At 39.9% G+C, this 144,179-nt stretch overlaps 1 protein-coding gene across 4 annotated transcripts; it reads left to right on the forward strand.

Annotated features, from left to right (window-relative positions):
• The first annotated feature begins 20,794 nt into the window (after positions 1-20,794).
• ABCC12 (ATP binding cassette subfamily C member 12) lies at positions 20,795-96,299 on the forward strand. 4 transcript variants are annotated; one of them, XM_069082819.1, is made up of 29 exons: positions 20,795-20,913; positions 25,881-26,036; positions 28,531-28,678; positions 29,796-30,029; positions 33,132-33,305; positions 35,300-35,447; positions 36,468-36,616; positions 39,328-39,435; positions 41,207-41,482; positions 43,962-44,033; positions 47,673-47,797; positions 48,614-48,686; positions 49,471-49,674; positions 55,870-56,004; positions 56,113-56,201; positions 56,276-56,355; positions 58,492-58,581; positions 59,306-59,409; positions 62,026-62,223; positions 63,041-63,267; positions 66,782-66,919; positions 70,350-70,506; positions 87,087-87,176; positions 87,303-87,492; positions 87,961-88,120; positions 94,074-94,152; positions 94,881-94,994; positions 95,947-96,111; positions 96,213-96,299. In XM_069082819.1, exons 1-29 carry the CDS (start codon positions 20,795-20,797, stop codon positions 96,297-96,299), a joined length of 4,089 nt encoding a protein of 1,362 aa, XP_068938920.1. The 4 variants fall into 4 exon arrangements, with proteins under 4 accessions (XP_068938920.1, XP_068938919.1, XP_068938922.1 ...); XM_069082818.1 differs by having other exon boundaries at positions 56,113-56,200; positions 56,284-56,355; positions 70,320-70,506; XM_069082821.1 differs by lacking the exon at positions 29,796-30,029 and having other exon boundaries at positions 56,113-56,200; positions 56,284-56,355; positions 70,320-70,506.
• The last annotated feature ends 47,880 nt before the right edge of the window (positions 96,300-144,179 follow it).

Consider the following 144,179-nt stretch of genomic DNA (forward strand, 5'->3'; position numbering starts at 1 on the left):
TGTAGTCCTGCACATGTAATTATTTTTAGGGGACTTGAGGCAATTGCTTCAGTCTTGCTCAGTCACCTCCTCTTTGTATTTTCTTAATCTTCTTTTCACAATTGTCCTTTGCCTACTTGTCCATATGTCTATGTCCCCCTTCTCTAAGACCTGTCCTCAGGGCATACCCAGTAGTCTCACCTATTATTCCATGGACAAAATTTAGGCAGACAACATTCTCACTCGAGGACCATTCCCATAATCCACCGTTAAAGAAGCCCTAGAAGGGAGGATAACTGAATCATAGATCTAGAGCCGGAAGGGATAAGGGACCATAGAGGTCATCTAATCTAACCCCCTCCATTTCACAGATAAGGACACGGAGGAGCAAGGAGGTTAAGAGATTCTTCCACAGTACACTTCTCTAGACACCCCAATGTCTTCCTTAACTTTGCCTAACCTCCTTGGCTACACAATTTGCATTTTTAGCAAACTCTAGAGATTACATTATGAATTTACATTCCCTTATTTCTACAGTTACAAGGCATCAATCACACCCAAACCCATTTCTGTACTTTTTGATAGGTGCTGTGACCATTTATTTTGTCATGAACTAGGGCTGTTAAATCATTCAGTAAGTATTTATGGAGTGCCTACCATATGCCCCAAGTACTGGTCTGGGCTCCAATGTTAAATTATTAATAGATGACACCACCAAGTTAAATGAAGATTAATATTTTTGGTTGCTGCTTACAAAGAATCCTATGGGAGAAATGGCAAACTGTTTTTCCCACTAATCACATAGCTTATTAATCATTCCAGTATCAATACTGTCATTCTCTTAGAATTTTAACTCAATTCAATTCAACAAACATTAAAAAGCCTACTAAGTACAAGATACTGTGCTAAGCACTGGTAATACAAAGATGAAAGGCTATATATTCCCCACCCTCAGAAAGTTTACATGTTAAGGAGGGAAATACAACCAGAACTGTGAGGCTCTGCATAGTAAGTCTAACTGTGGGTTTCTTTTGGGAAGAATGTAGGGGTGGCAGGGAAATCAATCTATTTGTTCCTACTATGTGCAAAAGCACTAGGAACACAAAGATGAAAATGGCACACTTCCTGCTCTCAAAGAACATGAAATATACTTGAGGTTGGGGTAAGTTTGGGGAGACAAATAAGTCTAACAAGAGATAGAATACAATAGAGGCAAAGGAAGGTGAAAAGCAAAGAGTTCCAGGAAACTTTGAGGAGGAAGAGAACAGGATCATAGATTTAGAAGTGAAGATCACTTATTTCAATCCCCTCATTTCACAAATGATGAAACTGAGGCCTAAAGAAGGCAAATAATGGGCCATGGTCACCCAGGTCATAAGTGACAAATAACTAGTGGGGAAGAAGGTGCCGCGTGAGCTGAGACTTGAAAGGAAAGGCCTTCATCAGGTGAGAGATTCACAAATGTTGCAACTTGAGAGGAAGGAAGATGAGATCAACAGGTGAATTTGGCTGGAATATAACAACCGTTAGAATTTAGGTAGCACCTCAAGGTTTGCAAAGCACTTTGCAAATATCATTTCACTTTATTCATACAACAACCCTGAGAAGTAGGTCTTATTATTATCTTTATTTCACAGATAAAGCAACCGAAGCACCCAGAATAAAATGACTTGCCTAGGGTCACATAGCTAATAAATGTCTAAGGACAGATTTGAACTCAGTTCATCCAGACTCTGAGTGTAGCACTCTATGTACCACACCAGCAAGCTGCCTTATTAAGTGAATTAAGGTGATAGAGGCTAGAGGAGATTGCACAGTGAGAAAAAACAATTCTAAAGTGTTTAGGTTCCAAAGGATGGAACTGGGTTTAATGAAATTGGCAGGAAAAAAGGAAGAATAAAATCTTGTACTATAAAATTCACAGTATCAGGGGCAGGAAGGAGACTTATGAGTTTTGACATTTCTGGGAGTCACAGGTAAAACTGATAAGAAGTAGGCAGTTTAATATTTCACTGAAACTCTGAACAGCATGGACCTAACAAAACAAAGTTCAGCATGGTAGAAACTTTTTTAACCCCAAGGAGAGATATGAGTGAGGCTATCACACCTGTAGTTCTGATTCCTGACAGGGGCCAAGACCCAGTGTCGAGGGGGGGTGGGGGATGAGGTTTTAACCAGTTTACACAATCTCACAGGCTGAATTCTGCTGCAGTTTCCTCTGTCGTAATTTGGCCACCAGATGTCAGAATCAGTTCAAAAATGCAGGGAAGCTAAATGCCCGTTTTCCAGCTGGTCTGTTCTGGGAACTCTCCAAGAAGAGACCAGGGAAGTCCAGTGGGGGCTTGGGGTGGGGGTAAATCTGCTGCCACAGTTTAGTGGGACAAGAAACAAGTCTGCTGTGTGCATATAAGACCTCCTGATGAACTTGTCTTTAGACAAAAAGTTGGTAAAGTAGGCTTATGGTGTCACCAGCCTCCTTTTTCTTTCTTCCTTCTTCCCTTCCCTCTCCCACAGCCTTGGGCAGGTATTTAGTTCCCTTATAATCTCTCCTCCCTGACCTCTCATCCCTTTAGATCCTCCATGTACAATGGCATGCCAATCGTCTCTAAGACCTAAAAGAAAAACTAATTCAATAATTGAATTTGAAAAAATTCAAACTAATTTGGCCACAGAACACTTTTGGTCTTGAAATAATAGGATTAGGATTGTGTAAAGTCATTAGAGATTATTTAAAGCTCATCCTTTTTATTTTACAGAAAAAGGAACTGAGTCCTAGAGAGAAGGGACTTATCCTGTGACACAGCAATAGTGAAGTGGCAGAGCTGGTATTGAAACATAGGCCTTGTGATTCCAAATCCAATGCTCTATCCATTAGATCACACTGCTTTGATGGAATTTTTAAGTGCTATCCCATGCCTTCTCAGGGGTATGGAATATCTGTAGAACAATGGGAAAATTGTGGAAAAAATATAGGAATAGAATCTTGGATTTGGAGTAACAGGATCTAAATTTAAATACTGACTCTGGCATTACTTTTGTTACTTTGGGCAAATAATTTAACCCCCCTAGAAGTTTTTCTATTTGTAGAATGAAGGAGTTGGATTACATGGCTTCTAAGGTCTTTTCCAGCTTTAAATATTGAATCCTGCATTAAAACATTTCCTAATTCAATATGAGTGAAAAAAGTGAAAACTTCTCAGACTATACTCTAAAATCTAGTAGGGCTTTTTGTGGGAAACAGGCCCAAGTTCCCCTTCCCCAGAAATCACATGATTTACAAGGACTCAAAACTCAGAGCCATAGGGAGCCACCCCTTTCCTCAGTGACACCTCAGCATAAGATATGCCAAATAAGGACAGAAATGCTTTCTCAAATGTACATTGGGTGGTCTACTGTTTCCTTGTTCTGGTACTTGAGGTAGATTGCCGCACTTAGATTGTATACCTACAAACAGAATATATATGTATGTATATATAATATATATGTATACCAGCCAATGGAAGAAAAAGGTCAGGAGGGGAGTGGGGGAGAATTCCATGTTAGGGCTTTATAACTTTGCCATTTCCTTTTGTAAACTGCTTCTCCTCCCTGACCATTTGTCAGGAGGGTGGCCCTTTCTTGAGATCGTAATAAACCATTCTTTTCTGCTTCCTACCTTGAGAAACCTCTGAGTACTATTTGGGTAAGGATTTCTGTTGCACACAGTTTTTGGGGTGCACACAAATATTTGATATCTTTGAGGAAAATATTCCTTGAAATATTCCTTGAAATTTTCTCACCCAACCCCTCTTCACATCATGTGGTATACCAGGATTCTTTAGAACACAGAATTTGGAGAATATTGTTTTTGAATATTATTCCTGGTAGAGTGAGGGAGTAGTGGGGGTGTGAAGATAGATTGAGAGAGGGAGAAAGGATCCGCATTTTAACCTGAATCTGAGACTAATATAATGAAAATCTACTGGAATTTCAGGTATCTGCCTGCAGACGGAGGTGAATTGTTTTTCCCAAGGACATTAGAATCTTCCTAGCTCTCCCCTGAGATCGCCTCACAGAAAAGGTTAAGAAGCCCTATCATAAGTGATCATACCAAGGCTAGTCATATTCCCTAACTCATAGTTATAGATCACAAGTTGTCTAACTTGAACTCCCTTGCTCTGTTGGAACAGCAGTTTGAAAATTAGGGATGAGAACGTTCACATATGTCAATGAATCACAGCAAGATACCCTCAGGGCTAAACACTCTTAGATTGAGTACACAAAAGGATGCCCTCTTTCTGAAGCAAGGTAAGGATAGCACTGCTTGGATAGTCCCAGTGGACTGGGCAAAATCTGTAATCCAGCACATGTTAAACTGTGAACTAGGTATTTCCCCAACACAGCCCAACTCAGTAGTGCTAGCCTTCTGTCTTACTCAGACACACAATTAAGAACAGATTAAGGTGAGAGAATTTCTAAAGAATTCACATAAACAATTTTAAAAAGTTGGGGGCAGAGCCAAGATGGCAAGGTAAGAGGAAGGACTTGCTTGAGTTCTCCCCCAAACCCCTCCAGATACCTGTAAAAAATGACTCTAAACAAATTCTAGAACTACAAAACCCACAAAATGACAGAGTGAAACAAATCTCCAGCCTAAGACAACTTGGAAGGCTGACAGGAAGGGTCTATTATGCCAGACTGGGGCACCAGGCTGGGAGCATAGCACAGTCCAGTATAGGCTACACTGGCACAGATGGAGCCAGAGCAGGTCTCAGGAGACTGAATCGCTGGAAGCTCTAGCAGTTTCTAGACTGCCAAAGACAGCATAGAAGGTCAGTGGGAAAACTCTGTGGGATCTGCATGAAAGAGGAGCATAGTCGGGCCCAGACCTGGGGTGGTGGAGGTGATGGCCATGGCAGTAGCAGCAGCAGAAGTAGCTGCTTCCAGAGCTCTAGGCCAACAGATGGTGAGGGATCAAGCAGCTGATCATAGGGGGATTGCAGGGATCTCTTTGCTGCCCTGAGGCAGGATTCTCTTGCTTTGCCTTTCTTGGATCCCGGTTGCAGTCCTGGGGTGAGGAGGAGCACTGGCATGGTGGAGCTTCAGGCAGTGATGGAGAGGGAATCCTCCTCATAGTTTCAAGGTAGAAAAGAGTGCTTGGGGTCACTCACAGACCAGAGTGCAGGCCAGGAGAGGACTAAACACTTCTCCTTTGAATATACCACCTAGGAAGAGCTGAAAATTTACACGTCCCTAGAAATATCTCTGAAAAAATCTGTACAAAATCCATGCAGCCTGGGACAGTACACCCACCCCCACCCCCACTGGAAGCAGAGTGTTATCTTGACAAAGAGTTAGCAAGTCAAGTATTTGGCTGGAAAGATGAGCAAACAGCATAAAAATCCTCAGAATCTTACTTTGGTGACAAAAAGATCAAAGCATCCAACCAGAAGAAGACACAAAGTCAGAGCTCCTGCATTCGAAGCCTCCAAGAAAAATATGAAGTAGCTGCAGGTCATGGAGGGGCTCAAAAAGGAATTTAAAAATCAAGTAAGAGAAGTAGAGGAAAAACTGGGAAGAGAAATGAGAGTGATGCAAGAAAATCATGAAAAATGAGCCAACAGCTTGCTGAAGGAGACCCAAAAAATACTGAAGAAAATAAAACCTTAAAAAATAGACTAACTTAAATAGCAAAAGAAGTCCAAAAAGTCAATGGGGAGAAGAGTGCCTTAAAAAGCAGAATTGGCCAAATGGAAAAGGAGATCCAAAAGCGCAATGAAGAAAATAATTCCTTCAAAATTAGGATGGAGCAAATGGAAGCTAATGACTTTATGAGAAATCAAAATATTATTAAATAGAACCAAAAAGTGAAAAACTAGAAGATAATGTAAAATATCTCACTGGAAAAATCACTGCTCTGGAAAATAGATTCAGGAGGGATAATTTAAAAATTACTGGACTACCTTAAAACCATGATCCAAAAAAGACCCTAGAGATTATCTTTCAAGAAATTATCAAGGAAAACTGCTCTGATATTCTAGAACCAGAGAGGAAAGTAGAAATTGAAAGAATCCACAGATTGCCTCTTGAAAGAAATCCCCAAAAGAAAACTTCTAGGAATATTATGGCCAAATTCCAGAGTTCCCAGGTCAAGGAGAAAATATTGCAAGCAGTCAGAAAGAAACAATTCGAGTATTGTGGAAACACAATCAGGATAACACAAGACCTAGCAGTTCCTACATTAAAGGATTGGAGGGCTTAGAATATGATATTCCAGAGGTCAGAGCAGCTAGGATTAAAACCAAGAATCATCTACCCAGAAAAACTGAGTATAATACTTCAGGGGAAAAAATGATTCTTTGATGAAATAGAGGACTTTCAAGCATTCTTGATGAAAAGACCAGAGCTGAATAGAAAATTTGACTTTCAAATACAAGAATCAAGAGAAGCATGAAAAGGTAAACAGGAAAGAGAAATCATAAGGGCCGTATTAAAGTTTAACTGTTTACATTCCTACATGGAAAGATTATATTTGAAACTTATGAGACCTTTCTCAGTATTAGGGTAGTTGGAGGAAATAAGGACAGATGAAGACAGATAGGTAGCTAGCTAGCTACATAGATAGATGACACAAGGTGAGTTGAATATGAAGGGATAATATCTAAAAATAAAATTAAGAGTTAGAGAAGAATATATTGGGAGAAGGAGAAAAGAAGAGATAGAATGGGGTAAATTAGTTCACACAAAAGAGGCAAGAAAAATGGAGGGGAAGAGGGAAGAGGTGAGAGGGAATGAATGAACTTACCCTCATCAGATTTGGCTTAAAGAAAAATAATATACACAGTCAATTGGGTATCTTACCCTATAGGAAAGTAAGGGGCAAGGGATAAGAGGGGGGATTACAGAAAGGAGGGCAAATTGGAGGAGGAGGTAGTAAGAAATACTTTTGAAAAGGACAGGGTCAAAGGAGAAAATGGAATAAGTGGGGGGTGGGAGAGAATGTAGGGAAATGAAGTTAGTCTTTCACAACATGACTATTGTGGAAGTGTTTTGCATAACTACACATGTATAACCTATATTGAATTACTTGCCTTCTCAATGAGGGTAGGTGTGGAGGGAAGAAAGGAAAGAATTTCTAACTCAATGTTTTAAAAACAAATGTTAAAATTGTTTTTACATGCAACTGGGAAATAAGATACATAGCAATGGGGTACAGAAATCTACTTTGTCCTACAAGAAAAGTAAGAGGGAAGGGGATAAGAGGGGAGGTGATAGAAGGGAGGACAGCCTGGGGGAAGTGGTAATCAGAATGCATGCCATCTTGGGGTGGGGGAAGGGGAGAGATGGGAGAAAATTTGGAACTCAAAAATCTTGTAGAAATGAATGTGGAAAACTAAAATTAATTTTAAAAAAACCTCAAAAAAAGTGTTTTCATTGGGTAGGTGGGGCTAAAATGTGTATTTCAAAGAGTAAAACAAAAGAAAAATGATCCTTAGCATGGGGAAAGGCTATGTTGCAGCATGTTCTTAAGGTTTCCTGTGTTGCTAGAGAAAAGAAAAAACATTATGCAATCATTTAATGACCATGAAAGTGCTTCTGAATGGCAAGGCTAACATTCAGGACCCACCATAATTTGGTTTTACTTTCTTACTGTTTTTAGCAACAGTTCACACAGGGTGATAAAAGAAAGAGTGCTGGGGAGAGAGGTCACTAAAATGTTTATAACAATTCGACCAGGAGTTAAACTGTCTTGTGCATAACCTAAGGTAGGATGGTCACCTCTTTCTCTACTTGCTACTAGCTCATTTTCTTATTCATTCTCATCCCAGATTCTAAGAGAATTAAAGTATATGTTTTGATTTTTCCTAATTGATTACAAAAATTCCAATATCTTTATTAATCAGTTAAATCAGAGCCCCACTATTGTTTATTAAATAATGTTTAATAAACAGAAGAAGCTTCTTTTCCCTCTATAAGCTTTTGACTACATCATCTATATGTCAAATCCTCTAATAGCTTTTATTTTTTTTTTTTTTGCTTTTTGGAGGGCAATTGGGGTTAAGTGACTTGCCCAAGGTCACACGGCTAGTTTTTGTGTTAAGTGTCTGAGGCCGCATTTGAACTCAGGTCCTCCTGACTCCAGGGCTGGTGCTCTATTCACTGTGCCACCTAGCTGCCCCCAAATCCTCTAGTATCTTAAAGAAACAAATTTACTGGCTACACTATTAATTATCGTGGTAACCAACAATACAACTAAGATATAAATACCATCATTTATTAACATATTGTTAATTATTATATTTATATGTATTTGCTGTAAGAAAGAACACAAAGTCACCTTTAAATACAACTACTTCTCAATTCTGCAACCATAGTCCCACCATTCCATTATCTCAGGATCCTGATAAAAAGTCTCTTCTCAAGAACTCCCTTCAATTTTTTTTTCATAAAATAGATAAGCCTCTGAGTTCTCTCAGGAAATGAGTCCTCCTAGATCTTTTTCTCTGTATTCTCTTCAGCCACCAAAGATGACAGTCACCCCAGAATGGCAACTAAACTCTCAGTCTTCATAGATGCCTCACTGCATGATAGTTAAACTGTTACTCTCAGTCAATAAACATTTATTAAGCAGTTACAATATAGTAGGCACTGCGCTAAGTGCTAGATATACAAAGAAATGCAAAAGATAGTTCCTGTTCTCAAGGAACTCAGTCTAATGTGAGATGACTATGCAAACAACATGTACAAACAAACTATTATCAAGATAAATAGGAAATAATAGAGGGAAGGCACTAGAAGTAAAGGTGATCAGGAAAGGTTTCATATAGAAGATGAGATTTTAGCTGGAACTTGAAGGCAGGAGGCAAAAATGAGGAGGGGAAAGCATCCTGTGCATGGGGGACAGCAGTGAAAATGTCAGGAGATATATGTCTTATTTTAGAAAAGAAGGCCAGTGTCACTGGATCCCAGAGTACATGGCAGGGTAAAGTGTAAGAAGACTGAAAAGGAGGGGGGTACATGTTATGAAGGCTTTGAAAACCAAAAAGAGGATTTTATATTTGACCCTGGAGGCCACAAGAAGTCATAGCAGTTTAGGTAGATAGGCAGTAGTGGGAGGGACATGGTCAGAAATGGCTTTGGAAGCTGAGTGAAGGATGGACTGGAGTAGGGTGGCAGGCAGACCAACCGGCAGGCTATTTCAGTCGTCCGGGTGTGAGGTAATGAGGCCCTGCACCAAGATGGTGGTAGTATCATAGGAGAGAAGAGGGCATATGCAACAGATGCTATTAAGGTAAAATCAATACAACTTGGGAAATTTATCGTCTACGTGAGGTAAGTGAGTAAAAAATAACATCTAGGTTGTGAGCCTAGTCCACTGAGAGGATGGTGTATTAATTGGGAAAAAGTAACTGGGAAATTAGAAGGCAGAGAGGGTACTGGGGGAGAAACAAGTTATTTCAGTTCTGGACAGGTTGAGTTTAACATATCTATGGAATGTCCAGTTCAGAGATTTCATGGACTTAAAGATATTATAACTGTATCTCTGTTGTGTACGAAGAGGCTACTGAAGCTGGTATTATATAATGATCTCACTTCTCACTACTGGTCATATACCCCAAGGGGCAGAAAAGTCTTATATGCACCAAGATACTCATAGCCATCCTGCCTCTGACATATACTAGCTGTGTGACCCTGGGAAAAACCACTTAAATTCTTGGTGCCACAGCAGTTTTCTAAGACTAAAAATTTAAGACTTGCAACAAAATTTAAGAATAGCAACAGCTGCTATTCTGCATTGCTAGATTCAATTTTTTTTTTACTGGGATCTATCTCCCTATATTAATGAAATTATAGGTCTACAAAAAATGAAATTTGAAGAGCTTTATTTGTGGCAGCAAAAAAAAAACTTGAAGCTATATAGGTACATTTCAATTGGAGAATGGATGAACAAATTGTGTTCTATCATTGTAAAAGTATATTACTGGACTATAAGAAACAATGAATATGACAAATTCATAAAAATATGGGATGCATATGAATTTATACAAAACATTAAAAGAAGCAGAATTAGCAGAATATATACAACTACAATAATGCAAATAAAAATAACTATTAAACAATATCAAAAGGTAGATTAACTCAGAATTATTTGCAATGACCAATTGTTCTTGAGAACACATGGTCATATCCTTGCTACCCAAAGTCTTTTTCTCATCCTAAAGTCGGCCTCAAACCACACACAGCTGCCTCCTAAAGAGTTCAGTCACCACTTCCACCCCTCAAGTAGACAGGTATCTTCTCCACTACTTAGAAGTCACCTCTCCTTTCATGTACAGCATGAAGTACAGGGCTGCTATGCTTGAGTGGGAGCGGGGGTTACACTTGCCATGATTAGCACTGTGTCTCTACCTGTGTTTACATCGTCTTCTTTCATACACACATGCCTCCAGTTTTACCTACATCTTACCCATCCTTCAAAGTATCTTTCGAAGAATCCATATCTTAAATGAAGTTGCTGGGGACCACCTCAGTCAACTTAAAATAAAAAATTTAGAACTAGAAGAGACTTAAACATCATCTAGTTCAAAGTTCTCATTTTAAAGATGAGAAATCTGTAACCCAGAAAGGTTAAATAACTTACTTAGGGTATCTGTGCTATAGAGTAAGTTTGAGAGCTTTGACTATACCTTCTGAAGTAAACATTTCTTTGTAAAAGCTTATCCAATGGTATTGACTAAATGAAACTGGAGTGTAGGGAACCCCATACACTTGAGGGGAACACAATTGTGGCTGTAGTCATTTGGAGAGAGTCTAGGTAACACCACCCCTCCCCACAACCCCTTATAAAGGTACTGGAAAACCCTGGTTCAGTTTAATTGCTTTTAAGTGGTGTCCAACTCTACATAATCCCAACTGGGGTTTTCTTGGCAAAGATACCGAAGTGGTTTGCAATTTTCTTCTACAATTCATTTTACAGATGAGGAAACTGAGGCATACAGGGTTAAGTGACTTGCCCTCACAGAGATAGGCCTCAGATCTGAGGCCAGAGCTGAACTCAGGAAGATGAGCTTTCCTGACTCCAAGTTTGGAATTTTATCCGATGAGCCACCTGGATGCTCTAGGCAACCCTGAAGGGAGGGGTGAAATATAATCCATCTGCCCTTCTGGCAATAGGGTTTTGAATAGAAGGAGTTACACTTGTTTTAATACTTAGTCCTATGTAAACCAATCATATACATAGACAATATGTATATGTATATATTTCCAGGCTTGAAGAAAACTCTTTAGCAGGGATAATGACAACATGGAGAATGCCAGTTCATTGATCAGAATGGTGAGGGTCTGGAAAGTATATCAAATGAAGAATGGTAGCAGTAACTGGGGATGTTTAGTCTGGAGGAAATAAATGTGAGATAAGAGAACGGAGAGAAGAGACTCTGAGAAAGGTGAGAAGGGTACACTTGAAAAACTTTTGAAGAGCGATCAAGCATGTTCTTAACCTGGAGACTATGAATTTAATCTTAGAAGATATCTTGATAAATGTATTTCAATATAATTGGTTTCCTTTGCAATTCTATATATTTTATGCATTTAAAAACATTATCCTGAAAAAGGATCTCTAGGTTTCACTAAACTGACAAAGAAACCCTTGGGCCCCTGAAGAAAAAACCAAGGAGCAACAGGGTGGAAGTTAGACAGTGACAGATTTTTGACTCAATTTAGGGAACAAATTCCTAACTAGAACTGTTTCGTGAGATAATGAGCTCTTTTCACACAAAGTATTACAATAGAAGCTACTTGATGATTTGCAATTAATTCTAGGTAGTAGTAGAAGCTAATTATGCAAATATTGATCCCATTACTCTTTCTTTGGATCATGGATAATCTTTCTCAGGATCAGAGAAATGGCTTTCCTCAGGCTTGGTTGGTCTCTGTCCCTGAAGATTAAATTCTTGGGAAGAGATGCCGGGCCACTTCAGGAATAATGTAGTTTTTCCTCTTGGGAGTTGAAAATTACATTTCATGTTAGGGTCAGTAGTTGATTTTCACTCTAATAAACTTCTTTTTCTAAACAAAATTAATTTTATTGCTATCTTTTGATTTTTACATTACCTAAATTTCCCTCTGTATCACTCCCAGAGAGCCATCCCATATATATATATATATATATTTTTTTTTTTTTTTTTTGCTTTTTGGAGGGCAATTGGGGTTAAGCAACTTGCCCAAGGTCACTTGGCTAGTTTTTGTGTTGTGTCTGAGGCCGGATTTGAGCTCAGGTACTCTTGACTCCAGGGCTGGTGTTCTATTTACTGAACCACCTAGCCACCCCAACCATATAATATTTTTCAAGAAAAAAAAAAAGAGAGAAACATTAGCAAAACTAATCAATATATTGAAAAAAAATCTAACTATATGTAATGTTCCATGCCTATGGACTCTCTCCCACTCCCACTTCTGCAAAGGAGGAGAAAAGTTTCTAAGAAGTTTCTTTTTTCTTCTTTTTTTGCCTTTTGGAGGGCAATTGGGGTTAAGTAACTTGCCCAAGGTTACACAGCTAGTTTTTTTTGTGTGGGTGTTAAGTGTCTGAGGCCGCCAAACTCCGGTCCTCCTGACTTCAGGCAGGCACTTTACTCACTGCACCACCTAGCCGCCCCCTAAGAAGTTTCTTAACAGGAATCAGCAAAAGGATGAATAGTAAGAGGGAAAAAGACCTTTGCCCTGAGAGCCAAGGTGACTTGAAGTCTAGTTTTGTCTCAGTCAATAACTCTTTATAGCCTTGGGCAAATCACTTTCCTCTTTAAGCCTCAGTTTCCTGATCTATGAAATGATGATAGTTAGACTAGAGAAGTCCTTATATCCTATAGGGCTGGAAATCCTGTAAACTATGATTTGGAGGGAGAGCTTGACTCCACACTGACTTGCTATGTGACCTTAAGCAAGTCACTTCCTCCTTCAGATACCCCAGTTCTTCATCAATAAAAAAAAAAGTGTTCTCTAAGATCCCTTCTGGCCCCACTATTCCATGGTTCTCTGAGTCTATGAATAAATTTCTTTCCTGACTCAACATTTTGCCCTTAAATGGTCATCACCACCTAATAAATTACCACAGCTGCCTTCAAGGTAAAACAATATCAAGCTATTTATTTCTCATGTCAAAAAAGAAATAGATGATATTCTCCCTTAATGAAAAAGTCTCCCATCAAATCTTTGGCTCTTCAATGCTGCTTTCTCCATGTTGTACTTTATGCAGCTGTGCCCTTCTCATCAGCTTCTGTTTAAAACCAGAGGGCTCCAATTCTCTCTCACCAGGCTTGAGGAAAACATTGCCCTCATTCCCTGAACAAGTATGTTTCTCCATTCTGGGAAATGTGTGCCTGGATCCCATGAAGCATTCTGTTCCTTGTTCAAATGGAAGACTGGCCTCGATCCAAAAATGAACATATCACAGGCATTAAACCTCCTGGCCTTTACTCATTTTCTTCACATCTGGAACGGCCTCCTCATTCCTCCCTGTCAACCTGATTCCTGGCTCATGTGGCCCTGCTCACATCCCACCTGCTCGATGAACCATTCCTTGACCATTCCAGTTCATAAAGATTTGTCCTGTCTCTGAACTCTAAGAGCACTTTTAGTTTGTACTATACAAGCTATCCTTTTATTATAGATTTGCTGAGCCAGGATTAGGGGTAGTTTAGTTAGAGAGCTGCCTAAGGCACTACACACAGGGGAGGGAAAGGAGGCCTATTTTAACACGACTTTTTACAAGTGCCTATTTTTTAAATATCAGAAAATCTTGATGTTTGTGACCTTTAGGCTACATCTCTTTTATGATGTCAAGCCATAAATGTGATAGAGAAAGCTCAAAGTCTCTGGGACAGTCACATACAGGGATGTCTATTTTTTTCAAATGCAAGAAGGAACCTTGCCTTGGGCAAACAAATGCCTTATGGCTAAGTCCAACAGACTTGTGTTGTTCTCTAATAGTTTTGTGTCAGTATTTTTGTCTGCCCCAACAATATTGTAAATTCTTTGAAAGTAGAAATCATGTTTTATATTTGTCTTAAATTCCCTGAAAGGAAGACCATTGTGCTGGATCGCACAGACTGGGGTTTCATCTGTCCATGAAGATTCCCATGAACAATGACTCCAAGTCACACCCTGCCGCTCACTCTGGTGTTTCTTCTTCTCACAGTGAAAGAATTCATAAGGCTAATGGGATTTAGAGAGTGGGCAGCTAGGTGGCACAGTGGATAGAATGGTGTGGAGTCAGGAAGACTCATCCTCCTGAGTTCAAATCCTGCTTCAGACACTCTCTGCTTTGCTGCTGCACCAAGTCATTTAACCCTGTTTGTCTCAATTTCATGAGCTGGAGAAGGAAATGGCAAACCACTACAATATCTTTGCCAAGAAAACCCCAAATGGGGTCACAAAGAGTCAGAAAGGACTGAAATGACTGAACAAACAGCAAATGGGATTTAGAATTAAAAGAGAGTCACATTTATCTAGTTCCATCTCTTCTTTTAAAGATCAAGAAACTTGAGGACCCAGAAGGAAAGGTAATTACCCAAAGTCACATCTTTGGAAGGAAATTAATGAAAAAGCTTTTATAAAAGTGCTGACTATGTGAAAAACACTGTTCTAAGCCCCGGAGACACAAAGTAAAGATGGTCCCTCCTTTCAAGGAGTTCACATCCCAGTGAAGGAGACATCCCTAAGATGCTCCAGTCATAAGTCAGATGAGAAGGTTCCATATTCCTTAAGGTGCAGCAGCAAAGCAGAGAGTAATACATTTTTTAAAATGTTATTTTCACTGCTAAAAACCATATCCATCTCTGATGTTGAACTATTGACAATCCCAAGGACTCCAAAAGTGAAAGCTTTTTTTCTAGGCCTTCAGTAATTATATGGTTGCTGAGAAGGCAAGGGCTGCTGTTGCATTTCCACAAAGATTGATTCCCTAGAAACTGGTCTGAAAGCAGAACCTTTGGCAGTGGTGGTGATGGCAGTGGTGATATTATTCCTGGTGTTCTTGGGCTTAGGGTCCTGGGCTAGCTTTACTAGGGTTTAAGAGGAAAGGTGGCAGCAGTGGTTTAACTGACCTAGTATATACCACTTCCTATCTTTCCCTTGCTGCTTACCTACTACCAAAATCTCTCCAGCTTTAACTTGGACCCATTTTATCTCATTGAGTCTTCCATGGACACAGAAGAAAAATGTTTTAGCATCCTCTTCCAATGGAATATACGGATAATTCTTACTTTATGTAAATTGGCATTACATACATTTGACTTTACATAAAGAATGGTGAAAGAAATCCACATTCTAAAAGAATACCTATGTTAACTTCATTGTACAGTACTGTTCTCTCTCTCTCTGCTCTTGTCTCTTGGCTAGGCATTCCATGGCCTCCCACTCCACCCCCCAACCCCCTGCCACTCCCCTAAAAACCCTCCAAGTGAAAGGCAAACAGACTTACAGAGAAATCACCACCACCAGTACTGGATCACTGAGATAAGGGCTTGGCTTGAAACTTCCGGAGCCAAGAGAAAAAACTTTTGCCCCATTCTCCCCATTCACCGTCATGTCCAGCCCCTGCATGTCTGTCTTCCCTCCATTCGCCCTTATGTGTCATCCCTCCTCTCCTGTTTGATCCCCATGATTGGTCCCCATGTGTCTGCCCACCACCCATATTCTTCCTCCCTGTTCAGGTTGGGCCCCTAAGTGGTTGGCCAAAACCTCTGAGGCCCCCTTCTTATTTTCATTCTTCCCTTCCCCATGTCAGTAGGCAAATTCACATTATGTAAAAACTGCTTTACATAGAGGTCTGCCCAATGGTCCACTTATATAAAATGAGAACTGACTGCACTATACTTTAAAATCACCTAGTCCAAAAGAGTTATTGTGTACTAGGTTCCCAGAGACAAAATATATATGACTATATTGACTCGAAAAAAGATGGAGAGATTAAATAATGAAACTCTGGCTAAAATTGGGTGGGTGGGGGAATATGCATACAACCATAAAGATTTGTGTAGGTTATTTGTGCAGCTTGAGTCCTCTGTGCCTCAGTTACCTCAGCTGTAAAATGGGGATAATAATGGCACTTACCCATAGGGCTGAAAGTATAGTGTCCTGTAAACCTTAAAGGTCTGTATAAATACCAGCTATTATTTAATGGAGTCTCCCTTTTGTAGTTTGTGTCCCATCAACTATGACCATGGATTACTTTGTACATGCATTTGAAGTGTTTTAGTAGGCAATGTGGTGAAATAGAAAGAACACTGTACTAGAGGCCAAGAGACTTAAGTTTCAGCTTTTCCTTTACCTTAAAATAGTTGTATGAAGATGTCACTTAACCCTTTCTGATCCATAGTATCTTCTTAATGAAAAGAACCATTCCTCCCCACCTTCATTACTAGGTTGTTATGAGATTTAAGTGAACTTGTACTTTCACATATGCCCATGTAAAATGTTGTTAATAATAGTCCCGATTGGGGTGGCTAGGTGGCACAGTGAGTAAAGCACCTGCCTGGAGTCAGGAGGACCCAAATTCAGACCCAATAGGCAAGTTACTTAACCCCAATTAAGCAAAAAAAAAAGGAAAAAAAAAGTTCCTATTTCCATTCATGGAGGGATGAAGACAAAAGGGATATTAAACATTACAGAGAGCTGAAGAAAGTGATGCATTCCATCTTTTCCACTCCAGCTTAAAAAACCCCACCAAGTTCTGTAACTGATTTCCCAACACTGTAATTTAACTGTTTTTTTTTTCATCTCTTGTTGCCAGCATTTTCATGTCCTTTTTTGGTGTGGAGATGGGAGATTACGGACCTGTCTGGCTACAGTCTCTTAGTGAGACTCTTTACAGGCATAGATACTAGAAGCAGACAGTAGGGGGAGAAAGTGACCTGGGAAAGAGTAGGAAGAAAAAAAAATCTGGGCAGATTTCTTGAAGTCTAATTATTGTAAAAGTTCACAAATGTCTGTGTGCTGGGCTGAGGAGGGGAGGAAGGAACAGGTCCTATAGAGTATTTACAGGTCTTTAGCTTTGAAACCTTTGCGATAAGCTTACATTATATGTAGTCACTCAATGGATATTTATTGAACATTTACTATATAGTATATAAGGGCCTTTGATGAATGCTTTGAAAATACAAAGATTTTTCAGACTTTGTTCCTGCCTGCACAGAATTTATAATGTTTTTTGGCTCCAGCCTGAGACTTCATTGATGTAGGAAACTCCCAGTGAAAAAACTCCTTCTACCAATGCGGATGATATATCAAAAAAGAAAAAGTTCTTTATATGCAAAAAATTAACTGCTGGCCCAAGTACCAGACAAACCATTTAATTAACTAAAATTACATTCACTGCATCTAAATTATCATAAATCCTCAAATGGGAAATCTTAAAGAATGAAGTTTTACTTTTTTGCTGACTGGATTCCAATTTAAGAGGATGAAAATACTCTGGGAAATGGGAGAGAGCTGAGGTAGAAAGCACATTGTAATAGCACACAGGAGTCCTGGATTATAACCTCAGTTTTGCCATTAAATTAGCTATGTGGTTTTGGGCAAATAATTCAAATGTTCTGTGCCTCAGTTTCCTCAGCTATAACACGGGGAGAATAACAACTGCTCTAACCTAACCACGGATGAGGGACAAGTGAAACTGTACACATGAAAGCACTAAGCACAATGTCAGGTGATATACCAATATGAAAGTTGATTATCTTGGTAGCAGGACAGTATCTGGGAGACTGAATAGCTGCAGCTGATCACAGCCCTTGGTGCATGGAGAGGGTGATGCTCCTTTAATGAAGAGAGAAAGGGAATGTTGACTCCTGAGAGTTCCTTGGTAGGAGGGAAGGGAACGGCAGTTGAATGGGGCAGTTGGAGAGAAAGGGGCCAGGTAGAGGTGGAAGTGGGAGGGGCGAAGCTGTGGATGGTGACAATAGAGAATCAAGGAGAAAAAGAGAGACAAAGGCAACTGAGGCAGATGGAGACTGGAATTCTCATTACACACCATATCCTCCTCCTCCCATCACAGTCTCAAGATTGTGGTATTTAGATTTTCTACCCAGGTAAAAGCTCTCTTTGCCTTGATTCCTAGCCGGGGATTATTGGTAGAGTTGCCTGTTACTAATCCTCCCATTAGCTTTAATCACGGTGATTGTCACAAGGCCTTTCTACTCTTACTTGTCTTCCAAGAGCCTTGAGACTCTATAGACCTAGCAATGGAACTTAAATGCTCTCCTCAGTCTCGGTCACTCTCACTCTTCACATGCTAACTCATCAAAGTTACACCCTCTCCCTTTTCTGCCTCTTCCACTAAGTCCCTTCATGGTAAAAAGACTTAACACAACTGAGTCCTTTTGTGAAGCCTCCAAGGACCATCAATCCAACTGGTCATATGGTTCTTTGTGAATTGTGGACATTACTGGAGGACGTTAAGATTAAAAGGAGGGCGTCTTTGAGGTAGAAAATAAGTATAATGACAATAGTGAACATTTACATAGCATTTTAAATATACTTTTTACATACCCACACATATTTATATGCATTTATATATACATTTATATACAATTTTATATACAGATACAGAAGAATTTGGCATTGAATTTGGAATCAGAGGACCTGAGTTTGAACCCTAGAGCTGACACCTGTACAACTTTGGACTAGTCACTTGACCTTTATGAATTTCAGTTTTCTCATTTGCATAATAAGGGAGTCGGATTAGATATGTTTTCTAATGTACTTTCTAATTCTAAGACCTACATTCTTAAGAAAGCTGTTCTTAGACTCTATCTCATGAGCTCTAAGACTAGTCAGTCTTTTAGGTGGAGGAGATAAAAAAAACAAGGGGTGGGACATGAAACCAGACTGAAGCTCCCTTACTCATTGTGAAGAATGATAACCAGCCTAGAGAAGGGAATCCTGAAGGGTGATTGCATGCCAGTACCAAATGTGGTATTCTTAGTGTGCAAATATTATATGCTCAAGAGGTAGCATCTGTATTGAATGAAGCAAGAGGGCTTTAGGTGGGTTCCAAGGAAGAATTTACTGAATGCTTCACCAAGACAGAATGAAAATAAACTTCTTTACAGAAATAGTCCCTTTTTGCCCTATCTGAACTGTTCAGATTGGGTTCTGAATAATCCTGTCTGGAAGAAGAGGGATGCGTTCAATGACCTTTTAAAGAACTTGTTGCAGCTTTAGAGTTCTTTGCCTCTCAGAGTGAAATAAGTCACTTGTGTCTACAGTACTTCTGGCTCTGCAGCAAAAGTGGCCACAACAGGTCCGATGAGCTGGCTGACTTTCATTTGCCATCCCCTCCTTCACCCAGCTGGCTGTCAATAAGCATATTTCCAACTCCAGGCAGTTTCTCACTGCTGGCACAGGATAGCATGACAGACGGGATGGAAATGTTAGCCAAAGCAGACTTCCTGATTTTAAAGTCCCATTTTCCCCCCTTGGGGCTGCCAAATTTAGCAAAATGTAGCTCCAGCTGCAATGCTTCCAAGCTATCTTAGGTAATCATAACTATGCATTCCCCACAGAGAGCTCAAGGAAATTTCCTCCCAGTGCCAATTTCCCTATTGAAATAGGATTATTTGGATGCTGGTCAGGGAGGCATGGACCTCCACGTGTGGCATTCTAGAGTCCAAAGCCTTTAGGATGCCTTAAGAGCAACTAGATTGATTTGCAGACTGTTGGAACTAGAAAGGACCATCTAGTTCAAACCTTGATTTTACTGAGGAAAAAAAAAAATAGAAGCCCAGGGAAGGAAGTAACCTCTTGCCCAAGGTCACTTAGCAAATAAGTGGAAAAAAAGACTAGAACCCAGGCTTTATACTTTGTATTCTCATTGCTTTGCCTTTCTAAAAAGTCAAATGAAAAATGTCACAGTATGAAATGAATACACTTAATACTCAATTGCCCTTGATAATGGAGGATAGCAATCATAAGCACTGGAGTGTTACGTCCAGTTTAGGGGAGGAGGGTGGATGGGTTCCTTTTCAACAAAATCAATCCTGAATAAAGTTTTCTCTGATCACTCAGAACCATAACAACTTTGACCTTGTATACCACATTGTTTTTTAAATCTCTAATGGCCCATTTCATTAGCATTGGAAAGTGTTTGCCCCCTCTCCCATCCCCTTATTCCTGTAGATAGTGGGGGAAGGGATATATCTTAGCTGAGCTTTTTATCTCTTTTAGCACTTTGTCCTGTGATTTGCACACAGTACATACTTAACTAATTGTTAAATGGAGACCATACATAGAGACTTGATGTTGACAAATTTAAAAGGGGAATAGAATGTTTTTTCTTCCAAAATAGATGTTTTGGGCATGGAGAGATAGTTTCTTCACTTTGCTTCTATTTAACTTTGGAAGGATACATGGAAAAGGTGGCTTCTGTGGATGGTCAAGGGGGTCTGGCACACAGAATGGGTTCTCAGATTATTTGGGGACATTGGGACATGTTTTGGGAATACTGCAAGAAAAGAATTTTCCTGATAGTTCTAATTATGTAGTGCTAAAAGAACTCCCCCATGGGGTGGCTACGTGGCACAGTGAATAGAGCACTGGCCCTGGAGGCAGGAGGACCTGAGTTCAAATAGGGCCTCAGACACTTAATACTTACTAGCCGTGTGACCTTGGGCAAGTCACTTAACCCCAATTGTGCTCCCTTCCCCCTGCCCCCCCCCCAAAAAAAAAAAAAAAGCAAAAATAAATAAATAAATAAAGAACTCCTCCTGAACTTGTGTCTGTTTTCATTCCAGAGTCAAGTTTCACTGAGGTTAAGAACCCAGAGTGCCCAGCAACACTCACCATGGTAGGTGAAGGTCCTTACCTAATCTCTGACTTGGACAGAAGGGGTCGGCGACGATCCTTTGTGGAGAGATATGACCCCAGTTTAAGAACGATGATCCCTTTACGGCCCTATGCAAGGTAAACTCATTGCCCACAGCTCAGCAGAACAGCAAGTTGCTTTTGTTAATATGCCTAATATTTGCAGGAGCCAATGACATTAATCTGATTTTCCTAAAATTGCTTCTGGAACCAGAGTATTGGACAGGGATGGTCCTGTGTCTGCTGCTTTGAGAAGCAGCATCCCCAATCATGGCAGTTGGAGATTCCTGACTTGAGCAATGAGTGGGTGGGTACATGTGCAGCCCAGCATTTCTCTTTCTCCTCCCTTCCCTCTTTTTTAGAGGTTCATGGGAAGGAAAAAGGGAGAGAACAAGCATCGATTAAGTACTTTGTGCCAGGCCCTGTGCCAAGCACTTTACAAATATCTTGTTTGAGGCCTCACAAACACCCAGTAAAGTAGGGCTATTGTTATCCCTATTGAACAGTTGAGGAAGCTGTGGCAGACAGAGTTTAAGTGACTTGCCCAGGGTCACATAGCTAGACAGTGTCTGAAGCTATATTTGAAATCAGGTCTTCCTGACTAGCTTGAGCTCTATCCATGACACACCACTTAGCTGCTGCTGGAAAAAAAGCAAGTGACTAGAAGATGAAGCTATGAATCAGCTCTAGGGGTCTTTCTTCTTGGGGTCTCCTTTCACCTCTAGCATAATGGTAACATTTCCACAGTGTTTTAATGTTTACAAAGGATTCAAGGGACTTCCACTTTCCTCATAATAACTGTGAGGTCGGTAGATTGAGTATTATTGTCCCCACTTTTGTAGATAAAAAAATAAAGGCCCATTTTAAGGAGGATCATTGACAGGTTAAGGTGGTTAAGTGGCTCACCCTGCTAATTAGTGTCAATGCTAGGTGTGTTGAACCTCATCTCTGTCCACAATCTGAGCGGGATTCTGATAGCATGAATAGTATTGCCTTTCCTGGGTGATTACAGTATTCTGAATTCACTAGCAGAACAGTATGGGCTTTGAACAGAAACTCTGCTCCAGGACAGCCAGGCTTGCTGAGTCATCCACATACTTTTCAGCCAGGCAATAAATATTAAATTCCTGTGTGCCAGGGGCTGTGCTCAGCTCTGAGGACACAAAGAAAGACAAGGGTAAGGCGTTGCTCTCAAGGAGTTCACAGTCTAATGGGGAAGACAACACGAAAAAACTATGTGCAAACAAGCTATATTCAGGACAAAAAGGAAATAATCAACAGGGAAGGCCCTACAACTAGAGAAAATGGGGAAAAGTTTCCTGTAGAAGGCGGGATTTTAGTTGGGACTTAAAGGAAGCCAGAAAAGTCAGTGGGTAGAGATGAGGAGGAAAAGCATCCCAGGCATGGAAGACAGCCTGAGAAAAAGCCCAGAACCAAGAGATGGAGTGTCCTCTTGTTTGTGAGACAGAAAGGAGGCACATGATTGAAGAGCACCTGGGGGTGGGGGTGGGGAGAGGAAGACTGGAAAGTGGGAGGGGGTGTGGTTATGAAGGGTTCTGAGTAGCAAATAGAGAATTTTGTAGCTGATTCTGAAGGTGATAGGAAGCCACTGGAATTTACAGAGTGTATGTGGGAGAGGGGTGCAGAACATGGTCAGAGCTGCCTTTTAGGAAAATCCCTTTGATGACTGAAATGAAGAATGGATTGTACTGGGGAGAGCCTTGAAGAAGGCAGACCCACCAGCAAGCTACTGCTGTAGCCCAGGCATGAAGAGATAAGGGTCTTCACCAGAGCAGTATCAGTGTCAAGAGAACAGAAGTGAATATGAATATATTCAAGAGATGTTGCAAAGATGAAATCAATGGGCCTTGGAAACAGTTTGGAGGGGGGTGATGGTGAGAGATCCTGAGAGACTAAGAGGAAAGTGGTGCCATTGACTGTAACAGAGAAAAGATAATGATTTATTTGATATACATATTATTTGACAAGATATTTGATATACACATTAGTATTCCATTTTGGAATGTCTGCTTCAAATATATTGAGTTTAAGATGTCTACTGGACCATCCAGTTTAACATACCTGAAAAGCAGTTGGAGATGTAAGTCTGGAGGTCAGCAGAGAGCGTAGGGCTAGATGAACGGATTTAAGAATTGTCAGAACAGAGATGATAACTAAATTCATGAGAGCTAAGAAGATCACCAAGTGAAACAGTATATAGGGAGAAGAGAAGAGAGCCCAGGAGAGAGCCCTATGGGACCCCCAAGGTTAGTGTGTATTATCTGGATAAAGATCCATTAAAGAAAACTGAGGAGTAGTTAGATAGGTAGGTGTAGAGCCAGGAGAGAGTGGTGTCCTGAAAAACTGGAGAAAAAGAGTGTCAAGGATAGGTGTATGATCAACACTCAGAGACTACAGAGAGATTAAGAATGATAAGGATTGAGAAAAGGCCTTTGGATTTCAGATACCAATGATCTGGTAACTCTTGAGATCATTGAAAGTAATACTGTAGAGGGTTAAGAGGAAAATAAGTAGAGGCAGCTATTGTAGATAGTCTTTTCAAGGAGTTTTGCCACAAAGGACAGAGGGAATACAGGGTAATAGGAAGGATGGAAGGATGAACTGAGGGTCATTTTTTGAGGATGGGGGAGACATGGGCATGTTTGTAGGCAGTAGAGAAGGAGACAGAAATCAAAGATACATAAGAGAGTAGGGATGACAGAGCAGGCAATCAGCTGGAGCAGACAGGATGGAATGGGACTGTTTATGCAGGAAGAGAGGTTTGCTTTGGTGAGGAGTCAGGCCTCTTCTTGATGGGAGATTGGGGTGAAGTAGGTGATAATGGCAGAAGGCAACTGGGTGATGTGAGATGAGCAGGAGGTACACTGGCAAATGGCCTCCATTTTTTTTTCAGTAAAATTTGAGGCAAAAGTCTCAGCCAAGCAGTGAAGATAAGGTCTGGAAGAATTGCTATAGATAGAGTGACAGTGAATTGATAAAGGGAAGTGTAGAAGGAATGCCTAGCAGTAATGTAGGAAGGCCCAGCTGAGTTATGTAGTGGACCCAATCAGAATGGTTGCATGATTTTCTCCTTCCATCAGTAGCTTATGTATTAGAACAAAGGCAGTAGATACTAGGAGTGATCCAGGGCTGAGGCATGACAGGGCACAATTAGTAATATGATAAAAAGACAAGGGACTTGAGAGAAGAGGGCAATGCAGCGTTGCATTGGTTCACCAAGGGGTCATGATGGGGAAAGTGGCTAATGTGGGGTGATGGTCTAAGAGAGAACTGAATGGTTAAGGGATTGGAGGTCATGGGGAGGATGAAAAGTAGAGTATGTTTAGGGAAGGGAGAGGGAGAGATGGAAAGCTAATAGACGGTTATCAGATAACGGAAGTGCAGAGCTCTTGAACATGGAGATTGATTTGTACACTATGGCAAGATCCAGGAAATGACCATCTTGTACATGTGACTGAAGTGGGGTAGAGGAGTGGCCACTGGAAGTGAGTAGGCTATGGAATAGGCAGAGAGGTTAGGGTGTTTCAGGGAGAAATACATATGCTGAAGTTCCCTAGCATGAGGACAGGATTTAGGGAGGAGAAAGAGATTGTGAGCCAGGTACTGAGGAAAGAAAGTGAATATCCTAAAGGTCTATAGGCAACAGTTAGCAGGATTTTGATTAGGTTGTAGATGTGGACTGTATAGATCTCAAAGGAGGAGAGGTCACTGAGTAGTAAGAGTACCAAGAAATGTTAATGGGGAGCACAGAGTAACCCAACTCCCTCACCTTGGTGAGCTGAGAGGAATGCGTGAAAGTGCAGCCAGTGCTAGAAAGGGTGGCCACAGAAGCTGGTTGGTTATTTCCCCTCATGGTAACCACTGTTCATTTGTGATGCCCAGGGCTGGGATGTAGCCTTTGATTATACTACCATATATATTATATCCTGGTTTGATTTGGCTTCTGATTGTTTATTGTTTTGTTTTGTTTTGTTTTTTGAGGGGGGAAGGCAAGGCAATTGGACTTACATGACTTGCCCAAGGTCACACAGCTAGTTAAGTGTCAAGTGTCTGAGGCCAGATTTGAACTTAGGTCCTTCTGACTTCAGGGCCAGTGCTCTATTCACTGGACCACCTAGCTGGCCCTCTAATTGTTTGATGTATATCTTTTCTGAGATGGCAAACTCCTTGAGGTTAGAGACAGACTATCTTGTGCTTCCTCTTTATCTTTCATAGATGGGTAGTAAGAAGGTGTTCAATAGAGGCTTGCTCAATGATGGAACCGAACAAAGCTAACTGGCCCCATAGGGACACATCTATGACTTTGTCCACACAGCCACTGATCTTTAACCACTGGGATTACCAGGCACAGATGAGTAAAGGCCTCTCCAAAACCTCAGTCGTTGAGTTGCTTTCCCTATTTCAGTTTTTCACAACAATAAAGGCTGCCATTTATTGTGGCTTTTTTCAAGGTTCTTGGGTTTACATTTAGGTTTCATAAAGCACTTTTTGCAGATTGTCTCCATCTACCTTTGCAATAATGCTGTGTGGTATGGAGTATGGGGATTTTTATTCTCATTGTATTGATGAGGAAGATGAAGCTCAGAGAGGTTGAAGGGACTTGCTTAGGGGCACAACAGCAACTGAGAGCAGCAGCCCAAATCTCAGCCCTTCTTACTGCCTCCTGTGTAACCTTGGAAAAGTCACTTAGTCTCTCTGAGCCTTATCGTCCTCACATGTAAAATGAGTTGTACTAGATGACTTCTTAGATCCATCCTCACCGATATCTATGAGTTCATGATCCATGTCCTATGTGGCTTGGAGAGCTGTGGTGAGGCTCAAGTGAGATCAATGTGAAGGAAACTTAGACATCTATACAGCACCATGCAGAAAGACATTGTTATTATCTTAACAGGGGTGATGGGGCCAGACCTCTGGGGACACATTCCCCCTGGTTCCTTTACCCATTTATATTATTATGAATGTAGATAAGAGAATGAAAACCCAGTGAGACACCTGGTAATTTCTGAAATTCAAGGAATACCAAATATCTTCTTTCCTCCCAGGTTGGCTCGTAATCCCGTTGATGATGCAGGGCTATTTTCATTCGCCACATTTTCCTGGCTTACACCTATCATGGTCAAAGGCTACAAACACATTCTGACTATGAGCACCTTGCCCCCGTTATCATCTTATGACACATCAGACACCAATGCAAAGAGGTATCATTGCTTTCTTAAAATATTTCTGGGGCCTTCCATGGAAGTGTGCCTAAAGGACCTGATTTGCTTTGGGTCTTTTATTCAACTGTGATTGACTATTCCCTCAAAAGGCATGGATTTAGGACAACTGAACTAACTACAAAAAACGGACATAGAACTGGAGGTATAGGGGCTCTGCTTATTTCTAGATTGTGTTCTTTGTCCCTAGCAGAACTCTATTCTTCTCCCAATACCTCAGTGTTCTGCCCTGGGGTTGTGAGGCAGCAGGTAGGAGAAAAGCTCCTGAAAGAAAGGTCATTTTGAATCTAGGATGACCCTATTATAAGCACTGTCTCTCCACACAAGGTGGGGGTTGGACTTCAAAAATGGAATCTTCCTGAATTACAGTGCCAAGGAGGTTAGGGGTATTGGGCGTCACATAATGGAGGACAATGATGGCAACAGTAATAAGGATGGTGGTGGCAATTAAAAAACATTAGGCCACTGGCTTAGAAATATGTAAGCCAAAGAGGAGAAGTCATTCTTTCCCTTTACTTCCTAGGAAGAAGCTATCCTGTGCCTGTAGGGACTTTCACCCTACTAATGCTACTTCTCTGAGATGTTACTGAGTAGGGGACTTTCACCCTACTAATGCTACTTCTCTGAGATGTTACTGAGTAGGCGACTTCACAACTTTCGACTGTCTTTGAAAAAACTAGAAGAGAATAATAGCAAACAGATTGAGCAGCTGCAACCACCTCCTTCTTTTGTCACCTGTAATCAAGAGATTCACAAAAAGTCCCTTTGTAGAGCAATTTAGGGAAATGGCAAAGCTGTTCTCCAGCAATCATAGTTGAAGCATAAAAGATTCAGAAGTCCATTTTACTACCTCTTATATAAATTGTGTTATAAGACATAGCTTTTAAAGAGACTGGCAACTTAATATAACCTCAGATACAGTGTGGCCTTAGACCTATCTATTCTGAAGACAAAGAACTTTCCTGAGTCCTGCTGGGCTTGAGTACTATGTGACTGAGTTACTTCCTGGTGAATGCCTGTACTAAGTGGGCATCTCTCTTAAGTGTGGGGCTGTTTTCCAGGAAGCAGGTCTTGATCTTTGGCCTGTCATCGTCTGGTAGGATCTTTTCGGGATGATCTTTTGGGGATACCACTTTCTTTCCTGTTTTATCTTTTTTTTTTTTTTTGCTTTTTGGAGGGCAATTGGGGTTAAGTAACTTGCCCAAGGTTACACAGCTAGCTTTTGTGTGTGTGTGTGTGTGTGTGTGTGTGTGTGTTAAGTGTCTGAGGCCAGATCTGAACTCAGGTCCTCCCGACTCCAGGCCGGTGCTTTACTCACTGCCCCACCTAGCTGCCCCTTTATCTATCTTTCTAATCCTATCTTATCTATAGGATACCAACTATAGCTCTAATATTGCCCATTCCTCAGAATCACAGGGTTACAGGGTTGGAAGAATTTCAAGTGTAATCAGGGAATATTCAGTCCAATTTATACATGAAAAAGAATCCCTACAACAAAATGGCTAAGTAGTTATTTAAAACCTTTGTTTAAGACTATCCAACGAAGGGGAATAATATCACTTTCCCCTCCTGTTACCAATCTCTGCCCTGAGACAACCTATTCCACAGCTGGATAGTTCTAATTATTAGGAATGTTTTCCTTACATCGAGTCTAGATTTGCCTTTTAAAAACTGTTCAGAAATAAAACTAAACAAAGCAAAATGAGTACCCACTCAAATCCACCAATCAACTCTAATAAGGTCACTTGGAAATATTATGAAAGTTGCTTTAAATGGCAACCCTTGGGACAACATAGGTCTCTCAAGGCAAAAGGCTTAACCATGGTCAACTTCCCATCATAGTAAGGGGCACTAACTATGGAATAAATTAATATTACAAGTAAACACATTTGCTACAACTTCCTCTCTTAATTCCTCCAACCTCGTTTCACAATTGATATTATGCTAAAGAGGACAACTATGGTAAAAAAAAAAAATGGACAGAGAGAAATAAAGGGCCTGGTAGGTCCATGCAATTGATCTTTGTTCCTGGAGACAAGAGATGATGGTACTCAGGTCAGTCATTCCACTACCACTTAATCCCTAGAGGAAAGGAATAGGAAGAGGCAATGCCTGCTCATCCCCATATCCTATAAGAAGGTTTCCATTATAATATCTTCTGCTTGCAGATGCTACCTATTAGTGCTGATCCTCCCCTTCAGACTTCATTTAGCATTGTTTTCTAGCTCTCTGATGCACTTTTGATGTATTGCTGTGTATAATAGCTCTCTGTTAGTGTCTCATCCCCCTCCCAGATTGTAAACTCCATGAGGGTAGAGGCTATGTCTTATGTAAATTTTGTATCTCCCCTAGCACCTGCCATGGTACTCTGTACATATAAAATGCTTAATAAATGTTTGTTGAATGAACAGGAACAATAAAAAGAACAAGTGTAAATATGACACCATTCCTTCCTCCCCGCTCCCTTCCAACACAGGTTTCGATCCCTTTGGGAAGAAGAAGTAGCAAGGGTGGGTGCAGAAAAAGCTTCGATGGGACGAGTGGTTTGGAGATTTCAGAGAACTCGCGTTCTGATGGATATGATAGCCAACTTCCTTTGTATAACCATGGCAGCCATAGGGCCGGTGAGTGGGGATTGCTCTTCCACAACCTCATAATTTAGGTATTTTAAAGTGGCAAAGAATGTCATTAGCTAATTTCTGAGTTAATTTTTAAAAGTTATATTATCATTATCTTTGTGCTCCTCAGAGACTAATTTTCAAAAAAGCTAATTCTAATTGAGTATAGCAGTGACTGTTGAAATTAATTAGATGGTCTACCCTCTGAGTCAGAGAGCTGACATTTTCCATAAGGCCTTCTGTATTGGCTTAAACCAAGGATCTTTAATATTACACAACCATTAACCTAGACTCCACACTCTAGTCCTGAATGCCTCAAGGCAAGAGAATGAAGAACCTCTCCAGTGAAAGGTGTAAAAGAAACTATGGTTATCTAATATTAAGGATATAAATATATATATGTGTATATATATACACACACACAATATATATATATATATATATATTTTCCCTCAGTATATTAGGAGGAATAGACAGTCATCAGTGGTAGGATTTTATGGGTACTGGGAAACTGGGAAGACCATTTACACTCTAAAAAAAAATCTATTTCCTTCTGCCTGAAGGTGTTAGGGATTCCATTATTATAGTTCCATTCATGTTGCTTGGCTTAGGGTCTTACTTCATGTTCAAATGCAAATTCCCATGGATGAGATCCTACTTTAAGCTCTAATCTGTCACTTATATCTCAGAGTGAGTGAGATAATCAATCAGGTTTTTTTGTTGTTGTTGTTTGTTTTTGAAAAGCCAGTTTGAATAGGCAGGAGAAGGCTAGAGAGTTTGAGAATAACAAGGAAATGGAAGGGAGCAAGAGAGCAGCCCTGGGTTGAGGGAAAATGTATGGAGCAGGTAGGCTGGAAGTATCCTCACTTCTGAGGATGCTCCACCCTGACTGTGAGAGGGCTTGTTAATTTTAGGTCAAATATCAACCATAAACTCTAGATTCCCCTCTGAATGGCTTTACTATTATTCTTTGGCACCTGTCGGTTCATTCTCTCTAATGTGGAAAAGTCTCTATTTCTGTGGAAGGAAAATGCCATATAAGAGTGTACCCTGTAGCTGGTGTCTAGGACTCAGACTGCTGCCCTGGGGAGCTCAAGGCTTTGATCACTGTGCTGTTTTGCAGACTGTTCTCATTCACCAAATCCTCCAGTACACAGAAAGCACCTCCAAGAACGTCTTCGTTGGCATTGCCTTGTGTGTGGCCCTTTTTTTCACCGAGTTTACTAAGGTTTTATTCTGGGCACTAGCCTGGGCTATAAATTATCGAACGGCCATCCGGCTGAAAGTTGCGACCTCAACTGTAGCTTTTGAAAACCTGGTTTCATTCAAGACTCTGACACACATCTCTGTTGGTGAGGTAAGCAACCAGAGTCTTGTATTAGAAGAATAAATCTGACAAGTGGGTTTTGTTTATCCGTTTGTCAGCATCTCCATCTGGTAGTGCTCTATATAGAGAAAGGGGGGAGGGCTTAAAAATCATGGCTAGGTTAAAGGTGGAACTCTGTAGCTCTGTCCAGAGCCCCCTTCCCTGCTCACTCTATTATCTCATTTGGTGATCTAATCAGTTCCCATTGGTCCAATTATCATCTCTACTCAGATGATCCCCAGATCTATATATTCAGTTCTAGTTTCTCTACTGAGGTAAACTCATATCATGCCTCTTGGACTTCTTGAACTGGACAGCCCATCAACATCTCAAATGCAACATGCCCAACATAGATCTCATTATCTTTCTACTCAAACTGTCCCCCTCTTCTGACTTAACCTATTCCTCTCTAGGGCATCATCATCCTATCCTCTCAGACTCTCCAAGGCCTGATATCATCCTCAACTTCTCACCCCACAAATTCAAGCTATTACCAAGTCTTGTCAAGTCTACCTTCACAACATTTCTCTTTATCTCTTTATTTTTGATCCCGGAGGTAAAAGGGAGTCACAGGAATTTACAGGGTAGAAGGGGACAGAGTGTGTGACATAGACCATCACTTTAGCAAAATCACTTTGGCACCTGAGTGGAGGGATGGATTGTGTGGGGGAGATATTTGAGGCCTGGATATCAGTCAGAAGGCTGTAAAATAATCCAGGTGAAAGGTGATAAAAGCCTAAGGGAGATGAGACATATACGAAGGATGCTGTGAAAGTAGAAATGACAAAATTTGGCAATAAGCTGGTTATGTGGGATAAGTAAGTGAGGAGTCAGGGAGGTAGTAAACTTCAGAGACTGGTAGGATGATAGTGTCTTTCATAGCAACAGGGAGTTTAAGAAAAGGGGAGAGTTTTGAGAGAAAGGTGAGTTTGTATTGGATGTATTGCATTTGAGATGCTTATATATGCACAAAGCTTGAGATGTCCAAAAGATAGTTGGTGATTTGTGGCTATAGTTTGGTAGTGAAAAAAAAAAAGAGGTCAGTAAACACAAACCTAGGAAACAACTGCATAGAAATTATAATTAAAACTCAAGCGAGCTGATGAGATCACCAAGGGAGACAGTAGAGTGAAAGAGAAGGCAGTCTAGCACAGAGCCTTGGGGAACACTCACAATTAGTGAGTGTGGCATTAATGAAGAAACACGAAAGTAGAAGCAAAACTAGGTGCAATAAATTTCAAGAAAAGCCAGAGAAGAGAGAGTATTCAGGAGGAGGGGGTAACAATGTCTAATGCTTCAAAGAGGTGAAGGATGAGGATTGAGAAACGGCCATTAGTTTTGGCAATTAAGGGATCATTATTGACCATGGAGAATGCAGCTTCAATTGAATGAGGAGGCTGGGAACCACATCACGAAAGGTGTTGGAAGACAGGGTAAGGAGAAGAAGTTGAGGAAACAAATGAGAGCTATCTCAAAGAATTTAGATACAATGGGAATGAAATAATGTGAAAATAACTAATGGGGATGGTAACATCAAAAGAGGGCTGTTTTTTATATATTTTTTTAAGGATGGAGGAGGCATGGGGTATGTTTGTAAGCAAAGTGAAGAAGCCAGTAGACAGAGGATGATCAAGAAGATCAGAGTGTGGATATTAAGTTAGGGCAATCTGCTGGAAAAAAAAATCAAGAGAGATTGAGATCAAGGGTGTATTGTAGATATTGTAGAGATCAAGGAGAAGGACCACTTCTTCAGTAGAGACCATAGTGAAGGAGGAGATAGTATCTGATATATGAGATGAGGAAAGGATAAAGGGGGAGGTTCCTCACAACAAACAGCTTCCATTAAAAAAATTTTTGGGAGGTGAAATATGAGGCAAAGTCTCCAGCATAGAGAGAGTGTGTGTGGGGGAGACAGTAACTTAGGAGGTTTCAGATGAGACAAGAAGGTTTGGAACAGCCACTATGGAAAGTAGGATAGAGTAGAACAATTGCCTTGATGTAGTATGTATTCAGTTGATAAGAGATAACATACATTTGTAGTGGACCCAGTTGGCATGGTTTTGTGATTTCTTCTAGCTCTGTTCAGCAGCATCTGGGCAAGCACAAAGGGGGTATGGATGGTAGGAGTAATCTAGGTTTAGCAAGGCATGATGGGTGACAGCAGAAGGGGGTAAGGGACATGAGAGAACAGGACAGTGTTTTCACTAAGGAAAAAGAGGACAGTAGAACCAATGAAAGGGAGGTGTCCTGGAAAAGAACAGAGGTGAAGAAAACAGACATCTCAGAGAATTAATAACAAGGTTAGGGGTCAAAAGACATAGAGAAAGATGGTATGATAAAATATTAATATCAAATAAAGTAATTTCAGAGTCTGTGAGCATGAAAGTGGAAGAGTTGTGGGTGATTGGCAGGGTATGACCACCTCTGTGTGTAAGTGAAATGGAGAGGAGGATTAGGCCATGGAAACTCAGTAGATTGAGGAACCGAGAATTTAGAATAGTTGAGAGAGTATTAACACATATGTCAAAGTCCCCAAGTATGAGGGCAGGAATTGAGGTGGAGGCAAACACTGTGAACCAGGCACTGAACTCACTGAGAAAAGAATGAATGTCCTGGGGGTTAAAAGATAATGGTCACCAGGATCTGAATTATGTGATAAATACGAATAATGTGAACCCCAAAGGAGGAAAGGTTGGTCCTGATGATGCTAGAGGGAGAACCTAGAAGTAGCAATGAGAAGCATTGTCTATAAGGTCTCTGAGCACCCCAACCCCCACTCTCTGGGTTTACTTTTCCATTCATGGGCTTGCATGGCCAGTGGTTATATCTGGTCTTCTTCTTGCACGGCTATCTTTATGCTTTTTTATAATTGTCTAATGCTTCTGGCTCAACCCTTGTCTGTGAATTTCTTTATCCTTCTATCTAGGCTTCTGAGTGTTGGTCATTAATTTTATTTCTAGCACTGGGAAACTTTGCAGTTTCCCAAGAACTCATGGCAATTCTGGGGGAAAAAAAAAACTGAGCTGAGGAAATGTTTTGTTTCTGAAAAAAATTAACCCTTTTGTTATTTGAACATGTGTATTTTATTTTCAGGTCATCAACATATTATCAAGTGATGGCCATTCCTTGTTTGAAGCTGCCTTATTTTGTCCATTGCCAGCTACAATTCCTGTCCTGATGGCGGTGTGCTCAGTGTATGCTTATTTCATTCTGGGGCCCACAGCTCTCATTGGGACATCTGTATATATGATATTCATCCCTATTCAGGTAGGATCTCTGATTTACTTGATGATTTGAAGCAAACCATCTAAACACATCTGGACATTTAAATCTCTTGTCCAGGAAATATATGAGTTTCCTTACCACACGTTGCATAAGAAACACATCTAATTTGTTACAGTGATGATGCATATTTCTCTGGGATGCCATGAGGCCATTTCAGAACCAAAAATGATCAAGACTTAAAGAGCCTGCCCCTGAAACTTCCTATACCTATTGTCTTTGATTAGGAAGGAAATTCTAAGAGGCTACTGCCATCTGGACCTTTCCTGGCATCCTCCTCCTAGCATGACATCATGCTATGGAGATTCTTGACTACCGGTTCTTTAAGGCTCTTAACAGCTTAATGTGAATTCTGCTAGGTCCTACCCAAGCTGAGAAAGCTTTGTGTATAGGCTTGGTGACAGACTGCACAGCTACTCTCCCAGGATAAGTTTTATAAGTTTAGAGAAGCTTTCCAACATATTGGCCACAGAGCGATGAACTTGTGGATGGACCCTCACCAACTTACAAAAACTGACTCCTAAGCTGTAGGGGAGTTAAAATCTTCTGATTCGGGAATGACCTACACTGATCCTAGTGACTGAAACATGTATCAATCTACTAAGTCCAATTCAATTAAAATAATAAAACTCTAGACATTAAAACCCATAAAGAACATGAACCAGTGCTAACAGTGGCCCAGTAGGCCAGCTGAGTTTTCTTCCCAGCTCCTTCCTCATCCTCCTGCTAGCCATTCTGATGCCCAGAGACTTCATGTTGCAACCAGATAGACTCTCAATCCTTACCTGCTGTCCCTAGTCAACTATCCTTCCTGTTTGCCCTTCTATAATCACTTAATCTCTCTCCATTTCTACTGGCCTTTCTCTTTGCTAGCTAATCTGATGTATTGAGTTAAGGACTAATAATTAATAATGCCTTTCTCCTCCTCACAGATTCACACAACTATGAGAGCTAGAAAGGCCCTTTGCTTCATTAACATTCTTCATCAGTGCCTCACTCTGAGGTGTGGGTGACCCTGCTTTTTTTAAAACTATGTGAGCAGAGCACAAGCCCTGGCAAGTCACCCTAAGCCGAAAAGGCTTTGAGTACAGGCCTAATTGGAGCCTCTCTGATCACAGCAGGCAGACAGCCCCCTTCCTCTTCTATGGTATGCAGCAACCTGGCCTTATGGATAGAGTGTGAGATTTAGAATCAAGATATGTGGGTTCAAATTCAGCCTCAATGCTATAAAAATGTGAGTTTTTATTCTGATGATATAGAGGATTGGCTCTGACAGTGAGTGTCTCAGTCTTTACCTGAGAACCTTCCCCTGTAAAGGTAAATATGCTCCACTGGCTGGAGTATGATTTAAGTTTGAACAAGAAATCCAAGAGGGTGCAGAGGAAGAATTTCCTACCATTTGTGGTTCTTAAGGGTGTATCTAAGATTTATTCATCTGGCAGACTCAGTCAGTCAACAAGCACTTAGGATGTGCCTACTATGTGCCAGGCACTGGCTTAAGCCCTAGGAACACAAAGAAAAGCCAAAGATAGTCTTGTTCTCAAGGACCTCACAGACTAAGGAGAGAGACCAGAGATGGGGCAGAACTTGATTGAGATACACGCATTAAAACAACAGTAGCAACAAACCAATATAATTTTCTGAGGCCAAAAAACCATCAGCGTTGTGAAGGGCATGTAGTGACAAGAATCCAAAGGAGCAAATGAAAGGGCAAAGTAACAGATAATAAAGTCTGAATCAGAATGGAAGAAGATGCTCCAGCTGCTTTCTAAGTAATGAGTGTTAGCCATTTAACAACGATGATGATGATATATTCCCTCTGCCCCTTTGGAGCCTCAATGCTGCAGAGTCTCAATCTTTAAACTAACGAAGTCATTTACCAGGCTGAAGGCCTTACTCGTTTTTTTGAATCTTTGGTTTTAGCCCAGTTGCAATGCAGTGATTCTCTGTGAAAGTAATAATTTGCTCCTTGATTTCAGATGTTTATGGCTAAACTCAATTCAGCCTTTCGGAGATCTGCCATTACTATGACAGACAATCGTGTCCAGATAATGAATGAATTTTTGACCTGCATCAAGCTTATTAAAATGTATGCCTGGGAAAAATGCTTTACAACCAACATCCAAGGTAGAATAAACATGGACTCCCTTTACAAAATCACTTACTTTGTAAAATGTGCTAATCAAAGAAGGTTCTAAAAACAGATAAAAGAATTCCAGTAGCCTCTAAGTGGTTTCTTCTAAGGATTTGAGAATAAACATGTTTATTAGATAATAGACCCAGGAATCTGTTCTTGTACCTCCAAAGTCTCTGTGCGTTCACAATATATGGTTTAATATTTACTGGGGAACATTACAGTAATGCTGCTGAAAGGTCCAGGTGGGGTGGTGGAGGAAAGTGGGATTGTTTTTAAGTAAAACATTTCACTAGAATACTGAATTTTGGAAGAGAGCTGCCTAAAGCTATTTATTGGAATTAGACAATATATGTGTATGTTTTTCTCTCTTCATCTGTCATAGTCACAGAGTATTTGGATGGTAGAATGATGTATTCTTCCTTACTTGGAAAAACTAGGACTCAAAGATATATTCTTTTTTTTTCCTAAAAAAAAATAGACAATTTAAAAATTATTTAAATAGAATCTAAATGTAAATTTAATTGCAGGGACATTTACATAATTGCTCTCATGGAATCAGGTGGTTGCCCAGTTAATGATCTGAACTACCATTTACAATTGACTCTCTGGTTCTACAATTATACTTTTGTTGCGCCAGCAATTAACTGGTACTGAAAATATTGTATTATCCTACGTGAGGCTAGATTTAGAAAATGAATTCCAAGTGTGCCAAAGGAAGTGCCATGAACTAGAGCATCAACACCCTCATGATGTCCTAGTTCCATGGTCATCACAAATGTCACAGCCATATCCTCAGCTTTGGAAAAGAGGAGACTTTCCTGCTTTCTAGCAAGAAAAGTTTGTAGCTTCCTATAGACTCCCAGAATACAGGATGGCAGAAGCTAGGCAGGACTTTAGAGACAATCTGGGATAGGCCTCCTTAATTTACAGATGGGGAAACTGAGGTCCCAAATGAAGAGGTGTTATGCATGCAATATCAAACTATTTTGAACTATTTTTTTCTTTCATAGGCATAAGGAAGAAGGAAAAGAAATTGCTGGAAAGGGCAGGGTTTATACAAAGTGGAAACTCAGCTCTTGCACCTGTTGTGTCCACGATGGCCATTGTCCTGACTTTCACTTTCCATGTTCTCTTAGAAAGAAAGCTCACAGCACCTGTTGTAAGACAAGCTTCTTTGTCTCCTTTCTCTATCTGTTTAATTTATCCCCTTCATACCACCCAGGGAAGCCTGGGGTATCTTGGAGGGTAGCCATTCCCCAGTGTTTCTGTACCATGGCACAGGGCCCAACTGGTAGAGGCCTTCACATCTTCAGGTCTTCATGTGGTTCAATTTGACATTTGTTTCTCTCTTTCAAAAAGAAGTATCTGTGACAGGGGTCAGAGTCAAAGGTAAAGGAAAATGCCACAATGCAGGAGCCTCAAAAAAACCAGAAAACAGGAAATTATCTATTTAAAGGACAAGTCAGTAAAGATGGAAAAGCATGGAAAAAGAAGTCCAATCAGAAGGGTGGTATAAGAATGGGGGGAAGGAGGGGTTGGAACTGAAAGGCGTCAGGGTTTCTAGCACCTAACACATACTAAGTAAGAGTTTAATACCTGTTGAATTGAACACTTCTTGGAACACAAGGGAAAGTCAACATTTCTTTGGAGGACGGGAAATTTTGGCCCTGGCAACTTAGAATGTCTCCTAAGGCATCAGATCAAGAGGGAACTCAGAAGGTAGGTGGGAGATGAAGGCAGAGAATAAAGCAAGGCAAGACCAGAGGAGAATAGTTTCAGGAAAGTCAGTGAAAAAAAATAACCTACATGGGAAATAGGCAGTAGAATTAGGACTAAGGAAGCTGAATGTGATGGGGAGATTCTTTGAAAAGGCAGAACTCTCTGTCCCAGGGGAATCTGGAGTTGTTGGTAAAGAGGACACCTTGCATTTGTCTGGTATAATGGAATACAGGACCTTTTACTTTTTTGAGAGCGCTTCGGTATGTGTCATCTCACGCATAGTTTACTCTTGAACACTCCAGGGGTTTGAACTGAACCACAAACTGGAACAAATCGTACTAATTTGCTAAAGACCCAACCCTGATTCTATTTTTTTTTACTTAACTGGGACACAAACCTAATTTTTCACCCATTGTTTTATTTTTCCTCCCCCAAAAACAAAGTGCACCAATTCAGAATTCTAGATTTTGAGGATCTGGTTTATATTGTGACCCCATTGCTTACTGGGTGACCTTGTACAAATTTCTTATCCTAATTGAACCTGTTTCCTCATCTGTAAAATTAAAGGGTTGGACTAAACGATCTCTAAAATGTCCTCCAGCTCTAAAAACTATTCAACCAATGAAATCAGAATTGAGTCTATATATTTTTTCTAAAACCATTGACCCAGAAAAAAGCCAGAATCACCAAAAAATTCTCTGTAGTAGTATTTAATTCACTTTTGAGTTCCTGGTATAGTCACCTCTCTCCTTCTCTGCACAGTGTCCTATAAAGGCCTTAGCTTTGTGTCAGTCCTGGAGGGAACTTTTGACTAGATAACCACTGCACACCTACTATTAAATTAGCTGAAGAGAGGGGCACCTTTCAGTGAAATGGGAGCATTCTGGGTGTGTGTGTGGGGGGGGGGCAGAAGAATCACTGGGAGGGAGGAGATGAGAGTGCCCACCATTCTTATGGAAGAATTAGCTGAAACCTGGCAATTCAATGATATGCCAAACAGCAGTCAGGAATCCCTTAGGATTCAAATAAAGCAGATGTGATGTCAGCTTTTTAAGTGGGTGGTTGGGGAGAAGCCATCAATTACAGATTGCTAAGTCTGACTCCAGTCTCAGCAAAAACACAGGTGCTGTTTATTGGGGATGAAATGATGTGTCACTTAAGATGGAAATGGAGAGTGAGGCATTTTTCTGTGCTGAAGCTAGAACCTGGTCAGGGCCAGGTTTTCTTAATGACATGACATGCTGAAGAAAGCAAAGCAGAGAAGGTGATTTGCTACCATGTGTGGGGAATTTAGGATAGGAACCACATTCCTGGTAGGGAATATTTCCAAAGCCAGGTCCTGATGTACAAACTGAGATGTAGCGGGTAAGGCTGGGTCACTCTAGAGTAAGTCATTGACATGCTCCTACTCAGAAATGAAAGCAGACCCAGGGTCAGCAACAGTCCCAGCCCCTGTACTTAACAGACACACTGAATATGGCTTGGAGATGAAAATTCCCAAAGAAATTCCACTTCGAGGAACTGGAAGAAGCTAGTTCATGAAAAATCTAGAAAGGCAGTTGAATTAATGATGATGGGGGGTGGGGGGTGGGTAGGGTGAGGGGTACAATGGAAAAAGAAGACCTGTATTCAAATCCCAACTCTGATCTGCCCATGTGACCTTGGACTATCTACTTCATCTTTTTGGGAGGGCCTCAGTTTCCCCATCTGTAAAATTAGGGGGTTGAACCTTTTGGTCTTCTAGTTCTAGATCTCTGATCCTATAAGATCAGATGGGAGTGCACTCACCTCACAAGTGCAGTCTGTTCTGAGGTCTGTCTAGTCATCCTCCTTTGGTCTGGCCTCTCTCAATAAATGTGCTTCCTTCCAGTCAGCAGAATGTTTTCATCTCCACAAGTTTGTGGGGACCTTAAAACCTCATAGGAATCCGAATTATTAAATGTGCTTGTTACTTAGATGCCAAATTCAAACTTGCTAACACCTTGTCTCTAAGCCAAAGGGAAGTGGGAGAGGGGGAAAGGTTTTCCCAGAGGCTTCAGACTCTGATTCCGTGTTTCTCAGCTCAATAAACTGTAACCTCCATGAACGAATGGCTTCAGACACAAGATAATGGCCCATCCCAAACCCTCATACTTCTCTTTTGTCTTGCAGGCATTTAGTGTGATTTCCATGTTTAACGTAATGAAGTTTTCAATTGCAATCTTGCCTTTCTCAGTCAAAGCGGTGGCAGAAGCTAACGTTTCTCTAATGAGATTGAAGGTATAACTGTCTCTGGGTGAGTAGGGAGGGGAGTTTCCATTTCTGGGAAGGTTTCTAGGCCCAGAGAACATTCTCATTTAGTTGAGAGATGGATTGGGTCTCCTGGTGGGTGGTCATTGTGGAAAGGTCTCACTCTAGAACTGGATGAATATATATGGATAAAGGTACAGCATTAGTTTTACCTGTGCTGTGGTTTCTAGTAAAAGGCAAAAATGTCCTTTGTACATGGAGATGATTCCCCTAAGCCATCATCGGGAGGACTTGTGCTTCAAGCTTTTTTCTTTCTCCTTTCTCTTCCTTCCAGTCTATCGTTTCCACCATTGCCAGAGGCACAAGGTGCCAGAGGTGGTAAGATGGAAAGAGGTGTGCGTTTAGTATCAGAGGGCACAAGTTCAAATTCTGGCTTTGTCATTTAATAACCCAGTCAACAATCATTTCTTAAGCATTTACCAGGTACCAGGAACTGTGCTAAATGCTGAGGAGATATACATTTGAGATATCCAAAAGACAGTTGGCAATGCAGGATTGTAGTTTAGGAGAAACACAAGGTGGAATTAATAGATCTAGGGTCATCTGAATAAATATGATAATTGAACCTATGTCATTTAATACCTCTGCAACCTTGGTAAGTAACATAAGCTGTCTGGACTTCAAGTCCCTCATTTGTAAAGTGAAGGGTTAGACTCAATGACCTCCAATGTCCCTTTAGCTCTAAATCTACGATCCCAAGATCTTTCTTAGGAAGACATCTCCTCTGCTCTAAAATGTCAAATGGCTTTTCTTAGTTTAGCATTCAAGGCTCTATCCAATCTGATGCCACACTACCTTTCTAGTCCTATTCTTATATAATCCACCAACAGCTTAGTCTATGCTGCTAGAACAAGTCCAGCTCTCTTTTTGCCTGTGTTTTTTCTTATGCTGTCACCTAAATGTAGAATCTTCCTTCCCTCTCTTCCCATGTTTCATTTTTATTTTCATTTCAATAAATATTAACTACCTACTATGTGCAAAACACTATCAAATTCCTACTTATCTTTTAAAGCCTAGCTAAAATGCTACCTCTTTCATGAAGAAAACCTGTTACCTTACAAAGTAATAAGATTTTCCCTTTCATCTAACATACCATTTTATTTTGTACTTTTCTAGTGCACTTATTATATATTACTTGTGTTACAGTTTTTTTGTGATTTTATTTTATCTCCTTACTTGACTATAAACTCCATGAGGGCAGGGACCATGTCTTAGTCAAACTTAATACCTGCCCCAGTGTTCAGCAGTGTCCTGCATCCAGTAGGCTCTTAATAAAGTTTCCAGTAAGAGGGATGGATTTCTACCAAACTATCCAAGCTCTCTAACTTTATCCCCCTTTCCTCCTACCCAAGCCCTAGTGAACAGTAGCAGTACACTTTTGGGAAATAGCTGGGTGGTGTTAGAGTGCCCTGATTTGATTGAATAGCAATCTAACCATTGAGAAGTCCCATCACAGACAAGGGTAGTCTTGGCCTCACAAATGTGTGTGGGAATGCAGTTTACAGCCTCTACTGTATGTGACATGTTATATGCTAAAAAAACCAAAGAGGAAAAGATTCATTGAGTAGGTAAGGCTAACAAACTAAGTTGTCATAATGCTGTCACACCTTCTGAATAACCTGAAGTTATCTAGACTGAATAGTCAAAACTGCAATTTATATTTTTCAATCATGTAAAATGCTATGATGTTTCTTTAAGGTAGATAGTGTCTCAAAAATCAAATGTGTCTCTTTAATTTTAGAAAATTCTTGTAAACAAAAGCCCCCCAACTTATATCACCCAACCAGAAGATGCAGACACTGTCTTGGTACTAAAAAATGCTACTTTGTCTTGGGAACAAGAACCTAGCAAGATAATTATCCCAGAGAAAGAAAGTAGTAAGAAGATCTTTAACTCAAAACCAGACCTGGAGACTTCCAGAGATTTGAGTCTGAAATTCCAGGGGATTGTTGTGCCAGATGAGGAAAAAGAGAAGACGAGCCCAGTCCTGCGAAAAATAAGTTTGACTGTGAAAAAGGTAGATTTTCAATCCCAGGGTATCTCTTCCAAGCCTTTCCCTTGAGATCCCAATGTCCATCTTTACATGAACTTCTCAAGAGCTTATATACAGAAATGAGACCTTGAAGTTGTGGAATTTTTGAGAAAGGGGGTTATATTTTTACTTAGCTCAGAACGTGGCCTGACTTACTTTAATTCATACATGTGCAAATTAGAGGGATATGCTTACCTCTACTGGAAGAGAGCAGATGCCTTTGATCAATGCAAAATACACCTGTGAAGGGAGGGGGAGAGAGGGACACACACATGCATGTATGCAGCCAGGATTGAAAAGACACAGATGGTTCAGCTTTCTAAATTCTTTGAAAAATGAAGCATGCTGACATGGTAGAATCAGTGTCCAGTAACTACTCTTCCCTTCAGAATTGCTAAATCAAAATAAGCTACATCTTTTGTTGCAAAGGTGGGGGGTAGGGTGGGTAGAGAGGCAACATTCTTTATAAAGCATATTAATCTTCCCATCATTTCGACTCAACTTTTTCCAGGATAAGTAAGCTCAAAGAGGAAGGATGTTTCTTATTGATTATACAATGTGGAGCTCAACTAGGAGTACAAAAAAGTATATATTCTTAGAGCAAGTCAACAGTAGGTCTGCCCCACACTGCTCAGTATAACTGTGCACCATTCTCAAAGGCTGAATGTTGTTGTGTGAAGCTTTGCTGTTTCTATAATCCCCCTCAGCATACTGTACCTTTGCTCCCATATATTCTTGAGATTTGCCTTAGAGGTCAACACTATCACATTTTAATTTTTTTAAAAACAAAATTGTATTTTTTCCTTCTCCATTTTTTCTCTATTGTTCTTTTTTAAAGTTATCATTTGCTGTGTAAGTTGATCAAGGGCACATTATACAGACAAGGTGCAGATCAAATATTGACAAAAAAAAATCATCTCCCTATATAGGCCTGTATGTGGGTTATGCCAAGAGGAGGCTACAGGATCTAGAGCCCAAAGTTGGATGGTTCTAGTCTCTGAGAACTCCAGTTATTGTGGTTGCCCCTGTTACTAACTTGTTCTACTTCCTACGCATTTCCATTCTGCCATTCCCATGAGGCTCTGGCTTCTCTTTAACCCTCAAACACGAGGGTTCTCTTTGTGCAGCTACCCTGCATGCTCATGTGGTACTTGTGCTTGGTGGAGCCCAGCACCTGTTGGGTGGGTTGTCTATCCCTCTTCTTCTTGTCTCCAGCAGGCCTCACTCCTGCTTGGGTACGACAGGGTTGGGGAAAACAATCAGTTAGCGACATTTTTACCCATCTGACTTCTCTGGCCACTTTGTTTTGTGACTCAAACCATACTCTTAAGGTCCTGTTGCTCTAGTTAGTACAATCAAGGAAGGCACAAAAGTGAAAATTTCAAAAAGAAATTTTTTTTAAAAAGTTAAATATTACTTTAAAAAAGATGCTTCCAATCATCAGTCCTTAAATTCTACCACCCTCTTCATGGCTAAACTGCAGGGCTAAGGGAGCAGGATACAGTGAAAAATATACATTTTTAAGGCAAGAATATAAAACTAAAGAAGGTTATTCTATATTTTAGAGTAAGGGTAAGGATGTGATTAAAAGGAATCAACTGCAATGTTGACATTTTTTGAGTTAAGTTTATATGTTGTATATTAATTTGATCATTTAATTTCTAATTTTTTAAATTTGATGAATAAATATCTTTGTAAGTGAATATTCAGTAAATGTTCACCTTAAAAAATTCTCTGGCTGAATACTCTAATGAAATCTCCCATACCTTCCCCATATCCTTCTGTCTAATCTGAATTGTGTCTTCTTTAGATGACCTAAATGTCTGGAAAGCAAAATCTCTTTCATCTTCAATACTATCCTTTAATGTGCCAATGCTAAACCAGGCCAATTCATCTCCCTTTGTCACTGATTATCTAATTAGCTATAAAGACAAAAGCTCAACTTTTTAGGTCTCTTCCATCTGAAAGAAACCTGTAAATTTAGTTTGTAAGGAACAGAAGTCTGTTTGATAATTTCAGAGTTACTACAGTTGTAATATGGGTGATAACTTATAAAAACAGCCTCTTAAAAACACCTTGCCACATACTAATATGCTTCCTTTTCTCCCTCTTTGTTGCATAGCCTCTTCATTTTCATTATCTTTTCCTTTTTTGCAGCAAGGCGGGGTTGTGTCTCTAGGCCCAGCACAAGCATAGTGCTTCACGCCAACGCTCCTACATTATTACAAGAAGCCCTCTGGGCTGCTCCGCTATGCTGCACAGTGAAAAGGATTTAATTAAGACTTACATTTCTGCATCCCTATACATATTAGGGCTTCAACCTTTGAGGCTGAAGACAGGTTTTCTCAGGGTAACATTTACTATACTCTCCTCTATGCAGCTTAGAGCAAAGTCACTGTGACTGGATTTTAAGGGCAGGGGGTCCTGGCAGCATCACTATGTCTAACCTCTGTTGTTTTGGCAGGGAAAGGTCTTGGGAATTTGTGGCAATGTTGGAAGTGGAAAAAGCTCCCTCATATCAGCCATCCTGGGACAGGTAAGAAAAATGCTTTAAAAAATATCATTTACCTAAAAAAATGCATTCAAATAACCCCTAGATGATCTATTTCTTGCTACAAATAGGGTATATTTTGCTTGGCAAGTCCAGACCAGGCAGAGTCCTACTGTGGAAATATTCCTCTCTTGCTCTATGCAATGAGAGTATTTTAAATGATGTCTCAATGGTAATTTCTCATGCTTTACTTTCCTTTATCTGATGTAGGACATGGTGTCACACAAGGTTGTCACACATTCTAGGAGGCAAAACTAAGATGACAACTGACCCCTTCAAGATGGAACTGCAAATAAGAGACTGTTCATTAAAACCTTTGCAGTTCTTGAGGATGTTCATGGGATCTTAGAATCCCTAACTCCCTCTGCATCTTAGAACTGGTCCCTCTGCTATGTGAAGCCTCTCTTGGTTGGCCCCCTTGTCAGTGCCTTCTCCCTCTTCAAACTGCATTGTATTAGCTTATCTGTGTACACACGTGTACTATGCTTTTTCACAGTAGAACATGAGCTCCTCAAGATTCATAGTGCCTTACATAAAGTTAATTGGTCAGTTAATATTTATTATGTGCTATGTAACAGTAGCTAGCTGGCACAAAGGGTACAGTACCAGCCTAGAATCAGAAAGACTCATTTTCCTGAATTCAAATCCAGCCTCAGAAACTTACTAATTGTATATTAAGTTTGGCTAAGACAACTCATGCCCTCATGGAGTTTACAGTCAAGTAAGAACTGATGATTAGGACTAATTAGGCAAGTCACTTAACCCTGTTTGCCTCAGTTTCTTCATCTGTAAATTGAGCTAGAGAAGGAAATGGCAAAACACTCTAGAATCTTTGCCAAGAAAATCCCCAATAGAGTCACAAAAAATAGGATAAGACTGAAACTGAGTAACAACAATATGTGCCGGGCATATACTAAGAGCTAGAGATATAAAGAAAGGCAAAGGATAACTCCTGCTCTCAAGGAGCTCACAGTCTAATGTATGGGAAAAATAATATGCAAACAGCTGTGTACAAATAAGCTACGTGCAGGATAAATAGAAAATAATCAACAGAGAGAAGACACTAGAATTAAGAGGGATTTAGAAAGGTTTTGGGAGGAAAGATAATAAATTCAGTTTTGGACATGTTGAGTTTAAGATGATTACAGAAAATCTAATTTGAGATGTCTACTATACAGTTGGAGGTGGGAGACTAGAGGTTAACAGAGATTAGGGTTGGATAAACAGATTTGAGAATCATCATCATAGAGCTGATAATTGAATCTATGGGAGTTGATGAGGTCACTGAGTGCAACAGTACAGAGGAAGAAGAAAAAAAAGGCCTAGAACAGAGCCCTGTGGAATTTCCCACAAAAACCTGGCTGAAGATCAAGAAAAGGAATCTGAGAAGTAGCAGTCAGAGAGGTAGGAAGTAAACCAGGAGAAAGCAGAGTCCCCCAAACCTGGAGAGAAGTAAGTAAGAAGAAGTGACTGACAATGCCATTCAATGCAGACAGCAAAATGAGGATTGAGAGAGAAAACAGGTACTTAATGCTTTTATTAGATTAATCTGATTAGGATCATCGGATTTATAGGTGGAATAGGTGTGCATTTTACAGAGGAGGAAACTGGAGAAGTTAAGTGACTTGACTGAAATGGGATGGAGTGGTGTAATGATAATGTAATTTTGAATTTGAAAATCCCTTTGTGTTGGCAAAAGTAGCAGGTACTTAACACTTAGTAACTGATCAAGCCTCTGATTGGGGAAACAGAAGGTATGTACTCCTGCCCCTTGTTACTGACATAACAGGAAGTTGGCTGAAGGAAGTGAAGTAGGTAATACTGTGTATATATGGAAAGCCCCAGAGAGGCACAGTCAGAATTTCCTTGAGACTGAGATCTGGTGGCAGAACAGCTACAGAAGAATGGAGAACTGAGTCCTGAAAACCTGTGGTGGTGGAGCTTCTTCTGAACAGGATCCCAAGAGCCCAGAGCCCAGAGCCAGGAGGCCAGGAGCCAGGAGCCTAGAATCCCGAACGAACGCAGGAGCCCCAGGGACCAGGAGCCCAGGTGACTGAAGCATGACCAGGATGCTGAGACTTTGTTTGTTTGTGGCTTGGTTGAGCCTTGAATTCCTTGGAGCAGAAATGGTGAAGGAGCTGACATGGACCAGACCCTGTGAACGCCAGTGTGGAGCAGGACCTGCCCAGAGAGCTGGTCAAGGAACTGGGAGCTGTTTGCCATTGAATCCAGGTAGAATCTGGGACCAGGGAATCTGAGAACAGGCCCCAAGTCAAGATGAAGAAAAGACCTCTCCTTGGGTACTGAGTAATTATGGAATTATAGTTTACTAATAACCTAAGGGATAGAGGGTTTTGTGTATGATACTTAGTAAGACTGCTGAATAAGTGACTGATTGTACTTTGACTATTGTTACTGATGAGTGACTGATTGAGTTAATCAAGACTTTGCCCCAGAGTGGAAGACTTTGACTGTGTAATTTGATACTACTGATAAGTGACTAATTGAATTAACTTAAGAGTGACTATTTTACTTTGAGAATATGTTGTGAATATTATATTGTGATTTTCTGTAATAAGTTGTAATATGGTGAATGCTGCATTTTAAATTATGCTGTACCTTGATTTTCCATGGATGTTTTGCTTTTGTGATAGAATAGAGTGATCACTATACTGAGTAATCAGAACCTTAAAAAAGCTGTTCACAGTAGCAGTTCTTCTGGAAAGCTTCTGTGCATGGCATTACAAGTGGCAAGAACACTGTAAGTGACTTGAATTCTAGTGTCTCCTCCATCACTTACTATGTGATTTCTGGACCTTGGTTATCTGAGCTCTAAAAGAGGGACTATGCATTGTAGCTACCTGAAGGCAGAGGCCTCTCCTAGATAATGACTTGAATCCATTCTAGCTCTAAGACCCATGTTTAAAATGATCATGATGGAGAATATAAATTACCATTATAGTGAATAAAAACTGTAGTGTAGTGGAAAGAATACAGGATGGGAGTCGGAAGAGCTGGGTTTGAAACCAAGCTCTCTTCCTTACTAGTTGTGGAACCTCAGGGCCAGCCATTTCATGTTCCTGTGACTTAGTTTCCTCATCTACAAGATAGAATAATGGCCACCACAACCACCTCACTGGATTGTGCTGATATAATGACACATGTATGTATAAATATACATATGTTCACATACACATATGTGGCTGCACAGTACCATACACATGTCAATTATTATTATTACAGGTTAGGAATCATAGCTTTACTGTAGCAAAGAAATTAATGTCTACCTGCAACTACCTTAGTAGCATTCATGTAACGACTATGGAAGGCTACTGACACTAAAAAGATACAATAGTATTCAGAATATATATGTACATGCATGTATATACATGTGTTTGTATGCATGCCTGTAAGGTGCCATATGAATGTCAGTTATTATTATATCATCTAGGCACTACAGTAGGCTTTATGGTATGGAAAAGAAATTGTCTACTTTCTACTACCTTAGCAGTGTTCACATAATGACGATGGAATGCTGCTGGCCCAAAGAGGATACAGTGGTATCCAGAATGTGACTTTCCAGTAGTTTGAATATCTCAATGTTATGTGATATTTTTATTTTAGATGCAATTATGGGATGGGTCCGTGGCAGTAAATGGAACAGTGGCTTATGTGTCACAGCAAGCATGGATTTTTCATGGAAACATGAGAGAAAACATATTGTTTGGAGAAAAGTTTGACAGTCAAAGGTAAAAGTACATTACCCAGTAAACGGGTTTAGATATATGATGCCATTTCGAATGATAGCAAAGTGAGTTTTTTTTAAGTGTCCCATTGCAGCATTTATAATAGACAAACAGATACTGCTGTTTCTTCTAACCACCCTAGAAAACTGGAAGAAACTGCTTTAGAGTACCCATGTTCACACAATGAGAAGCTGATTTGAATCAAAACTCTTATCTTTGCTGTCACGTAGCATATGCTAAGGACTTAGCACAACATCACATATGTTTACTGACTGCAGAAAAATGAAGTCACTAATTTTGCTTTAGGCTGAGTAACCTAAACTCCCTTGAAATCAGAGGTGGCAGGTATGTGCTTAATCAGTCCTGACATTATTTGATGCTACTGCCATTAGGATGTGTTGCTATTCCTTTCCTGGAAGTGATTTAATGAAATAGGAACAAAGTTTACAGTTTTAAGGGCACACTATTAAGGCAAAACCTATCTAGGAAAGAAGGCATCAATATTATTAGAAAATTAGAATGAAGGTGGAGGTGCTGGTGGTAGGGAAGAGGGAAATGTAGACTTGTAGGCTAGACTGAGTCCCACAGTCACTGAAAGTTTCAGCTTCCATCCCTGAGAGACACATAGGGATTTATAAGGGTGAGGTGATGATTGGAACAAGGCTTATGTATCTAATTTCTCTCCATAAACCAACCTGAAGAACAGTGTTAACTTAGTAAAACAAAATAAGGGCTTCAAAGGCAGAGCCTAAACTCTTTCACAACACACAGCTGAGGGGCCTTTCTCAAAAGGCCTGCTTTTTCATTTTGTTCCTTTAGGTACCAGCATGCAGTCAAGGTCTGTGGCTTGCAACAGGACTTAAAAAATCTTCCTTATGGAGATCTGACTGAGGTGAGCATTGCCATGTCCTCACACAGAACAGCAACCACAAATGCAGGCCTCTTCCCCAAGATCCTTTAGACTTAGAGGGGACCTACTCTAGTTGAAGAATTCTTGAGGACTGAGCCTCCTGATACAGTCTAATGCTGTGGTTCTCCTCAGAATCCTCATGTATAAGTTTTTGCCTCTTCTTGTCATTGCTCCTCCGCTGGACTTTCCCTCTTATTGATCTGATCAAACCAAACACCAAAGGCCAAGAGCAAGGTAACGAGTGAGACCAAACTTCTTTGAATGTCAATAGGTGTGGTCTTTGGCCATCATGGGAAGGTGAAGTCAGCAGGCTCTTAGGAAAAATGTATTCAAAGGTGCTTCCCCTTGCTGATCAGGCAGAGTCTGGCTTGGTGGGTCAGCTGTCACAATTTAGGTTCTACCGAAAAAAGGTTCAGGTACTATTGCTACTCGGTGAAGGGAAGAACATCCTCTTGCCGTGACCAGCTCTCTGGTCAAATGCTCTTAGCAGACTATTCTTCACCTTGAGTTTCCCACATAGAACATAATCAGGATCTGGTTTCAGTCCCTTCCAGTTTAACCTTCATACTATTCTGATCAAGCTGGAGGAGTGGGCTGGGGGAGGGTGTGTGTCAAAAAAGTTCTGTGATAGATAAGCAACTCTTGTTTCACTATAAATCTGAAGTACTAGACTGAAAAATCAGAATAGCTTCTCTACTGACTGGTTATTCCTTCCAAGCAGAAAATGGAAGGGCCAATAGGGCATGATCTTTCTACTCTTTTGCAGATTGGGGAGCGGGGCCTCAACCTCTCTGGGGGTCAGAAGCAAAGGATCAGCTTGGCACGAGCTGTGTATGCCAATCGTGAGATCTACCTGCTGGATGACCCACTCTCAGCGGTGGATGCCCATGTTGGGAAGCAAATTTTTGAAGAGTGCATTAAGAAGGCACTCAAGGGGAAGACCATGGTTCTGGTGACTCACCAGCTGCAGGTAATGGGAGTCAGTATTCTATGTGGCCACAGCACTAGTGGACACTTTCTGACTCAGCACCACTCTGACCATTTGTAAAGTGAATAAAATAGGTTATTCGGAATAACAACTCCAGTGGGTATAAAACTTTGAGGTTTACAAAGCACCTTCCTTACAACCACCACGTGAGGCAGGAAGCATCAGGAGCATTATACCTGTTTTACTGACAGAGCAACTGAAGCTTGGAGAAATGAAGTGAGGTGCTCCAAGCCCAGTCAGGCCTCCAGCCTCCAAGCCCTGTGCTTCTTCCACTCCATCAACCAGCAACTGAAGTTATACAAACCCTGGGGACACGCAGAGGATAGAACATCACCTGGAGGGGGATTACAAATCCACTAGCCAAAGTGAGTTCTATATTTAAATCTCCTATGCAAATGGTCTTCATGGGCATGACTACCTTATTTACCTTGATGATGGTTCGACCTCTAACTAGCCACATGACATCTGACAACCTCTCCGAACCTGTTTTTTCCTCTATAAAAATAAGGAAATTGAGCTACAAGATCTCTAAGGTACTTTTCCAGCTCTAAAAAACTGGACATCCCCTCCCCACTCTCCCAACACATTTTACTCCGTGCCTTTAAGAAAAAGCAACCAGCCACCAGGTGGCACTGGGAGAATGAGCTCCATTTCCTACTCGCTCAATCCGGAGGAAAAAGGCAAGGAGGTTAGGGCAGGACAGGAAGAATCTTCTGCCTTTATGCTTGTGGGCTGGTTGATGGCTTTTCTAATATAAGTAGAAACAGGTGCAATGACTGTGACAAACCAGCCAAAGAAATCTGATGTGGGGATTGCAAAACAAGTTTGCAAAATAAAATGTAGCACACCTCTATTGGTGACACAAGGTTTCACCAATTCAATGCCATTACTCGAGTCCCTCCCAATGTATATCTCTACAACAGGCCATACCAAATGATGCATAAATTCAAAAGCTAAAGGCATTTAATTAAAATAGAATTGGAGAGTAAACAACAAGGAATTGAATCAGTTAGTAAATGATCCCTGTATCATACCTACATGGTTCTACCCTCCCACCTCTCCAGGGTGGCACTATGCAAGTTGATATCCGATCCTTCTGCATTCTCAACATAACAGGAGGGGAGCAGGGAGCACATAACAAATTCATGTTAGCAATTATGCAGCCTAAAGTCCAACCAAGGCGCAGCTAGATGGCACAGTGGATAGAGCAACAGTCCTGGAGTCAAGAGGACCTGAGTTCAAATTTGACCTCAGACCCTTACTATCTGTGTGGCCCTGGGCAAGTCACTTAACTCCAATTGCCTTAAAAAAAAAAAGTCCAAAGTCACTCTGCTCAGCGAGCCTGTTCCTCAGTTTATAGCAACATGTTACATGTTAGACAGCACTGACTCCTGGGTGACGAACAAATACTGATCTTATCACTCAAAAACATGATCATGATCTAGGTAAGACACTAAAGTTTAGGATACCATGATTAGATTCATTATGCCTGCTTTTTCTCCACATCACTAAATTTAAAAGCCTATAATCCACCAGATATGTTGCCAGGTACTAGGGGCACAAAGACAAAAGCACAACCCCTCAAGGAATTTACCTTCTATTGCTGTGGCTTTGCCTTGAGAGGCAATGTAGTTCAAATGGAAAGAGAGGTGGCTTTGGAATCAGAGGATGGGGAATCATAATCCTGGTCTCGTCACTTACTACCTGGGTGAACACAGGAAAATAATTTAATCTCTTTGGACCTCAGTTTCCTCATCTATAAAGTGAATCTTGGTTGGACCAGATGATCTCTAAGGCCCCAGAGTTCTATGATCTCAAATCCTTTTTCTTTTGCTTCCATGTCTCTGCTAGCTATCCTTCTTCCACCTACACGGAGTTTTTGTGTGATGCTCATTGAGTGTGCTAATGTTCAACCTTCTGGGAAATGTGCAGAAAATTTCTTCCAATGAATGAGGCCTCCTTGGCCCCAAATATCATAGAAAACACGTTCTCTACAAGAACAACTAGGACCCTAGAAAGGCCCTCTGAGATTATTTAGTACAATCTCTTCATTTTACATATGACGAGTCTAAGGCACAGAGAGGAAGAGACTTGTCCAAGATAATACAGATAGTAATAAGTACCAAAGTGGGATCTTGAACCCAAAGCCTCTACCTCTAAATCCGGGGCTCTTTCCACCAAACTGTATTGCTTAAAACCACACCGAGTAAAACTGGACTGACTGAAACTGAGGGTTGCTAGTCAGAAATGCTTCTTTAATTATTGTCCCTTGGAGCCAAGGCATATGTTTTGGTACAGCAGAAAGAGTTTCAGTTTGAGAGTCAGCAGATATATTTTATAGTCAATTCAATTCAACTTTTCAACTTCAATAAACACCTATTAATTACTTAAGAAGAGCCAGGCACAATGCTAGATGCTGGGGATACAAAGATTAAAAAAAAACAAACCAAAGGGCGGCTAGGTGGCACAGTGAGTGAAGCCGCCTTGGAGTTGGGAGATCCCGAGTTCTGTTTTGGCCTCAGACACTTAACACCCACCCACACACACACAAAACTATCCCTGTAACCTTGGGCAAGTTACTTAACCCCAACTGCCCTCCAAAAGGCTAAAAACAAAAAGACAAACAAACAAAAGACCCCCAAAAAACAGTTCATGCCTTGAAGCTGATGGTCTACTGGGGGAAACAAGAAGTATACAATGTACACACAGGTAAGTATGTACGTACAAAATTCATACAAAGTAAGTTCAGGATAAGAGGGAGCAGGATTTATACCTTGAACGGTGAAGGGGAGGAATCAGGAAAGGGGGCTACATAAAAGTGGGGCTTGGGTTAACACTGAAGGAAGTTAGGGATTCTAAGAGTCAGAAGGGAGGAGAGAAAAAAATGTCATTTACACAGATCAGTCTGTCCAAAGCAAGGAGGCAAGATGGAATGTTTACATACAAGGAATAGTAAGAAGGTCACTTGGGTAGAATACAGAGTGTTAGTCTAGAAAGAGGTCGGAGCTAGATTGTGAAGGGCTCTAAATGCCAAACAGAAGGTTATATTTTAGGGCTTCAATACAGAAGCCACTCAAGTATTCTAAGCAGTTCAGGTCCATAGCCAGACCTGAACTTCAGTTCTGGCATGGTCACTAAGTCTGTGTAACCTTGAATAACTTGTTTTTCTTCTTTGAGGCTCAGTTTCCTTACATATGGCAGCTAGGTGGCACAGTGGATAGAGGGCCCAGTTTGGAGTCAGGAATTCTCACCTTTCTGAGTTCAAATCTGGCCTCAGACATTTACTAGCTGTGTGACCTGTTAAGCAAGTCTTACTTAACCCTGTTTGTCTCAGTTTCCTCATGTGTAAAAATTAGCTGGAGAGAAGGAAATGGCAAACCACTACAATATCTTTGCCAAGAAAACCCCAAATGAGGTCACAAAGAATTGAACATGACTGAACAACAATGAAACAACAAAATTCCTTATACGTATATTGTAGGAAAAAATACTTAGCCCTATCTCATTTGGTTATTGTGAAATGATATAATAAACAAAAGTGTACTACGTAACAGTTAGGTGGTGGTATTTTCACAAAAAAGACTTGTTAAGAATGGTCTCATCTAAACCACGAGAGGTTAAGCCATTCTCTCCATTTAGTTATCAGGAAGGTTTGGGCATTTTGTGTTCTCTCTGAGAAAAGCACTCTTTTTGCCCACTATGTCTGTTCAATGACCACTGTAAGGACTATAAAGACTTGGCCAACTGAAATGTAAGTTTCAAGATTCCTTTTATTTGGAGTTCTCTAGTCCTACCTTCCCAAGGTGTGATCAGATAAGAAGTAATATTCCTTTCAGGCATCCCAAAGGAGAATGAATGTGTAGATTCTAACCTCAACCAGCAGGCTAGTGAAGTTTGAGGAAGGTATTTGATGAACACTTCCTAGTTCTTCATTTGCACACTTAAAAAAAAAAGATTTTAAAGGAAGAAACCCCTTTTCTCAGATGGATTACATCTCACCCACTGTAAGGACAGATTTGACACTGAACAAAGCTCAATCTTATTTCAGAATCAAAGGAAAACATTGTTAAGTTTAGTTCTTTAGGACAAGGGGGGATGATGGAAATAAGTGTTTGGGGGCAAAGTATTTATATAATCCTAACATGTGGATGCTATTGTAATATTCTAATTACATATCTGAATCTGTATATGTATTGAACTTGTAATAATTGTAGAGGCCCTATTGATGACAAAGAGTGTAATATTCTATGTGGGGATGAGTGATAATGAGTAATACCAGTGATGATGATATTGCTATGGATAATTAATCAATAAACATTAAGTACCTACAATATGACAGTCACCATATTAAACACTGAGCATATAAAAAGAGACAAAAGACAGTTGCTTCTCCAAGGAGCTATATTGCCAATGCAATAACCACAGAAGCTTCTATGAATATGCAGGCATATTTCCAGGTCTGAATTGGAAGATATAACAGACTCTCTTCTTTGAAGACAAAACCAAGCTATTTATTCAGATATCTCAAAGCCAAATACACCATGATAATAAGGTGGTACCCATTACCACTGCAGGGAGCACCACCATCTCCAAGCCTTCCCTCTGTTAGGTCTCCCCACAAACAAGCTCCCTGAGGCAAATGCCCCTCTCTCATCCACCTAGCTGCTCTGCCTCTCTCTACCTCCTTTCTAAGCTCCACCTCACTCTCCCACTTCCTGCCCCACCCCTCCTGCTCCATCCATTCAGCAAGCTCCTTCCACTACAGGCTCCATGTGACTCAGGCTCAAAGCAGGTCACATAGGCCTGTTAATTGGCAAGAAAGATCTTCCCATTCCATGAACAATGCATTAACAATATCTGAGCTTACAACTTAGTGGTAGGGACAATACACAAACAAATTTATAACAAAGCAATACAGGATAAATAGAAATAATTAGCAGAGGGACAGTGCTACCGTGTTTCCCCAATAATAAGACACTGTCATTATTTTTTGGATAGAAAAACACCAGAGGGCTTATTTTCAGGGGAGGGCTTATTTTAATGAACATTGACAGCAATTTTAATAAACAGGTAAATGTGAACAAAAAAATGTACCTTTATTCAATAAGCAAATCACTGGGGAAGAACAGGATGATGCGCTCACTGCTGCAGCTCTGATTGGATGCAGCTCGGAGTGTGGCGTGCATTTCACCGGGGGGGGGGTGGGGGACGGGGCATACAGAGGGTAACGTAAAGTAGCGTGTCGGGCCGGGTATCACCTTCACTACAGTAGCAATCTCAACAGGGCTTATTTTCGGGGGAGGGCTTATTTTAGAGGAATCTTACACAGTAAGGGGAGGGCTTATTTTCGGGATAGGTCTTATTATCGGGGAAACACGGTAGAAATAAGGGAGGTTAGATAATTTGTAATTAATATAAAGAAAGCAGAGGAAATAAATGTTTGGTATCTTTGTGGAACATTTTATAGGATTAGAGATGAAAGGGAATTTAGAGATTAAGTCTAACTTTCTTGTTCCACAGAGGAAGAAGAAAGCTCACAGAGCTCAAATGGTTTACCCAAAGTCAGTAAGTAGAAGAGCTGGGATTTGAACTCAATGACTCTAAATCCAATCCTGGTCCTGCTACAGCACACTACCACAATACTTTTATAGAGTTTATTAATGTAATTTTCCAAGTTGATATTTGTAAAGTGCTTAACATGGTGCCTAGCATACAGTAGATGCTTAATCATTGTTCTCTTTCCCTATTGGGGTGGTTACCTTGATCACTGACACATGTACTTTTAAATTTCACAAAGTATTTTACCTACAATGGTTCATCTGAACCTTTTGATAACCCTATGAGAAGCAGATGACTACAGGTATTATTATCTCACATTTTATAAAAGAGAAAACTGAATTTCAGAAAGGTTAAAATGACTTGCCTATGGTCACACAGCTAGTTAGTACCAGAGGTGGGATCTCCCTGATTCAAAAGCCTTGTCTCTCTCTACTATGCCATGCTGCCTCTCAACGATGCTATGTGATCATTTTTGTACTCAGGGCATTTTCAAGTCCCAAGCTAAGGTGGACCATGGGAGATGCTTGTCCTATGGAAGAGACCATTAAACCCTGTCTTTTTCTTTGAATCCTGTCTTCCCAATGCATTATGTCATAGATTTCTTTCACATTTCTGCAGTTTTTAGAATTTTGTGATGAAGTCGTTTTATTAGAAGATGGGGAGATTTGTGAAAAAGGAACTCACAAGGAACTCATGCTGAAACGGGGGCAATATGCAAGGATGGTTCACAACCTTCGAGGGCTACAATTCAAGGTAACTTACAATCTTTCCAAAAAGATATTTGGGAGGAGTTACTTATGGGTTTCTTTTTTGGCAAATTTTAGGTTTTCCTTTTCAGGAGGAATTTTATTTTGTTCCCAGGATCCTGAAAACATTTACAATGAAGCAATGATGGAAGCCCAAAAGGAGAACCAGAGGGATCAAGCTGCCAAGGGAGAGGAAAATGCTGGTACAATCAGAATTAGGGTCTCAACTCTCTTATTGCTCATGGCTACTGAATGGCTCCATAGCTGTCTTTATTTCTAATCCTAGCTTTGGCTCCACATGATGAAAAAGATGAAGGAAAAGAACCTGACACAGATCTAGACCCTCTAGACACAAAAGGTATGGTTTCATCCACTTTAATAGACATTTATTGAGAGTTTTTAGGTTTGCAAAACAATCTAGATTCAATACAGATGCTGTCAACAGCCCTGTAAGGCAAGTGCTACAGATATTATTCCTATTTTACAGATGTGGAAAAAGGGCTTAAGGGAGGTTAGGTGACATGAAAGTTTTTGAGGTACAACTCAAACCCAGGTCTTCCTGATTCCAAGACCAGCATTCTTTTGGCTCTGCCACTCTGCATCATCCATTCATCTGTGTACTCATTATTTTTAAGTATTATCTATAGTAGCTCATAATAATAGCTCACATTTTTATAACACTTTATAGTTCAGGAAGTACTTTTCTTGAAAACAGCCCAGTGACTTGGTGCAAGCTTTAGTATCAAGCCTGTTTTACAGAGGAGGACTATGTAGCCAGGACAGGTTTCATGATTTCCCTATGGTTACATGGGTAATAAGTGGCAAAAGCCAGACTCCAACTGACTTCTCTGACTCCCAGTCCTATTACATACACTCAAAATGCTGAGCCCCAGATACCATGCCAAGCACTGTGAGCTAAATAAAAGTCAGTCCCTACCCTTGAATTGGGAGTCTTAATTTTGTAGACACATGAAACAATAAGAAAAAAATCAAAGTTCATCTACCACAAGCCAAACTGTATACAAAATGCTGAGGCAATATGGCAAAGTTGCCAATGGGGAGGGCCCATGAGCTCAAATCAGACGATCACAACAGGCCAGAGGTCACCTCCTTTGGCTGCCTTACTTTACAAAGGAGGAAAGTAAGGCTCAGCATGATTAGGTGACTCGCTCAAGGTCACACTAATTAGGGAGTAAAAACTTTCTAACTCTTCAGACTATAAATTCAGTGTTTTTGTCATTATACCATGTTGTTCCTTTGGGAGATTTGCGAGCTACTTGTTAACAAACTTAAACAAATTCTTAAAAAGGTATGAAATGAAGGATAATTTTTAAAGGTGAGTTTTTATGCCTCAGAAAACATTAACTGAAAAACAATGCCTTCAAAGTGGAAAGTTTGTAATAAAAACAAGGCTGAGGAAAGGGAAATCATTGTTGCCTTTGAATGTTCCTGGGCCTTGAAGTAGGAATCATTTGTCTCTTGCCACATGCTAGAGGGAAAGATGGGGTAGACGGCCCCAAAGGGGGCCTGCAATGAAAGATTCAATGAAATTGGCAGAAAGTGAATTAGGTGCCTTTACACTGGACATAAGAACAATTGAACCATCTCACCTCAACTCTTAAGGTCAAATGGCTTTACCCATCCTTAGAGCTATGTTGTTTCTTAGCAGGTATTCTATTAACCTAAAATTTATGTGACCATCAACAATCCATTTTACTGAAAACTAATGGGAAGGAAAAAGAAGGGAATGTACAAGCTGATTCAAGAAACTGAGGCCTGCTACATTTGGCATGAGGACATTTTGTAGAATACAGTTAAAGAGAAAAGAACATTACAGATGCTCTAGGTAGTGTTAATGAACTGATGAAAATTTGGTCAATTTTTTTTTAGCACTCTGAGAGGGCAGTCATTAGGACCTGCATGTATGACTCTTGAAACCTATGAGAATTCTCCCTTCATTTTGCTGTCCCAGAGAGAAGCATAATGTTCTTAAGCCCTGCTAAGTACATTCAAAGGAACATAAAGGTTCTAAGTCAGTATATAATGGGGTTTTTATTCAGTGAGCTCTCTTGAGCTGTGAAAGTTGTTCTTACCAGGACAGAGTCTGTATATCTATAGTGCACTCATCAGCCTGACTCTATGCCTTTTGCTTAGAGGAAGGAATTTGATTTCTGACTCTGCTTGGGGGTTGACCTTTTCATTTTGCTCTGTTGAGAAGTAGGAGGTGGGAAAAGGGCAACATTAAGAAGGTCACATTCAGACAGGGCTGCCAGGGCTCCCTTGCAGGCAGTATCTCTATTTTGTTTAACCTTACATGTGTGGACATGGGGGAGCCATTTTCTAGATGCATAGAAACTAGAACAGGACTTAGGGTGACAGTGTGGCAGGGGTTGAGATTCTGTACAACTACTGGTTTGCACAACTAGAAGTCAGTTTGCGTGTGGGGATCTTATGTGCAGCTACTGGCTACTGCCCTTTGTGTTTTTCTTGGCAGTTCCTACGCACCAACTCATTCAGACTGAAACGTCCCAGGAAGGATCAGTGACCTGGAGAACATATCACACGTACATTAAGGCTGCTGGAGGTCTGGTATAAAATGCCTCTGGGTTTAATTTATGCTTAAATCTTTGTAAAACTCTTCAGTACACATCTTATGGTCTCTTTAACAATAACTACTTTCTACTAATGCTGTTAATCAATTCCCTTCCTGAAATCTAAAGTCTGATGAATTCAGTATTTCAATGGAATCATTCTTTATCTCCAGTAAGGCTGCCAGCCCTTATTGTAAGGAAAAACAAGTGGGAACCAGAAGCTGACCAGCTTCACCTCTTGAAATGTAGTGCTCTCATCACCTAATCTGACTTCAGCCAATTCAGATAGTACATGCTTTCACAACAGAATCTCCACCAAAAAAGGAATGTGTCAAGCTTGGAGATGTGGAATCTGTGTTGCTTATAGTGCATGTATTTTTCCTCCAGAGATCAGCATTCTATTTAAGAATTCTGAGCTTTCTCAATGAAGGTACATTTTTGTAACACACTCCGGTGCCATAGGCAGACAATCAGGACCGATTTTCCAATTGAAGGGAACAAATAAATCCAGGATGACAGTGCTTTGTGCACTGAACTTCACACGTGAGCTTCCTCATGTGAGGAGGTTCCTGATAGGTAGCTATAAGTGTATGGGCAGCTAGAGAAACTGCTTTGTACATTTTAACACCTACAAAATATCTGGATTCCAGGAAGACAGAAAGACCTGGTTTATATCATATGAATAACTAGTTTGGGGATTTCCCCCTCCTCTTCCAGGGTATATCCTGTCCATCTCTGTGGTGTTTCTCTTCTTTCTGATGATTGGAAGTTCAGCTTTCAGCAACTTGTGGTTAGGTTACTGGCTAGACCAGGGATCTGGGGTAAGTTTCATTCATTTTATTTTTTTTAAAAGAAGTTTAACAAATAATGATATTTGTAATTAGCTACCTTCACTCTCAATTCCCTAAAGGCAAACATGCTTTTTAAGCCTTCACTAACATTTGGAGACATAACTAGAAGTACCTTAAAGTGGGGCAAGAAGAGTCCAGTGGGGAGGGAAGCATCCAATCTTTGGGATAGGTACACTAAAAGAGGTGGAGGTCTGATTCTTGTCCTCACTGAGTCTGTGAAGGAAGGTAGGCCTTGTGACTAGGGAACCACAGTGACTCAATCCTGAGGAAGGGTGGCAGGTTCTGCTACTCAAGCTTGTGGGGCAAGTGGCATAAATAGGGCAGAGGAATACCCTTCAATACTTGGGGATGTCAGAAACCATAGAGGAAGTATGACCTCCACTAGGTCAGTGACCTGAAGCAAAGTCCCATGTGCTCTGTGTACCATGATCAAAACCAAGGAGGCTTCAAATTTAGATCCCAAACACCTGTTTTCCCAAGAAAAGGTCCCACAAAAATGAGCAATTCATGGGAAGTCTGAAGCCTGACTTTGATCGAGACACTTTCCCTTTTATGGGCCCCAGTTTTCCTCAATTATCAAAGTGATTTTCTGAGCTCTCTTATAGCAGAAAGAGCACTAGGTTAGGAACCAGTAAACCTAATTAGGGTTAGAGTCCTAGCTCTGCTAATTACTACCTATATCACTTTAGGCAAGTTACTTGTCCCCTCTGGGCATCAATTTTTTCCATAAGTAAAATGAAGGGTTTGGGTTGGAGGATCTCTCTGGTTTCCCGAAGCTCTAAAATTTCATGAACCAAAAGTGTTTTTTAAAAAGAACCAGTTTACATAGATTTTAAAATTTGGCCAAAAAGGAAATGCTCATTGACTTCTACTCTCTGTAATATCCTCAGAAAGTGGTGTCTCCAACTCAGGCAGGTAAGTGCCTGCTTCAAAGTACCCCTGCTCAGCTATTCTTCACTCCTTCCTACTTCAGGTTTTTCTGTGGCAGCCACAGTGAAGTGCTGATATGGTAAACAGGGTCAAAAGCCCTCTAGCATGCAGACATCCACTAAACCCCAAAGCACCTTTGGAACTGAACACATCCTAGAAATTTCTACCAACTTTTGGAAGAGCAAATGAACCTACCTCCCTGGAGATGACCTTTGGAAACAAAGACTTTTCATCCTTGGGGAAAGAGATTCCAAAAGTGATGAATTTTAACTTTCCAAAGGAGAGCTCCAAGATACTAGGAGAAGAGCTTTAGTTACTTACAGTGTTCTTAAAGACTTTGCAGAAGGCTGTAAAATATCCATGAGGATCTTGATGTTATCTTCTCTCTTTATCCTTACAAGGGCAACTTGGCTCATAATATCTCCATGTTCATGCATTTTCTTGCTCTCCATAAATGGCAGGTCAAAACCTAGAGCATGATGGCATCTTTTTCCCAAGTTGGGTCCTTTATAAGTTACACTTTGAGGAAGGCACTGAGAATTTTGCTTTATGAAAGGCTCATCCATCAGTCTCTTAATTTCCATGTGTTTTATTATCATAAGCAATAAAACTATTTAGAAAATGGCCTGTGTTTGTTCCTTAACAGTCATGTGAATTTAAACACACAACCCTGAGAAAAATTAAAAAGGCATTTCTAAGCAGGATATTATATCTTTTTTTTTTTAAGCAATCGGGGTTAAATAACTTGCTCAAGGTTACATGGCCAGTTATTTCTGGGTGTGGTGCTAAGTATCTGAGCCCGGATTTGATCCCCAGATCATCCTAACACTGGAGCCAGTGCTCTTACTCACTGTGCTACCTGGCTGCCCCGATATTATATCTTCTCGGATTGCTACCAGATAGCTACATTCTCACTTAAAAGAGATGGAGCTAGATATCAGTTTAGGGTCAAAATGAGAATCCCTTGAATTTACTCCACACATTTCTTATAAGAGGTTCAAAACATTTTGTGCATGTTACCTCCTTTCTTTACTAGAAGTAGGCAGAGCTATATGTCTTATTTTATAAATAGGAATATTGAGGTTCCAATACATAAACTGACTTCTCCAAAACCATTCACAGCAGGTAGTAGTGATGGGTGCTCTGGTATCACATTCACCCCATGTTACTTTGAGGTGGTTTAAGTACTTTCACAACATACTCAATTTTACTTTGCTTTCTGAGTGCCAAATGCAACTGAGATCATAGAGTTGTGGGAGGCCAAAGGGATGAATTCTGTTTTGGGCCTCCCTCAGCTATCCTTCTATCCTTCTATCTAGCTATCCTTGTTCTCTAGTCCATTTACTTCTGCTTTGAAATGAAAGATGCACAGTTGTTTGCTTGCTTTTTCCACTAAATGGCAGAACCTAATGAGACATAGGCCCCTACACTGAGAAATGGTTGCCCTGGATTCCTGGTCCTAAGACACAAACTCATTGGTAACATAAAGCCTACTCTATGTCATCAGCAATAATTCAAGTTTTCAAAATCTATCCCATCTTCCTTTTCAATTTCTCCCTGAAATGCTCCTTTAACCTCCCTTTCCCTTATGTTGTCGAAAAGACAATTCAGATACATCACCATTTCATGAGCTTCTTATCTGTTTTCTTTCCACAGATGGGCTGTAGGACTCATAATAATGAGACCAATTGTGAGACTAGTGATATATTGGTGAATCCCAAGCAACCCATTTATCAGTGGGTGTATGTGGCGAGTATGATGTCTGTGATCATTTTCAGTATTATAAAAGGATTTATTTTCACCAAGACAACTCTAATGGCATCTTCCACATTACATGATCGTGTATTTGAAAAGGTAGGACAGAGTAGGTGATTTGCTAAATCAGAGATTTTTGGGGTGGGGAGTTGTGGTGGAAAATGAAAAACAAAAACTCAAACTATGGGATTCACTGGATTGAGAATCATAAGTCTTGGATCTCAGTCCTTGATCTACTATTCACTATCTGTGTAACCTCCCTGAACTTCAGTTTCCCCATCTGTTAAACAAAGATGTTGGGAGGCATCTGTAAGATCCCTTCAAGAATGAACATATGACTCTCATGTGGAGTAACAGAAAGAGAGATTTGTAGTCAAGGGACCTGGGGTACAAATCCTGCTTTAGTTGCTTACTACATGTGTGACCTCACTGAGCTACAGTGTCCTCAGCTATAAAATTTAGAGCCTTGGACTCGGTGACCTCTAGAATCTCTTCCAGGTTAGGCAAGTTGCTTCACCTCTAAACTTCACTCAGCTGCAAAGTGGAAGAGCTGGACTACATGTCCTAAGGGCCCTTTCAGTTCTAGATCTCTGACCCTGAGCTTGACAGTATGGGATAGAGGGAAAACAAATGCAAGCCACAAGAAGAACTAAACACAGTCACTGGATTTGGGGTCAGAGGACCTGATTTCACACCCTCCTTCTGCTGCTCTCTGCCTGTGTCTCTCCCCACTCAGACACTTGGTGTTCCCATTGGTAAAATGCTAATGTGGGATGCGATTACCTCTTGGGTCTTTCCCAGCTCTCAGTCTATAACACAAATTCCAGCAAAATGGTTTTGAGTTTGCTCAATGACCCTAGAACATTGCACCAAAGATCACTGCTCCATATAAATTCCTGTTTTTTTCCCCCCACAGATCTTAAAAAGCCCAATGAGTTTCTTTGACACAACTCCCACTGGCAGGCTAATGAACCGTTTTTCCAAGGACATGGATGAGTTGGATGTGAGGCTGCCGTTTCACACTGAGAACTTTTTGCAGCAATTTTCTATGGTGTTATCTATTTTAGTTATATTAGCGGTGGTGTTTCCTGCTGTACTCTTTGTGTTGGCTGTTCTAGCTGTCATTTTCTACATTCTCTTTCGGTAAGTTGTTGATGCTACTGCTGGGTGAGGTGTGGTCAAAGATCCTTTGTCAGACTGGTACTTTGGTGGCCATAAATGCCGTGTGGTATTTAAATATCTTTTTATTTTATCCAGAATAAATTGATTTGGGGGGTTTCTATCAAAGAAAAGACATTTTCTGAAAGACAATCATTGCTTCTGAAGTCAGAGCCAAGTTTCAGATGTCCTCCCCTCACATCAGTAGTCCCTTTGCTCATACCTCAAGGAGAGGAGACAGCTAGGGACACCTCCAGATCTAGGAACTGGGCAAGTCCTTGCTGCTCTCAGGACCATGATTCCCAAGAGTCCTTCCAGATTTAGCATTCTAATCTAATAAAAGCTGTATAGATGAATTAACTTCTCTTTGAGAAAATTCATTGTTTGTCTAAAGATGGAGAGTCCTAATGAATCCTGGGAAGGCTTGTGGATCCTACTGATGGTGACTTAAGGCAGAAAGCCTAGGCAGAGGCAGACTAGAAGGAGAAGCATCAGGATGAGACCAAGTGAGACACAGGGAAGCAAAAACAGCTTTTCTTAACTTTTCTCACTCTGATAGAGCTCTGAACTTGCTGGGCTCTTAGCTCTACTGCTTCCCAGCTATGGGACTCTAGACAAGTCATTTAACATTTCTGGGCCTAGTCTTTTCATCTGTAAAATGGGGGTGATCATTTTTACTGCCTAACTCATAAGCATTATTACCATCATCATCATTTATTTCTCTGGGCCATAGTTTTATCATTTGTAAAATGAGCAGATTGGACTAGGTAATCTCTAAAGTCCCTTCACAGCTCTAATATTCTATTATCCTATAGCATGGGTCATTCCCCATTCCCGAGCCCTTTCCTTCCACCGGTACTTTGCCAGACCAATCATCTCTACAACCTTCATTGTTAAAAATTAGCCAGAGGGAGTGAGGACACTGAAATGATGTGGCATGGCAAGAACAATTGGAAGAATCACTAAAGCATTCCTTGGTTGGGAAACATCAGAGTCAAGTATGAGGCCAGAAAATGGCCTAAATCAGCTAATCTTTTCAAATATGGTTGGCCCAACAGAAAGGAATTAGAGGGTAAGCCTCTGGGGTCCTAAGACTTCTAACTGACAACTGTAGAGAAAAAGCAATACTTCATAAGGTGCAGGTTTTCAAAGACTTAGCTCTAGCAATCTATAGACTCTAATTCAGTCCAACTACAACACATCTACCTCTACTGTGTGTGGCATGTATAGGTACACTTATTCCCTTCTCCTTCCCTTCCCATGGCAGAGGCATGCAGAACTACTTCTTGTGTTAGCATCTCTCATTATAAGTCATTATAAGAACATTTAGGAATCATCTTCAAAGACCAGCCTCAATTTACTGTTAAAGAATGGAGGAAAAAAATCTGGGTGGAGCCTATTCCAGATTGTGTCTTGGTACTTTGGGGAGCTAAGAATTTCAGACTGACCTTGCATAGTTTTCCTGAGCTTAATTTATTTCAATCCTGTTTTCATACTGGAGAAAGTTTGTTTTCAGAATAGTCAATTTCTACAATATAATTTCATGCTATCCTAAGGGTAATGATTATGTCACTGACTGTGGTCAACCAAGTAAAACCTGCCCTTTCTAAGGGAGAGAAACAGTGGAGTCTTCAGAAAAGTCTTGCTGTCAATTTGAGGCCGTTTCTCTATTCTTTCCCACTGCTCCTATATATTTACCTGTGTCCTACTCAATATTTAGATATATCACACAGAATTACTACCCTGGCTTCAGTATAGTTTTCACAAACACTCCAGGATGCAGTTGAATAGATGGTCTATACACCCAAAGTCGTATGCTAGTGCCAAGACATAAGATACTGACTCACCTTATGAAAGCTGTAGAATTGTAGTTATAAGGCTAGTCTAGATATCATATATTTTACCCCTAGTACTGTAGATATATACTACCTTATAGATTAAACACACAGGTTGATTATAATCACTGCTATGGAGGGAAGGCAGCCTGGTGTAGTGGATAGAACTTAGAATTTGTAGTCAGAAGAAATGAATCCACATTCTAGTTCTGACATTTATTAGCTCTGTGGCCCTAGGAAGATCACTTTACTTTTCTGAGCCCCAGGAAAGAGTAGTCTTTGCCCTAGAAGAGGTTTTCATTTAATAGGGTATAGGACATTAACCTGACATTAGGAAAAAGCTCTCCTGAAATGAACTTTAGCAAAGCTATAATGATATGCTCCATTGAAGAATATCTCAAAAGACCAAGCCAATTTTTGCATCAGTTGATGTACCTGGTCCTTCTAGTGTTGACCTAAGATTATTGGATTATAGGATTTAGAACTAGAAAGGACCCCGGAGATCCTTTAGTCCAATCCTTTCATTTTTACAGATGGAAAAACTGAGGCCTAGAGAAGAGGAATAATTTGCCTAATATCACACAGGCACTGAGCGGAAAAGACAGGGTTCTAACTCTAGTCATCTGACTCCAAATCCAGGGAGGTGTCTGATACCCCAGGCAGACAACAAAGCCTACACATAAAAGACTTGGCTCACATGAGGTTAGAAACATGTTGATGAAGACTGGAAAATTTAGATAAGCTTCTCAGTCAGTGACTAAACTTTTTTTGTGTAGGTGTTTGCTCCTATATAGCAAAGGTAAAACAGTTTGTAGCCTCAAAAAAAGAGCAACAAAGTGAACCTAAAGTTTGGTGTTTCTACTGCCTTTTCAAGGCAGTATAAATCAACCAACAATGAATATTTTTGTTTTGAGAAGAACTTAGTTTTATTAGCTTCATGCACAAACTGTAAAATTTAACTGTTAAAGTCTTGTCAAAGGAAGAGTCCTACCAGGTTTATTTTTAATGAACAGATAACACTTCATCTGTAACAAGGTACATTCCCTGGCACTGGGTTTAGAACCAGAGGACTTAGGGCTAGGCCCTCAACTCTGCTACCCACTGGCTGAGTGATCTTGGACAAGCCATTTACACTTGTATTCTCTTGACCTCAGTTTCCCCTTCAGTAAAATGAGGGTGCTAGACCAAGATCTCTCCTAGTTCTAAAGCCTATGATGATGCTAAATGCTGGAAAACTGTGACACCTTCAGGTTTACAAACCAATTTTCCTTAACAACAATCTGATGAGGGACCTACTGCCAGGAATATTATTCCCATTTTGTAGATGAAGAAACAAAGGCTGCTAATAATTCGTTTAGGTTGCCGCGCCCCCCCCCCCCCCATAGCTATCAGGCTACAAGATAAACCTGCTTGAATTATGCCTAATCCCTTGGAATATTAGAATTCAAATCCTGCCTGAATTATCCCTTAACTCCTTGGGATAGGAATTGATGAGGCCTGGATCTTTTGTCTCAATTTAGTTTTAGCTGCAAATGTAGAGGTTGAAATAAGTTAGTCTTCAAGATCCCCCATGTAAATATTAGCTCTCTAAGTGGTGTTAACTTACTGATGGTGCTCCTGGTGCCCCCACACACAGCCTTCCTTGCTTCTCTGCTTTCTTGCAGAATTTTCCACAGAGGAATCCAAGAGCTGAAGAGCGTGGAAAACATCAGTCGGTCTCCTTGGTTCTCTCACATCACTTCCTCTATGCAAGGTCTGGGCATCATTCATGCCTATAATAAAAAGGAAGAATTTATCAGCAAGTAAGCACCAAACAGTGCCCTGGAGTGGTCTCAGCATTGCATCTGTCAGCTGGTTAATAGGAACAAATGACACTTCAGCCCTTGGTTCTTCACTTCTATCTGTGCAAAGGGCTTTGACCTTCTGTAGCACTTAAATAGCAGATGCCCCCAAAACCTCTGGCTCAGGGATTAAATGACAGCCCAGGGCAATGCTAAATGACTGGGTCACTAATTTCTCAAATAGTCCAGTGCTTCCACAGGCAGACTAAAGTTCTAACCATATTAGTACTATGTCTAAATAAGGAGGCCCTTTTCTTGCATAGAGCCAGACCTTAGTGAACCTGGGTGCTTGGGGCAATTTACTTTTAACAGCCTACCCCCAAGTCTAGCATCCTTTCTCCTTTCTGCTGTTTTTACATCTTTACTTTGGCCCCTCTTCTGTGCCTCAATCCAATTGTAAAGTGATCTAATAAAGGAGACTACAAAGCCATAGCTGATAAAGGCCTGAAGTTTCACAACTTGCCCTGGGAGGTATATTTAAACAGACCAAGCTGGGAAACTAAAAAGCTTAATTACCACAGGAATGAATCCCTTTAAAAGATGCCAAAGCCAGTCCTGGGGCTTTAGGACTCCCTGACCTATGAGTTTCTTCTCAAGGTACCTCGCCTTCAACCCTATGGCTCTTTCACTTTACACTCCTTACAGAACTCTCCGGATCCGAAAACTCCAAATTAAGGGCTCAAGCCTTCTAGACCTTCCTGGCCCCTGAGCCAGGTTGATTCACTGAGTTAAGCTCTAAGCTCCAAGCTCTAAACCTTTGATTCTATGCATCTAAATAACAAATCAAAGTTAAGGCAAATAAAGTACATACAGAAGAAATATACTTAGACCTTAAATTATTCTAGATTAAAGTTTACCCAATATCTAGTCTAAGCAGTCTAATTCTCTCTGGACTGAGCATTAGGAGGACTTTAAGACAAGAAGTTTGGCATTCACCAACTTGGGCTCTCTGGATGAGGCTCATTGGTTCATTCTTGCAGGCCCATGTTCACTACCAGCCAAACAAGAACTCCACTGATGGAAGCTTTGTGGTGTTTCACCCACAGTTACCAAATAACCACTAAATTAGCTAGCTAACTTCATACCCTCTTTCCAACTTAAGGGACAAGTAAGGAAATCCCAGCATGTAAATAAAATAGTTCCCATTACCTCAAAACCAGAATAATTCAACTCAACATGTTCATAAAAATCAACCATATTCTTTACTAATGCTAATGGTGAAATTTTGTGTATCATCATAAGCAGTGAGGGAGATATTTAAAGGAAAATGATCCTGCTTAATGTCACCTTAAATTATAAGAAATAGGCAAACACTTCTCTATACCACTGCACATATATCACAACTAGATTACATTGAGTTCTTCAGACAAAGCAGTCTTCAGAATCTATTGAAGTTAACTTACTGCCTTGCACAGGGATGAAATGCTTCTATACAAACTAAGTCTTTCAGATTCTTGAGGATTCTTCCATTTATTCCAGAGGTTTCTTTATAGCCATAAAATGCTTTTCACTCTGAGTTTCCAGAAGAGTTGAGAACAGTCATTTTCCCTCTATTTAGGGGGCTCCTGCAGAAAGGGTTTATTGTTTCCTTTCCCAAACAATAAATTAGACTCCATATGATATCAGTGTTCTCTTCTGCAAAAATGCTCAACTCTTCCCCACCCTGAGCCTCAATATTTCTACTTTAAGATGGTGTGGGGATAACAGGAGACGAACCAGAAGCCAGGTAGATGAAAGGGCTGGAAGAAAGGAGGGGGGCAAAGTATCCAAATTTTCATAAAGACCTTTGATGGCAAAAGTTTTGTAGACCCATAAAAATTACAAAACATACATGCATTAAATGACAGTTGGAAATAACTAAGTTATAGGGTTTATTACTGATCACTTTCTGAGTTTTCTCAATAGGAAGTACATTTATTGGCAACCTCCACACAGACCAAAGATTCCTTTCTTAAAGGACTACCCTATTTCAAATCCTGATTCTAATTGTCTTTTATCCTAGATTTTGAAATAAAAATCAAACTGAAATTTTTATCACAGCTACATACATTATCAGTTTGGTTAAAGATATTACCAATCATACATCCTTAAAATTTTTTAAAATTAATTTAAATTTTTAAAAATTGTATAAAGCCTAGGTCTCCCTATCCCAAGCTGGATGTACAGAGGCTATATTTAGTCCTGTTCTCATTTTGATTAGTCCATGAACTTTGACCTGCTCTATTTTCAGCCTGGGTCAGTTTGCCATCCCCAACCCCCACCCCTCTTTAGGCAACCTGGTGGCTCCCATCAGTTAGTATAGACACCAAGCTCAAGAGATCAGCTAAGCTTCAGCCCTTCCCAGTAGCAAGGATTACAGGCATGCATCACCAGGCTTTGTCATACAGTCAAGAACGTTCTATTTTGTTTTAGAGGGAAGAGAGAAATGCAGTTATCCATACAATCATTCATGCCAAACACTTAGATTAAACCCTTGACTTCTTAAAATTTTTTTCCCATGAAAGTTTTCTCATGAAAGAACCTTAAAGAATACTATGTCCCCCATACCTTTCCAATAAATACTGACTGATGTGTTCTCTTGTCAAGAATTTATCTCATATCATAAACTTCTAAAGGAGTTTGAATTCTAATTATAATAGGCTACATCAGGAAATATTCCCAAGTTGAACTCCAGATGGTGATTCTGTATCTTGTGAAACTAACCACAAAGATAATGCCTCTAGCTTCCTAGTCTGTCAGCTGAATATTTGGAATTTATATCTGTACAAAAGAAATATCATGGCAGTTGGAAGTTTTTATTTTTTTACTAAACAATGAAGAAAATAAGCTATAGGAGAAAAGAGGCAGTTACTGAAAAGCTAGTCTGGGGATACTTAAAAACATGTCGTATTGATGGCTGCCTACATTATATGACAGCATTATTTTTTTTAGAAGGATGGGCTTTCTCACAATATGTGTTAACAAAAACCCAGCATGGTCTAAAGATTTTAAAAAGCATAGAAATGGAATCACAGGGTCTTAGAATTGGAAGGGACTTTAGAGGCCATCTAACATGGCCTATATACTAGATGAATTTCCCTCTACAATATCCTCTTGAAAACTACAGTGGGGAAGCCCACCATCTCTCCAAGCAGCCTGTTCTACTTTTGGACAGCATTAATGAAAAAAAAGGTAGCTAACTGCTGCATTCTGTAGGGAACCATGAAATAACAGTGTTGTTTTTTTTCAACCGTACAGAAAATGCTTTATGCTCCTAGTCTTTCTTAAGCATCTGTTTGCAGATGTGTAAAGAACAAATATGTTTAAATAATCTAAGTTCTCAATTTCAGGCTTCTCTTTATTGAAATTCTCTTTATTTCAGGTTTAAGATATTAAATGATGAAAATTCTAGTCACCTCCTGTATTTTAATTGTGCACTCCGGTGGTTTGCACTAAGAACAGATATCCTCATGAATCTGGTCACTTTCATTGTGGCTACCCTGGTGTCTCTGAGTTACTCTTCAATCAGTGCTTCCTCCAAAGGCTTATCCTTGACCTACATCATCCAGGTAACATCTGACCTGAGGATGGCTCTTACTTAGATGTTTTGATATACAGAAAGGTAGATAAGGTCCTTTGTCACACTCTTCCCTTTGCCCAGTGCCCACAATTGTTCTTGCTTAGTGAAATGAGTTCAGTTCATTGATACTGTTGCCTCCTTTCATTGGTTCAAAGGTGGTGACCCCCAATCTGGTTTTCTATTAATATCATTAGTTTTCCAAAAAGGGTGGTCCTTGTATTGCTAAATTTCACATTTGGTGAAATCTATGGAAATGTTTCCTTTTTATCTTGTTTACTGATTTAATTGAGAATTAGTTCCTTTTTTAAAAAGTATGTGAGACTTGTATTTATTAAGTGCCTACTGTGTTCTAAGTGTACTAAAGTGCTTTACAAATACTATCTCATTTGATCCTCATAACAACTGGGCAAGATAGATGCTATTATTATCTCCATTTTGCATTTGAGAAAACTGAGGCAAACAAAGGTTAAGTGACTTGCCCAGGATCACACTAGTAAATATCTAAAGGCATATTTGAACCCAGGTCTTCCTGACTCCAGGCCTAACATTCCATCTACTCTACCAGTATAAGAATTTAACACAAAAAGAAATCACAGAAGAAAAAAAAAATCAGTACTTCTCAAAAGTCTACTGTGTAGGAGTACCAAAAAGTAGGATTATTGCCTCTGCTCTTGGGGTACTTGTAATTTAGCAGAAAGAAAAAATATATGGATATACACACATATGTATACACATACATATATACATATACACATACATATACACGTATGTGAATAAATGCAACCAATATATATTTTTATGTATACTTGTTTATACACACATGTATATACACACAGATATAACTTACAAAATATAATTGAGTGCTAAGCTCTATGGTACAGACTGCATGCTACTGAAATTCTTAAGAGGACAAGATTTTTCTGAGTTGTAATAATCAAGAAAGGCTTGATCCATCTCATAATTTTTATTAATGATTGTATGAAAGTGTAAGCAGCATGCTTTTCAGATTGAGAAGGTAGATATGAGATGAACCTTGAAGAATGAATAGGAAATGAACTGGCAAAGAGAAAGGGGAGAACGTTTTAGTAGGGGATGTTTAGTATGAGTCAAATAATGAGAATTAAGCTTTTTCAGTTGAGGTTTGAAGGGAACAATAAATATATTTTCATTACCAGATCAGGGTTCATGTTGGGAAAAAGTAGGAAACTGGTTGGACAAGGTAGGACCAAATTAAAGATGTGCCAGTGTAGCAGCAAGCACCCTAGCATACCCAGGATGGCTGCCAACACAAGTTCTTAGATCTGCTTTTCCAAAGGAAAGCAACTCAAAATGGGTTAACAATCTTATTTTAATCAATCAAACATATATCATTTACTTAGTTCAGGGGAAAAAGTCAGCACCCTGAACTTCAGAAAATACAGACAGAATACAAACAGAAGTTACAAGCAGACAGAGAAACAAATCAGCAGACAGGGCTTCCTACTGTCTGACCATTACATCCATACCTAGTCAGTTACCAGAGAGGAAAGCACCAACATCTGGGTTTTCAAACCTGTCTGGGGGGGGGGGGGGCTCAATGGCTGCCCAGAGTCTCTTCTGGCCACATCACACAACTCTTCCCAAAGTGAGCCCCAAAGCAAAACCTCACATCAGGGTATACAGCCTTCTTCTGGGTCAGAGACCATCACAACCCTTGTGACCCACTGCCCAATCACAAAGTAACAAGGTGTGGGTGTCCCTGAAGAACAAGCCTCCCACCACAGGCTCCAGGTGACCACATTCAGTCCATTAGGGGGCAGAGCATATTCTCAAATCAGGGAAGGTTCTCAGAGTCACCTAAACCTATCAAAGGGCCTAGGGGCAGGGAAGATCTTCAGATTCCCATTCCCATAACAGCCAGGTTAATGAGCTTGATATAATAACCAACATATAGCCATTTTAGATTCTTGTTCATGGGAAGCAATAATTCATTCAAAATGGAGCTTTAGGAAGTTGAACTTGTGACTGTAAAGAATGTGGACTGGAGAGGAAAGAAAACAGATCATTTAGGAAACTACTGCAGAAATCTCAATGTACAGTGATAATGGCCCGTATTTGGGGTTACTGAAGTAGGAAACAAATCTGAGACATGAAGGAAAAATCTCTGATTTTGACAAATAATTAATAATTAATTGCTGAAGTAGAAATGATCGTAACTTTGTGACAAACTGATCATTGGGTCTTAGAATTTGTAATAGAGAGGAAAATTTGACATTGTCATATGTGCACCTAAGATTTTAATACGACAGATGTCAAATGATTAGAGAATGGATAGATATGATTCCTTGGCATAAAACTTCACAGGAAAAGTTAGCCCAACTGAGATTCTCAGTGCAACTCTGATGATACAAACAATTATGATAAGTAAGAAAAGGGGACACTGTTTGAAAAGGCACATCCTGTGAATACACAAGGAACTCATCAGCCATTTTAGATTTTTTTTTAAAGACGTGTAGAAGATGGAAGTAAAGATCAGGTAAAGGCAGATGAATACAGAACCATAGCATGGAACTACCAAAATAGAGTCAGGCATACTTGGGCTAGAAACGAACTAATGTTGATGGGGAATGCTGACAATAGAAAGATGCTTTTTATTTTTAGTGATGGTGGAGTTAATAGGATGATTAAAGAAGGAACAGGACTGCTACCCAAGCAGGTGGGGATGGAATAATGGAAGAGGCATGAGATAAAGAAGGAAAAACTACTTAAATCTAATTTTGCTTGTTTTCCCTGCTAAGGAGAATGATCTTCAGACTAAGAGGAAAAGAATAAAAATCGTTAACAAGGATTTTTGAAACCCAAGATAAATGAGGAGATAATAAGAGATCACCTAACTACTCTCAATTAGTTTAAAGGAACAGGTCCAGACAAACTACATAGCAGGATTCTAAAATAACTGATAGATGTGATTACTGAGGTATTGTTGAAAGACTAGGGAAAACTGGGGAGGTGCTGCAGGACAAGAGAAGGGCAAGTGATGCCTATTGTTTTTTCAAGTGAAGAGGGTGGAGTCTATAAACTATTTCTCAGCAAAACATTAGACAAAATTAACTCACACTTTCCTTGTCAACAAGATGAAGAGAAGTGGGCTATTCAATAGTACAATTAGGTGTATCAGAACTGGTTGAATGACTGGACCCCAAAACTCCTCATTTGTAGAGAGGTCTCTACTGGCACACCTTAATAACCTGTCTGTACTATTTAACACTTTTATCAGTGGCTTTGATGAAGGCATTAGGTGGCATGCTTAGCAAATGTGCAGTGGATATAAAGCCAGGAAGGAAGAGCTAGCAGATGATAGAATCATGACACAAAAAATTCTGACAAGCTAGAATGATATGCTGAATCTAATAAAAAAATACAAGAACAATAAATATAAAGTCTCACGCTTGGGGTGAAAAGAAAATCAGTTTGTCAAGTATAAGATGATGTTCTCAAGTATAAGAAGTCCCGTGAAAAAGATCTGGGAGTTTTAGTGGACTACAAGCTCAAAATGAGTGAACTGTATATAAGCCAGAAAAAGTGAAGGAGATCTTTAAATGAGGAATAATAGAACAAAGGAGGTGAAAGTACCTCTGCCACCTGCTCTTTCAGGACATATCTGAAGTATTGTATTCGGCAGTGGGCACTACAGTTTACAAAAGACAACAAGTAATAAGACATGCAATTGAGGGTGACCAGGATGTTAAAGGGACTGAAGACCATTTAATCTAAATGAATTTAACAAACATTCATCAAGCACCTACTATATGCCAGGGATTAGTATAAGAGAAACAAAAACAAGAGCCTCTAACCTCAAGGAACTTAATATTCTACACTTTACTTTGCCATCCAATTGTTCTCCTGAACCCCAGGTCCATATCACTAACTGCCTACTGGATATCTCTTCCTGTATTTCCCATTGTCATTTCGCACTTAACACGTATAAATTAAGTAATCCCATTATCTTTCCCCCTAAATTTGCTCTTCCTCAAAATTTCTCTATTTTTGTCAAGGGCTCTGCTATTATCTCTGTCATCCAGGTTCATATCCTCCAAGCCATCACTGACTTGTCTCCCTCCTCTGTCTTTATCTGTCTCTTCCTCCACATTCAATCAGTTGCTGAGTCTTCCTGAATTTAACCTCTAGAAAAATCTTTCATATTTGCCCCCTATCTCTTCCTTCAAACATCTACTGCCTCCACCTCTCACCTGGACTACTTTAATAGCCTCTTAGTTAATCTCTTATCTTCCCTCTCCCCCCTCTACTCTAACTTCAACACAGCTACTAAAATAAACCTCCTAAGGCACATCTGACTATGCATGGTATTACCATTCAAAAATTTGCAATGGTTCCCCATTTCCTCTAGTCTGAAACATAAATTCCTCAGCCTGGTGCTTAAAGTCCTCAATCTGTCCAGCTTTTGCTCCCTGTTACTTTTCTCCCCACATGTTATGATCTGGTCAACATGTACTAATGTTTCCCAAAATCAGTGTTCCATGTCCCACTTCCATGCATTTACCCATGTAGTTCCCCAGACCTGGAAAGCACACCCTCCTCATCACCAATTGAAAGAATCTTTTCTTTCCTTCAGGACTAAGTTTCTGTATCTCCTGCATCAGGAAGCCTTTCTTGACAGTTGTAATACGCTCTCTCCCCCGTCAAACTGTTTTATATTTACTCATCTGTGTACATCAGAGGTGTCAAACTCAATGTCTGTAACTCCCTAGTGTGGCTGGAACCAGATTAAAATTTAACTGAGAAATGTTTAATAAAATAAGTAAAAATACAACATAGATAATATTAATTTGTGTTTTTCTAAGTCAATACACAGTACAGGGATCAATTTCTATTTGAGTTTGACACTACTGCTGCATATATTGCTCCCACAAGTAGAATATAAGCCCCTTGATTGCAAGAACTATTTAATTTTTGTCTTTGCACTCGCCAGAGTCTAATGCAGAGCCTTGAACATAGAAGGTACTTTTAATTTGTTCAAATAATAACAATAGCTAATATTTTATAGTGCATACTATGTACCAGGCATTGTGATAAGCACTTTACAATTATTATTTTATTTGAAACTCACAACAACCCTGGGAGGTTCTACTCATGTATTATACTCATCTGACAGGTAAAGAAATTGAGGCAAATACAGTGACATGCCCAGGGTCACACAGGTACCAAGTGCCTGAGGTTGGCTTGGAACTTATGTCTTCCTGATTCCAGGCCAGGAGCTCTAACCACTGGGTAACTTAGTTGTCTATTAGATAAATTGAAATGAACTGGTGTTAGGCATTAGGAAAATTTAACTTGGAAAAAAGGTAAATTTGGAGGGGGAAAATAGGTATGGTAACCTTCTTCAAATACTTAAGGGGAAAGAATATTGAGAGGATTAGGTTTCTTTTTTTTTCATTTTGTTTTTCTGATTGGTATAACTAGGAATGGCCTTGGTCACCAATGAAAGATAAAAAATACCAAATGGTCCTTAGTCTTGTGTGACTTTCTTTTGCTTCTGCAATGACTGGCTCAGCAGTGAGGAAGGAGGAAGGATATTCTAAAAATCACAAAGTTTTCAGACCATCTAAAAAAATTAACTTAGCTGCTGATACTCCAAATTTGATGTCCTTGTCCAGTGAACAAGTAGATATGCTAATGGAAGAGTTGAATTTTGTAAGTTTTACATCCTCATTATAAATGAAACCAGAAGAAGAAATTTGTAATGTAATGGAAGGTTGTCTCACAGGTTCATCTCGAGAAGATGAATTAAGGAATTGACAGGACTGGTTTTATCAGGTACTCCAAGGCAACAAGAAGCATCATTTCATGGGACACTTGGTCATCTTTTTATTGTAGTGCTGATGAAAATATATATATATTTTTTTTTACAAAAATACTACCCCCTAAATAACTACAAATTATGAATCAAAATTGACTGCAAAGAAAGAAGTTATAGAGGAAATCTGAGAAGAATTTGGTAAGACTCTCCAAGGGTGAGAATAAGCTAAGGATGTTGAAAAATATATTGGAAAATATTGGTCAAGAATAAGTAATGCAAAAGGCGAAAGACTTGTAAATTATATAGAAGCTTACACCTTTATATCATGAATATTTTCAGAAAAGAATTGGAAGGTGCTCATAACATAAAAAATGAAAGGGATTATATTTTAACAGTCAGGAAATGACTCATTACTGATGCGCAAGTCAACCCTGAACCAGCTTCCAGGCATATATAACTTATTAGAGCAAAGATAAAAACGAATATAAAACTTAAATAAAAATGAGAAAAAGTATGGCAATTAGAACAACTTGAACTTGATATGTTTAAAATAAGTCATGCCAAAAAATGGGATGTGGACAGAAAAAAAGACAACAACCCCAATTATAATAATTATATTACAGAAGTTCAACAAATATAAATCAAATCTAATGATAGATCAAATGAGTTTAAAGAATAATCAATACACATTTATTAAAGGCTTACTGCATGGTAGGCATTATGCTAAGTAGTGTGAATACAAAGACAAAACTGAAAGTTTTGCCCACTGGAAACTTAAATCCCAAAGAACTTGTAACATATAGTATATACAATATATAATATATACAAAATAAATGTAAATATTTGGGTGGGAGTGAACTAGCAGCTGGAAATATGAAGAAAAGCTTCCTGTAGAAAGTACTGCCTAAATTGAGTCTTAAAGGAAACCATGGAATCCAAGAGGTAGAGGCAAAAAGGAAATTTAATCCAGGAATGAAGGAAAGCCAGAGCAGATGTACAGAGATGACAGTGTTATATGTGCAGAAAGGCAAGTATGCTACAGGAGAAAGCAAAGACAGAAAGGGATCAACTTGTGAATAGATCAAAATGCCACATAGGAGATTATTTGACCCCAGAGGTGAAAAGGCAATGGTGATTTTTATTGATTAGGAAGATAGACGTGATTAGATCTGCACTTTAAGAAGCAATGTGGAGGACAGATTAGAGTAGGAGGAAAAGGCTAAGGTAGGAAGACAAAACATAAAACTATTGTAGTAATCCAGGCAGGAGATGATGAAGAACTCCACTAAGGTGATGACAATATGAGTGGGGAGAAAGGGGATTTATGCAATTTCTGAGGGGCTAGAGATAACAAGATTCATAAGTTGATTAGACATGTGGGATGAAAGATAGTGAGAAACTGAAGATAACATAAAAGTCACAAGCCTAGATAAATGGGAAGATGATGATGCCCTCAATAGTAATAGGGAAGTTCCAAAGAGGGGCAGATTTTAGAGGAAGATAGTGAATTCTGTTTTTGACATATTGACTTTGACATGCCTATCAGAAATCCAGCTTGAAATGTCCATTGGGAAGTTTGTGATGTAATACTGGAAATCAGGAGAGCTATTAAGGTTGGATAGATAATATATAGATCTATGAGTTATTGGCATAGAGACTGTAACTGAATCCATGAGAGCTGATGAGGTCACCAAGTGAAAGAAAGAGAGACCTTGCCTACCTTAGTGGGCATGACATAAATGATGAATCAGCAAAGGAGACTGAAAAGTATTAAGACAGAAGGAGAACTACCGTGTTTCCCCGATAATAAGACACTGTCTTATTAAATTTTTTGGAAAGAAAAACACCAGAGGGCTTATTTTCAGGGGAGGGCTTATGTTGTCCTGCCTCAGCTCTCCTCTGCGGCACTGCTCTCAATGGCGCCAGCAAGCAAATCACTGGAGAAGAACAGGATGACGCGCTCACTGCTGCAGCTCTGATTGGATGCAGCTTGGAGCGCGGCGTGTGTTTCACGGGGGGGCGGGGGGGAGACGGTGCATACAGAGGGTACCGTAGTGTAGCGTGTAGCGCAGGGGATCACTTTCACTACAGTAGCAATCTCAATAGGGCTTATTTTCGGGGGAGGGTTTATTTTAGAGGAATCTTACACAGTAAGGGGAGGGCTTATTTTCGGGATAGGTCTTATTATCGGGGAAACACGGTAGGAGAGAACAGTGTATGAAAATTGAGAGAAGAGAGAGTGTCTAGGAGGAAATTGTGATGAACAGTGTCCAATGCTGTGAAAGGTTTAAAAAAAATGATCACTGAGAAAAGTTCATTCGATTTGTTAATTAAGAGCTCATCAATAACTTTGGAGAGCAGTTTCAGTTGAATGACAAAGTCAAAAGAAAGATTATAAGGCATAAGAGAGTGAGAGGACGGGAAATGGAGGCATGGTGTATAAATAACTTTGTCAGAGTTTGGCTGAGAAAGAGGAAAGATAAAAAGAGAGGCAGCAAAGATGGTGGGATCTAATGAGAGGTTGTTTTTTTTTAATGGATTAGGAAAGACTGAGACCTGTTTTTAGGCAGCAGGGAAAAAAAACAATAAAAAGAGACTGACGACAGAGAAAGTGAGGATGACAGTGGGGACAGTTTACTGGAGAGGAAAGGAGGGAAGTGATCAAGAGAAAAGGAGTTGGCCTTGGAGATGAGGACTAATTGTTCATTAGAAATTGAAGGAGAGGAAAAAATGGTACAGGGTAATATCAAGGAATTGTGAGATAAAGAAATAGTATTGTCAGTGCTTTAGTCAGCCAACACCCTACTTTATGCCAAATCAAGATTATGGCAGCCAAGGGGAACAGTGATTTAGAACAGGGGTGTCAAACATGAGGCCTGCAGCCTGCAACCAAACCAGATTAAAATGTAATCAGGAAATATTTAACAAAATAAATTAAAAAAAAATAAAACTCATCCCCACTCCCTCCATGTCTGTATACTCTTCTTCTCATATATCTCCATTATGAGAAATTGTAAAACACCTTCTTCCTCATTTTTCACTAATATATGCCTTCCTCTCTTCTCTTTCCTCTCTTAAAACCAGACCTTCCATTTGTATTTCTTTACAGAAATCTTTGCAGAAGCCTTTGTAATTTTTGAAAACAATGAGACTTTGAAGAGATATGTGTCTCTTCTTCTGAAGTAAGCACTTTATTATAATTAGCCTCTTCTAATTGTTTGAATGTATCGGCCTTTCAAAGTTTCTTTTGTCTTTCATGTTTTTATTTCAAAGATTCTAAGAAGCAATGATCTTTTCATCAAGAATGCTTGCAAGTCTTTTTTATTAAGGATCTATTTTTCTCCTCGTAGTTTTTCAGGATAAGTTGTACTTAGATTATAAAGTCTTTATCTTTTGTTATTTGGAATGACATATTCCAAGAGCAGCTAAGCGGTACAGTGAATAGAGGGTTGGGCCTTGAATCAGCAAGTCTCACTTAAGCACAAATCTGGCCTCAGTGACCCTGAGCAAGTTACAACCCTGTATGCCTCAGTTTTCTCATTTGTAAAATGATCTGGAGGACATGGCAAACCATTCCAGTGTCTTTGCCAAGAAATCTCCAAATGGGATCACGGAGAGTCAGGCAAAACTGAAATGACAACAACAACAAATTCCAAGAGCACCTCTCCTTTCATAGCAGTTGCTGCCAAGTGTTTTCATGGTCCTCATTTATTGGTACTTGAATTCTTTCTTTTCTGGCTATTTGCAGTAATTTTAGCCTAGAAGTGCTAGATTTTGGCAATGATATTCTAGAAGGGGGGGTTAGTTGTTTGTTTTTTTTTTTGCGGGGGGGAGTGACTAATGGATTCATTCTATTTTCACTTTGCCTGCTAGTTCTAATAGACTTGAGCAGTTTTGTTACATCTTGTAATATGGCATCAAGGGTCTTTATTTGGTTTGGCTTTCAGGGAGTCTGACAATTCTTTTTTTTTTTTTTAAGCAATTGGGGTTAAGTAACTTGCTCAAGGTTACTCAGCCAGTTATTTCTGGGTGTGGTGCTAAGTATCTGAGCCCGGATTTGATCCCCAGGTCATCCTGACCCTGGGGCCGGTGCTCTTACTCGCTGTGCTACCTGGCCACCCCTGAGTCTGACAATTCTTAAATTCTCTTGTCAGGTTTTCCAGGTTAGCTGTTTTTGATGGAGATATATAATATGTTTTAATTTTCTCAATCTTCAAACTTTGTACTAATACTTCTTGTCTCTAGAATTTTTGGGTTATATATCTTTGGGATATATTTGCTCCAGTCTATTATTCATGGAATCCACTACTTGGATAAGGTTTTCCACTTCTGCTCTAAGCTATTTGTTCTCCTGCAAACTTTTTCCTTAAGAGGTTTAATTTGATTTCTAATTTCATTTTTAGCTCTTGATTAATTTCTTCCAGCTACTCACTGAGAATTGTGACCAAAACATTCCTTTCTCTGAGTCTCTACTTGGTATTTACTGGGAAAGAACTTAATTTAGAAAGGCCAAGGTCACCCATTGCATCCCCAGCCATGGACAGTTGTCTTGACTCCTGTCTTGCCACTGGACTTGCAAGATGCTGAAGGAGTGAGTGAGGCTAATAACTTTCTACCACTCTGCCTCACTTAAATCAAATTCACATGCAAGTCAAGACATCACCATCATGATGTCATTGGTCCTCTTTGAGAATGAAGGACAAACAATAACTGGAGTTGCATTCTTCTTGGTTTGTCTCTTGGGCTTCTCAACTCATACTATTTTTTCAATGTATTCTGACTTTTCTGAATATATGCATTCATACAGACATATACATAGATATCCAGCCTTTGTCCTGGAACTTTGTGCTACATTTTTTACATGGGGTGGGCAGACTTTGGTGCTGTTTCTTCTGTAGTCTGGGCATCACACCCAAGTAGTGTCTGGATGAGATAGTTAGAACTAGGTGCCACCCTCTGTCATAACTTCTGACTTCTTCCCCTATCTCCTGGTGTCACTACATGGGTCTTTACTCTTTCTCTTTCATCCCTCTTACACTACCACCAACCCTGGAGTGGCTCTATCTCCTTGTGTAGCCCTGGCAGGACCAAATCTGTGACTGAGTTGATCTCTCGATCTTGAAAGGTTCCCTGGTATAGAGGTTCTCAAGTGCTGTACTGGCTGTGGCTCTCACAGGAGTTATGGTCTCTTAGAGACCCTGCCCCCTCCTCTGATGACTGCCCTGGCATAGCACCGGTCCTGTAGTTTCAAGGAAATGCTGGCTTGAAGCCTTTTATTTATAGTGCCTCTAGGTGCACATGCACAAGCAGGCCTTGTATCTCTCTTCCGTAATGTACTGGAAGATTCTAGGCCTTTTTGCTGTTCCTATAACCTTGGACTGAGGTCCTCTTGGCTTCTGGTCTCTTTACCTGAGACTCATTCTGACTTACACTTCCCTCACCATATCTCCTGTCTGAATGCCTGCAGGTTTATGGTTGTCTTCTTGTGAAATCCCATGGAGAAGCAGCTTACTGGTGTTTCTCTTTGGTCTTCTTGATTATTGTTCCATCAAATGTCCTTTTAGAATATTGCTGGATGCAAGACAAATGGACCCCTCTAGGAACTTTTATGCCATCTTAATACTCTGAAAATAGATAATGACTTGGACCCAGAATTGAATATGAGGAAGAGAATAGGTTGGATTGCAACGTTCTTTTAATAAGTCAAATGTCTCTCTGAATAGAAAATAGTAGGTAAGAGGGAGCGGCTAGGAGGTACAATAGATATAAGTGCTGGGCCTGAAGTCAGGAAGACTCATTTTTCTGATTTCAAATCTGGCCTCAAATACTTACTAGCTAAGTGATCCTGGGCAAGTCATTTAACTCTGCTTCAGTTTCCTCCTCTGTAAAATGAGTTGGAGAAGGAAATGGCAAACCATTCCAGTATCTTTGCCAAGAAAATGCCAAATGGGGTCAAGAAGAGTCAGACATAGTTGAAATGACTTAACAATAACAACAACAAGGAAGGTAAGTAGAGTGTAACTTATTACAAGCAAGGAATTACAAAGGAAAACTGTAATGTCATCAAAGAAACATGAGACAAAAAATATGGGCTGTTCACATGGTGAGAGAATGATAATAAAGGATAGCTAGTGATCTTCATGAGTATCTTTACAATGTCAGAAAAAGTAGAGAAGGCACCCAGCACGTTTGGAGGAATTTCTGGGGTGAGCTCACAACATATGGACAAGCATGGTACTGTACAGCAGTGGTGTCAAACTCCCATAGAAATGGATCCCTGTGGGCCAATTATGGACTTAGAAAACCACAAATTAACATTATGTCATATTGTGTTTTTATTTATTTTGTTAAACATTTCCCAATGACATTTTAATCTGGTTCAAGCACACACTTGACATCTCTGCTATACAGGATGGGCAAGCATGAGTGAATCTCATGAGTGGTCTGTATCATTGGAGATCAAGTCAAAATTCATAAGGCCATGGATCCAGTTGAGTATTTGCTGAGAGAACTAAGAACAATGAGTAAAAGTTGCAGAGAAACTTATTTTGGCTTGACATAAGAAGAATCTGAGGTCAGTACATTCCTGAGGAAATGTGTTAGAGGATTTGAAGATGGATTGGTTACTCTCTGCCCCAAGAACATTTCAGGTAACAACTTTAGGAACCTAGACCAAAGAAATCACTATGTAACAATATAATTTGGGGTTAACATTTCAGAAGCTGTTGAGTACCCAAGTTGCTATCTCACTTGTACCTGAAACTTTCCATTTGTATCATGACCATAAGAATGTGACCAGTCCCTTCATTCCTGCAGTTAAACAAAGAACCTCCTCCTTTCAGTCATTATCTTAATCTTTTCTCAATAGAAGGATGTGAAGAGATAATAATGTGAACAAGACTAGTTATCTGTATCTGTCTTGAGCAGATTTCACCTTTTTGAAAGAAAAGCCTTTTTGTTGTCAATCTTATCATCTCTCTTTCCAAGGGGATTTTCCCAGTGTTTGGAAAGGGCTTTAGAGAAATACAGTACTTGATGTTTTCATTTTACTAAAAAGTTTTTTTTTCAAACATGCTTTCATGCTATATAGTATTGTGAATTAGTTTGTGTATTATCTCAATATGAGTCTATGTTTCAAGAGGGCCAAGGGCTGTTTCAATTAAATTCTCTCTACCCCCCCATCACTACACTCTGCAAACAAAAGGTGCTTAATGAATATTTGCTGAAAGATACAGCTTTTAAGTCATACAGTTAGAGGCTATATTTGAAGCAATGGAAGTGAATGCCTTCTATAAAGGAGAAATTGTTGAGGGAAAAGAACAGGAAATTAAGAACTAGTCAGTAGGAGAAACTCATAGTTAGAATAGAGAAGGAAGAAGACAGTGAAAGAAACACAGAAGGAAGAGTTGAAGAAGGATGAGGCTAGTATACTGTCCTATGTTGTTAGTCTAGAAGTAATAAATGTGGAGAATTTAAAGGAGAGGATGGTCAATAGCGTCAAATGCTTTTGAGAAGCTAGGGAGAATGAGGATGGAGAAAAGACCTTGGTTTGGGTAAACACCTCTTGAGACTCTTAGACCAGAGATATTAGAATAAAATAAAGAAGAAGAAAAGCCAGTCTAAAATGTTGAGGAGAGTTAGGGGGTGGTTAGAAAATGAAAGAAAAAAATAATATCTAAGAATTACAACACTTTCAAGTTAGAAACGAACTAAATTATCTCAAGCCCTAACTGCACTCATAGACCAAGTATAGATGGACTGAAAGGGTTTTAGGTCACAGTGTCCAACTATTCAGACTGGTTCAGCATCGAAACTGGTATGATGTTATCAGTGGAAATGACATTAAAGAGGAGACATAGTCATCTGTCTTGCTGCTGCACTCTAAGGACAATGGGACCTTTCCATCTCACTTGTACCTGAAACTTTTCATTTGTGTTGTCTCCCCCATAAGAATGTGAGCTCCTTGAGACTAGGGACTGTTCTATTTTTTAAAATTTGTATTCCCAGCACTTAGCACAGTACATAGTAAGCACTTAATACTTTTATTGTTGTTCATTCAGTCAACCTATTGTTGTGGTGAATTGCCTTCACAAGAGGATACTGTGGGTCAGGATAGAGCCTTGGTGTGCAAGGTGCTTACCCACTGAGCACTCAGAGCAGGCGGCTCTGCACTGATTTTGGAACTGAAGTATCTGAGGCTTCATTTACCCATGGGACTTTCTCCTACTTACTACACAATGTTAGCCCCCTCAGTTACAGTTGCTGTGAGAAGTCTTAATCTTGTCCCTGCCTGATGTGTTAGGTAACTTTTGCCTACTCTACTAAGTCTTCTTTGGACTTTTTATAGGAAATTATAGTAAGATCATAGATTTATAGTTGGAAAGGACATTAGAAATAACCGTTTCTAATCCCCTTACTTTAGAGATGAGGAAACTAAGGCCTAAAAAGGGGAAATTACTTGCACAAAGTAATTTAGGTAGTAAGTTTATGGACAGGAATTGTACTTGCAATTTAATCGGTGTGGGGAGTTCTCAGTGAGTTATTTCCTTTAGCAATGTTGGTTGGTACCTTCTATGCAACCTCTCAAATCAGACAACAAGCATTCATTAGAGAAACACAGAAAGGCAAAAACAGTCCCTACCATCAAGAAACCACATAGGGGAAACCACACATAAATAACAAGGCAAATTAAAAATATATGGCAGAGTAGATGAAAAGCAATCTGGGAGGCAAAGGCCTCCACAGTTGGGTGGATTAGGTATGGTGACATCTGAGCTGAGTCTTGAAAGCCAGGGAAAGAGGCAGAGGTAAGGTGATAGAACATTCCAGGGGTAGGAGACAGCCAGTGCCAAGTTTAAAGAACTGCTAGGAGGCCAGAGGCAACAGGAACTCACTGAGCAAGGGAGTTACAGGCCTACATGCTATAAAGTAGCTCAAAAGAAACATGAGATGTGCAAATTTAGAAATCCACCCCAAATGTTTCCATGGACTATTTAAGCCCGACCTGTAGCAGAGCATTCTGAGCTTGTATTGGTCTGATCAGCCACACCTGGATGCATTGTAACTTGACTCTGACATAATGATGTCATTTTGGTCCTCTTTGAGAATAAAGGACAATAATCAACCACCAATGCAGACCTACACTTTAGAAAAATGACCTTGGCAGCGAAGTGGCAAATGGGTTGCACTGGGAAGAGACTTGATTGATGCAGGAAGACCAGTTAGAAGGATATTGCAATGGTCCAGATGAGAAATACTGAGAGCTAGAATTAAGCCTGGGACAACTGAAAGGAAGGAATAAATACAAAAGCTACTATGAAGGAAGAAAAGATAACGTGGCTATGTGGGGTAAGAGTGAGGATGATATTCCAAGTTGTAAGCCTTAGAGACAGGCAGGATGGTGGTACTTTCAGCAGTAAAAAGTAAGTTTGGCAGAAGGGAGGGTATTGATGGAAGGGATGGAGATAATGAGTTCTATTTTGGACATGTTGAGTTTGCAATTCCTATGAAATAATTCATTTTAAGATGTCCAAAAGGCGGTAAGTGATGTAGGAATGTTGCTCAGAAGAGAAGCTAGGGCTGGATATAGCAAGTACTTAAAGGCATGATACTCTTCTCTTTTCAAAAAATTAGGAAATTTACTTGAAATTTCCAGTCCTGCAGTACCTTTTCTATTTGCCACAACTTTTCAGAGATCATTGAAATAACATTTGCTCCACAATCAGTCATTTCTTTTAAAACCCTGGGATGTAGTTAACCAGGCCTGGAGACTTGAACTTCAATATGGGCAGCTGAGTATTGTCTTATCTTACTGAATTCAACCTGTTAGCCAGGTTTATATTTCTTCTTCAGTCCAAAGATCAATGAAAACAGAATTAAATACTAATAAAAACTATTAGTTTACTCATGAAGGGATTGGGTCACATCTGCTGTTGCCTTCTAGTGATATTTTTTTAAGAAGACATAAATATAAATATTTAAATTTAAATTAGAATTCACTAATTTCTTTCCTATAATATGAAATGTCTGGACTTGTAGAGTCAAACTCACATTCTTGAGGGTGAGGTATCAGAAAGAAGTTTAGAGTCATTCACCAGACTTTTGAGTTGTCAGGAGGTGGAGTAGGGAGATAGGAAGCAGGACAGGAGAAAGAGAGGGAGACAGATTATGATTTCATAAACTGGGAGTAGTCAGGAAACCTGAGTCATAATCCTGGCCCTGCCACTAATTTACTATGGGATCTTGGGCAAATCACCTCACCTTTCTAAGCCTCTGTTTTGTATGTAAAATGGAGGAGGGGGGAGGTTGGCTTAAATTATCAATGAGGTCCTTTCTAGTGGCTGTAATATTCTCTGAGAGGACACAGAATTAGTTCAGGTGGGACTCAGTGAAGCAGTACACCACCAGGTGGGAACAAGGAGCTGGTACCCAGCATGGGCTCACAGAACAGTTCCACTTCATCACAGTTCCAGAGAACTGGAATGAAGAAAGCTGTGTGTGATCAAATGGTGGTGGAGTGGGATGATTCCAGCCATCTGGAGTGCCAGTGGAAAAAAAATGTAATTACCATTTATTTCTAGATACAAAGGAAGTGTTTAAAGGGAAAACATCACAACAACTCCTGGAAGTTGATCTGAAAATGTAGTTCTCATTATTTTGGCTTTTCAGAAGTGTAGCTATAATAATAATACATTTATTGCCCTAAAAAGTGACCAAAGTCACTGAAATTAGGAAATAATATGCTAATTGTGACAATTTGTCCCTTTCAATAGTTAAGTGGACTCCTACAAGTCTGTGTAAGAACAGGTACAGAGACACAAGCCAAATTTACCTCTGTGGAACTACTAAGGGAATATATCTCGGTAAGAAATCATTCTAATGAGTGCTCAAAAGTGAGACAATGTTTAATATTCCCAGGAATGCCTGTACTCAGATCATTTTCACCTTTGTCCAATGTTTACTAGTTGGTTAATTATTTTGCATCCTAGACCTGCATTCCTGAGTCTACTGACTCCTTCAGATCAGTGAGCTGTCCCAAAGAGTGGCCACAACGAGGTGAAATCACATTCAAAGATTACCAAATGAGATACAGGGAAAATACCCCTCTTGTCCTCAGTGGGTTAAATCTGAATATCCAAAGTGGACAGACCATTGGCATCGTTGGAAGGACTGGTTCTGGTGAGATCAATCATGGTTTTTGTTTACTTATCTATTCTGCTTGGGATTGGCTGTGTAAATGCTACAACTATGGACAGTGGTGTGTGTGTTGGCACTCTCTGTATACACACACATACACATATATACATATATAATACATGTACAAACACACACACACACATGAAGTGCCTACAATTGTCCAAAGTTACAGCATATATATATGTGTATTTCTATATATTTACTCTTCTCTTATAAATTAGTATTACAGACTGTCAGTACATAGAGCTTGGAAGAAATGCCTGCTCATCCCAGTACTAATGACATATAAGTTAATTGTTTTAGGGCTTCTAATTGCATCCCCTGGAATAGTAACTGATTTCTGCCCCTGCTGCTATACCAAGGCATCATTTTAAAAACCATTCTCTTCCTTAAATGTTCAAATATGATGGGAACCCGACTCTCTGTTTTATAACTTTTTCTCTTCCCCAGGAAAATCTTCATTAGGAATGGCCTTGTTTCGACTAGTAGAGCCAACTGCTGGCACGATTTTCATTGATGATGTTGACATCTGTACCATTGGTTTAGAAGATCTCAGAACCAAACTGTCTGTGATTCCCCAGGATCCTGTCCTGTTTGTAGGTACAGTAAGGTAGCTGTTTTTATCATTGCACGTTCATATTCTCAGATAGTGAAACCAGACTGGCCAGGAACTTATCAGGTCCCCCAGTGTAGGGGGAAACAGTCTGCAAGGAAGCACCATTTCAGTGGCAGACAGAAGAATTGATGGTAACTATCTTTTAGTGAATCACTGTTAAATATGGCATGATTTCCTAAGAAGGACCAAATCCTATGAGCTGCAAAGAGTCAGCCATATACTGCCAATAGCTGATCCAGGAAGACCAATCATTATACTTGCCCCACTGTATCCCTCTCAACCCAACATTGGAGTAAAATAAAGTAATAGCGGCAAAGCTGTTTTGACTAGTATGGTAAATACTATTATTACTTAGTAATCACTATGGAAAAATAATTCACTCTCAGGGATAAAGAAACTGACCTCCTTGAGGTCATTAATTTTTTTAAGCTCACATCAGGTACCATTTAGTATGTTGGAATGGTAATGAGCTGTATGGCACTGGAGAGGACCTGATTCAAGATTACTCCCTGACTAAATGAAATAATGCCTTCTTTTTACAGATCACCTATGTTCTGTATATATGTTGTATGTATCTAGATATTTACATATCTAGATATCTCCATTAGACTGGGCTTTGAGAGTAGCATCCATGGGGTTTTCTTTTTTCTTTTTCTTTTTTGGTGGGAGGAGATTCTGTTATATCTTTGGTGCTTAGCACAATGCCTAGTGAATGTTGCTGCTCAGTTGTTTAATCATGTCTGACTCTTCATGACCTCATGGACCATAGCATGCCAGACCCTCTTATCCTCTACTGTCTCTTAAAGTCTGTCCAAGTTCATGTTTGTTGTTTCCATGATATTACCTATCTATCCCATCCTCTGCTGTCTCCTTTTCCTTTTGCCTTGAATCTTTTCCAACATCAGGGTCTTTTCCAATGAGTCCCATCTTCTCATTATATGGTCAAAGTATTTAAGCTCAGCTTGAGTATTTGATCTTCCAATGAAAGACCTGAATTAATTTTTTAAGTCTTGACTTATATGATCTCTTTGCTGTCCAAGGGACCTTCAAAAGACTTCTTCAGCATCACAATTTAAAAGCACCAATTCTGAGGTGCTCAGTTTTCCTTATAGTCCAACTCTTACAGTCATAAATTTCTACAGGAAAAACCACAGCTTTGCCTATGTACACTTTTACTGGAAAACTGATGTTTCTACTTTTCAATATGTTGTTTAGATTTGCCGTAGCTTTCTTTCCAAGGAGCAAACATCTTGGCTACAGTTGCCATCTGCAGTGATCTTTGAGGCCAAGAATATAAAAATCTGACATTGCTTCCATTTCTTCTCCTTCTATTTGCCAGAAAGTGATGGGATCAGTTGCCAAGATCTTTTGTTTGTTTGTTTTTTATGTTAAGCTTCAAACAGTTTTTACACTCTCCTCTTTCACTCTCATCAAGAGGCTTCTTAATTCCTTTTCACTTTCTGCCATCAGAGTGGTATCATCTACATATCTGAGTTTATTGATATTTCTCCCAGTAACCTTAATTCCAGCCAGCTTGGCACTGCACATAATGTACTCTGCATATAAGTTAAAGTGACAGTATATCACTTTGTTGTACCCCTTTTCCAACCTTAAAGCAATCAGTTGGTCCATGTTCAGTTATAACTGTTGCCTTTTGACCTGCATACAGGTTCCTCAATGATCTGCTATTCCCATCTCTTTGAGGACTGCCACATTTTGTTATGATCTACACAGTTACTGGCTTTAGTGTAGTTAGTGAAGCAGAAGTAGATGTTTTTCTGGAACTTCCTTACTTTCTCCATAATCCAGTGAGTTTGGCAATTTGGTCGCTAGTTCCTCTGCCTCTTCCAAAACCATCCTGTTCTTCTGGTAATTTTCAGTTCACATATTGCTGAAGCTTAGCTTAAAAAAATCTTAAGCATAACCTTGCTAGCATGTGAAATGTGCACAATTTTTCAGTATTTGGAACATTCCTTGGCGTTGCCCTTCTTTAGAATTCAGACATAAACTGCTCTTTTCCCAGCCAGTGGCCACTGTTATGTTTTCCAAATTTGCTGGCATATTGAGTGCAGCATTTTAATAGCATCATCTTTTAGGGTTTTACATAGCTCAGCTAGAATTCCATCACCTCCATCAACCTTATTGTTAGCAATGCTTCCAAAGGGCCACTTAACTTTATTCTCCAGGATGTGTGGTTCTAGATCAGTAACCATACCATCCTGGTTATTAGTGATGTTAAGATCTTTCTTGTATAGTTCTTTTGTATTTGCTACCTCTTCTTAATCTCTTCTTGTTAAATCATTATCTTTTTTGTCTTTTATTATGTATACTTTCACATGAAGGTTTTCCTTGGTATCTCTAAATTTTTTGAAGAGATCTTGTATTTACCATTCTATTATTTTCCTCTATTTCTTTGCGTTGCTCATTTGAGAAAATCTTTTCTCTCCTTGCTATTCTTTGGGATTTTGCCTTTCACTTCTTTTCTCATCTATTTATAAAGCCCTATCAGAAGCCATTTTGCTTTCTTGTTCTTTTTCTTTGAAATATTTTTTGTTGTTGCCTCCTGTACAATATTGTGAACCTCTTTCCATAATTCTTTAGGTACTATCTACCAGATCTAATCCCTTAAAATGATTCATCACCTCCACTTCATATTCATGTGGGATGCTCTTTAGGTCATACCTATATGGTCTGTTGATTTTCTGTACTTGATTCAATTTAAGTTTGAATTTTGCAATAAGAAGCCAATGCATACTAAGGGCTTATTAAACACTTGTTGACTGACTGAATTAATTCAGTGAATCATCAGTCACCCGATGATGATAACATGAAATTTTATATATGTAAAGTAGTTTTTAACTGAAACACTTGATAACAGTGAACCCTTATCATTACAGAGATCATGCCTCCACATTCTTTCATGACAAAATTACTAGACTGGTAGGTTATGGAAGTGCCTTGGATAGGATATTTAGATTTAATTAAAACATGTATCAAAGTTTTTCATGATATCTTTATGTACAAGATGGTTAGATGTTATTGGTAATAGTTTGGAGAATTAATAAATAGATGAATAACTGGCCCCCAAATGTAGTATTTAATGAGCTGATGTCTAACTGTAAAGAGGTCCCAGTGGAGTGCTGCATGGAATTGTCTTTGGCTATATTCCGTTCAATGTTTTTGCCAATGACTTATGTGACAGCATAGATAGCATGCTTATCAAGTTTATGGATGCCATGAAGTTGTGAGGGATAACTAGTATACTGAATAACAGAGCTTAGATCTAAAAAGACCCTGACAGATTGGAATGAAATGTTCAACTAATAAGGGTAAGATGGATGTGACTAGATAATAAATAGTTTTATATGTTACACTTTTAAGTTTTGCAAAGCATTCTATGTACATTATCTCATTTCTTAATCTCATCAATCTCTTAAAGTCACTGTTAAAGGAATTATTTCCCCTACTTTGCAGATGAGAAAACCGAGTCTCAGAGAACCTCAATTACTTGTCCACAGTGGAAAGCCAAACATGAGCAGCTTTCCAGAAGACTGCTGCTGTGAACAGCTTCAAGGTTCTGATTACACCATATAGTGAACTCTCTATTTTTTTTCAGTAATACACTAAGACAAAACTTTGACAAAAACAGAAGTACAGAATTCACAATGTTATGACATAACAACTTATCACTAAAATGGCCACATAGTTTTCACCAAAGTGGTCATATAGTTTTAAGCAAAAGATATCATTCAGTAAGAATTTAACTCAATCATCCTTAAGGAGGCTTGCCTTAATGGACACAAAGATCAAAGTTCTCCACCCCTATGTCACATTCTCTTAATATCTCAGTCAAAAAATCTTCTTTCTTCTTAATTGAAGATTAGTTTCCAATCATCCTTAATTCAATCATCCTGAATAGGTACAAGATACAGAGTACAAAGTCCTCCCACCCCTAGGCCACAGTAAATCATGATCTTCTCAGTTTGCATTAAATACCCAAGGAAAGGTCTTTTCATCTTGCCTTGAGGCTGGCTCTCAGATTCCATGGTTCCTCTTCCATGGTCCAGCTCCTACCTGAATCCACCCAACTGTCACGTGGGTTCAAAGGCAGGCAGCTCCCAGTTCCTTATCCAGTTCCTGTTCCATATTGAAGCTCACAGTGTCCAGTCCACCACAGGTCCTTTACAGTTTCTGTTCCTGGGAAGACAAAGCTTAACAAAGCTACAATAACATTCAGCCACATTGCCGGCACCATCATCAATTCACTTTCTGACCGTGAAATCAACACAAACCTCAAAACGAGGTCTGAGAAATTAACATAAATCATCAGTATAGTCCTAGAACCTCTGAAAACATCAGTAAGATTCCTCTCCAGGGCTTCTGTAAACAGGCAATAAGAAAATCCTCTTTCAGGGCTTCTGAACCAGCAGTAAGGTCCCAGGGCTTTTGTAACAACAGCAACATCCTCTACCAGCAGGTAAATCTGACAAAATAACATCAAAACAGACAGACAAAGTACCGGCACCACAGCCATGCTTCCTCTCAGTTGTCCTCTTTTCTCAGTTCTGCTCTCTCCAGCCTGGGCCTCTTCCTCCCTGTTCTGCCCCTTCCTGTTGCATCAGCAACAGGAGTTCACAAGTTCAAAGACTTGATGTAATCATGGGCAAGCCTTAAAAGAAACTTGAACTGAAACAAGATGCTAAATAAATAGCTAAAACAAGATGTTGACTTCTTCTGTGTTTGTCAGTATACATGGTCACCCAGGCCAGAGGCAGAATTCAAACTGAGGCCTTCCAGCTCCCTGACTGAGCTGTCTAAGTCTGTTAGGTGACAGTTCACTGGAAAAAGATGTAGGTGTGTGTATGTATGTGTGTGTGCATGTGTGTGTGTATGAGAGAGAGAGACGGAGAGAGAGACAGAGTGCACACATGTGACTGCTATGAATCAAAAGCAAGGTGACAACAAAAAAGAAATTTTTTAAAAATCCTAATGTTCAGTACAAGGAAAGTGTTTAGGCCATGTATTTTATTCTGGTAAAAGTACTTCTAAAGAACTTTCTTCACTTTTGAGACCTACATTGTAAAAGAGATGTTGCCAAACTGGGACACATTTAGAAGAAGATGATCAGGATGGTGAGGGGACTGGAAACCATGACACAGGAGGAAGGACTGAAGGAACTGAGGCTATGAAGAAGAGAAGTCTGAAGGATGGTTATGTTAATTATCTTTAAATATATAAAGAGCTGTCATATAGAACATGCAATGAGATTAAGAAGTGTCTCTCTGGACAAGAGAACTAGGATCAATGGGTGGAAGTTCTAAGGAAGCAAGCTTTCAGCTTAGCTGAAGGAGAATTCTAAAAATCAGAACTGTCCAGCAATGGAATGATATGACATGGAAGGTACTGAGTGTCCTGTCATGAGAAGTATTTAAGCAGAGGCTAGATGGTTACTTGTTTTGGATAATGTATCTAGAGAAAGAAGGGACCTCAGAGGCCAATCTAGTTCAGCCTTTTTATTTTTCAGATGAGTGGAGACCCAGAGAGATTAAATGACTTGTTCAAGGTCCTACAAGTAGTAAGTGTAAGAGGCAAGATTTGAACCCAGACTGTGTGACTCCAGAATTACCATTTTTTCCCCCACTATACCACAATGAAGTGGAGAAGAATTCTAGAATTTGAGTAGGAAGTTTGACTAGATGAATCCTAGGGTCCCTTCCAATTGTTTAATTCTGGGATTCACCAAAGTGCCTTTATGAGGTCTGCTTTATTGCTTGATAGTGATACATCAGTCTAGCACGGCTTTAGGCTAATCAGTCCAATATCAATCAATTCACTTATATCTTTTTTGTTGCCAAAATGCAGAAAACCACATTTAAATGCACCTATAAAATAAAATAAACGGTCATTCTTTCATTGTAGCACAGTAAGTTTTCTCTTATTTTATTAGGTTTAATTTGGATCCTTTTGAGAGACGCACAGATGAGGAACTCTGGCAGGTCCTGGAGAGAACTTTCATGAAAGATACAGTATGTTTTTAGGCAATGGCATTTTTTTTCTGAGAACTCTTTTGTCTCTTTCTCCACAGATACCCAGTCCAGAACTGTGATTTTTTTTTTTTTTGCTTTTATTATAGTTAGCTAATTCAGTACAATCTGCAGACACTGGCATGCCTATGGGAATGCAGCCAGTCTTAGTGGCCCAGACTAGAGACAGCAGGTGTGTAGCCACATCAGGGACCTCTGCTTCTCAGAGGTGTTTTCTTCTACTCTTGGATCCAAAATGGGCACTTCCATTGGCTACCTGCCTTTGATAATTAGGATTATTTCTGGGGCAACAATTTTGATTTAAATGGGTTATTCAAATGGAATAATGAAAGCCTTTCTCTGCTAACCTCAAATACCAGGGAGCTTTCCCTACCCTACCCTAGCTGTGAACACACTGTCACTGACAGTCATTCCTAATAGTGTAGAAGTTCTCCAGAACTGCAGATGAGTCACTAGCTCTTTTAGTTGGGCTAACTATGGGGGCATATGAATCACACAACAATTTTGAATTATTAATGTCTAGTTATTCCCTGATCTTTTTACTCATGCATGTTTGAGATTTTTAAGTAATTGTTGTTTGGCATCTCCTCCTCTATGTTCAGTAAAATAAAGTGTACTGATGAATGTGGAAGGAGCAGCAGTCAATAAGCACCAACCATGACAACTGTATAGATCAGCGTTGTAAACGTGACATTTACCATGTTTTATAGATAATGAAACTCCCAGAGAAATTACAGGCAGAAGTCACAGCAAATGGAGAAAACTTCTCAGTAGGGGAACGACAGCTGCTTTGTATGGCAAGAGCACTTCTCCGTAATTCAAAAGTAAGGAAACATCGCGGAAAACTGATTGGTCATACTTTGGGTATTTCTAGCAGGGCTGCTAAAGACAGGAGTTATAGCAGCATGCTTGCCTTTTGGCAGAGACAGAACAACTGGACCACTTTAAAAATGAGCACAGGCTTCTAAAACAAGGTTTGGGTGGGTGAGTGGGAGGGATAAATTGTCAAAGGCACCAATCTTCTCCTGAACCTCCTCTCAGGAGCCCAGCTTATATGTCCTTTCTATTCTCCAAGTGGTTCAGGTTTAAAATCCTCCTCTCGTCTTGTAGCTCTGTTTCCTGATAAGTTGGAGGTCTAGTAAACAGTGCTCCAATGGGTTATGAGAAATTATGGGTGCAAGGAATGCATAATCTACACTTCATTTTCTCAGGAACCTGGCTACCCTGGGTTATTGAAGATAATGCTATTGCTTTTAAAGACCCTATTTTTCAAACGCACTTCAGCATTTTTGTGATAACAATTCACATTTATATTGAATGTTAAGGTTTACAAAACACTTTAATGTCCAATACCTCTCTGTTCATCAAAATAATCCTGTGGAAGAGGCAGAGCAACTATTATCATCATCCCTACCACCATTTTACAGAGGAGGAAGCTGAAACTCAAAGAGACGATGAAGTAACCTGCCCACAGCAGAACTGGGATTTGAATCCAAATCCCCTGATTCCAGGTCGTGTTCTTTCCACTACTCCATGCCACCCAGTTGTTGATATGGACATATTAAATAATGGGATTGTGGGTGATGCCACATTGCTTCTTCTTTGCCCATTTGTATAGTTAGATTAAACATTTAAAAGGAAGTTATGTTACTTGAAGAATTCATACAAATACTGCGTAATTTCCCCCAAGAGGCATCTAAACAAAAACACTGGCCTTTTCCTTCCAGGACTCAAAGTTGGTATGGAATGATGTTAGTATATACCTTTCTTCAACAGATTGTTCTCCTGGATGAAGCCACTGCTTCGATGGATTCTAAAACAGATGCCCTGGTTCAGAGCACCATCAAAGAAGCTTTCAAGGGCTGCACTGTTTTAACCATTGCCCATCGTTTAAACACAGTCCTAAACTGTGACCGTGTCCTGGTCATGGACAGTGGGAAGGTAAAGAAAGTCCTGTCTTCATTCATTTACCCAGAAACATTATTAGGTTCTGGCTTCACGTTGGAGATTTTTCTAATATTTTGGTCCTGGTTCTCTTTCAGGCGATTGAGTTTGATTTGCCAGAGGTTCTTGCTGAGAAACCAGATTCTGCATTTGCAACATTAATAGCTGCAGAAAAAGAAGTCTGACAGTAAAGAGCATGCTGTGGGTCCCCGTCATGTGATGCTAGAGAAGGATGATAATGTTGTGGAATGAGTAGGAAATGAAGTCACTTCAAGAGTCCGGTGTCCAGGAATGCTTATCATTGTGACTTTGGTGGGAACAGGGCTTGACATGCAGAAAGCACCCAGCCCCACAGGAAACAGACTGTGCTGTGAGGGAAACTGCCTGGCCCTCCAATGTCTCCTCACCTCATGTTGGTTTTGAAGCTGGTAATGGACCATGGACAAAAGCAGACAGAGCTAGTGGATTCACACACTGCCCCATATCTACCAAAATTCCAATTCTATGTCCCTACTAACTCAATCTTATTTCCTGAAAACAGAAATACTGTTGTTTGTTAACAGGAAACAGAATGGGGAGGTACCTGAATAATGGGATTTTACAGGTTTTCTTACAGTATCATCAGAGGGAAAAAGTGTGTTGTTCTACTTAAGCTCCAATTTACTTTTATCTTGACTATGTAGCATGCAATAACTACACAGATCTGTAGCATGAAAGACTCATTGCAGTGTTTGTTAAAAATAAAATCATACTGTATACTCCATTTGATCTATTAGAATAACAAGGAAAACAAAATGTTGGAGTTTATGTATAATTGATATTTTTATATCTTCTTATTTGGTCATTAAAATGCACTAGAAAATTAAACTACCTTGAAATGTTGCTTCACAATTATTTTCCTGAGGATAGTCAAACTTTTGTACCATTTGCTCTCATAGAACCAGACTGGTTTCTTCCTTCACTCAATAACTTAAACAATGTTTTCGTAATAAAGAATTTGCTTTATGACTTCAAGGTTCCTTGCAGCTGTGACAGACACATTAAAAATGCCCTCCAAGTAGACCAGGGAGTGACCAGTTCTAATTCATTGTGACATTTAAAAAGAAATAGCAAATCTAAAATGGTCTTTTGCAATATTTGCCAGTGGCAGCTTATTTTTTTCCTTTTTTATGAGCAGCCTATTGATAGTTAACAGCAGTTTCTCATATATGGTCACGCTATGGTGATTTAATGTTGCTTATTACATTAATTCCTGTGATGTGAAGGGAAATTTGATGTCTCGAAGATTCTCCTTTTAGCCACATCTAACTTTTATCTTATTGTACTGAATACCAGAGGGGAGTGTTTTCATCAGCAAAAGATTTACACTGAGTTCAATCAAAGCTGAAAATGACAAAGCTGGAGAGGCTCAATTCAAATGCAGCTCATGCCAAGGAAAGTGCCTCTCCTCCAAGCTCTGAATCTTCAAGGTGAAAGGACATAATGTACCTTTAAATGGTCCACTGCACAGGGAACAGCTTTCTCCCTTGGTTTTCAGTCTTGATTTTGAGGTCAAAACACTAATGTAAGTTCAGACTATAGAGGTTACAAGTTTGGGCCAATTACAGTCAGTCAACTTGATAGATATACCCAGTAACTCCTTTCATTCAATAAGCAAGAAATCCTAGTTATACACTGTCAGGGGGGAATTCCATTCTCTTCATCCAAATGTAGGTCAGTTTGAGGCCATTTTTATATTCTCCCAACTTGGTACCAGAAGAGCAACTGGACCAAGATTTTCAGGAGGTGCCGCCATCAAGCCAATGATCATCTAAGCCTATGTTCATTCTCTTGGAGCCAGTTTCTTCTGTAACTGTTTAAAAAAAATGACCTACTATACAAAACATTTTACTTTCTCACTCCCAGTGAACCACTACCCAGACTAAAAGAGAAACTCCATTCACATCTCTTGCCAATGGATTGTCTTTGTTATGTATGGTTCTTAGGCAAGGGTATTGTCATGTCTTGTTATTACTGACTGCAAGGGTTCTGTGACCTCTGAGAAACTTTTCTGTCAAGGACTCAGCTGTTGCTGTTTTTGTAACACAAGCATCACTGCTTATGGCCCTTTGCTGTATTCTATTCCTTAACTCAGCAGCTTATAGAATTGCCTAACATAGGAGACCTCCCAGGGACACAATATGGAGAAACCCAAACACAGATATGCAAGGGAAACCACCCAGATAGAGACTCACCTGAACCGCCTTACACACACACACACACACACCAGGCTTTTTTCCCATATTATAATTCCCATATTATAATTCAGCTCTATGATCATATATAAGGTGCAGCTCAGAGGCCTGGATTATGTCTGATTTTGCAGAAGAAGATCCTCATTAGGAGCAGTGGCAGTAGTTGCTCCCTACCTCCCAATCCCGTTGCCTGGCCTTTGGCCTTTGTGATTATAGTAACAGGCATGTGAAGCTCCTTGCCTGTTCAGCTAAGTTCATATGATATATGGAACAAAGCAATAGTAGGAGAGCTCCAGAGCTTCAACACTGCACTCTGTATTGTGTGAAGGTTCATGTAGAGGATGATTGTATTTGATGAGGCCCAAGAATCCTCCAAGGCCCTGGAGGAATTAGGAGATTTGGATTTTGAATTACAAGGATAAGGGATTCTTTCAGGCTCCCATTTAAACAAAGGAGGAATACCTTCTTATATGTTTACCTAGTTTGTAAAGAAGAATCACTCCTGTAATTTAGAGAAAATAATTGGGAGGAGAAAAGTCCATCACTCAACAATGTATGGAGGTGAGAAACACAAACTCAAGGATGAGTTAGTGAGCAGAGAGCAGAAAGCTCTTTCCTTGGTGTAATGCGAATGTAAATTTTAAAGATCTTCCCTGCCCCTAGGCTAAAGTGCACCAGAAGCCTGGGGAGGGAGGCTTGTTTTTCAGAAGATACTTTTTGATTGGCCAGTGGGTCAAAAAGGTTGTTACATTCTCTGAGCCAGGAGAAGGCTATATAAGCACTGATGTGTAGCTTTGTTTTGGGGACTCACTTTGAGAAGTGTTCTGTGATTTGATCTGAATTCTGGGAAGCCGTTGTTGAGAGTCCCCCGGCTTTGAAAAACCCAGAATGTGGAAACCCAGATGTTGACTGGGTATGGATGTAATGGTTTGACAGTTTGGAAATCTGTCTACTTGATGTTTCTGTCTTGATAATTATGCCTGTATACTTTGAGGTTCAGGGTGCTGACCTTTTCTCCTGAACAAGGTAAACGATATATGTCTGACTGATTAAAGTAAGCTTGTTAACCCATTTTGAGTTGCTTTCCTTTAACAAAGCAGATCCAAGAACCTGTGGTAGCTGCAAACCCTGAGGACGCTTGGGGTGCTTGCTGCTACACTTGGCAGCAGACATTAGTATTTGGGGTGCCTAGGGTGCCATTCAGGGCACTAAAAAATGCTATTCACTTCATTTCAGAGAGAGTACATCTCTGACAAAGGGGAATCATTTATCTCCTCTGTCAGAGTCTTAGGGCTCTTTAAAAATATTTCTCCTGCCCTCTGTGACTCCTCTGGAAGATCAAAAGAACTACCAAAGTTTTATTCTTACCATTGAAGCAAATAGATCTAAAACTGGCTCAGAGTTGTTAATAAAAATAGGAAATGCTCTTTTCTATGAGATGGAATCCTTTTGGCCAGTGACATGATTTAAAGGTATTTGAAATACCACAGTTCAGGTTGGGGTCAGATGACCAAAGAAATTATTCTCTTCTGGTCCTTTGTAGAAGACCATGTTTGGGGGAAGTTAAAGCAGCGGCTCCAAAATTAAAAGATGAGCTGATTGCCATGGACAGGGTCTGACTTGTCTTCATGTTGTGAAAGGTCCTTTGTCTACAGCTGAACAGCTTTCACCTCAGGTTGAGAGAGAATAAAAGGGCCAGAATGATGCCCCCAGCTCACATTTTAGCATAAAATAGGGAGAGCAAAGTACAGAGACCACTATAACAGCTTTCTCTAGTTCTGGATGCTTTCTGGTTGTCATGAACTGAAACGAGGGAAATCTAAATAAATGGTTGGATTTTATTTGTGAATTACTTTTAGAGTAATTTTTGCTCAAGCTGTGAACTGATACAATGACATCAGGGCAAGGAAGGTATCTTAGGAAGAATGACAATCTCAAAGTTGGGTGCTGTAAACTATGATTCTATTACATATATAGATAGAGATAGTAAGGAGATTAGTTGGGAAAGAGTAGGTGAAAACTTGCCATGTACTTTTTCTGCCTAAACCTAAACATGGCTAGTATTTGATCTTGGACACAAGTGTGAAAGAATGGCTTGCAAGAGAAACTATACATATTAGCTGGGAAGAACCAACTGGTTAACAAAGGGATTTGCTAAAGGAAAAGCTGAGGTAGTGGACAATCCCTACCCAACAAAGCCATCTGAACTGTGGAAAAATGAAAAAAAACTGAGATAATCTGATCCTTCAATTTCTGGCCACTGTCAGCCCTCTACCCATCAACACACATATACCTGGGCATCCCAAATTGGAAATTTCATTTAAAAAATGCTTGCCAACTTTCAACTACACAAAACTCAATGCAGCAGAGAAAATGCTCTAAATGATTTTCAACTAGGGAAGAGAGAAAGAAAACTACAATGCCTTCTGGCATATTTGATTTAAACTGTCGGCCTATTTACTTTTGTAATTGGGAAATCCAAGAACATCATCATAGATATAACCAATTAGAGCTGATAATCATAGAGTTCTTAGGGGACATGTATCATCTCCGGGTACTATAAATAGTTTATGAACATAGATATTATACTTGAATCTTCACTCTCTGGCTCCCCTATATCCAATCTGTTGCCAAGTTCCATGGATTTTACCTTTGACACATCTCTCATATATACATTCTTTCTCTTCTGTTACTGCCACTACCCCAGTAATGACCTTCATCACCACCCACCTGCTGCTGGTGGGTCTCCTTGCCTCAAGTTTTCCCCCATTACATCTTTCACTCAAATGTCAACTAGATCTTCCTAAAGCCCAAGTCTGACCATGTCACCCTCACTATTCAATAAACTCCAAGAGCTCTAGGATCAAATATAAAATCCTCTATTTGGCATCAAAAGCCCTTCAAATCTTAGTTCTCTTCTACCTTCTACCTTTCAGTCTGCTTACTCTCAGCCCCCTGCTGACACTCTCCTCCCCCCCCCCCCTCCCACAAGGTACTCTGGAATCCAGTGATACTGATCTCCTGCTATTCCTTAAAAAAGACATTTGATACCTCTTGACTGGGAATTTTCACTATCTTCCATGCCTGGAATTCAGTTCCTTTTCAACTATACTTTCTGGTTTCAAGTCCTAGCTAAAATCTCACCTTCTTCAAGAAGATTTTCCTGACTTCCCTTAATACTAATGCCTTCCCTTTGTTGATTATCTCCAATTCATACCAAATACATAGTTTGTACACAGCCTCTGTGTTGTCTCATCCATTAGCTCCTGGCAAGCAAGGATTGTCTATGACCTTTCTTTGTATTTCCAGTGCTTAGCACAATGCTAGCACTTAATAAATGCTCAGACTGTTGACTGGTTTAGTCTTTTATGATTGTTCAAGCATATTTAACTTGCTATGTTCCTCTTGACTCCTGTGTTTTTATTTTTATTTTATTTTTTGCTTTTTGTAGGGGGGAAGGCAAGGCAATTGGGGTTTAGTGACTTGCCCAAGGTTAAATGGCTAGTAAGTGTAAAGTGTCTGAGACTGAATTTGAACTCAGGTCCTCCTGGCTCCAGGGCCCATGTGCTATTCAGTGTGCCACTTAGCCACTCCTGTGTTTTTATTTCAAAATTTCTATGTAGTTCTGTTTTTTTCATTGGGATTGCTTAGAAATCCTTGATTTCATTAAAATTTCCTTTTCTTCTTTGTGGCTTACACTCAATTTTGCAGGGTAAGTTATTTTTGGTTATAAGCCCATATCCTTCACCTTCTTTGTGTACTCTTAGCTCCTTCTGTTTTCTAGGGGTACTGAGTATTGTTCTAAGACCTCAGGGACATCTGACTTGTAAGCTTTTTTCCTCCCTTGTTTTGGTAGTTTGTTAAGTTTTATGGCATGAACTTTGTACAGGACATAGGGGAGAATCATTTCTTGGTCTCCTCCTCCTTGGACAAGTCTTGACAATCTCCTCTTTCTTAGCTTCTAGATACTCCTCCCAACACTTTTATGCTTCCTTAGTCTTGGATTGATGAACCTCATCCCTTCTTCTGCGTCTTTTCTGCCTCAGTTTATGAATGTGCTCCATGACAATCTCTTATTCTTGAAAACATTTTCCTTTACCTTCAAATACAGACTGCAGTACATATATGGGGGTTAATCTTTTTGGATTTGCAATATCTTTGGAACAGAGCAGAATCCTTATTCTCTTCATCAGGTCACTCTCTCAGGCATAGAAGAACTGGCAATACTCTTTTTCTTACCAATGTCCATGTGCCCGCCCTTTCATCAAGTCTGAGTATTTCTCTGGTATCAGGCATGAGAATGGATAGTACTAGGTTTCTGGATGATCAGTCCATATTTAATCAGCTTCCAGATCTGCTGATTGAACCTGGCATTGGCAATTTCATTGATCTCACTGGGGTCAAGCAATATGTTTTTTTTCTGTATTGAGGGGTGCTAGAGGCAAGGCTTTTCTGAAGCTTGAACATACTTCATAGCTACAGCCACTAGAAAAAAAATTGACTTTCTAGTTCTCAATGCTCTCAAAGTAGTCTGATCCAAGGCAAAGTCTAGTTGCTGCCCTTCCCCTCCATCTGAGTTATAGAAGTTCTTGACTTGGGTTTGGGTCTGAGTAATATACCTGTGGGCATGCTCCTGGTTTGAGTTCCAGAAGACTGCTGCTGAACTTGGACAGTACCAGTGAACCAGAAAGCTCTGCTGGATCGGAGTGAGAGGACTGCCCATTCCCCTTCAGTCCAGGATTCAAACCCTGGTTATTCCTGTTTCAGGCACTTTAAAAATGTTATCTCATTTGATTTGATACTCACAACAACCCTGAGAAGTAGGTGCTGTAATTATCCCCATTTTGCAGTTGAGGAAACTGAGGCAAACAGTGGTGAAGTGACTCTTCTAGGGTAACACAGCTAATAAGTTAATGAGACAGGATTTTAACTTGGGTCTTCCTGACTTCTGCTCAGTGCTCCATCCACCTGCACCACCTAACTTCCAAGTTGTTGTCGTTACTGTTGTTTGTCCTTCCCCTTGGAAGAGGACCATTACATCAGAAAGGTAATACCATGATTTGTAAGTGAATTGAATTTAAGTGAGGGAGGGCTGTGTAAAGTCACCAGCCTCCATTCTCCTCTGGAGCCATCTGGGTTCAGTGGCAAGATATAGATCAGGATGATTGGAGATGGCCACCAGTTTCCAAGTTAAATGACCCACCCAAGGTCACATGGTCTTTAGAAAACCCAGGCCTTTTGACTTAAGTTTTGTGTTGTTATTTTTATACTATATTTCACTGCCTAATAATGAGTCTAAAATCTAATCAAGCAATGGAAAGAAATACCAAGTTAAATGAAAAGTGAAAATTTCTTAAGATCAGCAATAAAGAAAACTGTTGGAAGCAGGAGCAACACAAATAATGAATAGTTTAATCCCAAACCTTTCTTTCCCTACTCAGACATAGTCTGTGTATGTGTATATGAAAAGAAACATATCTTCATGTTTGAATTGTAAAATTATAAGCAGAATTAATGAAGGCAAGATTCTGCTAACAGAAACAAATGTACAAATTAAAACTGCCTTAAAACATGAGCCAAACCAGACTAAAAGGAAGATGCACAGGACACTGGTGGTTGAGAGGGTTAAAAAAAAGCATTAAAAAACCGATTACTAAAAGTAATTTATTTGATGCCCTGGGTGACAGCCACCCCAGGGATGCACTATCTGATCAAACTGAAACAGAGAAACATGGCAGTAATTTCAAAGGATTGGGGATATAAATGAAAATGAGGACAACAGAAAGGAAAATATGAAGAGAAAGAGACAAGGAAATACATTGCCACCTATTGCTTTTCAAAATGGTGTGGGCAAGAGGAGTTCCCCAGGGCAGAGTTCTAATGGGAGAAGACATCGGAATCTATGATAGAATGAAATGTTGTTCCCACCCAACCGTAAGCCCCAACTATCACTTGAGAATGAAAAGATAGAGATCTCTCTGACAGCAACAGAAATTGCACTGGAGACATTGGACACCTTGCCAGCCAGACTTAGCCTGACTATCATTTTCCCAGGATAAATAATTTCATGTAACTACTTACTAAGGGACCAGGTACTGTTGGTTTCACAAAATACTTGAATTAATTTGAAACCAGTGTAGTGAAATCTCAAGAAGGGACAACCCTAAGGAGCTTGGAATGGCAGTCTTCCTCAAAGCACTGTGTGCTCCAAAAGAAGAAAGGCTCATACCTAAAAGGTAGCTGAAAGCAAATCTCAGAAGGAAAAAAAATAAGGAAGAAACCATTTTTGGATTACTAGGTGCTAGGAACTATGCAATTACCTTATTTGAGCCTCACAACAACTCTGAGAGGTTGGTGCAATTATCATGACTTGCCCAGGGTCACATTGCTAACAAGTGTCCATGACAAGATTTGAACTCAGGTCTTCCTGACTCCAAGCTCAGTGTGCCACCTTGCTAGAATAATCTCAAAGCAGAAAGAAGAAGATTGTTGGTACTCCAGACATCTTGATGACTATGAAATCAAGGTGTTTTTGTTGTTGTTTTTTTGCTTAAGGATGATTTTTACCTGGGGAAATGAGACAATATGGAAATACTTTAGATGGGATGGGGGGATTAAGTTCAAGACCTGAGCTCAATCTTGCTTCAAACAGGAGCTGTGCACTATGGGAAAGTCACTTAACTTCTTTTAGCCTCAGTTTCTCCACCTGTAAATGAGCATGATAGCACCTAATTGACAGCTGTGCTCTGCAAACTTTAATGCACTATATAAATGTTAGCTATTAGTAGTAGTAACAGAAATTTAGCAGATCATTACTGCTGCTAGGTGGTGTCATAGCCAGAGCACTGAGACTCAAGTCAGGAAGACCTGAATTTAAATCCAGCCTCCATTAAACAAGAAACATCTATTGAGTGCTGCTAAGAGCCAGGCACTTTGTTAAGTTCTGGATACTTATTAGTTGTGCAACCCTGGGCAAGTCACTTGATTTCTGCTTTCTTAACTGTAAAGTGGGGATAATAATAGCACCTATTTCCCAGTGTTGTTGTGATGATCAACTGAAGTGAAGTTTTTAAAGCGCTTAGCACAATGCCTAGTGTTAGGAGCTATATAAATGCTAGCTATTATTGTTATGGTTATTATTATTATTATTCCCACAATTTATTGTGTTCAAGGGTTAATGGTTGCAGATGAAATTTTATAGTTCTGTCGAATATCAAAAGATACTCAAGTGTTTAAAAGTCTTTATTAGAGACAGAAATCTATTCCAAAGGCCAAAATCCATATAGCAAAAGCTGAATCTTTTTTCATTTTTGATGTCTTTTGTTTTTTCAGAAAAGTTACTTCCCATCCCTACTCAGAATGGGTGCTCTCTTGTGACAAAATTAAAAAAAAAAATCCGATGCAGATATCTTCTCTGACAACTGTATATAATATTTCATCCTAACAGCATGGACCTGTCAGCGCGCACACACACACACACACACACACACACACACACACACACACTTTCTCTAGGGGGCTTTTCCCAGTCCTCCAGATACTATCGCCTTCCCCTTAAAGTTACATGGCATTCATTAAGTACACACACATACGCGTTTCCTTTCCATTACATTGTAAGCTTCATGAGGGCAGGGCCTCTTTCCATGTTTTCTTTGTATCCCTAAAGCTTAGCACAGTCCTGGTCCATGCTGAGTACCCGTTGGCCTGAGTCAACAACCCCTTTCCCCAAATCTAATTCAGTTCAAAGCTACAAAACTTAACTAAGATCTCTTGGGCGCTGGGGATACAAGAACACAACGGAAATCTGCCCGGCCCTCAGGGAGCTTTCATTCTACTGGGGCTAAACCACTGGTAGACAAGTAAAGAACAACAGAAACACGAGCACGGCCCAATAACAAGCGCACTGCCAAATCGCGTTTCCTACAGTAACACTTACGGAACAGAGAGGGGAATAACCACGCTCGGGCCCAGGCCGGCACTGCCGCCCCCTCACTCTGCACCGCCCATCCTTCCCCCCAGTCCATCCTTCGCTTGTCCATCTGCTCTCACAACCCACGCCTCTGTGTTCCTCCGCCCAAGGCGGGTCCCAGACTCCCTAGGCGGATGAATTTTTCTGAAATAACTAAAGGTAGTCCCTACAGTGAAAAATGGGTGATAAAATACTAGTTATTCTTTAAAGTGAAAAACCCACAAAGCAAGATTTGTTTTATAAATTGGGGGCTCGAAAAGGCCTTAGAGGCCATCTAATCTAAAAGGTCTTTATTTTATCGACGCGGAAACTGGGTTTCAGAGGTTAAATACCGTGTCTAAGGTCACACCGGTGAATGAGCTGGGATTTATTGACGAGTCCTTGAAGCTCTTCCCACTGGACCACCTGCCTCCCATTAATTTTGTAGCTGCCTTAGAAATTGTCCCAACATTATATAATCTTTGATTTGGTGAACTGAAATTTAGCTGCCTGACCTTGGACACGTTCCTCCCCTTCTTTCATCTGTGAAATGCAAGAGTTGTCTCTAAAGACCCTTTCAGCTCCAAGGTTCTAGGCTTTTGGAAAATTTGTTGTCGACTGATACACTAGGAGAAATTTTTAACAACAGTAATGTGCAAGCATTTTATGAACTCCACATTTTAGCAGTTAAAAGGGAGGAGGGAATTGAGCATGCTCCCCATTGTCATATTTTTTTTTTTACAAATTACTTGCATAATAAATTAAACATATAATGAAAATTATACACACAATAAATTATAGATGCATGTAAATTATATATGTATTACTGTATCCATATGTAATGCACACTAAGAAAACAATTTGAAATGAAGATGGAAGAAAATATTTTAAAATACTTTTATGTATTAATAGTTCAAAAACCCATTTTGCTCTCACTAAAATATCAAAATATTAATGATAATTGTACATATTACAAAATATTAATAATTAAGTATTTATTATTTTTGAAAATCTTGGTTTAATACTTTATGATGTGACAGTATGTCCCAATATGCTGAAAGCTAATGAACAAGTGAGGGCGTCACTGTCAACCCCTCAGTAGGGAGGAACTCCAGCTCTTCCCTCAGGACATTTCATGTACTGTACGTGACATGTGACCATCTGGCATACAGACAGAATGAGAGTGTCAATGTCAATCTGTATATGAAATAGTAGCAAAGCTTAATTTCTTTTATTTTCTTTTAAAAAATGAGCACTTGCCATTTGTTTTTTCCCAAATGTAGAGAGGCACCAATAATGTTTGTCCTTGTCACTTTCTATGAACCCCAGACACCGGATTTGCTGTCAACAAAAACTAGGAATTGCATTTTAATTGAAAAGGTGAGGAGCACCATGTACATAGGACAAACAGCATTCTACTTACTGAAGGAAATCATCTTATTATAATGCTGAGCTAGAAAGAATAATTAATTGGAGAGAGCCATTTAAATTGATTGAGCCAACTGCTCTCTGCATTATAGAGGTAGAGAGGCATACTGCAGTAGCCATGTTGATTATAGCTGTGGGGTATGCTTATAAACAGCTTTTACGGGAGTATTACCTTATTCTATGTCTTCCTCTTAGACTCACCCATAAGAAACAACTCAATGATAATTCTTCAAGTCAAATGAACAAGCATGTGATGCACTGGGGTACAAATAAAGGCAAAAGAAAGAGGCCATTCTCAAGGAGCTAACAGGGAGTCAACGTGAAAACTCAGCTATGTATGAGAAAGAAATATAAAGGATAAATTAGAGATAATCGACAGAGGGAAGACACCAGCAGTGAGGGGAATTGGGAAAGGCATCTGGCAGAATGGGAGATTTTTAGCTGGGACTTGAAGGAAGACAGGAGACAGAGACAAAGAGGGAGAGAGTTCCAGGCTTAGGGAACCAGCAATGAAAACACCTGCCAGGAGATGGAGTATCTTGTTTGAGGAACAGCAAGAAGGCTAGTGTCATTAGATATAAAATATGTGGAACTGAGTAAAGTGTAAGAAGAGTTTTTTTTAATCATTTGGTAATCATATTATGCAATTAGTCTTCAAGCTCTTCTTCTCTAAGAGTTTTGTATATATCTGGTAGTTGCTCAAATTCCAGACTCTTTTCTTCAATTACAGAGAGTTTTACAGGAACATTTTTTCCCTTGGGGCAGCCCCTTCCTGAATTTTCCAGAGTTAGAGTTCTGGGGTGGCCAAGCTATTAAAGAGTTATCATCCTCTTTTTTTTTTTTAAAGAGGCATTTAAATTTAGCAGCCTATCTAGTTTTTCAACTAGGAAGCTAAAACAGGAGAATGATTTTCTGGGAAGCCTAAGAAGAACAAGGCCTAAGGCAATCCTTAACCTGTGGGCACTAGACAGACTATGGGCAACATCAGATGTGTGATCATTGGCACCTGGCCCCAAGGGCCATTTCCCAGTAGGTCTCCTGTGTCCTTTGCCCTCTCCCATTTTCTTCACTTTCATTTGTGGGGGCTCTAGAGGAGCTGAACTATGTCATCAGTCACATTTATCCATAATGATAGAAGTAGTTCTTGAAGGGTTCGGACCAATGACTAACAGGTCACATAGAGGTCTAAGAGCTGCTTAGGGAATGAAGCTTCTATATACCATTCTTTTTCTCCCCCGAATGAAACTGTGAGGGGGAGTCACCTACAGAGCTAAGTAGGACACCAAAAACAGTCTCCTTCGTGATTTGTCTCCTTTATTGTTTGCCTTTGTCTCAATATCTTGCTATCTACCAAGTTAGAAACAATCTTTCTTTTAAAATAACTCCCCTATTCATTGTTCTCTGTCTGTATCAAACTGAGTCTGTCTGTCTCACAAAGATATTTACTATAAAGATTTAGCAAGAACAGATGTATTTTCTTTCCCAGCCCTTAAGAGCACAATCTTTTCACTGTCAACTCAGTTGCTATGGAGAGTAGGTTAAGACTTAATACAGCAATTAATCCAACAACATTCACTTCCAAATGGGGCAAGGCCCATCACTGTGGCTCTATGTTACTGCTGGATTGGGCTGGATCAGGTCATTCTGCCTTCACTCTTTACTTCACTCCTGGCTTCTAGCAAATCTTGACATGGACATTGCTCTTAAATTTCTGGTATCAGTGACCTCTGGAAGCTCAAAAGTCAAAGCCGTTGCCATTATGGTTCAGCCAGAAAAGAATGAAACCTGCAGGAGTAGCAACATCACAATGCACTCTGGGCTCCATCCTCCACCCTGGCAGGTAGATAAAAGCCTGATGCCTCTCTGTCTAGCGAAGGTTTAGTTCTCTCATCTTCTTCATAGCTTTCTCTATCGTGGTCTTCTCTCTGTTATTGGAAGCCCTTCACAATCTGGTCCCACATTCCTTTTCCAGCTTTATTGCACATTACTCCCCTTCATATACTATCTGGGCCTATTAAATCGGTCTTCCTGTGGGTGCCTTTACATGACAATCTATCTTCCCTCTCAATGCCTTTGTACTGGCCATCCTCCAGCCCTGGAATGCACTCCTCATTCACATCCTTCTCTTGGAATTCCTTGTTTCCTTCAAGTATCTACTCGAGCACCATCTTCTGCATGACATCTTTCTTGATCCCCCTACTTGTCAATGCCTCCCCCTCCCCTATTATCTTATATTCGTTTTCTTTTTAAGTTTATTTTTATTTTCAGTTCCAAGTTCTCTCCCTTCCTCCCTTCACCCCTTTATCCCACCCAATGAGAAGGCAAGAAATAATTGTATTTATTTTCTATATGCCTATGTAGATGTTCATGAACTCCTCTGATTGAATATAAACACATGAGGCATGGACTGTTTCACTTTTAAATCTGTGTCCCCAGTGCTTAGCATAATACTAGGGCATTAGTAAATGTTTGCTGGTTATCTTATTCCAGCAGCCTTCTGGGCCCAATGCATTGGCCTAGGTGTTTTAGCAAGTTCTGAGAAGCAGTGTGGTGTGGTGGAGAGGGTCCCGGGCTTGGGAGTCAGAATAGACCTAGGTTCAAATCCCACCCCAGGTATTTACTAGTTGTATGACAATAGGTAAGACCTTTAACTTCTCTGAACCTGTTTCCTCATGTATAAAGTGAAGGAATTGGACTTTATGGCCTTCAAAATCCCTCCTACTTCTAAACCTATCAGCATAAGACCCCATATGCTATACGGCCCCCTCATCTGCTGCCCCACTATTGCTTCTGCCATTTTAACAGCTATACCAGGCTAGTCCTGCTTGGCACCCTTTACTCTGCCTGCATCTGTCCCTACCTCTACATCAGCTGCCCAGACCTTGGAGGAGGTTGGGAAGGGAAAGAGGAACCAGGTACTGTCCCCATGTACCTTACAGCCTTCTTGGCCACCATGGTCCCTGACTTCAGCCTCCATCACCACTGCATTTTGCAGTCACTGACACTCTCAAACCCAGGCACCAGCTTGAAACCCAACTGGTCCTGATTTCAGTTGGGTGCTGCAGAGTCCTATGGATCCCTATTTCAGTCTGCATCTGTTATTGTTGCCACCACTATCCACCCATCCCTTCTGGCACCCTGGATGTCACCCTATAGAGTAGTTTTCATCAGAAGTTATCTTGCTGGGGGCAGGAAAACCCATAGGCCTGAGATATATGGCCTCCTACTTTGGAGACCACTGCTTCACAGGACCCCCTGTGAATATCCACAAAAGACCACCAGCAGGCCTGAAGTACATCTGGGTCTGGTGCACACAGTCTCTTGAAGTAATCCCATTATTCAAACTCCATCGAGAGAGTTAGGATTTATAGCCCAACTATCCCTTATCCTAGTTCTTGAAATGGTCCTTTTGGGTCAGGAATACCTTCTGAAACATACCTATTCAAATGAGGCTATGATAATGGTTACCAGGAAATAAAAAAGAACAAGGGGTATTATTTTTATTTATTTAATATTTATTTATTATTATTACCATTCTTATTTCTGAGTGGAAACTCGTTTGTTGTTAAGCAGATAGTAGGTCAGAAAAAAATTACAGGGTTTAGATTCTATAGGCAATGAACAGAATTATTACTATTGTGTATTGAAGCCAGAAGGCTAGGTTATATTCAGTCATTAAACCCACACTGGACATTCAAGTAAATACACAGAGAATATACTGCAATATAAACAGCAGTGCTGTGCTAAGATGCATAAGAAGATTGTCAAAATGCATAGTTTGTAACAAGCCCTAGAGTCTGGCTTGAGTATTTGCTGAGTTAAACAAATCTGGTTTATAGATGACTCCAGGTTATATGAGGCATGGGAAGGAAAGCTGACTCCATGATGTCACAGGGTGATGTGTGTAAAGGACACCAACTAAGCAGGTGTTCCTACTGGCAGCATGCCAAGAGAAAGAGCAGCCAAGCAGAGTAAAGGTCAGGAAAGAGATGGAGACATGAGATAGTGGCTTTTAAATGAACAGAAACTTCCCTCTCCTTAGCCAGTCCTTCATGGTTCCAGAAAAGGTCATCTTTTTCCTACCTAGCTATGTCAATGAAACATATTGATTTGATAATAATAACAATAACAATAATAATATCACTTTCAGTTTATATAGTGCTTTAAAATTTTCAAAGTGCTTTCACAACTATTCCAGGGCATTCCCAGATCCTCTTGTCCTTATGTCATTTTGGACAGTCAACCCCTTGGCTAGAAAATGGTGCATCCTTTTCTTCTGATTCCTGTGTTACTCAGAAGTTTCCAAAACTTCTGATAAAACTTCCAAATATTTCAGCAGTAACACTCTTTAAGAAATTATCAAGCATAATTGTTAATTTATTGCTTGTTTTGTTTAATGATTTAAAATGTTTATATTAATTTTTTGCATCATATTGCTTCATGTAACTATATCCTTTTTCTCTTCTTTCCTCTACACAATAAACCACCCCCTATAAACAAAAAAGAAAAGCTATTCAATTAAACCACTTAACACATCAATTAAGTCTGTCAGCATATGCAATATTCAACATTCATAGCTTCCCATTTCTGAAGAAAGGAAGAGTTGAATTTTCTCAACTGTTTTGTAGGGCCAAATCTGGTCATCATGATGAAACAGTATTCAGCTTTGTTTTATTGTTCTTTCCATTTACATTGTTGTGATCTTTGTGTATATTGTTCTATTGGGTCTTTTTTTAACTAAACTCTGCTGATGCATAAATCTTCACATAAATCTTCCTATGCTTCTCTGAATTCTTCATAGTCATTATTTCTTATATTAAAGTAATATTTCAATACATTTATGTACCACAATTTGCTGAGGCATTCCTCAGTAGATGGGAAACTACTTTGTTTCCAGTTCTTTGCTACTATTAAAAAGGTCTAAGATCATAGAACTGGAACTAAAAGGGATCTCAGTGACCCCCTAATCCATCCCCCCCCCACTTTACATATGACTAAACTGAGGACCAGATTGATTAACTAACTTTCAAAGTTGCACAGGTAGTAAGAATCGAGACCCAGGTTCTCTAACCCTAGAATCAGGGTTCTTCCTACTAAGCCACACAGATTTTGCTCATATTTCCAAAGTTGAGGCCAAGTTCAGAGTAAGAATCATTGACCACTGCAGGTATCATTTGCTCATGTGTACTGATGCCTCCAATGCCTTCGCCAATTCTATTTAAGTCTTGTTAGAAGGGAAGGACTGTCATTCTACTCCTGAAAAATTGTGGGACTCAGTATGATGGCCTCTATGTGAAATGTTATAGGGGTGGAAAAAGTGGAAAGAAAAATGCTCTGCTTCCCTCTACAGAGGAGACGTTGTCTCTATCCCCATTGAAATCCGTGGAAGACCTAAACCTTTAGGTCTATAAGAATCCTACCATCAAATATTAGACTGATCAAATAATGGCCTCCAGGTTTTCGGTCTTACCTGCTCCTTCCTTTCCCACCAGTAGACACATTAAGTGCCTAGTTTATAGGGCTATGCTGTGTCTTTCTCCATCTACAAAATGGGGATAATGAAGTCACCTTCAGTATTTGTAAATCCCACTTGGATACTAAAATTAGAGGAGCTAAAGAAGCTTAGAGAGGAAAAGAAAAGTGTCTCATGAAAGCAAATAGAGCACTGGATTTGGGGGTCACATGACCTGGCTTTGAATTCAGAATTTGCTGTTTACTAGATGTATGACTTTGGACAAAGCACTACACCCCTCTGGACTTCTCTTTGCTCCTCTGTGAAATGATGGAGCAGGCTGGGTGGCCCCCAAGGTCTCAGCCACTTCTCAAAACTTTGGTCTTAGTTTTAATATTCATTCGTCTCAGGCACTGGATGTTTCCCATAGAAGTTGTCTGATCCACCTGTGTCTATGCCTCCTGGATAGCTCATGCTGAGAGGTGCTTCTTCTATTTGGCAATATCTACCTGCTAGTCTGAGGAAAACTGATGCCTTTTGCTTACTTCCAGCCAGAAGCAGAGAAGGAGGATTAGTTTTTTCCACAAGCTGCTAAAATGTATTCTTTTTTTATGAAGCACTAAGCCTCCAAGAATAAGCCCTAATCCACGTACTGCACTTGGATTTTTAGTGCTCAAGTTCAAACCAGTCTCTTTGTATTGGAGGAGAAACATGGTAAGCACAGTCTGTCAGTCACTTCCAAGCAGACTTGTAAAGTACATCCAATGGCGATGAAGAATCTTGACTCCCAGAATTTCCAGTGGGCAGACACTGAAGTCATGTTCACCCCCTTCTGATTCCCTGCCCTTTCCCCCAATTGTGATTAGTCCCCTTCCACTCTTCACTTTGGGGTTTGTCATTCAACAGACGGTCTATGACCCTAAAAAGCAAATTCATTACCCAAAGACTCAATCTCAGGATCTCATCTCAGACACAGAAAAGCAATAAAAGGGCTTCAACCAAAGTCAAATGATATAGAAAAAATTCAAGATAGAATTATTCTTCAATATTTCAATGGATCCATGGGAGCAGATCATTGGCCCCTTCATGCATTCTCACCTATTAGAATTTTTCATCCACATATTTTTGTAAATTCCCCATAGATACCCTGGCAAATATGCTACAGTCTTTTCCTTCTTTTGGATTTCATGGCTACCAGAGAAACACTACAGTTGTCTGAAGTCAGCTAGGTAGCACGGTCAACACAGCACTGGTTCCTGGAGTCAGGAAGACTTGAGTTCATATGCAACTTCAAGTGGTTATTGGTTATGTGACCTTGGGTAAGTCACAACTTCTGCCTGACTCAATTTTATCAACTGTAAAAAGGTGGCAATAATAGCACTTATTTCACAAGATTGTTGTGAGGATCAAATCTAAAGTACTTAGCACAATGGCTAGCACATAGTACTATGACTATAGACTTCATGAATACTTGTTCCCTTTCTTATTTCTTGCAAATTCTGCCTTGCTCTTAATACATGACAAACTCACCTACTTTCCCCATCATATACATTCTTGATAATGCCTTGTGTGTCATTTCTCAAATACAAGTCATAGTATTATAAATTTAGAGATGGAAGGGGCTTCAAAGATAATTTGATCCAACCACTTTATTTTACAATTAAGGAAACTGAGATCCCAATCAGTTAAATGATTTGTCTGGTAGACCCAGGATTTGGATGCAGCTTCTCTGATTCCAAATCCAGAACACTTCCCACTGTGTTACTGCGTCATGACTGATAATATGCCACCTATAGCTTACTTTTAATTGTTCATAGGAAAGACTGGATCGTCAGTGATGGATTTTCCTGGTTCACACCTGAACTTTTCTGTGGTGGGGTTGGAAGCCACTTAGTCTCCAGTCTTGCATCCCCGGGTCTTGCTTGGCCTCCAGTGAGCCTGCCTCCTAATCTTCAAAATCCAGAGTTACCTTCCCCACTCACCACATAGCAGAAACATCAGGAAACTTCTGGCTCAATTACTCTGGGGAAATGGGAAAGTGGTGCTTTTTTTTGGTGATAAGAAATGGTATTTGCCCTTTGTTAAAGACGACAGAAAAATGGATTAGTCACTCTCAGAGACTCACAGATTTAGCTTGTATTAATCTTGTAAAGATCTGCAGAGAATATGAAAAGAAATATGGGATTAACAGCAGATAAAGCTGGGAGAATTTGTCAGCAAAGAAAAAATTAGCATACCTAATTTACTTGCCAAATTTTAACAGCATTTCTCTTTTTACTCCTTGCATTCGGTACCCCAACAGATGAGCTTTGTATGGGGGTTTTGTCCATCTGAGACTTTTCACAGGACTCAAAGGCTTTTGATTTCTCCAAAGAGAAATAAATCAACACCAGCTCAATTGGATAGAACAGCTTGGAGAGACAGAGAAGGTGCCATATTCTACAGTTTGGGGATAAACAAGCCCTTGTTTCTTCTCATCAGTCCATGAGAAGGGAAACTGTCTTGCAGATCAAAGGGCAGTTACTTAAAGGGGAGCTCCCTCTCTTGGGGTTCAAGCCAGATGTCATTTCACACTTTCCTGAAAACAAGCCAGACTGAGTATAGTGGAGAATGATTGAGGACTATAGCCATGACAGGAGATGAGTGTTCTGCTCAAGGAAAAGCAGTAGGCCAGTGTAGTGGGGTCATCATGTGCATTGTTAGAGGACTGGAAAGTAGGAAGGGGACAGGCTACAGAGTTTCACATCTTTTAGCTAAGTCGCTTAACCTTTATGGGACCTGTTTTCCTCATCTTTAAAATAAGAGGTTGAAAGATCTCCAGAGCCACTTCTAATTCATTACATTCAATGAAGAAGATCATAGATTGCCCTGGTGGGATAAGGGAGTGGAGGTGGAGGATGGGGCTGAGGCAATAATTTTGTGAGTATCAGTAGTAAGGTCTGTGATATTCTGAGAAAAGCACTCTGTTGAGAATCAAAAGACCTACATTTAGCAATCTGTGTGGTTTTGGTCAACACATTTATCCTCTGCAGGATTGTGCTGGAACCAGCTTGAGGGGCTTACCTCCTGAATTTTCAGTGTAAGCATTTATACCTTAGATATCAGTAAATGCTACAAATCCAGATTTGACTTATTGTTTGGTTATTTCAAGACTTAAGTGATGGTGAAAATGTTAATAAATCAGATTGAACTTAAAAATGTGTCATTTGTACTTTTATTTATTTTTTTGAAAGCTGATTGTTAAACATTTAGCTTAACATCCCTGCTTCTGGTCCTCAATTTCATTTGCTGTAATATACAAGGGGTTAAACAAGATGATTACTTAGGGCCCTTCTAGCTTTAAATCCTGTTATTCTATTCCAATCCTTTCATTTTATAGAAGAGAAGTTAAGTAACTTGTTCAAGGTCACACAGGTAAGGTAGCAGAGTCAAAAATTAAACCCAGTCTTCTGGTTTCTAATCCAGTTTTCTTTCCTTTGAACCTATCCCAGCCCAAGTTACTGGGGTACAAAGGGTTCATTTGTATGAGATCAAAGGATCATAGATTTAAGCCTGGAAGGAATTTTAGAGGTCAAGTACAGCCAACTCTTTCTACAGGTGAGGTCAAGTTACTTTCCCAGAGCCACACAGCTTATGTCTGAGACATGACTTGAACACATATCTTCCTGATTCCAAATCCAGTGACTTATTCACAACATCACACTGTCCTCTTTATGAACAGATGACACCACTCATCCAGCAATGGGAATGTTCATCCAGCAATGGGAATGTTTTCTCAAAAGTAGGGAAGACTACACTGAGTTATCCACATTCTCTCTCCTAATCCCCCTTATGACTACAGTAGGCATTTTTTTTCATGACAGCTGGCTAGGGTCAGACATGTAGTGGAACATAGGGGAGCTAATTAGGCCACATGGGGATTAAGTCTATGCCTTGGGTCTCATTAGTATGGTCCTCTTATCAACTGGTGACAACCCTTGGCACAAAATCATTTCCTTTCATGGAATCCCAAATCTGAAGACTAAAAACCATGTCCCTGTCCATGTTCCCGGAGCCAGGCCTCATTAAGGATGGAGCTTAGCTGTGTCTAAAAGTTCTTCCAAATGATAAATTAACTTGGCTTTTTACAAACTATAGCCTGGAGGGAGGGGGAGGGGGCAGAATTTGGGTTATTCCCACTGAGTCTGACCCATTGCTGCTGGATGACTGCTTCTTCACAAAGAACCCCATGCTGGGAAGTCACAAGACACCTCTTAGAGGAGAAAAGACTTCCCCCAGGGGAGCTGGAACTTGGCCTGATTTCTTAATGGAGAACAGCTGCTGGGTGGAAAGCAGTAGCAGCACAAGTGGGAGTTTGTTTAAGGTTCTTTCTATTGTCTTCATCATCATCATCATCATCATCACCATCATCATCATCAACATCAAGCAATGTTTATTTAACCTAAAGCTAGGCCAAGGGGAGCAAAGCCAACAGAAATACAGAAGACTGAGGTCAAATTTGCTAAGCCATGGCCTGGAACAGCAGAGCTCAGAGCCAGGAGAAGAAGGTTAGGGACTATATGCTGGGTCAAAGAGAGAGGCAGATTGCCAACAGAGAGAATGCTTGAGCAGTCTTAAATGACCCCACAGCATCAGGTGGTCCCTTCCTGTCTATTTGAATTTTAAGCTTCCTGTTAACCCTTGTATGCCCACCCTCTCTCTAAACACATTTATTCACCAAACAGCTGACACATCTATAAAAATTTATTCCATTAAGATATGATTAAAAATATTGGGTGAAAATATACATGGATCCTTATTGACTTGCTCACATTTTCCCCTGAGATCTGAGAGCCTTAGGCCTTTCCCAGCATTTAACATCTTCTCATTCTTTGTAATAAGTCCCTGGGGAATTGTACTCAATGTGTTAAGATAATTCAAGGAACAAAACATAAGGGCTTCTTTCTTTCATTTTCAGATCCAATTCTTCTCTGGTTTAACTCAAGTCCCCTTCTGCTAACTTCACTGGAGTATATTAATTGGTGTCAAAATCACACAACTCAGTGTTTAGTTATATTTAAATCAACTCAAACATTTGCAGAGTCGATTGAGGGTAGGCTCAAGAGTTACAATTCCACTCTTCCAAATGTAAATTTCCCTTAAAAGGAATACTTGAGAATAGCTTTTTACTTTTCCTTATGCAGGAAGAGACTTCAGGAAATGGCTTGAATAAAAAACTGACACCTACACCTAGGAAATCAAAATTAGGTTAAAGAAAGCAATACATCTGAAAGTATTCAATTGGTTCTTATTAATAGTTGGTTCATTAGAGAGGCTAGTTGGGATTGTTGAATTCATTTCCTAAAGGAGCTGAGTTTGTCTGATAGGATGCAGATGAGAAATAGACCATACATGAATTACTTCATTGTAAAGAATTAAAAATTACCCTGTTGATATTCAACCCTGTCATAAAAGAGTAAGTCATAATCATGATGGAACCATAGAACATTAGCGTTAGGATGGACCTTAGACATCATCTAATCCAACCTCCTTATTTTACATATGGGGAAATTGAAACACAGAATGAACAAATGACTTGCCCAAGGTCACATTGCCAGTGGCAGAACCAGGTAAAGAACCCAGATCTTCCAAATCCTACTCTATTAGAAAGAACTGATAACAACTAATTCCAACCCTGGTGTTAATATGACACCCATGCCCAGGGGAGGTAGATTTACAGAATTTCAGAACTAGAAGGAACTCAGTGACCTTCTTGTCAAATTTATACATCAAAAAGAATCACTTCTTTGAACCAGAGGCTCCATTACTGGGATTATAAACAGAAGAAGGCATTGATAAGAAAATTCCCCATAGACTCTAAAATATTTATAGTAGCACTTTTTTTTTAAGCAATCAGGGTTAAGTAACTTGCTCAAGGTTATACAGCCAGTTATTTCTGGGTGTGGTACTAAGTATCAGAGCCCGGATTTGATCCCAGGTCATCCCGACTCTGGGGCCGGTGCTCTTACTCACTGTGCTACCTGGCCACCCCTATAGTAGCACTTTTGATGAGAGCTATGAATGCGAAACAAAGTAGATGCCCATCAACTGGGGGATGGTTAAACAAATTGTGGTACCTGAATGTAATGAAATATTCCTATGCTGCAAGAAACTACGTCTGTGATGAATATGGAGAAGCTTGGAAAGATCTACCTGAACTGATGCAGAGTGAAGTAAGCAGAGCCAAGAAAACAACATACACAGTAACTACATTGATGTAAATGAAAATAACAACACACCAAAAAATCAAAAGCAAATGTATCAAAATTATAAAGATCAAGCAGGACTCAAATTAAGAGATATGAGAGGACATCCCCAACCTACCCCTTTGTGGAGGTAGGAGGGCCACAAGTGTTATACATTCCATAGATGTTTGTACTTTTTTCATGTATTGATTGGTCATGCTGACTTTTTTTCCCTCTCTTAAAAACTGTGACTATTTGTCACATGGGATGGTTCTCTGGAAGGTTTTGGGGGGAGATAAACTTAGGATAATTTTGATGACATAAGATACAGAAAATACAAATAAAAACTTTATAAAAGGAAAAGGAATATTCTCTACAACATGCCTCACAAGTGGTTATGTGGTCTGCTAGAAGATGTCCAAGGAGGGGGGAGTTACTACCTTATATAACACAATCCATTACACTCTTGGACAGCTCTGTTTGAAGGGTTTTTTTCTGATATCAAGACTAAATTAGCCCTTTTGAAACTTCCATTCATTGCTTATGGTTCTGCCCTCTGTGGTCAAAGAGAGTACTCTTTTCACATGACAGTCTCTTATATAATTAAATGAAGCTATCATGTTATCTTACCCTCCAAGCTTTCTCTTCACCAGGCCAAACATCCCTAGTTCCTCAGACAGAAAGAAGGATGGAGCCTACTGTAAGGGCTATTGCTGAAGTTTCAGAGCGTCACCTTTAAGTCTTTTGTAAGACCAATGTCATTGAAGACTATGGAATTCCCAAAGCTTGCTTCATGTGTGTTCCCACAGATGAGTATTTTAGAGGTACTACTGGAGTATGCAACTACACCTAAACTCAGCTTTCACTGAAGGGGGTTTGCAGGGAATTACAAATCTTTTCCATTGAGCAATTCTTTAGAGGGGAAAACTGAGCAGTAGAGAAACTAAGAAAGCTTATAGTGGTTTCAGGGGGATCTGAGGATTGGGTCCTCATTCTCAAAATGTGTGAGGCATTCATTGCCTTCCTCTCTTATTTATCTTAAATTTCTGTCAACCTGATGTGGAGTCCAGGGTGTTTCCTGCTGTTCATTATTGTTTGGCATATTAAATAAGCATACAAAAGATAGGTATTTTCAGCCATGACTGAGGGAAAGGTGTGCATCACATTAAAGGTTTGCTTTAATTTCATCTGGCTTAATCGTGCTAAAATACTGGTTAGTTTGAGGTTTTATCTCAAAGACTGGAGATTCTCTTCTCAGGATGCATTTTTCCAGTTTTCTACCACTGGGGGCTGCTGTGGTTAGCAAGAAGACTTAAATCTGAAAATGGCTTTTAAAAGAGGAAAACAGAGAGAAAAAGAAAAAATCAATGATTATTTCATGACATGCATAATTTTGTGTTTTCAGAGGATTTGGTGGTGCACCCTCCTCCCTTTTCCCCCTTTTCATTTAAATATGCAGTCTCTCTTTTTACAATGTCCCTCTCCCAGGGTGGCAGGTGGCTCCCATCAGACCCTTTTGCCTTGTGCTTGATCTGACAGATGTGAGTTGACAAACTAAGAATGTTGTCACTGGAGTTGGCTCACTCTTGGTCTCTAATATGGTATTTACTCACGATTGCAGATGCTTCTCTCTGTAGAACTCTGCTGAGGACACAGAAGCCCAGTTCTCATTTCTGAGAGAGAGGGAAATGAAATGAAGATCAGAATATAGCTAGTTGGGGAAGTAGTACAGCATTTCCTCAGGTACTGGATGCAATCCTCCATCATTCTAAAACTAAATGAAGAGGTTTATTATCATTGCTTAGCTCTCTTCTTTCTGCTCCCAGTTGCTGCATTAAAACAGATTCTGAAAGATTTCTAGGCTCATTGATTTAAAACAAGAGGAGATCTTAGAGTCTATCAAATCTAATCCCTTCATTTTACATATGAGGAAACTGAGGCCCAATGAGGTGAAATGACTTGCTAGGGTCACATAGTTAGAAAATGTCTGAAGAAAGATTTAAATTTGGGTATCCCAGACTCCAAGTCCAGCATTTCATCTACTATGCCAACTAACTACCTCATCTCTTCTGCACTGAACTGAGTCTTTTTGGAAAAACTGGGGAGGCATTTGGATGCAAGGGCAATGGGAAAAGGTAAGAGAATTTTTGAAAGCAGGACATGGAAAAGTGAAGACAATTTTTTTTCAGGTTATAGATATTTATTTGATTTACCTGGATTGGAAAAATGCACAGATTTCCAATCATATGTTATATGAAATAAAGGAGAGGTTACAAGTTTTCCTTTGTTTCTTTATTGCTGAACAAACTCTGTAGCTGACAAAATAGAACTGACGGAAGAATAATTTCCTCTGTATCATTATGAGGTCACAGTAGAATTGTTTTGCTTTGTTTTTTTAATCATTCATTTATCTCAGTCCACTGCTGTTGATGTGGTTGAGAGCTCACAATCTAGGTGGGAAAATGAAGGAGATAAACACACCCCTCCTTATCAATTTTGTCCTTTTCAGCCTGTCAAATAATTTCTTTTCCTATGGGGAAGAGAGCTAAAATTAGGCACACTAATAGTGGGGCTCTCATGCCGTGGTCTTTTGGCTTGGGCTTAATGCTCTTTCTGGAAGTCAGTTTCTGCTCCAGGAATGGGATTTGGAAGGGCTCTGTCTACCAACCACAGAGACATCCAACTGCAGCACTGGTACTTCTAGTCTGCAACTTCTACCTAGATGAAACTGTGGCAAAGGAGAAATTGGGACTCAGTGGTTCTTATCTGGCTCCTTCTAATAGAGGGCAATGTCGTTGGCAACTCTAAAGGCAGTACCCCAGAAACATTCAGAACTCTTAGGAAGAGGATACAGGGAGCCAAGGGAGCATGTGGGATTATTTGTGTGTGGGGGGGAATGTCTGCCCTTCCTGAAGACTGTGATAGTGTGGATTGGAGTGTTTTAGGGACATAGCAACAGGGTACCTTCTTGGAGTCTCACCCAGTGAATTCTAAGGAAGAGTAAAGGATTACATGCAGACTTACCTAGGTGGCTCAGGACATGGGAAACTCCTTCCCTTGTGTCCAATGGAGACCCTATGCATCTTAAGTAGGAAAGAGGAAATACTATTCATGGAAAAAGCTGTCTTGGGCATCATTTTAGATTATATGTAGTGGGGTAGAGCACCTTCCCTCAGAAGAAAATATATAACATTCTCTTCATGGTTATATGTGAGTTTCTAAATTATTTTCTGTGTCTGATTCTCCTAGTACCTAAGCTATCATCTGATAATCAATTTGGCTCCTTTAGAAGCACTGCCTTACTCTGCGGGGCTTCTATTAGGAGTGCAGAAGCAGTGGTTTACTAAACGCAGATGACTTTCAATTCTCTCTGAGTGGTATTCATTTCATTGATTATCTCTGATGACCTGCCTCCTGACCCAAAAAAAGTCCTTAACTTCCAAATTTTTGACTGACCACAAAGAAACAGAGAGAGGGAGAGATGAGAGACAGAGACAGAGACAGAGAAACAGAGACAGAAGACAGACAGATGGAGAGAAACAGAAAGACAGAGAGGAGTCAGGGAGACAGACATAGGAAGACACAGAGAGAGACACACACACACAAAGGCAAATATACAGATGTAGGGAAAAACAGAGACAGAGAAAGATAGAGATAGAAACACGAGAAAGACAGAGGCACACAGAAAGATAGACACAGAGAAAGAACCACACACACACACACACACACACACACATATAAATGAGAGAAAGAGAGACAGAGACAGAGAGACAGACAGAGAAAGCAGAGACAAAGTTTGAGACAGAAGGAGATCCAGACACAGAAACAGATGAAGACACAGAGATACAAAGGGAGACAGAGACACACAGAGATAGAGATACAGCAAAAAGAAACAATCTAAAGTCAATAACAACAAAAAAAAATTGGATTATTTACTCTTTAAAAAAATTATCTAGGGGCAGCTAGGTGGCACAGTGAATAGAGCACTGGCTTTGGAGTCAGGAGGACCTTAGTTCAAATCCGACCTCAGACACTTAACACGTACTAGCTGTGTGACCTTGGGCAAGTCACTTAACCCCAATTGCCCTGCCCTCCAAAAAAAAGCAAAAAAAAATTATCTGAGTATCTTCTTTCCTCCACTAGTGTATATAATTGAATATTTCTTCTTCTTCCCCTTTACATCAAGAATCTGTGATTTCATCAATATGGATTCTTCTTCCTCATACACAAACCATAATTCCTCTGAAATTTCCTAGTCAGTCTTCAAAAATTTCTGTCGCTGAAATATTTCATCATTGTTTGACCAACTGTTTGACTTAAGTGGGGAGAAGTTTCCATTAGAGATAATGAACCTCTTCCTATTTATGGTCTGGTTCTTGGGCAAGAGATATACTATCTGTCTCTCTGAATCCTTTCTGCCTTGGACCTGCTAAGGTTTTTGCTCCGCTGTAATAACCTTGGAAAGCCCAGTATCACCCTCATGCCATGATGCAGTATTAGAGTCAGCCTTCAGGGGAAGCATCCAGTCACTCATTTATTCATTCAACAAATATTTTCTTTTCTTTTTTTCTTTTTCTTTTTTTACTTTTTGGAGGGAAGAAGGTAGGGCAATTGGGCTTAAGCGACTTGCCCAAGATCACAGGGCTAGTTTTGTGTTAAATGTCTGAGGCTGGATTTAAACTCAGGTCTTCTTGACTCCAGGGCCGATGCTCTATTCACTGCACCACCTAGCCGCCCCTCAACAAGTATTTCTTAAGCACCTACTTACTATGTTATGTCTGGGCTCTCAAATTAGTCTTTATACACACACATTATATATATTTATATCTATCTCTCTGTCTCTCTGTCTCTCTCTCTCTCTCTCTGTCTCTCTCTCTCTCTGTCTCTCTCTCTCTCTGTGTCTCTCCAAATATACAAAGCAACTCACTTGATTAGGCAGTTTTTTTCCACTACAATGCTTGATAAGCTTTTTCTAGGCACTTTCCTTTTCACCACAAATGCTGGCCATGGTGCTGATTGCTTTGGTTATATAAATACTAAGAGTACCCTCTCCCTAATATCCTCTCCTCCTCCTTTCCCTTCCCTGGAAGAGAATGTGTAGCTTGTATCTTTGCCTGTTGTCAAGGGGAAACCATTTATGGTTTACCTTCTAAAAGGAAAACTTTATGATCACCTATTGTTAGTTGGCCATATTCCCTTGTATTGACCATTCCACACAGATAAAAGCCTATGTGTGATGTATATGAGTGCTTCAATGTCCAATATATTCATCCCATTCCTCTTCCTTCTTATCCTGCTCCAGTTGTACTTTCAGGGTCCTATCAGGAGAATTCATTTAAAACAAAGCTTTTTTATATTGTGGTCATTTCTTGATATATTTATTCCCTTCTCTCTACCATGTGATTCCCCTTTCAACAACAATCACAACAACAACATGAAATAAAAGCCATTACCCCATTTGATAGTGTATGCAATATTCTACTCCTCTATTTTCCTGCTTCTCTACCAAAAAGAGGTAGGGCTTTCTTCATGTTTCCTCTGGGGCTAAGATTGGCTATAGGAGCTTGCATAGAATAATGAAAAGAGCCCTGGATTTAGAATTGAGGGTGAGGCAGCAGGGAACAATAGAGAGAGCATGGGCTCTGAAGTCAGAAGACCTGAGCTGAAATCCCACCTGTGATATTTACTAGCTGTGGGAGTTTGGGGAAGTCACTCACCCTCTCTGGCCCTCAGTTTCCTCATCTTTTAAAATAAGAGTATTAGACTAGATAATCGCTAAAGTCTCTCCCAGCTAGAAATCTATGATCCTATGATCACCATTATGCAGTAATAGGCTTCATTTTAGAATTATTTTGGTTTACATGATTATAGTCATTGTGTATGTCATATTCTTTTTACTGCTTCTTTCTGCACCAGTTCATTTATCTTCCTGTGTTTCCTCAAATTCCTCATATTGATCATGACTTTTGGTGCAATCATTTTCTATTACATTCATACACAATTTCTTTAGTTATTCCCTGAGTAATATGTAATCATCTCATTTTTAGTTTTTTTCCCCTATCACAAAAAGTATTGCTATGAATATTTTGTTATTTGAGGGATCTTTTATTCTGTCTTCAAGAGCTTCTTGGAATATATACCAAGAAATGGGATGTCTGAGTGAAAGGGGTATAAGGGTCTATAACTCTTCTGTGCATTGGGCTTTGCATCTTCCTTTCCTCCTGTTTCCAAAACCAGGGGAAGAAGCTTGAATTTAAAAGACCTATCAATTTGGGACTTTTCTATATGTACATATAGTCTTTTCTTTTAGAATGTAAGTTCCTTGAGGGAAAGAACATAGTCATCATTTAGCACAGTTTCTGATATTTGATGGGTGCTAAATAAATGTTTGATTATAAATGAGGACCTAAGAGCCACCCCAGTCATTGAATGTAGATAATCAGCCACTCTCTCTAGGTTACAACTTTGAGAATGGAATCTTGAAAGGAACCAAAAACTCAATGCTGTTAATGAGGTTCAGGGAAAGTACAGCAATCTAAAGTCCAATGAAAGTAAGGATTGTATTTTCTGCATTGTAGCCTAAACACTTATTTCTAACTGTGTTCACTGCCCCTTATGTAACCTTCCTTAGTCTCTAACCACAGAAAAATACTTCCCAAAAAAGTAATTTGGGGAATTTGTTATAGCCCAAAGACTTCTTTCCCTGCTCCTCTTGGTTGCTTGAAATCTACATCATTGTCCATTTTTACTGGGATACCAATATTAAAATATTCTCTGTGGTGAGCCCAAGAAGGCAGTGCTTTAGGAAACTGAGGTCTCTGGCTAGCTTCCCTCTGATGAGTCTCATTTCTATATAGTACTTAGTCTGGACCCACTGAAATTTATGTGATAGATCATCAAGGGTGCCATGTCTGCCACATCTGAAGCACAAGTTGTGTGAGCCTGGTTCTGTTTACTTCCCCCACCCCCTCCACCTTAGGTAAGGGACCATAATCTGGCTGACCCCTAGATGCATGGCCTAGGACTCTTTTGCTTCCCAATGACTCAGAGTATTCTTTCTGGCCCTGCCCCTGCCCCTTTTTTCTGTGTTCCTGCTTATCATTTAGTTGCTGGGCCATGCAAACCAAAGATGCCCAGTAGCCAGGAATAGGATTCCTTACTAAGTGAGCTTTTAAACCAGTGGTTCTTAACTTTTTGTGTGTATAATGGACTCCTTTGTCAGTTTGATAAAGCCTATGAATTCTTTTTCAGAATAGTATGTTTAAATGCATAAAATAAAATATGTGAGATTATAAAGGAAACCAATTATATTGAAATAATTGCAATAAGAAAAATCCCACAAGTTCATAAACCCCAGGTGAAGAACTTTTTAAAAATCCTCATTCAGGTCTTTCTGAAAGAGTCCCAACAGTACAAACTCCACCCAGCCCAGAATGTATCTCAGTAGGTAGAAGTTGATAGCGAGGATCCCTCCCTATCCACCTTGGCCCCGACCACCTCTGCCTACAGTACCAGTTTGGCTATAGTAGCCTTCTGTTTGTGTTGGAGATGCCCCCAAATGGCAAATAACCTTACCTTAAACTATGGTTAGCCCTGCAATAAGAAGTTCCCTTCATCCATTAAAGGAACTTTCCATTCCAGGGCAGCATCTCCTAACATGATGTTAGTATTGCCCTTTAAAGATGGACAGCAACACTACAGTAGATTGAAGCAAGATAGCACAGTTTGCAGCATTGGAATAATAGCCACTGTGATATGAACAGGCAGAGACATTAGCCAGGTGACCACTCCCTGCAGTTCCTAAACCTTATCCCTGAGCCTGTGAACCATGCCCTCCAGAGTGACAGGGGAAGGGGAGGGCACTGCCCATCACATGCTGGTGGAACTATGCCATCTGGACTCACACAACATGCTTTTAGGAGAGGGGGCAGAGTCCCAAAACAACTGATGTTTTAAAATTGCAGCTGATGCTGTCTCTGAAGGACTTCATCCTTACAGATTCAGTCCTTACTGGAATATTAACCCTTACTGGAACACTGTGGCATGTATATGATACCAAGAGGTATCCTGGGATACCTGGGAATAGTTATTCCATCCCGGGAAGGGACACAGAGACAGAGGCACATTCTCCCTTGATGCTTCTCCTGCAGGTTAGTGCATAAGAGAAGAAACCAGAAGCTACATCCATGTCAGGGAAGTTTCTCAGGAAACTCAAATGATCCAATGACATTCTGTACAAAACAGAGACTCACCTGCACATTCTATTCTTGCTTTATGAACAATCTGAACCATCTCAAGTAGCTAAAGTTGGCTGGCCTAGTAACAGACCTTCCTCTTCCTTAAATCTTCTGAGCTCCTACTCACCTCCCCCTTCCCTGAGCTGCCTCAATGGTAACTTAATGCACCTCTGCTTTGGGGGCTGCTACTTTCCCTAGCCTCACTACTGAATCACTCAGCTGTTCTCACTTTTATCACATCTGGTTCTGATGGCTTTCCTGATAACAACACCTACATTCTAACAGGCAGGATTAATGTAGCCCTAGGCTAGGATCTACAGAAGATAAAAAGACAACAAGACTGCCCCTAGCTCTCAAGTAGTCCACAATCTAGAGGGGTGGGTGTGGGGGGAGAGAAAGCACGCGCACAAATAGGTACAATGCCTGTGATTTCTGGAGCACAGGAAAATCTGGGATGAGGAAGCTTCCTCTGTTAATGCTGCTTAGTCCCTTTTCTTCAGCTTACAGTTGCTTGGTACATGGTGAGGTTGGGGTACTTGTCCATGGTCTGGTATTTAGTATGTGGCAGAGGCAGGACTGAACCTCTGTCTTCCTGACATCAAGGCTGGCCCTTTATCCACTCTATCAGACTGCCTCTTATCTACATTTCTCATAAGGAGAATGATGTGATGATTTCGAATGAATCCAACATTTTTTTTTTCTAAATGTTCACAATAAGCAAGGTGCTGTGCTAGAAACAAGGGAGAAAAAGATAACAGATGCTGGTTTGAGCCTCCCTGTGTGGTCTAGACTCCTTTGATATCTAGCTTAGTCCCTACCCTCCAAGAGATTACAATTTAGTAGTGGGATGAGATAATAATAATAGCTAATATTTATATAGGGTTTACTATGTGCCAGTCACCATGCTAAGTGCTTAATAATAATAATATCTAATACTAACATTTTTATAGCGCCAACTATGTGCCAGGTGCTATTATTATTCTCATTATACTGTTAAAGAAACGGAAGCAAATAGAGGTGAAGTGACTTGCTCAGGGTCACACAGTTGAGAAGTGTTGGAAGCTGGATTTGAACTCTGGTCTTCTTGACTCTAGTTCTCTACTTCGCTGCCAAAGAGAAATATGATTCCAGTTAAATATGGATAGGTCTGTGAGAGAGGGCAAATAACATTGACCTGATTGGTTCAAGAAGGAAGAACAACTTCTAGGAATAGGTGGTCAGGGAAGGTAGCTTGAAGGAGGTGGCATTTGAGCAGGTCCTTGAAGAAGAAGGATCATGATAGTGGAAAGAAGGAGAGGAATTTCTTTTAATTCCAGGGGATGGTGTGCACAAAGGTACAGGGAGGGAGAGGGCAGGATTCTTAGAAGTCCTAAGTGGCAAGATTATTATGTAATGAGGAAAGCAGGAAGCAGCAAGTGTCAGTGCCTCCAATTTTACAAAAGCAGCTGAAGGAAATATTCATTAACTAAGCTGTCTTATAAACAAGTACTGTGACTTTCCCAGGTAATGGAAAAGAGTGCATTAGCAAGGCTGTATTATCACTCATTCATTAATATAGTAGGTGAATATTTATTTACTATACATTTATTTTTTAATATATTTTATTATGCCCCAGTGACGTTAAAACAATTTTTAACATGAAAAAAAAGTTTTAAGTTCCAAATTCTATCCTTCTCTTCCTCCCCCCCCCCCATTCGGTAAGCAATTAGATATAGGTTATACATGTGTAATCATGTAAAACACTTCCATATTAGTCATTTTGTACAAGAAGACTCAGATAAAGGGAAAAAGTGAAAGCAAGAAAGTGAAAAATAGCATGCTTCAATCTGTATTCAAACAATATTAGTTCTTTCTCTGGAGGCTGATTGTATGCTTTATCATCAGTCCTTTGGGATTTCTTGGATCATTGTATTGCTGAGAATAGCAAAGTCATTCACAATTCTTCATCAAACAATATTGTTGTTACTGTGTATAAAGTTCTCCTGGTTCTGTTCACTTCACTACCCATCAGTTCATATAAGTCTTTCCAGGTTTTCCTGAAATTATCCTGCTTGTCATTTCTTATAGTGCAACAATATTCCATTACAATCATGTAATAGAGATTGTTTAGCCATTCTCTAACTGATGGGCATCCCTTTGATTTTCAATTCTTAGCCACCACAAAAAGAGCTGCTATAAATATTTTCGTACAAATAGCCCCCCCCCTTTTTTGATGTCTTTGAGATATAGACCTAGCAGTGGTATTGCTGAATCAAAGGATATGCACAATTTTACAGCCTTCTGGGTATCTATTCACTATAAATTTAGTATTATATTGGGTACTGTGTGGGCTACAAAGATGTAAGTGCTAGTTCCTGCCTATAATGTGTTTTATGAAACAGGTCACAGACATAGAATTAACAACACAAGACAATATATGACAAGTGCCCTATGTCCTAAACAGATAATAAGGGCTAGAAGAGTTCAGAGTAAGAAGTGATTTTAGCTGAAGGAATCAGGGCTAGCTCCATAGAAGATGTAGATTTTGAACTGGGTCTTGAAGGATGGTCAGGATTTCAATAGTTGGAGATGGGTGGAGGAATCAACATGAGTAGGTACAGGGACAGAGGCAGGAACCGGTATACTTAGGGATACTTCTAGAACTGAGGGCTTAGTGAGCAAGTGCTCACGTACACATTGTGAGATGTAGAAAACTGTACGATTCTGGATTTCACTCAGATGGTTCATTCATTCCTCTGGCCATGACTCCTCAAGATATCCCCTTTATGACTCAACTCCATTCCACTGATACTGTATCTGCCACTGTTCCTGAAGGGTATGGTAAGCTTATCAAACCCAGAGTTGTTGCCTTATGATTTTCCAGGTAACTTTCTGAGTGGGGCTATGCCCTCAATATAATATTATAACCAAACATTTTTGTACATGGAGAAAACAGAAGGAAACACATAGAGTAGTGGGTGGAATTTAGGACATTACGAGGCTATCATTAAGAAGTCTGCTGGTGGAGTATAGGAAGTAGGCATTGGGAAGGGAAGTGCTCACTTGTGATACAACCATGGGGAGAAGCTCCTGGAGCTTCAGTTCTTGGCTAATTATTCTTGTAACTGGGATTCTACTTATATAGGACTGAAAGACTGCAAACATTGCTACTGCCCTTTACATTTTGGTGCCCTGGGGCAAAATGTCAACCACCCTATCCTAATTATAGCTCTAGCTCTGTGTTCTTTGGAATGAGGCTGGAGAGTGGGTACAAGGGCATTTGTCAAACCTTGAATGAAATGCAGAAATACAGATGATTTCAAAGACACATATACTCTAATAGAAGCTTTGGGATTAGGGGAGACCTTGTTTTGCTGACAGTAATAGCAAGGGGTATGAAATCCCATCTGAGCTCTGTATTTTCATCTTGTAAAGCATTTGACAGGTTTTAAACTCATCAAACTGAACAGATTTGTGAAATACAGCACATATATACACTGACTATTTTAGTGGAAGCTTAGCCACCAGGAATGCTTTTTTTTTTTTCATTCCTGGTGTGAAAATACAAGAACAAATTCTTCCCCCTCTTTCCCTCTTTCTTTGATCGCATTTTCAACAGCATGAAAAGCTTTGGATATATACAAATATAGCTATGAATTTTTATGCCTGGAATTCCCTCTCTCCATATTCTCCAACTGTTTTCTCATGTGAAATGGGTCTTTGTAGGTCTGGAGCTCTTAGAATCAATCATTTAATCAACAAACATAATTAAGCACCTATTATGTGCCAAGCACTTTGTTCAACATTGGAGACAGAATGAAAAGATAGATAAAAGATTAAAGATACAAGAAAAAAAAAAAAGAAAAAACAGTCCATGAATCAGTCTTAGAACTGGAAGGAGATTAGAGGTCACATATCCACCTACTCAGGGGGAGGAATTTATTTTATGGCATCTCTGACAGTTTAAGAGATGTCTGGTCAATGGTAGCATCTTTGGAGTAAGCATATGTAGACTTTCAAGTGATTACTTGAAATAGGATGTCTAAATTCTAGGTTGTTGGTTCAAAATCAGCCTCAGGGACAACTGAAAAAGCTCTGGATTTGGCATCCAATGACTTGGGTTTAAACCCTCATTCTACTAAGCTATATGACATTGGCAAATTGTAAGTTCCTAAGTTTGGAAAGCTGGAGATGACAGGGACTTCAGAAAAACAAAATAATAAATTTTGTTATTTATTTTAAAATGACTGAAAATCAACCCTGCATAATTAACAACATGATTTTCTTATCAATCATTTTCATTCCCTAGTTTCTTGAGAATGAAAAGGGCAGAATGCACATGGTTACTTAGGACAACATCTTGCTTTCATGGGTGAGGAAATAGAAGCCATGGTCCTGCAGGTAATAAATAGTAGAGTCATAATTTGTACCCAGATCCTTATGTCTCTGAACCCTTGTTTTTTCATATATTAAACAGAAGTAAGAATACTTGTTGCCTATGTCATGGGATACAGTGTGGAAAACCTTAAAGCAATGTAGAAAGGTGAGCTATTATTTTTGGTTTTGGTCAAAAAACTTCTGATTTCACTGGTATTGGGAGCTGTCCAGTGAGGAAACTTTTATTAATTCAAATAAACAACTGTTCTGCAGGTTGTAATTTTAGAAAGTTTCCTAGGGCTCTGAGAAGTTAATCCACCCACCTAGGGTCACATAGTTAGTATATGGCACAGGCTGGACTTGAAACCAGATCAGCTTGGAGATCAGCTCTCTTTCTACTATATTATGCTATGATGACTCTCATGGTAATAGCCTTTCATACGTTCTGTTATTATTTTAGCTAAATCTTACATTTCTGTTAACCTAACCTAAGATTTCTTGATACTTTCCATGGGCTTTAATCTCCACTGACTTTGCTCACATAGTGCCTTTGACTTTAAACTGTAAACTCAAATGAACTTACCCATATTATAAGGAGAAAGCCATCTGGTCCTATCATACAGCATTATAGCTAAAAGTTAATCTCAGGTCTTTTCCCACTTTCTGTCCCCTTTCTCCTGTAGGGAATAATTTTTGTTATTTATTCAATCATGACTGAAAATCAATCCTGAATAATGAACAGCATGTTTTTCTTGTAATACATTTTTATTCCCAAATTTCTTGGAAATGAAAAGGGCAGAATGACTTCTCTTCTTTCCCTTCCCACTCTCCCCCCTACAGGCTCTTTCTTCAATATGAATGTCAGTCTTGCCTAGGAAAGTGGCTTTCCTGGTGAAGAAATAGGAGGAGGAAGAAGAGAATAAGGAGAGGCAGAAGCATTAGCATCATCACCCTATTATTTCACCCTGCCTGGTGGGAACTTGGCTTTGCAGTAGCAGCCATGGCAGTGATTTAGTGGGCACTTGGGTGTACCTTACATCAGGTTCACCCCCAGCGAGCTCTGCAGACACAAAACTTATGCTATAAAATAGAAAATGTGCTTTTATGGCCAGCTCAGGGTTTCTCTGTTTTCTCCCTGGGCCTAACCAATCCATTGATCTCAGTGCTTCCTGGGCCCCTTAAAAAGATTTCAAGTCTAGCCTTCTCCCCTCTCCTCATCAGGTAGCTTTACTATCCTCTTTGCTATGAATAACAGTGAGAATCAGGGAAGGGCTTTCCCAAGGACCTGCCATTTGATCAGAATATCTTCAACATAGAAGCTTCATGACAAGTTTCAGGATCTAAAAGACAAAACTTGGAAATCTTTCATGCAAAGCCTGGGTCCTGTTACTCAGGCAGACCTATGGGGCTATTGATGTTGAGTTGTTTCAGTCGGATTTGACTTCACCTGGGGTTTTCTTGGCAAAGATACTGAATTGGTTTGCCATTTCCTTCTCCAGCTCATTTTACAGATGAGGAAACTGAGGCAAACAGGGTTAAGAGACTTGCCCAGGGTCACACAAGCTACTAAGTATCTAAGCCCAGGTTTGAACTCAGGAAGATGTCTCCCTGTCTTCAGGACCAGCACCAAATGTGCCCATTTCTCCCTGAGCCCTGTTTGGGATGGAAAGGCTTGTATTTGTCTCCCTATCCCCTATTTTTTGCCTTCCCTGAGGATTTGAATGTTAATGAGAGAAGCAGATATGTCAATAGAGTCTTCTTCCTTGATTCTAATTGATACAGCTGAGCAGCATGAGAGAGAAAAGAAACCATCTGGCTGAGGGGGTGGACAGCTTTGGGCTGTTTTATTTCTCCCCTTTTCCTCCCACCTACTTTTTTTATTATGCCTAGGATTCCAGGGACTGAGTACTAGATCATATCTATGGAAAGAGCAAGAACTTCTACTAATCCTTTTGGAGGCATAGAGAATCTCATTCTGTGCCCAGAAAATACTAAAAACAATAATAACTGAAGTTTCTCTAGTACCCATTTGATGCATATATCAACCCTATGAGATAGATACTACAGGTATTTTAATCTTTATTTTACAGATGAAGAAACTAAGGTTCATGTAGGTTAAAGGACTTTATCATTGATGGTAATTTAGCTAGCATGTGTTAGATGTGGGAATGGTGAATGACTTTGTCTCTCTGGATTCTAAGCCCAGTATTCTCCCCAATAATCAAACAATTTCTGAATAACTAAGTGAAAACAAATTGGAGCTTAAGGAAGGGGGCAAGGAGACAAAAGATGGTCTAAAAATGTCCCTGTTATCTACTTTAGTCTTTGTAAACTAGAGAGGCAGTTCTGGTCTAGTTACTAAAAAGGATATTGGACTAAGAATATACCAACAATTTGCTGTGACATTGGGAAATTTGCTTAATTTCTCAGAGTCTTAGTTTCTTCCTCAATAAAATGGAAATAATCATCTTTGCCTTGTCTACCTTGAGGAGGAAATGAAATAACTTTATGAAGTGTAAGTGAAGTACAGTACATATTAGGAAAGCTAGTACAAGGCAAAGAAGCTTGAACTGGGAGTCAGAAATCCCGGGTTCGGGTGGCTAGGTGGCGCAGTGAGTAAAGCACCGCACCAGCCCCAGAGTCAGGAGGACCTGAGTACGTTCGGTTCCAGCCCCAGACACTTAACACCCACACACACAAACTAGCCCTGTAACCTTGGGCAAGTTGCTTAACCCCAATTGCCCTCCAAAAGGCAAAAAAAAAAAAAAAAAGAAATCCTGGGTTCTAGTGACACTCTGGATAGTAATATGTCAAGTGACCTTGAGCAAATCATGAGGTGTCTGTCAGAGTGGGAAAAAAAGAGAGCATTGGACTTTAGAGTCATAAGACTGGGTTAAAAAAAATCAAGGTTCTTGCATTTACTGCTTATATAATTTAAGGCAAGCCTTTTAACTAACCTGAGACTGTTTCCACATTTGTAAAGTTAGGACATTGGACTAGATGATACTACAAAGTCCTGTCCAGTTCTAAGACTCCTTCACTTAATAAGACAATCTTGCCTTTCTGGACTCTAGTTTCCCTATCTGAAAAAAAAAAAAGAAGGGTTTGGGGTTGATGACTGAATACGGTCTCCTTGAGAGAAGGGACTGTTTCCTTGTATTTTTCTGTCCTCACTGCCAAGCACCATGCTCAGCACATAGTAGGTGTTTAATAAACTATTGATTGATGATTTTGGAGATCCCTTCTAGCTCGAAGATTCTATAGTTCCATCATTCTAAGACATTTCAAAGAAACAGGGCTTTGGATCAACTGAGAAATGTGCTTGAGGGATGAATAATTGGCATCTATGCCCTGCTCCTGCATTTATGTACAGAGTATTTGCATATATCCATGTCTCTTGCCTACCTAGACAACCAAGACACTTTCTTTTAAAGCTTGAAGTCTTTTCATGGAAAGATTTCTCTGTATTTTCCCATAACTCAGGGTTTTACTCTAACCGAGCCATGACCTCCATGCCTATTTAGGGCATGTTGCAAGTAGGAAAAGTGAGTTCTCTACATTAACTGCAAATGGATTTATTATGATCACTGCCATCAGAGAGAGGCAGAGAGAATATCAAATGAATTAATGATGTCATGGGAGAGCAAAAAGAAAAGGTTTCTGCTAGAGTCTCAGCAGTCTTAATTTTGGATATTCAGAGCCCTGGTTTTATGCCCAGACTACTGCCAGTTTGGTTGTAATATAATAAGCAAGGTCTATGCTCGAGGGGTCCTGCTTTTTAAAGCAATTTTTCTTTGGATGACAATCTGTTTTGCTCTCAACTTAGGGAGGTTTCTAGCTATGTTCAAGTGGCTTCTTTGGAGAAGGACAAACCTGCAAAAAGCAGGGGTAAGATGAATCAAGTCCTGCTTTATTTAATCCTCAATTCCTTTCTCACAGAATGAAAATGTGCTCTGCCCTTTGTGAATCCTGGTGAAGAGGAATTCACTTGTTCTTATTCTTAGGAGGACTAGATAAATGATACCCTCCAAGAAGGCACCTCATCTTTCTCACTAAAATTTTACCGGAGAACACAGTACAAGCAACATGCAGCATGGAGCTTTTCAAACTAAAGCTAGAGAGTACTTATGAATAATAATTACATATAAATAAAAAATATATATGCAAAAATATATAACTCCCATTTCTATCACATATGAAGGTTTGAAATGTGCTTTATAGCATCTGAGAGATAGGTAGTGTAATTATTATTCTACTAATATTATGCCCAGGGTAGCTAGGTGGCATAGTGGATAGAATGCTAAGCCTAGAGTCAGGAAGACCTGAGTTTAAAGCTAACTTCAGACACTTTCTAGTTGTGTGACCCTGGGCAAGTCACTTAACCCTGTTTGCTTCAGTTTCCTCATCTGTCAAATGAGCTGGAGAAGGATATATCAAACCACTTCACTTTTTGTCAAGAAAACCCCATAGGGGGTCATAAAAAAGTGGGACATGACTCAATGACAACAACAATATTATTATGCCTATTTTATAGTTGAGGAAACAGAGATTTATAGAATAAATGGCTTGCCTATCCATGGTCACAAAGCTGAGAGTATTTGAATTGGAATTTGAACCCTGGTATTTAAGCTCTAAGACAAATAAGCCCCCCAGCCATCCACATACGATTCTGCTGAATGGCCAGAAAGAAAAAATCCACACTGAAGGAAAAAAAAAGACAAATTAATGAAATACCTTGCCACCAAATTCACTGGAGAAGATGACTATTCTGTGCTAGGTAGGCATATACATTACTGGGGATTAAAAGAGAAAAATCTGATTGAAGATATATCTCAGTATCAGAGCTAGTTATAAGTTGAATTGTTTCTTTTGCTTGTATTCAAAATAGACGACTACAGTTATCCCTTCTATATCACAGGGGTTAGGGGCCCTGTGACCTGGAAAATTCACATAAAATTTTTAGGACCTCTCTTCACACCAGAGAAGAAGAAATTGTATATATTTATGGTATTAAAAGATAAAACATGTTGATGTTATGCAACACTATACATATATATTATGCATTTCTGAGTTACTAAACATTTTCTGTGTCATCTGCTGGCCTTTGCAAGTCTTCTGCGGCCTCTGCAAAACTCCCCCAAAGTTCCCATTTAATTTCTTATGCCAATTCATGATACATGCAAACTGTGATGGAGATAACTATATATAACTGGTTACATTAACTATACCAGTCTCCTGCAGCTAGGAGTTGTCTGAAGATATTTAAACATCTTTGCTTTGGCCAGAACATTTTTCTTTTTTAATCTATATCAGTATTAAGGCTAAAAAGAGAATACTAGGCAATGTATAGAACAGCAAAATAATTACTAAAGCATCAGAATTCTGTTTATGCAACTACTATGTTACTTTGACCTTATCTACTGATCGAAAATACTAAAAAATGAAAGCAAAATTCAAACATGATATGGAAATGAAAACAAAATTTTTGTTTACTTTTTGCTACTAACTGGATTTAATAAATGCACTCACTTAAGCTAAAAAAAAAAAGTTACCTTCTCCCTCCCCCACCCCTAATAAAACCACAACAGCAACAACCCAAAATAACCTAATTGAAGTGCAAAACCGTGATTCATTAATATGCTAACTGTATGTACTTTAAATAAATGTTAACTGGGGCCTTGGCATCAGAGTCTCTAGCATTCCAGTGATCTCATTAACTGTTCACCTTGGCCAAGTTACTCCAGCCTCTTTAAGTCTCTGTTTACACATCTGTAGTAGGGACAAAAATAATTTCACCACCTACCTCATGAGGTGTTGGGGTAAAGTACTATTGTAAAGTGCAATATATATATTTAGTTTTTTTTTTTTAACTTTATAGCTCCAGTTCAGAGGCTTTTTCAGTCTACCTTTCAACTTGTGGAGGCCAGTTCAAAAACAACTGACCATGTTTAAAATACTAATAATTATTCTTGTGCATGAGAGATAGTGGTGGTATCTTCTAATAAAAAGATAATGTTCTTTCACCCAAAGCTTTTTTTGCTTATTCTATTTATCTTCAATGATTTTCCCATTGAAAGCAAAGACCCATCTTTTCAATACTAATATTTTACTGGTGATGCTATAAATATTTCTGTATATATAGGTCTTTTCCCTCTTTCTATGATCTCTTTGGGGAATAGATCTGGTACAGGGTTTGGATACAGTCTAAGGGCTGCACTTGAGGACTTAGAAGGCCACATGTGGCTTTGAAACCATAGGTTCCCCACCTCTGATTCTAGTATTTGTGCCATCGGATCAGAAGGTATGCAAAATTTAATAATTTTTTGGACATAGTTCTAAATAGTCTTCCAAAGGAGTTTTACCAGTCCACAATTCTGCCAACATGGCACTGATGTGCCTTCTTTTCCACAGGCCCTCCAGTATTTGTCATTTTCCTTTTTTTGGTCAACTTTGCCAATCTAATGGGTTTGAGGTGGTCACTGGATCCATCATGAGAAAGCAAGGAGGGTCTCCTACACATTGGGTGCATCCTTTGTGGAGAACTCTTGGGGAGGCACAGAATATGTAGAAATAGACAGGTTATGATATGAATGAGATTGGATAGTATAATGAGGGAATATGGTGCAGAGGAAAGAAATTATCTTATCCTCAATGAAACAAAGACAAAATGACACATAAGAACCATGTCTAGACAATGTGAAAAGTGTGATTACAAGAAAAGTTAGAAAAAGAAAGAATGTTCATAGCATCATAAAAACAATGATAGAAACTGGGCAAGACCCTCTGGGCTTGCAGGTGTTATGGTTGTTATTCATAAAGGGATAGAGGATAGGGCCTGTCAATCACAAGCATTCAAGTTTGATTTCCATGCCAAATAAAAGAATGAAATCAATTGCTAGAGAATGAGATTCCGGATACTCATTTACTCATGGGCACTCAGTGGAATGAGTTTATAAGGAATCATTTTTGCTTGACCAGTTAGATATTTTCTTCTAAATGACCTCATCTGACTTGGCATTTCTCTTTCTCTCTTCCCCTACTCCTCTCCTTTCATCTCCCAATATTTCTCTCTTTCTCTATGGCCTTTGCCCTCTCTTCTCCACATAAACTATACTCTGGCAACTTTTGGAATAGAGAAAATCTGTAACTGAATTATGATGAATAAAACATTCATTGAGTGTTTTTTACACTTCCCAACTTCCCTCCCCCTCCTTTTCCCCCAGAAAAAAATGAAAGAAAAACCTCCTTGGGCTGTAGGAGAAGGCTTTTGGAATGCATCTTATCAAATTGTACCTCTGCCTCCCTCAAGGTCACACAGTGAGCAGTCTCTGTGACTGGGTTTGAAATTCACGGTGTTGAAGAATTGAAGGAACAAATTCTGCTGGTCTAATGCTCACAATGGTACATTCAGAGGAAGGGCAACAGAGAGAGTTCCTGACCATAAAGCTGCCTAAGAAATCATTGAAGAGAAAAGGGAAGGGAGCTTGCATTTGCCGAATTAGCACAGAAAGTCAAAAGAATGGGAGGAAGGCATTGAACAGTCACACTCACTTCTCTATCATCACCACAATGCCCATCATAACAGTGACTACCAACAGTATCTGGCATTTATCTAGCACCTACTATATGCCAAGTGCTTTGCAAATATGGTCTCGTTTGATCCTCATAGCAATGTGGGAGGTAGGTACTATTATTATCCCAACTTATAGTTGAGGAAACTGAGGCAGGCAGAGGTTAAGTAACTTGCCTAAGTCACACAGTAAGTATCTAAAGGTGGATTGAAACTCAGCTCTTCTTAACTTTGGACCCAGGGGTCTTTCCACTTCATCACCTAACTGCCACTAGGCAGCTGGTATTGGAAGTCTCGTAAATTCATTTCAGCTGGAGCTATAAATGTTCAAACTTGTGTTTTTGTTTTCTAAGAAAATGCTGTCAAATACTATGTCATTCTGTCAATAAAACCTAAGTAGGGGCAGTTAGGTGGTACAGTGTATGGAGCACAGGCCCTGAAATCAGGAGGACCTGAGTTCAAATGTGACCTCAGATACTTGACACTTAATTGGCTGTGTGACCTTAGGCAAGTCACTTAATCTCAATTGCCTTGCCTTCCTCCCTCCAAAAAAAAAAACCAAAAACTAAGTAAAAAAAAACAACAACAGGGTGCAATGGAAAGATCTGGAGTCTGATGACCTGGGTTCTAATGCTGGCGTTACCACTTAGCTGTGTAATCTTAGGCAAATCACTTGACTTTTCTGGGCTGCAGTTTCCTCATTTTTAAAATGAAAGGACTGTGTTGGGTGACATCTGGAGTCCTTTCCTGGTTTACATTTATGATCTTATGAAAATGTTGAACTCCAGGTCATGTCTCTTACTTACTGGACCCATTAATCTTGAAGACGTTGGTTGATAAAAATGGGTCCTGGAAAGGACACCATCACCACTGGATATGCTCTTCAGCATCTTTCCAAGCACAGAAGTCTTCTCAGCAGGTGGTAGTAGCTTGTGTAGGAATGTAGGAAAAAACCAAAAAACCCAGCAATAAAAAATATATCCGCAGCCCTGTCAGTTCACACTTGTTCTCCTTTTTAAAAGCATTAGACAGGCACAGTAAAGTTGGAGAGCAAACTGCTTCTCTCTCTTTGTGAGCTTTTGATGGAAGCATCTAATTGTGGAAAGTCAGGATAGAAAAAGGGAAAACTGGATAATTTAGAATTCTAAAACCCAGGCTCTAGGAGAGGCTTCTGAGGGCATCTGACTCTGCATCCCCAGAAAGGGTTTGGAAGGGACTAGAGGGCGCTGTGACTGACGAATTTGGAGCCCCATCCTTTGCCTATATTTGCGGACCAGTAGGACCGACTTACTCTTGTTCTTTCTTTGTTGCTTCTGTTAATTGGTCCATGTCAAGGGAAGGAAACAAGGAATTTCTTTCTTAGCCTCTTTTTTTCCTTCTTTCTAGGACTAACCAATCAAATGATTCTATGAGAAGCTGGAGGTCAGTGATAGCCACTTTTTGCAACTATTTTCTTCCAAATTGAATCTGAATTTGATATTTGTATTCACTGTTACCAGACACGTGCCCTGAGCAGCACAACAATAAGTGGATTTTTGACCTCCCTGGTTAGTGTAAAGGATGGTAGCTATGTGCAAGAAGAGAAACATTTTCTTTCTCTTCAAAGGAGCATAGGGACAAAGGAAAATGGATTTACAAAAGAACAAAATCATGTTAGATCAAGAAATTTAGACACATATGAGGAAAGAACTCTGGAACAAGGGTAGAATTCATTAACATTCTGAGAGAGCAAGGGATCACTGGAGAGATAGTGGAATCATTAGGAGACATTTAAACACCCACTACAAAGAGAAGGGACTAATGGGTGACTCTGGGTATAATTTAAAGCTTGCATTTATGAGAGAATCCAGCAAATGACAGGCCTGTAATTTTGACTTCAGTAAAGGAGGTAATTGAAATACTATTCAGGAATAGACCAGGGCAGTGCCTTTGCAAGTTATGATTTAATTAGTAATTGTAAGCACAGGTTTGTATCAGGGGAAGGCTTCTGTATTGTCTGCGTGGAGGCCCACAGGCTCCCATAGAAATCATAGGCATCTCTTCCCTGTGTACGGCCCATTGTCGTTTTCAAAGCACTTCCATATCCTTTGCCTCATTTAACATTCTCCACTGCAGCAGATGGCAGGAAGCTCTGTGGTAATTAATGCCACTTTACAGATGAGGAAAATAAAGCCGAGAGAGACAAAGGGACTTGCTAGTATGTAGCAGAACTATGGATGGCACTCAGGTCTACTTGACACCCCACACTCTACTGCTTTTTGGATTATACCCTCCTGTCTCTCAGTGAGAACTCAGTTCAAGGTGCAACAATATACCTTTTTATTGTTCAGTTGTTTTTTAGTTATATATGACTCTTAGTGACCCCATTTGGGGTTTTCTTGGCAAAGATACTGGGCTAGAGTGCTTTGCCATTTCCTTCTCCAGCTCATTTGTCAGATGAGGAAACTGAGGCAAACAGCGTTAAGTGACTTGGTCAGGGTCACACTGCCAGAAAGTGTCTGAGGCTGGATTTGAACTCACAAAGATGAGTCTTCCTGACTCCAGGCCCAGCACTCTAACTACTTTATCACCTAACTGCCCCAATAATATCCCTGCCGATCCCCACTTAACTTAACACCCCTCCCAGGGCTTGAATTCAAGGACTATGCCCAGGACAGGGGTGGAGAGCCTGTAGGCCTCAAGACCATATGTGGCTCTCTAGGTCCTCAAGGGCAACCTTTTGACTGTATCCAAACTCAGTCAAAGGGTCTCACTTGAGGTCCCAAAGGGTCAAATGTGACCTCTAGGCTACAGGTTCCTCACCTCTCGTTCAGGAGATCTCAACTGCCCTCATAGCCCAGAGTCCTTATAAAAAGACTGAGAACTAAGGATGGCTCTGGGCTCAGGGTCAGAAGATCTGGGTTCTACTCTCATTTGCTGCAAATAATTAGCTATACAATCTGGAGCAATCCTCTTGTCCATTCTGGAACTCCCTTTTGTCCTCTACAAAAATGAAAGGATAGAACTACATGCCTTCTAAGATCCCTTTTGGTTCACATTATCTGTCATTCTGTGGAACAACCTTTCTGCTGCAGACAAAATTTATCTCATGGGATTATATTGAATGTACTAATTTCATAATGAGCTAGAGATTATCTGACAGGATCACAGAAGCCGACAGATTTATACCACAAGAGCAAGACAATAGGAAATTTGAAGGAAAAATATGAATAGGGCTAGGAAGAGGGAGGAAGGGAGGACAAAGAAGATGGGAAGCAAGATAATTTAAAAGCTAGAGAGAGGGACTGTAAGAACTTAAACCAAAGGTGGGGAACCTGAGACCTTGAGGCCACATGTGGCCTGTACCAATCTGGGGCCCCAAAAATAAGAGCATTCAAGAATCATGTGTAGTGGACATCCGAGAAATAACAGGACAGCAAAACCAGTGTTAGGAGTGTTTATTAACCAGCTAGTGACTGCGTCCCCAATAGGGAAGACAGCACTGAGTCTTCTGAAAGGTATACTTTTATAGACCTAGGTGTTGCTAATCAACAAAATGTGGTTCCAAGGCGGGGTACCATTTCTAGCAAAGTCTTGGGTACCTAACAAGAACAGACTTGTATCTGAGGTATGTTTGTAGCAACACAGGTGAAACATTCCCTCACTATTATGGCCTATCAGGTGGTTTCCAGGGACCCTGGTAGGGGCCCCTTCTGGCAGGTTTAGGGGGCTTTGGTGTATAATTTCTGATGGGCACTTCACGTCTAGAAGCCAAGAGATCAAGCAACACAATTCGAAGTCAGATGGGTGCAGGGTCAACAGTGACCAGTCACCTACGGGGGTTCCACTTGCAATCCACTTTTACTTTTTATAAAGGCCAAGAACTGGGTCATCCTTAGTCAGCTTGGTTACAACTCAAGAGCCAGACTGACATAGTAAATTATGTCAAGCCAGGCTGTGACTCACTTGTCTGTGCACAGCTGGTACCTCCACTAAAACCCTGCTTGAATGAAAGCTTCATCATGCAGATGATCCTGGCGTCCTGAAGGATATGACAGGAATGAAAGCTCTGGGAGTTCTTACCAGGCTGGCATGGCTTCAAATTGGGACTCAGGGATGATAGCAGATATTTCTGGAGTCCATGAACTGGTCAATTAAGTGTGGAGAAGCTCTTCTCTGAAGCCTTTGAGTCAGGTAGGGGATATAGTAGATGAAGCTGGAGTCAGGAAGACCCGAGTTCAAATCCAGCCTCAGATCCTTGCTAACTGTGTGACCCTGGCCAAGTCACTTAAGCTCTGTTTGCCTCAGTTTTCTCAAATGTAAAATGGGCTTAATAATTGCAGCTATCTCCCAGGGTTATTGTGAGGATTGAAGGAGATAAACATGTGTAAAGAACTTGTTAATGGGCACATAATAGAAACTATATAAATTATAGCTATGTTAACTAGCCTAGTCTAACAGTATAATGAACTTTTTTTTAGCCAAGGCAACTCCTGAAGACTTACATAGGCATGGACGGATTCTGATTTGTGTGGGGGCCAATGACAGGCTCTTGAAGGAATGTTTCATGGTCTGGAATTTCTCATCCTGTATGCAGTTGAGTATGAAAACAAATCCATAAAACCTACTGAATCTCG

The sequence above is a fragment of the Petaurus breviceps genome, unplaced genomic scaffold, assembly GCF_028583685.1.
Source record: "Petaurus breviceps papuanus isolate PSGF00001 unplaced genomic scaffold, PetGlider_PUasm1.0 171, whole genome shotgun sequence".
NCBI classification, from domain to species: domain Eukaryota; kingdom Metazoa; phylum Chordata; class Mammalia; order Diprotodontia; family Petauridae; genus Petaurus; species Petaurus breviceps.

Excerpts from the sequence above, each read along its gene's own strand:
- ABCC12 (XM_069082818.1), top strand. The coding sequence starts at position 20,795 with ATGGTAGGTGAAGGTCCTTACCTAATCTCTGACTTGGACAGAAGGGGT. Across the intron at positions 35,448-36,467 it reads CTTTACAACCAACATCCAAG|GCATAAGGAAGAAGGAAAAG; the intron begins GTAGAATAAACA and ends TTTCTTTCATAG. Across the intron at positions 41,483-43,961 it reads TAAGTTTGACTGTGAAAAAG|GGAAAGGTCTTGGGAATTTG; the intron begins GTAGATTTTCAA and ends TTGTTTTGGCAG.